Source organism: Amia ocellicauda, chromosome 13, assembly GCF_036373705.1.
Source record: "Amia ocellicauda isolate fAmiCal2 chromosome 13, fAmiCal2.hap1, whole genome shotgun sequence".
Classification (NCBI taxonomy): domain Eukaryota; kingdom Metazoa; phylum Chordata; class Actinopteri; order Amiiformes; family Amiidae; genus Amia; species Amia ocellicauda.
The window spans coordinates 33,610,030-33,754,208 of record NC_089862.1 but is presented as its reverse complement, the minus strand read 5'-3'; the positions used below and the strand labels follow the sequence as shown (position 1 = coordinate 33,754,208).

General features: G+C 43.8%; 3 protein-coding genes across 12 annotated transcripts; 2 read left to right on the top strand and 1 right to left on the bottom strand.

Annotated features, from left to right (window-relative positions):
- Positions 1-41,842: 41,842 nt before the first annotated feature.
- Positions 41,843-61,917, bottom strand: papss1 (3'-phosphoadenosine 5'-phosphosulfate synthase 1). Of its 3 annotated transcripts, none has more exons than XM_066720673.1 (12): positions 61,712-61,917; positions 58,207-58,321; positions 56,822-57,057; positions 56,184-56,322; positions 55,903-56,021; positions 55,581-55,694; positions 55,379-55,490; positions 53,310-53,515; positions 51,470-51,605; positions 50,729-50,997; positions 47,507-47,736; positions 41,843-43,299 (listed from the first exon to the last, which is right to left on the bottom strand). In XM_066720673.1, exons 1-12 carry the CDS (start codon positions 61,769-61,771, stop codon positions 43,161-43,163), a joined length of 1,875 nt encoding a protein of 624 aa, XP_066576770.1. In that variant the 5' UTR covers positions 61,772-61,917; the 3' UTR covers positions 41,843-43,160. The 3 variants fall into 3 exon arrangements, with proteins under 3 accessions (XP_066576770.1, XP_066576771.1, XP_066576768.1); XM_066720674.1 differs by having other exon boundaries at positions 61,787-61,915; XM_066720671.1 differs by lacking the exon at positions 61,712-61,917 and adding an exon at positions 58,567-58,641.
- A 4,268-nt stretch (positions 61,918-66,185) lies between these two features.
- LOC136766838 (phosphatidylcholine:ceramide cholinephosphotransferase 2) lies at positions 66,186-93,637 on the top strand. 7 transcript variants are annotated; one of them, XM_066720664.1, is made up of 6 exons: positions 66,186-66,315; positions 84,226-84,925; positions 86,325-86,442; positions 87,029-87,182; positions 87,727-87,893; positions 90,033-93,637. In XM_066720664.1, exons 2-6 carry the CDS (start codon positions 84,444-84,446, stop codon positions 90,216-90,218), a joined length of 1,107 nt encoding a protein of 368 aa, XP_066576761.1. In that variant the 5' UTR covers positions 66,186-66,315; positions 84,226-84,443; the 3' UTR covers positions 90,219-93,637. The 7 variants fall into 7 exon arrangements, with proteins under 7 accessions (XP_066576761.1, XP_066576765.1, XP_066576762.1 ...); XM_066720668.1 differs by having other exon boundaries at positions 66,239-66,319; XM_066720665.1 differs by having other exon boundaries at positions 66,310-66,430.
- Positions 93,638-94,866: 1,229 nt separating this feature from the next.
- tbck (TBC1 domain containing kinase) lies at positions 94,867-143,002 on the top strand. Of its 2 annotated transcripts, XR_010821781.1 has the most exons (27): positions 94,867-94,965; positions 95,774-95,995; positions 96,150-96,222; positions 97,299-97,413; positions 98,328-98,401; positions 100,249-100,390; positions 101,242-101,302; positions 101,961-102,022; positions 102,249-102,310; positions 102,594-102,742; positions 102,827-102,965; positions 103,235-103,334; positions 103,483-103,532; positions 103,753-103,882; positions 103,978-104,076; positions 104,305-104,367; positions 104,958-105,084; positions 106,474-106,524; positions 106,838-106,921; positions 107,915-108,000; positions 110,193-110,229; positions 113,532-113,693; positions 120,936-121,108; positions 132,144-132,319; positions 135,012-135,171; positions 136,041-136,126; positions 141,884-141,969. XR_010821781.1 is itself a non-coding variant. In XM_066720663.1 (26 exons), exons 1-26 carry the CDS (start codon positions 94,881-94,883, stop codon positions 141,992-141,994), a joined length of 2,793 nt encoding a protein of 930 aa, XP_066576760.1. In that variant the 5' UTR covers positions 94,867-94,880; the 3' UTR covers positions 141,995-143,002. The 2 variants fall into 2 exon arrangements, 1 of the variants encoding a protein (XP_066576760.1); XM_066720663.1 differs by lacking the exon at positions 136,041-136,126 and having other exon boundaries at positions 141,884-143,002.
- Positions 143,003-144,179: the final 1,177 nt, after the last annotated feature.

The following is a 144,179-nucleotide window of genomic DNA, read 5'->3' as shown; positions in this document are numbered from 1 at the left end:
GCCACCAAATCCATTGCACTGTGGTCCAGCACAGAAACACAGTACTGCAGATGATGTGGCTGTGAAATGGTGTCCAATTATGTACATCTTAATTGAATTTAGTTGCATGTACTCAGAACCTGCAAGTGCTAACTCATTGTTTTGTAAGCAACCATCAGAGCCACCCTCGTCATCTCCCACTTAGACAAAACAAGGGTCTCTGGTTTGCACACATACTGCTCTGGTTCCTTCCTTTAGCTGCACTAAAAGCAGATGCATGTTCCCATTATAACCTCGTGTTTACAACAGTTTCACAGCTGATACTTACTGTGCTGTTTTTCCTCAGACACCTTTATAGATCAGTCAAGGTTGTCCTGTAATTCTAAGTTTGTATCTGTATTTATTTTCCAATTAATAGTGCTGAGTTCAAATGATGGAAACCAAACCTCATATATGAGCTCATTCTGTGCTGTTTGTGTTCACATTGTATATGTGAGATGCGTTCGTTCCTCTTCTTGCTTGTGTTCCTTGTGTCGAACACAACAGCTGAACACACCAGATATGCAAGGCAGTGTATTTTGAGAAATGACCTACGGTAATCAAGGCCAATTAAAAGTGTTCCCATATTAATACTGAGGGTCTAATGCAAGTTGGTAACCACTCTTCCTGGTCAAATCAAACACTCTGCTCTTCTTGGTTAGTGGAACCATCAAAGAGTCAAAGACCTCATCCATAAATCAGATCTGAGGGACCTCATTTGCCACCCAAGTTCCATTTTCCGCCTCAATGCTCGAGTTCATGTTTGGGCAACCATCAAGTAACCAACCGTCATTACACCAGTGGTCCCTTGCTGGAGACTTTCAAGCCACAGCATGTTTACTGGAAAGCACAGAAGGAAGCAAATTAACTAAGGGTTCCTCAGGAAACGCAGCGATGTGAAGAAAAAGCACAGTCCAATGTTTTTTGGTGAAACACTTTATAGTTTTGGGTTTTTGGACAAAGAACTGTCTATGCTAAAAAATGATTATGAGGGGAGTATTGCTTTCATAAATTCACAGAAGATAAGAGGATGGTGCTTGTAAACAACTTCTAGTCATAGAGGTCCCCTACTTATTTCCCATTGCCTACAAGGCAACTTCTCTCACCCTCAGCCAACCCCACTGCGCTGCTACATCGAGATTTCTCAGACATAAGAGCGAGGGAATGTGGAAGGGATCACATTAGCAAGGCCACACTGGCTGCTCTGAGCCTCGTGCCAACATCCAAAACAGTATAAAACCATAAACGCATGGACCAGATTTTAGAATTAAGCCCAGCGATGGATGTTCTAAATATCGTTGCAACAAGACAGCGGTCGTAAATCCATCACCAGATCTAAAATCCATACGATGAAAAGTGCCGTTTAGACTCAGGGCAGGGTGGCGGTGGTCCACTCAATGAAGTTATGCATTTTATCCCTAGTTCTTGCTTCACTGGGTTTCCCGCGACTGGGAACTGAGTTAAGAAGTTGTGGTTTCTGGCTTTGAAATCTCCCCATGTTGCTATAATCCATTCTACCCCAGTGCCTTTTGCTTGTTATTAATGGATCATTCAGCTACCCTGAAGTCTCCCCCAGCAGTCTGACACATTCCCACTCCGCATCAATGGAGAATGTCAAACACAGATCTCCTGTTTTTTTCTTCTCTGGAGCCCACCATGGACAGCATAGGATTATAAATCTGAGGAGATCTAACAGAGGACAATAGCCAGGTTTTCTCAAAGGTTTTATAGCATCACTGGTAGACAACTTGTATGAGGAATGCTAATAGGGACATTTGTATTAAGCATTGCAAACTTCTTGACCCCATCAATTCTCTGAGGTTTCCGTCCAGTTGTTTCTTGGACTATAATGGTCCAAACACACACATACACCAAGAAGTGTATCATTATAGTCCACTCACTCCTGCATCGAAATCAACGCTAACACACCCCATTTTAACTTATGTCGCCTGGAGTATTTATCATTTCCTTGAAAGTTGATTCAATGTAAGAATTAAATAACTGAAAATACATTACTGATAAATAAGTCTTGTTTAATGAACAACATATTACATTGCTTCAACATTAGGGGGGTAATGCTTTCATGATACAGTTCTATATTAGACGCAGTTGTCGTTGTCGGCACTTGTTTTGCTTGGTGTCAAGTCCGTTTGCCATGGTGCGTGTGTCTCTGAACTTGATGTCATTCAGCTTCTGCCCAAGCACTGCTTCCCCTGTGTGCCCACAGTAACTTGGCAAAATTAGGAACAAAATACATGTAATTAAAAGCAGATATGGCCAGACTTTGTAACTATTCTTTGGATCTTTCCAGTTTCAGAGTGCCTCGACTGGATTTATGAGGTTTCAGACTGAAAACTATGTTCATCAGTCATCTGAATTCACACAGTAATTTCAAAAACAGCCCCTGCTCAATCCACTATATAAATCATCTGTTAGCAATTTCTAAAGGAAGGTGAAAGAAGTGTCTACTGAGGGTATTAGGCACGGAAGCGTAACACCTTTTTTTCATTCAAAATGTGAATTCTTAAGTCCTTTTAACTTCTGCCTGTCTCCACTGCGCGGGTAGAGAGCACACTGTACAGTAATTGAAGGGAACATGCATAATAGATGGAGCTTTGATCTGTAAATTCCTCCTTGGTTCAAACAATTGACATTCAAATATAGCTTACAGCTCTCTGTAGCATGAAACAATACAGAAATTCACTTTCCAACATAAATATCCAATTTCTCTTTCTTTGAAATGCTATATCAATATTTGCTTGGGGGAGGTGTTTAGAGGTTTGATATGAAAGAAAAAGATTGATAAGGTATGATAAATAGTGTCGCTGTTTAATAGGCAACCAGGCATACAGAAATGGGGATATGGTGAATGGACATGAGACACACAAAAACCCGCACCTCACCCAACACAGGATCACAATATTCTTAACCAGGAGTTCAATTGGAAAGTGCTACTCTGCTATGCACTCTTCTATTTGAGGGAACATAGTTCTTTACGTCTAAATCTTTACTCTGACATCCTGTGGTACTTCGCAACACAATGCCTCAGGATTAACTAAAATAAGGACACACAGACAACACAAGAGACACAACCAGGACCAGTGCAGGCTAGAGGAGTTGGTGGGGATTTTAAAATTTGATTCTTCCCTCAGTTGTGTTCTCTTTTACATCTTGCTTGTCTTTGCTGTCATGACAGTAGTTCATTGTCTCTGTATTCCCTCTGGTGTCTCCATGTGTCCCTCATTTGTCCTGTTCAGGATGTGGCTCCTCCTCACCAGGGTGAATGATGTGCCATACAGTGCCGGCTGTGCGAGAGAGACAGGAAGAGCATCCATTTCACTCAAACTCAACTCCATGACTGCCGTTGGCCAGAATGCTGCTGAATGTTGGCAACTGACCCTCGTTGATGCTCTAGCTTGAAACATGTTTTGCTCCTCATACCAGCTGGACGAGAAGAGGCTTTTCTGCAGACGCTGGGAGTTTCTCTCATCATAACCTCCGTGGAGTCGAAAACGGCAGAAACAGCTTGCTCCTAAAAACGTTGGCCAAGGTTCAGAATATTTCTTGGCTGGATTTGACGAGAATCAAGGAGAGCATGGGGTTCACGTGGCTTGCAAGACAACAGAGATACTGTAACATGAGCAATTACACGCATTGCTGGTGCGATCTGCAGTGTGTCTTCAGCCTAGAAATTGATATACCTTGATATGACTGTCAAAGCTGATCTTCTCACTGCACCGCTAATGAAGGAAACAAGGAACATCTTTCAAAGCAAAGACAACACAGTCGATGAGCCGTAGATCATAACAAGTACTTACTGAAACTGTCTTCACCAAGACTCGATGAACAGTCAAGATACATTTTGTGACGGGAAATTCAAATCCAGCTAATTCTTAAAGATGATTGAGCGCTTAACATATTTCATATGTTTTCAAAATAAACATTGAGCAATAAAAGTATGCAAACTGCTTAAGTCAAGGAATGCGCATGGGAATGATTAGAAAATGCAGATTAATTCAGCCATTTCAAACAAAGTATCCAGCTTAATTAATACTCACAGCAGTTCCCAGTTTCCTTGGATAATAGATATATGATGTTTTCTTAATTTTTTTTTTATTGAAAGCACTGGGATCGCCAATGGCACGATATCCTGTTTCAAATCAACGTATCAGGTGGTGTTTCAGGTTAGCGCCACATGTTGGAGGCTCACACTGCAACGTACTATAGACAGTATGATTTCTGAAGGGGCTGAGATATGGATCTGGGCACAACATTATATTTGGTAAGAGAATAATTTCATTTATGTGTTTATAGATGCAGGACATTGATAAATGTTATATCAACTATTTGAAAGGAATGTATAAGTAACCTGAATGACGTTTTACAAAATGATTTTGCAGAAGGAATAACATTTTCTAAAGAGTCTGGCCACACTGAGACATGTTAAACACATGTTAATCATCAAGCCGTTTCCTTCAAGCGTTGGTTAACAATTAAAAATGTCAGGGTTTGTAACTTCAATAACACTAAATCACTTTGTCGTAACATGCCTGGAAGTCCAGTGAGCAGGAATTCTGCACATCGGAGAACTCTTCTGCCGGGGCATCAGCTTTTGATCGTAAACTTAGTTTCCTGGGGTGGGGGGGGGACAATAAATGTGTGTGGAAACAGACTTCCCATCTGTAAGAAACCTGCGTAACAATGATTTCTTGGAAGGCGTATGTGTTGCTTAACACAGAGAGAGCTCTCCCTGCTTGGTGCATGTGAAATCTGTGGACTGCTGGTGTCCGTGCCCAGTTGTTGTCTGAGAATGAGGAAGACTTGAACACTATCTGGATAAAACAAAGGCAGAAGATTCATCTGACTGATGATGTAAGATTACTTCACCAGCTTTAAATCTCCTTAACAATACATCCAATGCCATATTGCGAAGGAACGGCACTTAAAACATCTGGGAGTCATGAAACTTGGTCTGACATGATGTCTCTGTGCAGCTTACTGTCAAATATGTATACATATACAGTACATGTGTAGGAGCAGTTTTTGCTTTCAGGATAAAATGTTTTGCTTCTTTTTCTGTATTTCTTTACATTATAAGAATTTGCTCTTTCTATGTGTCCAGTACCAACTGTCTTTACCCAAATGGTGAACATGTGAAATTCAGTAACTGATGGTCTATTAATCTTATTCTTATTCTTATTCTTATTCTTATTGATCATTGTAGGCTGATATTCCAGTTTGAAAGAGTACTGTTTCAATAGCCAAGTGTCAAAACCAGCTGATTTCCCCCCAAGGTCTGTAACGGACAATTTAAAGCAAACCACAGTTCCTACCATTGTGAAAGTGCCAACAGGAAATCGAAGGTTTCCACTGCGAGTAACGCATGCAGAATACAACAATCTCTGCGGAGATCAACCTCAACAGTGCCATGCCGTCATTCAACTGTTATTTATTTATTTGTTTGTTTGTTTTGCTTGTTTAAATTCAAAACAAGCACGTCCATATGTTGTAATGAAATGCTTCGGGGAATGCAGATTCGTGGAGCAGATTCATGCGTTCTTTATAGCGTTGCCATTTCTCAGCTCTGTTTACCATTGTGTTCAAAAGAGGGTTTTTGTTTTACAGATGCTTCGAGTCGGCCGCTGCACCACGGCGCCCTTTTAAGGAGCATCAAACAAAATGATCCAAATCCTTTTCATTTCCCTTTTGACTTTTGATCCTGAATTTTTTTTTCGGCTTGTTTATTTTATTTTTCGTGCCCTCAGTGATGCAAATTCAAATGACTTTTACTTATGTCTGATTATGTGTCCAGGGAGAGATCTCAGGTGGCTGAATTAGTCGTATCTTCAAGAGCAGAAAAACACTTTGAGTGAAATCTAATACACCCTAGAGAGTTAATTTTCATCAGAGACAACAAGTCAACGATTTGAAATGAGTAAAACATAATTGTATTTCTTTTCAAGTGAAGAACACATAAAAACACTGCAAAGAGAATGAATGCAGCAAGTAAGAAACACTGAGAACAGTACCAGCTGTATTTTAGTGTATTTACCAAACATGTTACATTATCTGAGCTAACTGTCCTAATGAGTTTATTGTCTAATCACTGTTACAACAATCTCTAGTACTTCAATTTAATTAACGTCGACTAGCAGACAAAAGAACGTGATTCTCACAAACTCTGGAGCACAATCGGCTGCTGTTAAACACAAGCTGAGGGTCCGGTCATGTCAATATAACCTGCCTTCGAAGGGCTGGATGTCTCTGTAAGACGAGATATGTCTGCTGTTCTGATCTGATCCAAAGATATGTGGCGCCAGAACAGCCATTCCCAAGTACAACAGTGGAGGAGCATTTAATTTAAAGCAGACCACAGTTATTAGTTATTAAATAACATAATAAGATCCCAATGGCAATTATAGCTTTGGATGACATCCCAAGAGGAACATATAACAGAGCAATGTTGTCTTCTTTGATAAAATGCCACTACAAAGCTTAATTACTGTCCCATTCATATATATGTATGTATATGTGTATATAAACATGTACTGTCTATCTATCTGTGTTGGAAATTACACTTTAATCCCATCCATTGTTGCGATCTGTGTCCACAATCTGCCTTGAATACACTTTAAACTGTAAATATGAAGTTATCTATATGGACTGAACTGAGAGAGGGTGACATTCAGCAATATTTCAGACCAGTTTGATTTTTAAGGTGTGGTGTTTTACCTTCTGCGCACATCTGGAGTACAAATATCTCGATAATAGAAGTGGATTTCAAAAACACGGACTATACTGTTATTTATTAGGCAAGTATTGACAGCTGACGGCACCATGTGGCCATAGAAATCAAACATCTCTTTCCTTCTCTTTATCATCAGCCAAACATATAGTCATTGGACTTAAAACGTATTTGTGGTTTACCAGGAGGATTATGGTAATCCGTGCAGGAGGCCTTGCCAGCAATGTAGCAGCACTGAGAGATAAAAGATCTGAGATTGTGATCAGCTGATGCGATAAACATGTTTGAGTGCTCAGCGAATACAGGACTGGATGTTGAAGGAGGGAGGGGGGAATGCAGGGAGCTTTGAGAACGGGTGAGAGCTGGGTTTGATTCCCACTCTGGTCTCTGGATGATTGGGCCATTTTATCATCATTACCAGCTCTGTTTGCTACAGCTCACAGTTTAACAAACATAATTACTACATAGATACTAACAGTAATGCCAAGGGAGAGGCCAGATACTACATGTCCTGTAGAGAAAGGTTCCCTCAGCTGATGTCAGATCATGGGGGAACAGTAAAAGGTCAAAAGGGCCTTAAAAGTGCTTTAGCTTTTTGGATGAACAATTAGTGTCCTCTAATTCCTCTTGATCTTTGATTTCCTGGACGTCAAGATGTGACCACCAAGAGGCAAACATCTGTCTCCACTCACTGTTTCATATCTACTGCAGGTGAATGTATTGACATAAAAGTTAACAATCTAATTAGAATTTGAAGCCCAACAACCAATTGGCATTCAGAGTGCATTATCGCCCTTTCAAAACAGCGTGGTCAGTTCATCGCTGCTCAAGTTTGGCCATCAGTGTCTTATTTATTTATTTATTTATTTATTTATTGGTAGACGCCCTTATCCAGGGTGCAAAAATACAGTTCAGGAATAACATTACAAATTCAGATTTACATAATACAAAGCAATTCAAAGCATAATACATTTTACAGATTCCAGTTTACACAAGTGAATACAATAAGTGAAGTCTTACATCCTGGATAATAAAAGCTATGTGGGGACAAGATGTTAGGTCAAGGGCTACGGGAAAGGGAGCAAGGGGAAATCAAAATAATACGAGTACAAGAAGCATGTTACAACATAAAGTGCTATCCTACAGGAAAGTAAAGGTCTAAATATAAACATCCTAGCATTTCGATTCCCTCTTTGATATGAAACAGTGACTGGTTAATTGATCTTTGAAACATTTCTCTCCAGCAAGTATATTTGAGGTTTTCATCTTATACATTAATAGAACATTGGTTACATTACAGTTGGACATGCTTGTATATCTGTTGAGTTGTATTTTTGCGAATATCATTTAAATAAATATATGTACACATACATATCTCAAAAGCAGGCATGCAGTCATGATATTAAGGAGGAATAAACTGCAGAATCATACTTTATTAGTTAGACCTCATCTGGAATACTGTGGACAGTTCTGGGCTCCACACTTCAAGAAAGATATCGCTGCTCTAGAGGCAGTTCAGAGGAGAGCAACCAGACTTATTCCAGGTCTGAAGGGAATGTCCTACTGAGAGACTGAGGACCTGAACCTTTTCACCCTGGAACAGAGGGGACTACGTGGGGACTTGATCCAAGTCTTCAAAATCATGAAAGGCATCGACCACATCAAACCAGAGGAGCTTTTCCAGATCAGCAGGGACACACGCACCCGGGGACACAAATGGAAATTGGGCTTCAAGGCATTCAATACAGAAAACAGGAGACACTTCTTCACACAGAGAGGCGTCACAATCTGAACAAACTCCCCAGCGATGTGGCTGAAGAGACAATTTAGGAACATTACAAACAGACTGGATAGGATCCTTGATCACTTAGATATTAATGGACACCAAACGAGCACGATGGGGCGAATGGGCTCCTCTCGATTGGACACTTTTTTATGTTCTTATGTTCTTTATCTGATAAAAAGCATAGCAATGTACAAGTCTTCTGAGTCTCCAGTGACGCTCTGCTGTTCTTTCCGGTGAAGCTCCGAGAAGCACAGAACATATATTTTGCACACATCTGGTCTGGCAGTTAATATTAATATAATCCACCCTAATCTGAACCATGTACACTCGGATTCCACAGAGTCTCTCTGCGAGCCACGGCGTCGGCGGACTCTCAGCCCGAGAGGAAGCAGTGCCCATCAGATAATTAGCCCGATCCCCTGGACGGCGAGGGGAGATGGATTAGCATGTCGCTGACGAGTCATGCCATGTGGAGGATGAAGGCCGGCCCGTCATTCCTGATGTGACTCATAGAGATAACAATGACCGCTCTTTAGCAAATGTCAGCCACATGAAAGGACGTTTACAGGAATCAAAGAACACAAGCCCTTCCCTGATCCCTCTCCCTTTATTTCACTGAACAGCCCAGGGCAGTCTGGGTACATCAAGGCAAAGAAAAAAGTACACAGGAGCTGCTTTATTATTATTATTATTATTATTATTATTATTATTATTATTATTATTATTATTATTATTATTATTATTATTATTGTTGTTGTGTTTTTTTTCTGCTCATTCAATTTTATTTAAAAATGTCTTTTGTATTTGATTACTCACACATTACATTCTCAATGATGCCAAACTGTCAAAGGAAAACTTGAATTCACACGCCTGCCTTCATATTCCAAGGAAGCTGTCCATTGTTAAGCGAAGTTGCACAATTGATCCCAGTATCTCAATCAACCACCTGAAACGTCAACTGTATCTCCATGGCTGGTGAGTTTGTCCCACATGTCCACACATCGTTGAATGAAGATGTGTCCCATCTGTTCGGTCCTAAATAAACCTATATTTCAAATTGGGGCCTCAAATATGTATTATATTGGTGAACTGGAAGTAGTGCTTTGGGTTGAGTTTGGGGATCTTGAGACCTTAATAATAATTAAAAAAACACCATCAGAGATCAGTTCCTTTGCCCTGTCTGTGTTTGGCACCCTGTGATTGTTCTCTACTCTGATCTCGTTGCAGGGCAATGAGATTCGATTTGTATCACAGGAACCTGGGCTGCATTCAGACAGGTTTACAATTAAAATCTGTTGACACTCATAATAGTTTTATTGGTTTGTTTTAAATACAATTTTAATGTGTTGTACCTTAAGCAACATTGCGCAGGTGCTTTGCTTCATGGTGAATTATGATCTCACGGCAGGCGAACCTTTCCTGTAAGTGGATAAAAAAATCAGTAAAGCGGTCATCCTACAAGCCTCTCACGTCATGGTGCACAGCTGGAGCTCATAACTCATTTACATGCCTAAGCTTTATGGTGCTTTCACCTGATATAGTCATCTCTAAATCCCTGGAGCTCATGGAATAGTACATATGTGTTGTCCCTCACTGTTGAGTGCTGGTGTTAATAATATGGGGATGGAATTTGTATTCACCAGATACACCAAGTGACTTTCATCTACCTAGTATTGTATCACTAGCCGGTACATGTTTTGGGGGAGCAAATTTCACTTCCTTATTTCCACATTAAAATCTTGACAGCAAGAGTCTCTTCCTGTACTGATGTGTTCATGTAAGAGGGAAAATGTAGTACTTGTGTGCGCTTCTTAAAAAGTTCAAAAGATCCGTGTTAAGCAAGAGATTGTCAAGTAATCTGTCACGCTATAATGTCATAGGACACTGCAGCACATGACATTTCTGCAAGTACGATTCCTTGCTGCTGTAGCAGTCGCTCACTCCAGACACCAGTTTGACTTGAAACAGTCATTGGTATGTCACATCCCATGATACATTTCTTTGTCACGACTCACAGCTTTCTTAATTTTAAAATAGGATTTGTTGGTTGCATTTTTATTTTGTTAGTTTCTGTGTTTCTAATGCTTAAGATTTAATCCGTTTGTGGTAAGATTACAGAGTTTTCTACATGACTGAAATTGTACGAAATACATTTATGAAAATAATTTTCCACCTTGAAGTTTTGCATTCTGTAAGTTGACCGCCGAACACTATAACGCCTCACATAACAGACGGCCGAATGGAGACATTGCGGTCTGACTCAAGATGGTTATTTATGGTCTGGTAAACCAGTGGCGTACTATAAAAACAATCTCATGGCAGATTGCGATTTTCCAGATATACAAGTGAATTGTTTTGGGTAAACCATGAATTGAGATATAATGATCTGTGGTATTTTAATGGCTCTGCTGTAAGGGAAGAAAACTAGAATGGGTGGGGGGGTTCATATAAGTTTACATCTTCTAAATGCTTGTGATACTGTCTATCTACCTACCTTCAATTTAACATTTGCCTCTTGCATGGCCTGTCATGTTCTGTAATCCCAGGTTGTGGAACTGAGGGCAAGAACTTGTTTATTACCACAAACAGAAACACAAATATGTATATGTATTTTAGCGGTACAGACTTTATATATTTTTAATACGGCATCATTTATGTATCTGCTTTAGTCGATTAGCTTTGGTGGTTGCAGAACAGGAGGGTGATTTCATCCAAGGGTAACCCCATCCAGGGAATCCCATCCGACCCCGAGGAGAACCCCACCCAGGGAACCCCACCCAATCCTGAGGGAAACCCCACCCGATCCTGAGTGGAACCCCATCTGACCCCGAGGGGAACCCCACCCAACCCCAAAGGGAACCCTACCCAGGGAACCCCACCCAACCCTGAGGGGAACCCCACCCGATCCCAAGTGGAATCCCACACGACCCTGAGGGGAACCCCACCCAGGTGTGATCACAGCTGCACATGGGTCATGGGCTCTGTGTTCACACTACGCAGTGACACCTCTTTTGTATAAAATGCAGTCAGATTGCTGAAGTCTAGTATAACTTACAATGTGAAATGGCATTGGAGGAAGGTGGAATTACTTTCTTCCTTGTTTCTACTGAAGCATGTTGAGAATTGCTAAACCCACGAGTTAAGCAACGATGGCTTTAAAAGCAGTGTCGTGGTTGTTATTATTACACCACACATATTCATGGCCTGAAAGTATCCCTGCCTTATAAACAGTACATCGCTAACTGGCCTCGCCTGCGATGTTTCAGAAAGGAAGCACATTCAAGAGAAAAACATGACTTCTCATTCGTAACAGATACTCAACAGCAGTGGACTAGTGTCAGGAAGGTAAAAAAGCAGGGGGTCTTTAAACAAAATCAGCTGCATGTCTCAGATAATAAGGCTTGAAATCTTTGCAGACAGAATGAAGGACATATATAAAATAAATGGTACCTTTGATACTGATTTTGATTTCCTTGTAGACCCAGAAGTCAGCGCTGAGAACATTTTTTCCATTCTGCGTCCCATGACTGCGTAGGGCCGGCATGTTCTCACACTGAAATCTTAATCGCTGCACCCTGCCTCAACTCACCTTGTGATGAGAGCGGGAAAGACACAATATAGATCATATCAACAGAGTTCATTTATCAATCAAATGAAAGATATATGCATTTCTCTCCCTCAGTATTCTTATCCAGCAATTTTTTTTTATGCCATCTGGGCCGACAGCCTTGTCTTGGATTCATAAGACAGGATTCATCTTTTCTGAAGAGAACGGTTAAGAGAGAGAGTATCCCACGGGCATCGTTACAAAGTCCATTCCTGGACTCCGTTCTGGAAAAGATATCAGGATAGGAGTAGGCAGAGCTGCGCAAGTATCTCGGCTTATTTCTTACTTTGTGCAGTAGATAACTGTCAGTTGGCTAGTCAATGGACATCTTGCAAACATTGGAAATACTGGCTCTGTACTTCAAACACGTTACCTGAAATGTGAACTGCTTCAACCTGTGTATGGAAGGTTGACTCCAAAGAGAGTGATGGTGTCTGAGCTAACAGATTTATCACCCTAATTGAATTGCTCACTGTTGATCAATTCAATGTGAGAGACTGGGGGGGTCTCTTTCTCTCACTCTACTGAGCTTCTACACAGCTGATAATGTCCTGAGAGCCCATAATAGTAAGCCTATAATACCGATAGGAAGTATCTCCAAAGTCAACTAGAAAAGGAACATCTCTTATCTTGTGCCCACCATCCATAGCGTCAGTGAGAGTAAAGCTCAGCACCACAGAACTAAAATTGATAGACGTAGATAGGTATGTCGCTCTTGATTTCTTTGATCACACTTAAAATCTGCAATTCTTTAAACTACTCTTTGTTCTTAGTGGAAACAGCACTGGTGACATCACTGCCGAGAACAGACTCAGATGCGATCAGTCATGTTCTGTCAAAGTCACTAAAATAACTGCAGCATAATGGGCCATTGTTCCTGCTCTTGTGAGGTAGAGATGACCAGAACTGATAAAGTGGAACGTCAAGTGAAGACACATGCAGTGGTGCGATCCAGCAGTGAGCTCCATCCGCGCTTTTATCGTCCGCCAAGTGAAGTGGTAGCACACTTTCTGAGAAATGAAAAACAAACTGCTAATATAGCCAAACCAAATATCGTGACAGTTTACAACTTTATTCTGCTGCTTTCCTTCTTGGCAAAAACAGACCCACATTAGTGTGGTGCTCAAGGTTTGATGTCCATAAATATCCAATGTTACTGACATATTTACCAATTATAAATGTACCATCAGTGCAAGCATCTTTAATATCATGATTGTAAACAGCAAATTCCACATAAAGTAGTAAAATAACTAGGGGGGAAATACCTGTGGCATCAGAAATATGTGAGTGCTCCTTGGCTACAGAGTACTTGATAATCCTCACAGCATGAAGGACGTTACCCAGACCGCAGATGTTTATCTGAATAAAACTACTGTCTCTCCCCACTATCAACACAGATAAATGTGCTTGTGTAACAAAATGCAAACAGGCATGATTCTTGCTTAGTTGTATTAACCTTTCACGAAGTCAATAGTGGTCTTCAGATCAACGATAAGTTGTGTATGCAACCCCGGTTATCTGAAAAAGTAAGCACTGCCCAAGGGGGAGGGGTTTCTGTGCACTTCCGTAGGAACCCGATTGAAATTGGGGTCAGGCCAGGCATACTCCTACCACTATCTGCCATGGGCTGCCGGGGCCCAGGGCGGCGAGCCTCGGGGGGCGCCTGCCTGCTGGTGAGACACTGGCAGAGATTGGCAGGTGGGCAGGGCTGTGGCCTGGGAGCCACGATTGGGGGGCTTCCCCAAAGACAAGCTGCCTGCACTGCTGGGCCTGGGGTGCAACGAGGTAAACCCGGGCCAGCTGCAGGGTCTGCTCTCTCTCTTGGAGGGTGCGTGAGAGCATCTCCTCCACAGAGGGGCCGAAGGTGAAGCCCGGCAAGATAGGGGCATCCATGAGGCGGGTCCTGTCCCCCTCAGGAAACTGTCATGCCTGGGACAGCCAGAGCTGGCAGCGCACCGCCACAAAGGCTGCCAGGGATTGCCCAGTCACCCTTGCCCCATGACGCATCACTGTCAACAGCTGGTTGGCCGCCGCCGCTATCTCCGAGATAGGGGGCGGGGTTGGTGATGCGCCATCATGCTCTGAGGGCTCTGCCAGCTGGGCCAAATACGGGGCCAGCAGACTCCCGGTGTTTCTGAGGTGAGCCCCTTGGGCTCCTGCCTCATACACCCTTCGGAGTAGCATCTCCGAGATGCGACACTGCCTGTTGGGGCAGGCCAGGTTGCGTGGCTCCACAGATAGTGGAGGTAGGGAGACAAGAACATAAGAACATAAGAAAGTGTCCAATTGAGAGGAGGCCATTCTCCCCATCGTGCTCGTTTGGTGTCCATTAATATCTAAGTGATCAAGGATCCTATCCAGTCTGTTTTTGAATGTTCCCAAATTGTCTCTTCAGCCACATCGCTGGGGAGTTTGTTCAGATTGTGACGCCTCTCTGTGTGAAGAAGTGTCTCCTGATTTCTGTCTTGAATGCCTTGAAGCCCAATTTCCATTTGTGTCCCCGGGTGTGTGCGTCCCTGCTGATCTGGAAAAGCTCCTCTGGTTTGATGTGGTCGATGCCTTTCATGATTTTGAAGACTTGGATCAAGTCCCCATGTAGTCTCCTCTGTTCCAGGGTGAAAAGGTTCAGGTCCTCAGTCTCTCAGTAGGACAATCCCTTCAGACCTGGAATAAGTCTGGTTGCTCTCCTCTGAACTGCCTCTAGAGCAGCGATATCTTTCTTGAAGTGTGGAGCCCAGAACTGTCCACAGTATCCAGATGAGCTCTAACTAGTGCATTGTACAGTCTGAACACCACTGCCCTTGTTCTCAATTCTACACTTTTGACAATATACCCTAACACTCTGTTTGCCTTTTTTATTGCTTCCCCACATTGTTTGGATGGAGAAAGTGAGGAGTCCACATAGACTCCTAGGTCTTTCTCATGCGTTACTTCATCTAGTTCTATTCCTCCCATAGTGTAATTATAGTGGACATTTTTGTTACCTGCATGTATTACCTTGCACTTGTCCACATTGAATTTCATCTGCCAGGTGTCGGCCTGAATATTATCGAAGACCCTTTGAATAACCTGTGCTGCCGAGATTGTATCTGCTGAGCCACCTATTTTAGTATCATCTGCACATTTTACATGTTTGCTAACTATCCCAGAGTCCAGATCATTAATATAGATTAGAAAAAGCCTAGGCCCTAATACTGATCCCTGTGGAACTCCACTAACAACCTCACTCCAGTTAGAAGCGACTCCTCTAATCAACACCCTCTGTTTCCTATACATCAACCAGTTCATAACCCATCTACTTACATTACCCTGAATGCCTACAGCTTCCAATTTGAGGATCAGTCTTTGGTGTGGAACCTTATCAAAAGCTTTCTGAAAATCTAAGTATATCATATCATATGCTTTCACATGATCTACAGTTGTAGTTGCATGTTCAAAAAACTCCAAAACATTAGTAAGACATGATCTGCCTCATCTAAACCCATGTTGACTATCTCCAAGAATATGGTTTTCATTAAGATGCTCCTCTATTTTCTGTCTAATCATTTTTTCCAGCATTTTACAGGTGATGCAGGCGAGTCTGATTGGTATGTAAATTCCTGGCTCAGTTTTGTCCTCTTTCTTGTGGATTGGTATGACATTTGCTGTCTTCCAGTCAGTTGGCACATCCCCTGTTCTAAGTGTCATTTGGAATAGTTTAGTTAGCGGCCTATAAATAATTTCCTTCATTTCTTTAAGTACTGTTGGAAATATACCGTCTGGCCCAGGTGATTTGTTTGTTTTTAATTCTGCGAGTCCCTTTAGTACCTCCTCCTCATTTATCCTGATCTCTCTTAGGGTTTGACTGGACTGATTGTCAACCTGTGGCATGTTATCTGTCTTTTCTTTTGTAAAAACCTCTGTGAAATACTCATTTAGAACATTTGCCACATCTTGTTCGTTTTCCAAGATACCTCAATTTTTGCCCTTTATCTGTTTCACCTCCTTCTTTATTGACCGCTTGCTGTTGTAATATTGAAAAAGCTCTTTGCATTAGTTTTAGCTCCAAGAGCTATGTTTCTTTCTATTTCCCTCTTTGCTTTCCTGATCCCTTTCTTAAGATCTCTTTGCAGTTCAACATATTCTTTGTATTTTTCATTTTTTTGCATACTCCTATTAAACCATTTTGGCCAATGTTTTTTGGTCCTCAATTTGCAAAGTTTTGGTACAAATTTCTCCTGAGCCTCAAGTAGTATATTCTAAAAATATACCCATCCATTTTCAACTGAATCTGTATCCAGTGTGCTCCAGTCTACCTCTTCTAAGTGCCGCCTCATACCTTCAATGTTTGCTTTTCTAAAGTTGTAGACCATTGTTTTAGACTTGGTCCTTGTTTTTTGAATGAATGCCTCAAAGCTAACCATATTGTGATCACCATATTTTGATCACAAGTGTGGCTATGGTGGAATTAACCAGGGGGGAAATTCACCAAGCCCGCTTCTGACACGCCCTGGGTTCTGGCATAAGCCTTCCCTCTCCTGGCTAGGGTGGGGGCTGTTGCCGGATGGTCCCAGGTGGCCCTCAGTTCCTCCAAGAGGTCAGGCAGCAGCGGGAGGCCCGTGTGGGCCGCTGCGAACCTGGGGCGTGGCGGGGCTGGATTAGAGGGCCAGGGGAGCTGGAGACATTCCACAGCCCTCTGAATCACCGCCCAGAACTCCCGGTCCTGTCCGCTGTTGCGCTGTTTGTGCCTGTGCTGCCTGTGCGGCCAGCAGAGCGCAGATTTGGTTCATGGTGTGGTGGGGACAACAACAAAGCAAGCAGTCAGAATATATAAGGCACTATAAAACACGCAACCAGATGCCTGGAGCATGGACAGAAGTTGGAGTCAAATTAGCTATCAATAATAACTGATGCAATACAAATAGAGACGCAGACATTAACGGTGGTGAACAACACAGCCATCAAGCCAACCAACTGAATAATAATTGTTAAATAACAATAAAGGGTCTTATGCACAGACGTGTGCAGGCGAAATGGCAAAAGGGACGAACCTGCACTGACGTCATGTCTTATAGAACAGGAAGTGGAAGGGACCTGTTCTGAGTGACGAGCGCAGGGGTCAATGGCAGCTGATAGAGTGACGTTTCGATCGGGTTCCTACAGCAGTGCGCAGACACCCCTCCCCCTTGGCCAGTGCTTCCAGTGTTACACAGTGTTATACAGCACCTTGTGTTTCTTAAGTCATTTCATAGTGTTTTCAACACAGTATTTACAAAAGGCAATCCAGGCAATTAAGATGCATGCAATCTAAGATCACCAATTCGACAATAATGTTCAGTGGAATACAGTTCAACAGGTGTTACAAATAGTTTTTTGGCAGTGAGGAACTGAAGCAGAAGACAGATGCATGATGCATGCTGATGCCCTTCTAAAACAAACATTGTAATATCGAAAGGAACAGAAAGAATCTTGTTGTATGTTTCAGCGTTTCGTTGTTTGTTTCTGTTACTCGAATGTTTGTCCAAAAAGTTTTCTGTGGAGCCCAAGGATGTTATAAATAACAAGTGATGTTTAAGGATGTTTTATTTCATGTCTGGAGAAGCTATGTCCAGGAGATAACCCAAGATTAAAGGACTGCTTTTAAGCAAATTAGCTTTCACCCTCCACTGCCAAGTAGAATATACAGTTTATCTGTAGTGGATTTGTTTCTCAATACTACTTCTGGTCTGGTCCGTGCCCAGACTCCTGGGCAACCTTTGTGCTTGTCTAGATTAATCTTCCCTTAATTGCACATCCAGAAACCACTCTTGTGCATCTCGAGCCTAAATGACCAGACATATCATTCCTCGCAGCTGTCAGATATATGTAAGGAATGCTGTTATGGTCAAAGGCATTACATCAGCAGAGGAACAGAAATGGTCAGTGGTCTGCAAAACCACCGAGGGCCCAGATCCTTGAGTAACGGCATTGCAGGGATCCGAGACACTGGAAAACACCAGGACTTGAAGGGAAGTGATTGCCATAGACATAACGAATCTTAGCTTGGGTGTGGAATAGAGAGGGGGCTGTAAAACCTGTGTCACAGTAGCACTTACGAGCTGGTAAAATGAAGACAAAATAACAATGCTAAATGCGGGACTAACTCATGGAATTATCATAGGGAGATTTTCAAACGAGAGGTATTAGCCTATTTCATATTCTGCAAAAACTATGCTTTGAAAGGTAACTTCTGTGTTTTGGTGGTTTTGACACTTAATAAACACAGCCTAAACGACTGTAAAATAGTGACACATACTTCCATGCACGTGATGCTGAAATATATTTATACCCCCGCAATCAGTGCTTTGGCTTAGATGGATTGAAGTGTACAGATCGTGATGGCCAACCAAGACCATTCAGTGTGCACTCCCTTAGTCACTTGGCAGTGGACTTGGGTGTGTGCTTTGGATCGCTACGATGCTGGAAAGTGCATTCGTAATCTTGAGCTTCTTGGCAGAGGGCGCCAGGTTAATCATCTGAAATATCGTGGTATAATTTTGAATCCATGTCCTCCAAAACAGACCCAAAGCAAAATGGATCAGGCGACATGCTTCACGATGGGTACGGCATTCTTCTCGACACTTTTTTTTTTTTGCCAAATATACTCTTGGTCTGCTTATCCCAGAAATTTCAAATTTTGTTTCCATTGACCACAAAACATGGTCCCAATCAACTAAGTGTAAATCAAATGTTCTCTGGCGCTTTCAGACCTTGTCTTCGTATGCCTGCGGACCAGCGGTGGAGCAGAAATAACGCCGAGATGATAAAGATTGTCCGCAAAAGTAATAAAAGTTTAAAAAAAGACGATATAAAAAAGGAACACATTTAATAATATAGTATTTTCGGCACCTTTTAATTTTCCGATCGTTCGTGCAGGGAGAGCCATGACTTGACTGACCGCATGCCGCTGATATGCATATATATATATATATATATATATATATAAATATATTACTAGATGTCAGCTAAAGGTGTTAATTGTTTTGGCATTGAAATGGAATTGTATGCAAAAGGATATTCATCTTGCAAACCCCAGCTGAAGGACAGAAAGGATCCATGGTGTGTTCGGGATATATTTATTTTATGTTAAGTAACAGACTGACTCCCTGGAGGATTTTAAATACCAAACATATTGTGCCATTGACTCCAAAAACCTCCCATGAAAGGCAAAGCGGGACCTTGTCTTTTATATGATTAATGCCTTGATATTTTTATTGGTTGGGGGGATGTGCGGGCTCCAGATGGCTCAAGGTGTTATGGTTGACCTGGTAAGTCGTCTGTTTGGTGCCTTTAAGAAAGAAACTTTGCAACACATAGAGAAGTAACTTATTCTGTTTCCAATTGAATGAGGGAAAGAGCCTTTATAACCATACAATTTGTACTTTCTTACCAAGATAACGAGAGTTTTATAATAAATTATATGAGGTTCAACTGTGTTGTTAAACTGTTAGACTGCAACTTTATTTTTAAAATCTGTTGATTTTCAATTAATCTAGGAACTCGAAAAGGTTTTTTTTTATCCACGACAACCATTCTTAAAATTCTCTCTCTCTCTATATATATATATATGTATTATTTTAAATGTGCTTTATTTGTTTGTTGTTGTTGTAGTGTGAACAGCTGAGATATTGATACATTTTAATGAGATTTCCTTTGATTTACACTACACTTTCAATGTGGGAAAAAAATGTGGGGTTAATAGACAATTCAATTAAAACATAAAACTTGAAAAGTGTTAATTAAATAAGTATTCACCCCCTTGGCTATGACACTCACACAATATGCACACAATAAGTTGAATGGAGTCTATCAATGACCCCTGCAATGACAACAGAAATGATGACTGCTCCCCTGGGCAGTTTCACTAGATTCAGGGTTTTCCTTAAAAACCTCCCTGTTCCCAGTTAACTAATGTATTGCTGATTAAGAAAAATATATGTTTGTACATGTCAAGTACCACATGAATCTAACACACATTTGCCTATGGTACACAGCTTACGTATAATTTGGAATCGGGTCAGGGGAGACAAAGGGAAGGGTAACAGGGCATGGGAGAAGCTTGGACGGCTCCTCCACACAGCTGTTCATGAGCTGTTTGAGCTTTTACTCAAAGAGAGACAGCCCTACCCGGGGGATCCTACACTTATCACTTCTAAACAGAACTGTCCATTTACATCAGACCGACATCCGCAGCCTCGTGTTTCCAGTTTCAGAGCTCCTGTTAGTGGTCAGGTCTGGCTCACTGATGGATGAAGGAGGCATTTTTTAGATGCCTTGAAGTTCTTCACACCTTACAATCACACAGCACATGCGCTCCTGTGGACAGAGTCACCTGTACGAGCAGAAGCTGAACACGGAGAGGACAGACTTAGACATCAAGTGCAATATCATGTGCCACCCGGGGTAAACTATTAATACCACACCAGTGTCACAGCTGCGTGCAGCCACACTAATATGTACAGCACCTATAGAAAGTCTACACCCCCTTCCAAAAATTCCACCTCTTGTTGCCTCTTGTAGTCTGGAATTAAAATGCATTAAAATTGTTTCGTTTTTTCTTTCTTAATTTATACATTATTCACCACATCTTCCAAGTGGAAAAAAAAATAGAAAGTTGAAGAAAATTAATGAAAAGTAAAAACTGAAATAACTTGGATGGATAAGTGTCAATCCCCCTTGTAATAGCAACCCTATATTAGCTCAGGTCTAAGCAATCGCCTTCTGAATCGCAAGCCACATTAAGTGATTTCAGGGTAAATTCAACTGTTCCTGTAGGTTTCCTCCTTTGCATTTCAAAACAAAGAAATGCAATCAAAATTTTGTGTCATGACTTGAAGATTGCTATCCATCAACACTGCCCTGTGAACTTGACAGAGCTTGAACCGATTTGTAAAGAAGAATTTTCAAATACTGCCAAATCTAGGTGTGGAAAGTTTCTCAACAGACTCAGAGCTGTTGAGTGTCAATGGTGCTTCCACTCAGGGGGTTGGAGACTTATCCCAGTATGAGATTTCAGTTTTGTAATTTGTAATATGTTCCCCATGTCACAGCTGGTGTCAGCAGTGGGTTTAATAACTTTCATGGTTGTGCAACAAATGGATAATTACTGATTATTTGCATTTATATCTTTAATGTCTATAACAATGTTCACAGGGCTCAAGGTCTTGGGCCAGTGATGGCTCTTCATCACAGTGGAATATGATGTGGAAAAAAATTGAAATGTGTCAAACACAACAAAATATGAAAAAAGTCCAAGGGAGTGTAGACTCTATAGGCACTATATTTCTTCATTAGCATTGAATGTGTTACACTTCACAGTGATTTTGCACTGAAATTAAGTCAATGGAATGCTTTAATGATTTACTGTATAGCACAAAGCACGCTCTGCTGTAAACACGTGTGCGTAATAAAATGAATAAATTACAATGTATGTGGCAACATCTGTGCTTGCTTTAGCGTTGTGAATCTGAATGACATTGACAGATCAATTGAACTCTGGTTTCTCCCAGATACAGGTGTCACTCACTACAGAAGCTTAATCTCAGCCAGTGTGGCACGACACGCGTTAAACCTTTTGCACCTTGAATTATACTACAGGTGCACACCCAGTTTTGTCACAGAAAGCACACGGAGAAATGGAGTCGGAGGTTGTCACGCTGGTTCAACAAATAGAAGCCACATGCAAACGGAGTGACTGCTGTCACTTGGAGAGAGTGTTCACCTCCACAGTGTGGGTATTTGTAGTAATTCAGACCACCTGGGACATTTTGTTCAAGGGAATCGAATTATCAGAAGCAGTTGCTGTTCAAATGGTTTGTTATATCATGTGCATTTGCTTCTTTAGTTCCTCATTGCAGATATCGTACTATGGGTGTGCTTCTCCTTGTTTCTTGCCATTCTAGGTCACTATTGCAGAATAGGGAGAGTTTCAACCTCAATTGGTGATGCTATAGAGCACACAAGGTTTGCAATTACTCAATCAAAATCAGTTACCACTCTTACATATGGAAAGGATTTTAGAGGTTTCTTTCATATTTCCCACTTCTCGAGCAAAAGGCGCAAAGTGCCATGAATGGGTCCAGGCAAACAGACAGCTTTCTAATCCTGGCATGCCCCTGAAATGCATGACACTAAACAGAGTAAAATACAACCAGGCCAGCAATAACCAGGGTCTATAATAAGCATTCGTACTCCAAGTGTATATATTGTACATGTTGTGGTTATAATGATGTGTCTATGTGGAGGGTAGGCAGGGTTCCTCACTTTAATTAGCTGATAGGCTGAAAAACTGTCTTGTTGGAACTGTCTCATTGGCCCATTTTTACCTCACAGGCTTTCAGCAAATCAGAGACTAGGAATAAACAGCTGCAGCCATATAAGGTTATGCTCAATGATTCCTGTCTTTTTCGATTGTTTCTTTGTTCAGTTTTGTTTTGGAGGAGGAAGGGGGTCAGTCGGGGGTTCCCCATGCAGCTGGTGAGCCTTTTGATTGACACTTACAAGACAAGGAACAATCGTCCCTTAACACCAAACAGGGTAGAATTTAACACGTTGGGGCATTTACATACCCCAACATATGTCAAAATAAATGGCAAGGACAGGTGCTTTGAAAAGTAAAAGGGCAATTTATATCCATACAGCTACGCCACACATCGTCAGCGCCCCCATTTCTGTGCGTCTACGCTCCTCTTTTGTCAGTTGGGGAGCACTGCTGCTCCATATTGCTCCCGATGCATGTAAGCACGCTGAACATGGTCATCTGGTAAAATTCAAAATAGGGCTGCGACGGGAGGTTACATCGCCACAGCTCTGGCACGGCTCTTCAAACCCCAAATAAATGTCAGATTTATTTATGCTTTGTGGTCTTAGACTGTCCTTTAGAATGAAGTTCAAACTATAAACTGTTGCTGAGCACTGGAGTGTAGCACATTCATTATGATGCGCTGGCTGGAGCAGAACTGGACCAGTCCTGACTGGGTATATATATATATATATATATATATATATATATGTATAATCAGACTCTATAGCGATCCACTACAGGACGAAATCCTACATACTGTACATATGGATTGTACATGTTTTGCAGTATGTTGGGGGCAACACGAGCATTGAGTTTTGTTTGTAATTTCATCTTGATAAACTGAGCAAAGTGTCTGTGGCAGTGGAGAATGAAATAGTGAAAACCGACGAGCAGTTCACCACAAGAATGTCTTCTTCAGAAAGAGATGTGGAACAAATGGTCCTTTTCTTTCTCTCTGTTTTTTGCATCTAATTGTGGATCAGAAAATGTCCTAGAAATCCTAAATTACTTTAACAAGCCGCCCCCGATCCCTGTGCATCTCGAGTGATGTATTCTATTTCTCTTCCTTTCTTGCACTTACAACAATAGCTAAGGATAAAAGTTCAAACATATCTGTCCAAACATTCACCGGGAAGTATGTTATATACTCTTTCGCTGTCACTTGGCAAACCTCTGCTGTTGCTGCAAACGAATTCCTGTGCACAGGTCCCAATCACACAATCTTTTGGGGGCTTTGAATGGCCTGTTAAACACACAAATTTGAAACCATATAACACTGAATGCAAAGACAAGCTATTCCCATAACAGCGCCATCTTGTTTGTTGTTTAACGTCTTATTACCTTGAGGTTAAATGTATCAACTTGTAGCATAACTATTAAGTGAAGTAGTGCTTTTGATCAGAGCACTTTAGGGACAGTTCACATTTTATTTTAACTGCCTATTTTGTAACATCTTTGGCTATAGAGACAGAAAGAAAGAAAGAAAAAGAAAGAAAGAAAGAAAGAAAGAAAGAAAGAAAGAAAGAAAGAAAGAAAGAAAAAGAAAGAAAGCACAGGTTTTGCATATTAATACTACATCAATGCAATCGAAATATGAAAGCCTCTTCATGGTATCTGTGCTTCCATGTTTCTTCAACGTCCCAAATGAATAAAACATTCTGCAAAGTGTTGTGTGACATTGCGAAAGCTCTCCATGTGATAGGAAAGGACTAAAGACATACATCCTTCACCAGACTGCTAACTTCCCCCTGATTCCTGGGGTCTGTTTCAGTGCCACATGTGCGCTAAAGCCCCCTCCGAGAGGCATCCATGTCTAGGCATGAGGTGGACCACAGGGAAAGGAAGAGGTTTCTTTCTCAAACAGAGGGAACCATCTGGAAAGCCAAGACAGAGATGCGCCGTCCTCTGGGTACAGGATTCACAGGCTCGTTCCCCCTCCCTGCCTCAGAGGTTTCTCTGCAACCACCTCGTTTTCACCATATGGATCCCAGCTGCCAAGAGACAGGGAAGCTCGGTCTATTATTGTGTGTGTGTGTGTGTGCACGTGCCTGCGTGTGTTTACGTGTGTGTCTGTGTGTGAAACAGGAGTTGCCACAGGTTTTTGTTGCACGAGAGAGTTCCACAATATTTTCTGATGCTCATTTTTCAGCATTAAACTAAAACATGATTTCCCTGGACCCGTGTGGAGTTGTCCACTGACCACTAGCACTAGTGGCATACCAATGCGAGATGAAGACAACATACACGGCTCCTCCAACAAGGCCTTTCTATACCGCTTGGAACTGGAAACCCTGACCAGAACCAGCTTTCTGCCTTAATATTGCAGTACATGATATGACAAAGCTGCAGGTGGTCTTTGTTCTCAGATTGATTTATATATATATAATAGGGTTATAATTAAGTGTTTTTCTTTGTTTGCATAGTTTTTGTTTTTTTGTTTTAATATTTATTCACTTTAATGTATTGCATAGTTTAATGTTATTTCACTAGTTGATCTCCCCTCCCCAGACTGCTCTAACTAGCAAACATTTTAATTGATTGTTAATTGGATAATTGGAAACAGCTTTTTGCATTGGTATAAAACTCCTGTTTGTGCTTGTTGCCTGTAGTGTTGTAGTGAATGAAGAAACTAAGACTAAGGAGATATTTTAATAGAAAACTAATATAGTTGGCTGGTGGTGTAATGGAGAAATTTGGTATTTTAAAGAAACATGCAAAAGAAAGCCTTTAGTTTAGAGTGTGCTAGTAATTTATTTAGCACTCTGCTGCACTCCACTTGTGTGTGACTGTGAGTAGAAGACTTGTTTAATTGTTGGGCTATTCTCTGTATTTTATTGATTGTAGCTATATAGCTACAATGTGATCATTGTTACTGGAAACATCTGCCTCTTTTAAATGTTTTATTTTAAACTTATTTTATACTTAAACATTACATTTCTGTGCCCACTTAACTGGTCCCAGGGAAGGTATTACAGAAGTGAATATAAGAGACCCTGACCCCTTAAGCAAATCAACAGGGTGGTGTAGTTTGACCCCTTGCCATGTTACCCTTATCAGACATGAACTAATATGTTCGTTAACATGAACAAACCAGTAACTAATGCATCAACAAGTCATGAAAAGTAATTCGGTAATGGTAACTAATTAATTAATGACTGCATGAATTCATGTATTATGTATATAAGTAAAATATACTGTTTTATATATTTACATGAATAAATACTGGCATTAATAATCATATGTATTGCATTTCCATTGTGTTTTTGTTGTTCCAATGTACATTTGTAATACATAAAACGTGATGTATAGCATAGCATATATATACATACACCATATAATAATAATAATACCCTAATTGATAGATTATTGAAGAAATTGCTAATTATTATTATTATTATTATTATTATTATTATTATTATTATTATTATTATTGTTCTATAGGTTTATGTAGCTTTCTATTTCCAGCAGAAAACAGCAGCAGCGCCTAAACCTTAGCCTGTTGACGTTTCTCTCGTGAGACAAGGTTGCGTTATTTATAGTAGTATAGTTCAATTTAAATATAAATTAAAATGTTTAAAGCACTGCCTAATAAGCATTTGCAAACCATTGTTTTGGAAGGGACAGTTCCCACTTTACCACAGGTACTCCAATATGTGTTCATCAAGACCCTAGTACTGTTAACTAATGCATACAGAGCACTAGTAATGCATTGGTAAGTCATGAACAGTTTCCACTACATCAGGCACTTCAAAAGGTTTAACTAATTCACTAATTAGCTTACGTAAGCCATGAATAATGCATAAATCATAAATGTAAGCACACCCCACACACACACACAGATGACCCGGATGGCCGTTCTCAGCCTGTTTTGCAGAGGAAGATCACGATTAAGTTAAGCAAGTGATTAAGTCAAACATCCATGAAAGCCCTGTCCATTCATCTCAACACTTACTACTGCTACTGAGTTGTGAGAGTATAATAATTGCTGTTAAATACTTGAGCTTTAATAAATTAATTTAATAGTCATTGCCCAACAAATGAATGATGATCTCATGAACCATGATGCACAAAGGTCCCAGAACACATCTAATAAACCATGTGCTGATGAATGAGTTAACATGAATAAGCACTGATCATGTTTAGTACAAATATCGTTTTTTGTCCTTTATGTTAACAAAGGTATTTAATGTTATTTTGTAAGATCGTTACTTTCATTGTGGACAATCTGGTGAGTAATTTGACAACTCTTAGGATTAACAAACATTTAAATATGTCTTCCTTGAAATTAGTAATGTTTATTCATGTTAACTAAGTCATTTGTTCACGTTAGTTACTACCTCCGAATATTCAGACCTAAAGAAACAAACCAATACGTGAATTCATGCATCATTAATTCATCAGTTACCATTACCAAATTACTTTTCATGACTTGTTGATGCATTAGTTACTGGTTTGTTCGTTAACTCAATCGGTTTTCAGATTCCAACCCTAAATCAGACCCCGTCCCACTGTCCACAACCACCACAGGAAGGGAATTATGGGGTAGGAGTGATCACCCCCTCCCCCATTGAGCTAATGTCTCCACAGGGCTCAAACTCTAAGAAAACAAAATCCACTGTTCAGTCAGCAGAGGCACCAGAGGACAAACAGGTGTGACTGAGGGCCACGGCACACACAGTGGAATAATGGTGTATAGATTTAAATCCAAAAAATTAAGGAGAAATTGAGGTTCTTCAAGAACAATCTGAGGTCTTTTTCAAGCGGTTCATAAAATAAAAACAATGCTCAGAACAATAGGGTGATAAAATATACTTTCCAGATGTTTCGTCCATTTTTTTTATATTACACAGACAATTGCGAGTTAAGATTTTAAAACAGAGGGTGTTCGTTCTAAACTGCATTGCCTTTCACCCAAAATATCTGCTAATGTTAATGAAAACCAAAAAATATTGATTTAAACATTTAACTGCAAAGTCTTGCAAAACAGCTCATTAAATCATGCAAAAGTCATGGCACTTATTCAGTACGTGTCACCTGACTCGTTTGCAGGCGTCAGGTTTTCCACTCTTAAAACACGCGTGATCCTTTTGTACATCTAGCCCTGAATGTCCATGAATATACTCGAATGTTGGGTGTTGAGAGAGATGTGTAACAATTAGAGGTCTGACAATCCAACACCTTTCGATGATTTATTTATAAAAACACACACCTGCCTTTGCCTTCCAAGTCATCGATTAGCTGCACTTCATCAAGGTAAGCCTGGACTATGTGTGTTTTTACATTTGTATGTATAAATTACCAAATTAAACGTGTCGGGACTGGAGTGCCAGTTCTTGGCAAGCAGACTGATGAATGTATTTAATGCGTGTTGGCGTGTAGAGTCAGCTCTTGAGGGTTTTGTAAAACAAAAACAGGTGTTTGAAAGGGAATGACCTATTCATTGCCCAGAATTCCTCCCTGCCTTGTATAGCGTTGTTTTCAGATCCTTGATTAACTTTTGCTTTCATCATTTCAGACTCAGAGTTCCAATAATTCCTTGTGAAAAGGCTAAAAGCTGTCTTCACAATGGCGTACCTTTTCAATGCAGTCTGAAGAACAAACACTGAGGCCACACAAGCAACTACTAAATAGAGAGAGAAAAATACTGACATATAGCCAGAATTATCTACTTTACTGTACAGTTGATTTGCTACAGCAGAGACATCTACCTGCCGATAGATTTTTCTTATGTCAACTTGATATATTCAGCACAAGTATGGCTGAAATGTATTACAAGACACCAAGATTGATTAAATAATTCAATCATCTTGCAGTGGAAATCCTGCAGTGGAAACAGACTTAATTCTCCAATGAATGACAGGTGTGTTGACATATAACCATTTTGTTAAACTACATTAATTCCTTAAAGTAAATAAGGTTGATCACACCAGTTGTTTACATTGTGTTGCACCCAGAAGACCATGAAAGCAGATGTGACAGGAAATTAACTGAAGGGACATTCTGGATGGGTACAAGACAACCTCACCATTATTAAATACCGTACATTACTATATACAGGTTTGGCATTAAGTACAGTTGGAGATGTCCAAACTTTCATGAAAAAACAAGCTGAATCGTGTTACAATTAGATCATTATTAACAAATGTGACCTGAAGGCTATCCAAAAATTAATACCAACATATGTTTCCAATTTAATCTTCATCAGTGAGGAAGAATAAAGTCCTGCTTTATGGAGAAGAGACTCTGTGACTGCAAGGAATATATACAGTTGTAGATTAAAGTATTCTTGCAGTTTGAAATTATATAATCAAAATATGATACATTGTATATTGAAAAATATTTATTTAGTGATTCATTGAGTTTCATAAATATGATTATATATCAATTCAGTTCCAGACATTTGTTTGCAAAGTCTTAACTGTTAATCAACTGCAATCCTCATAGTTTTCTCGGACATAATGGCATTGATAAATAAATCTACTTCAAACAGTATTTAGTCAACACAATGAATCACCAAATAGCATTGTTTCAAATGAAGGGTGTGGATATTTTTCCTCTACTGCTGTATTTATGGGGCAGATATAGTAAAGGTCTGGAGTGTTTTTATAACAACTGCACTTTGTAGTTCAGCATATTTTGACATGTTTTTCAGGTTTCGTTGTCAAAGTCTACAGTATTAGTAACAATAAGCGTTCTCTTGTTGGGCAGCATCGATTATACCCTACAACTGTGTGACTTATACAGATCTGAACTGGTTTTCTTTCATTTGAGTGTTTAGACTAATGACTTACAGGAAGAAACATGTTTCAGAAATGCTAATAGAAAGTAAGAAAGAAGGAAAAGTTGTTTTGGTAAGACAAAGGTAGCAGGTCCTTTGACTACGGGGCACCTGCTCTCAGGCTGTCTATTATGTAGTGCCTAAAGATGACTTAATTCTGTAATTTGTAGCTGCAGAGTTTACCTTTGAAGACAATGACAATAGCAGTACTTAGTGAGATTGTGCATCCTAGGATAGAGTGTAACAATCACCTACAGGCTTTGGATTATGCCCAACTCATCTGAGCTCTGCTCTTTTATTCTGAACAAAGATATTTCCAAGGGTTTGGTGTTTTTCTTTCACTTCCGTGTATCCCGGAGTACTGCATTTCCAGGGAATGGGAGTAACTAGATGCCTGGTTCTCACAAGGAACTGTTTGACGCGTATTGGGACTGACGTGCGATTCTTCGGATCTCTACGAAGCGGAGTCAAGCAGGGCCCTGATGGCTGTTCAGGCCTCACTCTCAAATCGACTATAAAATTATAACGTTCCCTACGAGGAAATTTATACTTTTCACGTGTTATTCACATCACTGACAAACAAAATCCCCCCAGGAAATATAAAGTTAATTAAATTGGTCCCAAGTTATTTATATAGAGTGTATTTATTTGAAGGGAGGGCTGTCTTTGAAGTAAGCAGCTGGTATGTTTCATAATTGTGGTGTATTGTTGTCTTCTTGCAATTGAGAAAGTTCAGTTTTCAATTAAAAATTACGTTGGGATATGGGGACTATTAAAAACATGCATGTTGTGTTTCCCAAATACTTCACACACATACTTCAACATAAAATGGAAACTTCCTAAATAAAAATTATAATAAGTGAGTGTGTTTCCGTTTCTATTCCTTTGAATACCATCACCATTTGTTCCATTATCTCAGTGCCATTTCTATTGTGTTTCAACATATCTGTTTGATGATGTGAGTGCCTTCACCCCGTTTTACCACACTATACCGTGCTTTCCCCTGGTGACACTGTACTGTGCTATACTGTACACTGTACTAAATAAACCAACACATGGTTTTCATTGCTCCCTCTCCTGTTGGGAATTGGAGACCTAAAGGTATGGAAAACATGCACAGGCAGCAGAAGAAAAAAGAAACACAAAGGTGAGGGCTCCCAGTTTTGAGACTTTGGAAAATGCATGGTATTTCCAAGACGATATCAACAGAGTAACTTCAAGGAGATGAAGCCCTACCTTTGGAACGCCTCCATGGATTGAGAGTGCAAAAGGATTTGTAAGAAATCTAACACCCCAATCCTGAGCAGGTAGCTTGCAACATCTGAATGGTTACCAGTCCTTTCCTTAGGGGAAATGCCTTTAATTTTAAGATTTACAACATAGTAGTCATGCAATAAATAATATTTGGAATATTTGGAAACCATGCATTGTAGTTCAGACTGAAAACTCTCGCCTCTTTGCTTTCTCTGTATCACAGCAGTAGAAAGATGTAAAGCACCAGAAATTTGTGCCAGGGGTCCTTATACAACCTGAGACACAGACCTCAGTGTCTGGAGCGAGGTGGAAACCACCAAAATCATGAAACAGACTTGGTGTTAATTAATCCGCTGCATCGATCGTGACATCAACAATGCCATGCTCAACTGAAGATCTCCCAACAGAGGACAAGTTGCATTTCAGTTTGCCATAAATCTTCCCAATAGGCTTAAGTTAATTACGAGTAATTAGACATGTTTATAACACACTGGGACAGCTGCAACATCCTCTTATAACATGCGGTATACTATCAAGGCTCATCAACAGAGCAGAAAATTTAATGTTATGGAAAGAGGGATTGTTTATAAGCTGGTGAAAGGGTACAGCTAATAAAGATGACATAGTGTGCTTCTCAGTTGTGGAGTAACAAGGATGGATTGATCAGACACTAGAGAGGAATACAGTGTCTGGTCCTAATTGATTCAGGTGCAATAGAGACTTCTAGGCTAGTGGCCGGCAAGGGGGCACAATGACTAGTGTGCAATATTGTGTTGGATGAAGTGGTTATTGAAAATGGATGGAGGGACTTGCAGGCTGTTGACTGTCCTGTGTCCCCCTCACAGATCACAGCAGAATAAATATTAACATTTTTTTTCACTCATATATATCAATCAATACGTACATATTTGAAGTTTTAGAAGAAAACGAAAATGTCTGCAGTTTATGTTTGGAGCAAATGACATCAGTATACTTAATTAATTTGGGTTTTCCTCATGTTAGACATACATTCAGTGCAAGAGGATTATGTGTACAACCAAACTGAATCTTACACCAAATATATCACATGTTGGTGCGGTTTCCAGCTATAAAAGTGTTAGAATGAGTAAACTTCAGTTAATGAAATTAATTAGGAGGTCATGCAAATATAATAAAACCTCTGCCGGAAATGATAATCTGAAATCCCGGAGCTGATGTGACGACATCGATGCTGAAGTCGTCCTGATTGCAACATTCAGGGTGATTACATATTTTCATATATTGTGCAAAATGTATCTGTTTTGACATCTGTGGTTTGCTTCCATGTCTGTGGAAATGCTTTGCCGAAGAGGTCTGAAGTCTTGGCTGAATCCTTTTGAAGGCATAAATGCTTACATGCTTACATGACACATAAAGCATGACTTCATCCCGGGCTTTGATCTCACTTTCGGTTGCATGTCTGTTTTTCTTTTTGTTCTATTCGTTAATAAAAGCATAACTGATGACTGCCATATTCTCATTTTTGTTATCACTACTTACAATATATCGCTTTTTTAAGATTTTGGTTTCCGCAGATACGACAAACCTCAAAATTCGCCATTTTAACACAGATGGCTGACACTACTAGTGCTTCTAAGACTTGTCACACCAGTTTGTAACTTCAGTACACAATGGCAGGTCAGTGAGCATTGCATCTAACATTGTTTTTGTACAATTGGTACACTGTGCACTCCGGCTGCTTGGAGGAAAGGATTGAAAATGTCAAAAACCAGGCATTAACCGGGCACAAGGATAGGCGTTTTCCGTGAACATTTTTGATTTTGCAATAGCCAATTCTGGACGATCAAAGAGTGTGGTACAAATCCCTCTCTGATGTTACGCAGATCGCAACTCCGATGATGCACCACTTTCTGACGCGCTGCCAGCCACATGATTCACAAAGCCCGTGTTGAGGGAAGCAGGCGGTTGTTTAGCTGTTGTCCCTCGCCCATCTGCGCAGCATCACTTTCACTGGTGAGCAGAAACCTCCATCGGGGGGGAACCCGCAGAAACAGAATGAGCAGTTTTCCCATCGTTACAAGGAGCAGGAGAGCCCCAAGGAAGAGGCGCTTTGTCAGCAACTCCTTGAGAATGAGTTAGAGGAAGGGCAGGGGATTGAAGGCTCACAAACTGATTCCTCTGGAGGCTGTGGATCCGGGGGCAGCTTCAGGAGAACAGGGGTGGGGAAAGGGTTAACATGCTCACATTGCCATGGTAAGGTGATACCTGTATCTAGAGCTGTAACCAGGAGCCAGTGAACTCAGGTTTGCATTTAAATTCTGATTCCCCCCCCATTATCTAAATCCATAAATGAACAATCCCTTCTATTCACCTCTCAGGTTTTGTTTTGTGTTGTCTTTAAGATGACAGGATAAATGGGCAAAAGCAATATTGGGTTTCATCCATTACATCTGTACACCTGAACGCATTAGTAACTCAATTCACACGGAGAGCAACGTTGCAAAACACGGTGTTCAACATATTTATACATATGCACATATGTGTGAGTGTGTGTGTGTGTGTGTGTGAAGGGAAAATTAGATTCAGCTGTTGATTCAGTTTTGTCTTTGCATTCACTTTTCATGTCAGATTTGTGTTATTTATAGGTTCATATTATTATATACATTTTCATTGGAATTTACTAGAATACCATTTCCAGAGATTAAAGAGGCCGTCATACTTAATGCAGTATGTAATACAGTGGTGGTGATACCAGTTTAAATATAGTGAAGCAGAGAGCACAATTGAAGGGTACACTAGCACAATCTGAACAGCTGGGTTTTCAAGAGAAGCCACTCCTCATGTTTATAGGTAGAAGTTTTTCAGTGGAAAACATTCACAAAGTATGAAAATATTTAAATTCTACCAAAAGTCAAAGCTAAATCATTGTATTATATTACAGGGCCAAAACATTTGAAGATCAGACAGTACACAAGCTAAGTCACAACCATGGGAATTGACAAATGTAATATTAAACTGAATTCTATTTGTTTTTATAACAGTCATGTTATAAAGGATCAGTATGACCTTAAAAACTCACTGCTTTTAGTATGAAGGTCTGTGCTTCATATCAGACATGATAACGTCTTCAGGCACTGCGACACAGAATCCCAACATGAAGTAAAGAGAAAAACATGGAAGAAAACAAACGATAAATCTGGCAACATAAACATAACTTAAATTTTGCTCAGGCTGATACTAATAGCAATGGAGCAAAGGGAGCCCACAATAAGCAGAGACAGCTCTGTATTAGTGCTACAAAATAGATTTATGATCCAACCATTGGAAAAATAAATCTAGGCCTGGATCAAATAAAAACTTCAGCCCATCCACAAATCACAAATTTGTCCACTATTTAATACTGGCTTGTTGTTTGCCAGAGACTTCTATTGTTCCCTCGGTGGAATTGCACCATCCAGCAGGGGGCTGATCGCTTGCACTTGGCAGGCTGGTGAAATGTTCAGTGCCATCGGTGCCGTAATGTCATCTGGGAGTGCTTCTGATTGTAGGTGTGTTTCCCCAGTTTCCCTCTGTGGTCCTGGATCAATCACAGTGATATTGAAAACTACACATAAGCCCTGCTTATGTTTATGTACTGCGCTTGCTAAAATATTAAAAACTATTGGTGCCTGGTGGTCATGTGATGGTACCTTGACCCAGGGAGAAACTAACACCTCGTATGTAACCAGTGCATTTGTTTGTTACAACATGGATTCAACACATACACTTTACCTTCTTCAAAAAATTAACTTTTCAAGAGATTTGTAAGGTGATTCCAGTCATGTAAATGTGTTAAGTGCAATTAATTTACCATCTTCACCTATATACTGTGTAACATACTGTAAAATTGTAAATGCTCCTACATTTCCCTGAGATGGTATCCCACTGCTGACACCAGTGTGGGGTTCTGGCCCCCATATAGGCTGATGGTGATGATATATATATATACAGACGGGTGACAAATTAAAGGAAAATATAAAGGAATTAAAGGAAAAACATGAATAAATGAGTGGAGGAACATAACGAATGCAGACGCCTCCAAACAGGTGTACTGCATGATACAATTAAGATCCTATCATGCTCTGTGGCATGTATACAAATGCTGAGCAGCCCAGTTGACCTCGATTTTGGATCAAGATGGCGAGAGGAAAGGATCTAAGTGACTGTGAAAGAGGGTCATTATTGGGGCACGAATGGCAGGAGCTTCAGTCACACAGACGCTCAACTGGCTCGTGTTCTGGACAAGTGGGCGAGTGCATGTGTGGGACACCAAGAGAACAGGACAGGCCTGACTGCTGGACCCCTACAGTGAGGGGGTCCGGAGGCTCTGTTATGCTGTGGGGGGCATTTTCCTGGCATGGTTTGGGTCCACTTGTCCCCTTAGAGGGAAGGTCACTGCAAATCATGACAAAGTTATTCTGAGTGATCACCTTTATCCTATGGTGACACATTTCTATCCTGATGGGAGTGGTCTCTTCCAGGATGACAATGCCCCATCCACAGGGCATGAGGGTCACTGAATGGTGTGATGAGTATGATAATGATGTGACTCATATGCTATGGCCTTCGCAGTCACCAGATCTCAACCCAATTGAACACCTATGGGAGATTGTGGACCGACGTGTTAGACAGCGCTGTCCACCACCATCATCAAAACCCCAAATGAGGGAATATCTTTTGGAAGAATGGTGTCCATCCCTCCAGTAGAGTCCAGAGACTCGTACAATCTGTGCCAAGAGCATTGAAGCTGTTCTGGGGCTCGTGGTGCCAACACCTCACTGAGATGCTTTATGTTGGGTTTTCCTCATCTGTATATATAGATACATACATACAAACATATATATTCTACCAGACTGTGTATTGCTGTTTTTTATATATATTCCTCTGCCAGTATGCTTCTCTCCTCCCCTGATTCCCACCGGTCAACTCCCATTTCATTCTAGGTCTGAAACTCAACATTTTGATTGTGTTTCTCCTTCAAAGGATTACAGGTAATTTACTGTTAAACTACACAAGGTGAAGGCCTGGGAACCCAACGTAAGTTTCAAATCTGGCTGTGGTCATATATTTGTCTTATAGATGAATCAGACATTCATTGTGGTTTTGAAAGGACATTATGGATATCAGGGAAAACGTCAGTCACTGCAAAATGTAATGGGTTGATTTCTAAATGTTTCAAAATAGAGTATTTCGTGTTGAAACTGGATTAATGTGTAGTACAAACAATGCAGTGGTTTTATCACTTTCACTTTACCTATCATGTGCGTTATATATCGTATGCGTGTTTTGTACAGATTTGTGCAGCTCCTACCTCCAGCATGACCCTTAGGGATGATATACCACTGAGCTGAGGTTGAATACATCCACAACAGCTGGCTTTATTTGCCACTGAACGAGGGGATCTGGGGGTTTTTCATCGCAGTGAGAACCTGAGTGGGAATTAATGGTAACAGGCTAATTACATTGAACAATATATCTTTTTATTTAACTGTCTGGGAAATTTCCAAGGACATTTAAGAAACACTTTTTTGCCTCTCTCTCTCTCTCTCTCTCTCTCTCTCTCTCTCTCTCTCTCTCTCTCTCCTTTCAACTTACGAAATGACAGTCAGAAGAAGGAAGGGGCAACACTATCTCAAACTTGCCCTGCAGACACATCCTAGCTGAACGATGCTTGATTGACTTTGGAAAGACATTAAACCCAGCGGAGCTACTTTATTGTTTACCCTACAACTCGGCTGCCTGTTTCCAGCCCAGCCGCGGCAGCTGCGAGGAGCGCGTTGGCAGGACTCGGATATGTTGTGTAATCACACTCGTCTCCATTCACAGGATGTGACACAGATGCACAAAACAACTCGATTTCATTCAGAGGGAAGGGGGCACTAATCCAATTCCCATCGAACACATATAATAAACCTCTCACCGATGCTCTCTTTGAAGTCTCTGGCGCACAGAACGCGTCCTTGTTTTGAATGCGATGTCGGTCGTTAATTAAGGCACAGAAAGCCCCTGGAAGTCCACATTCCTGAATGGGAGAGAGGACCTGCCTCTACACACGGGCCGTGGCTGCTTTTTGGTTTCCTGGGGGGATTTCTCTGAGGGTGGTCTGTTTGTTGGTGATAATCAAATAAATTATCAGATTTTTTCATTTCTTTCATTCTTGTCAGATAACAGATTCTGGATAAGCCAGGTTTCCGTTCACAAAACACAAAATAGAAAACACACACACAGGGTAAAATAATATTGGCCATCTACAACAATCACATGCTTTGACAGGAGGATTTGTCAGGACTACATTACTCTGTTACAGCAACTCTTGGATTTGAGACACTACAGAATTAGACTCCAGGTCTCACTGGTCTTCAGCCAGGACTGGTTTCAAACTTAATACTGCCCCATCTACTCTAATACGACCCCAGTGGCTCAGCACTCAACGCACAAGCACTGCGCACAAACACACTAAGCACACTGCAGTATTCTCCTTGGCCGTAGTGCCTCATCTCGGCGGCAACAGGATGACTTGGGATCAAGGCAGCACAGTCTGTGGGGAAGTTCTCTCCATTTTCGGGTGGGTTTGGTAGAAGCAACAGACACGTTGTAAACAAACACGCACACACATGCACACACGCTCACACGCACACACACTCACACGCACACACACTCTAGCAGACTGTCCTTAGTGTCTACAGTGATTTACAAAGAAGGCACATTTTCAGCAAGAACCAGAATGTGCAGACTCAATGGGTATTTAAAAGAGGAAAATAAAGAAACCAAGAGCCAAGAACCAAGACCGAGGGAATCCACAGCTGGACTCTGTTTGGAAGTCTGAGTCTGTTGTAGCAAATTAATTCATTCGGGTCTTAGTGACTTGCTGCCAGTTCCCACAGGTTGCACCTCCTTGTACAAAGATATGGTCACAGCCATGAGATCCCTTCAGTCCCAGTTTCTCGCAGGCTTTAGAAATTCTTTCGAACCCCATACAGCTACATAAGCCTGCTTAGCGTTCCTTCCATTTAAAGAAACATAACAACAACAACGTTAAAAGGGTCGACTATTGTCAGGCAGCGTCACGGTAAATGCAAAAACCTTTTATCAGGACAGAAAGAAGATTGCTGGCTATTACAAATGGCAAAGCATTTTCAAAAAGTTTGCAAATTAGGTTGTTAATAATAATAATAATCATTACGTTTAGTCATTTATATTTTGTCAAAAGACACAAGAAACACTGAGGTCTTTTGTTGTTGGTATTAACAGAGCTCAGTGTTTTGTGTGTCAGATGGAGTAATTTCTTTCAACAAAGTGAGGACCTACTGTACCTCAATTTCCTCTGTAGCTGATATATATATATACTGTATATATTTTAAAAAGTAGTGGGTACTCCTTACAGTAACACAACCAGCTCTATTTTCAGAATCCCATCAGAAACACAATCCGGTAGTTAGTTCACCGAGAGATGAAAGGAGTAGCTCGGCATTTAACACAAAAGCTTTAGGATAATTAACAGAGTCGAGGAAGGCGCTGGAAAGTTGCCCACCTCTGCAGTGTTTAAGAGATGTGGTCCCATATCCACCCCAACCACAGGCACACAAACCTACCCCCGCCGTGCCCTGCCACCCCTCCATGGAGTTTCTGGAACAGGAGTCTTCCACTTGTGTTCAAAGAGGAGATTGTTAATTTTACCACCTGCGCTCTCGCTCTCCGAAAGTCTCATCTTCCCAGGGCAAAGCGTTTACTGAAATAAAATAGCAGTTTGTGTATCGGGAAGGGAGATACCTTACTTGCCAGGAGGTGATGATTCAAAAGAAAGTCCGCATTAAAAAAAAAAAACTCCTAATAATCGTGTAATTAAATCCAGTATGAAAGCCACACTTCGGGTTGGCCGGAACATCAGAGAGAGGATAATCGAGGGTGGCACATCTGAGATAGACATTCCGTTTGGTCTTTGATTGAAATTTGGCATAAATGTATTTCTTCTGTTCCTTTATTCTCTGCTTTCGCAGACAAGTAAAAGAACAGCGTAAGTCACTGGGATCACATGACGAAACAAATCCCCCTTCCTTAAAGCTCAATAAGCCATCTTCAAAGATCTGGAAATTGGGTATCTGCTTTTTAGTCAAAGTCGGGTCAGGCCAGCACCAATTACGATGACATATATCATCCTTTTTTCACCACAACGAGAATGCACAGGTTGCTGACAAAAGTCCCTGCCAAGGCGAAGCTGTAAACTGTAGTGCCGTGCCTACCCAACTGCCCCAGGATGCTTTGCAACCAAATGCCAATGAGAAAACTACAAACAATCAATTTTATTTAGGGCTAGGGTTCCCAAACAAGATTCAGATTAATTGAACTATTAATTGCCCTGATCATAGCTTATTAATCATTGAAAGACATTGGAGATGACAAGTTAAATATTAAAGTATGTAAGGCACCTGTATTCTCCAACCTTTTATAAGTTAAAGCATTTTAAAATTTGAATGAAGCAAATATAATCAATAAAGGTTTCAATTCATTAATTGAGAGTGCAGTTGGATCAAAAACCAGCAGGATAGTGGGTTCCCAGGACCAGGATTGAGAACCTCTGATTTAAGGCAACCACATTAAACAGTCAATTATATATATAGTTGTTTTCACCCGAGGACGTAGGAAGCAGTTTTCAAAATCTGTATCTGATAATCTTTATGGAACCCTTACCGATGGCTGGATGAGGTGGGATATGGAAGGAGACTTTCTTCCAGAACAACGCCCCACCACCCCATAAACACAGGAACGCCAAGTGTCTGTCGTCTCCGTCTCTGCAGTGCCTTGGGATACGCACCTGACTCGCCAGGAAGAACGAGCCCCTTGTTTTGCCATCAAGGTAGGTGGCAGGAGAGAACAATGCACAGTAGGTGGGATACTCAGGCTTGGGAAACAGAAAGCATATCTGGGGGCTTATAAGACACCATCCCTTTTGTCTCCCTCTCTCTGCCCCTTTCTGTCCCGTTTGGCTCCTCAGCTTACAAAACAGTGCAGCTGGCTTTGATGTGAGCGAGTGCCATCCGATTATTTAACACCGCTACATCCCCCCATATGTATATATGTGTGTATGTATGTGTAGAGAGAGACAGATACTGCAGCACTGTTTCACATGTCACATGTTACCTAAACCTGACCTTTAAAATGTTCCCCCAGCACCCTGGAGCCATGCTGCAAAATCAGGTCACATACCACTTGAGTAGCTCTTGGTCCTACTACATGCTTACTATTCAAGCGTTCTGTATTATCATCGTCCTGCACCGAGGTCCGATCAGCTTTTTGACTTGAACCTATTGTCCAGACAGCCCACACTTGAGGCAAGTCAACAGATTGGTGATGAGTCGTCTTCTATTCATCCTATTAAAGCTAATCTTATTGTTTTTCTTTGATTCTTTTATTTGTCTTCCCCCTTCTGTATCCAGACATCCTGGTCTGTACGATTGTATTGGATTTTGCTTCAGAAGTCTTTTTTTATCATCAAGGGGTATGTACATAAATTGCTTTGAGTTGAATTCAAGCCAGATGGCGGGCAATTGGAGATAAATGCAGCTGGGGTCCGTGTAAGCACCGAACCTACGAGTTGGGGAGTGATGTCATAACATGTGGGGCATGTGCAGCACGCCGCCGCTGTGTGTGTGTGGGGGGGTCCTTCCCTTTAGTAAACATCACAGCCAGAGTGAAGGTGTCAGGACCAGTTTAGTGGTCAATATCAATTAGCCGGGGTCAAGTAAAACATCTCCATCACTGCTACTGACCGACCGCTTTATTGATCCCCTTCTGTTGCATCTCGGGGAAATGCGTGACGATCCCCAAAATGCTTGAATTTGGTCTCCGTTAAGGCGGCAAATCCCAAGGGGGTCAGAATATTTTCACAATTGGACAAAATGCAAATAAAGTGCAGCCCAGAGCGCAAATCCCCCCGACAGCGCACTCGGACTGAATCAATGATAGTGACTACAGCCAGTCTGTGGAGACTGCTTTGCTCTATAACCTATACAATAGTGTGTTTATAAAGCACATATGAAAGATACAAACAATTTAAAAATAGCTGGCCTTACTCGATTGTAATCCAGTAACCTGTGCACCCATCAACGTGGGCCAACGCACTTGGGAACAGTCAGAATAGTTGGATATGGAGACAACTTCTTAGCCAGTAGATGATATATAAAAAGTAATGGAAGTCCCCATTCATTAAATTGCCATTACGTTTGCAATGATTCAAAGTTAATGGCCACCCATTCCTTTTGATTTGTATTCCTCCAGGATGTTCAACCTTTGAAATGCAAGTATTACAGTAAAGCTTCAGCCCAAGATGCTCTTGAAGGAGCCGCTACTCCGTCCGTCTGGGATGAACCCTCACTGTGCCGCCTCTCGTTCAGGACAGTTCGCTCATCTGGGGAACAGCTGTCATTCCTGAGGAAAACCCCAGCTTAACATGAACTACAGACCTGATGTGAACATCACGCTCAGAGCTGGACACTCTCACTGTAGCGTCTCAGAGTGTTGTTTTGTTACGCCTACAACACGACGCTTAGATTTTTTTAATGTAGAATTCTTGCGTTCCCTCTCTTCCGGTCAAAATAAGGACACGAGAAAGCCAACGCAGAGAGGAGCCGGACCAGAAGAGTTTAAGATGGACGGTCACTACATTTCCATTGCTTGAGTGTCCAAAAAATATAGCTTGGGGTGGTATGGTAACAAAACTTAAAGACTGGAATTATATTTCAGGGTGGTTTGCAAAAGTGAGGCAGGTCTCAGGCACAAGGAAACAATTTGACCAAAAACAGTAGGTGTCAATAACATTTAATCGTTGTATTCATTCTAAAAATAAGGGTTATTCAATACTTCAGACTTGAGAAATGTCTAATATGGCTTCAGGGCCCTCCATTTGTTTCCTCTCCTCTATAAAGGGACTGCTGTCTCCCCGAAGCAAAAAATGCAACCGAAGAATTATGTAAACTGTATGTAGTTCTTGTAAAAAAAAAAAAATTGTCTCAACATACGACCACGTACCACAAGAGTTTTAATAACAGATGTCGGCCAGATTCCCCTTTTACAACCCAACATCTTTAATCTTAGGGATTAGGCAAGAAAGTTTGTATTTTTTTTTTTTTTTTTTTTTTTTAAAGGAAGTGTTTGCTAGGAATGGTTTAATAGGAATTAACAAATACTTGAAGGACCACCAAAGGCAGAAGACATTATCATCACATTCAACAGAAACCAATCCAGCAGTAAACAGCACAGAGAATAAACAAAGAATAAAAAGAATATACCAAATTGAAAATAAAAAATGAAACCAAACATAATGAAAAGCATTTTAATAAGCAGAAGCGAGAAGTGTAACAGATCTAGTGACTCACATTGAACATGCTGGTGCCGATGGATACAGTAAAAAAGTTGATCTGAAGACGAAAATGAAAAACAAATCTTATGAAAAAGTGACAATTAACCGCCAGACTCTATTACAATCATATACATTATTGCTGCGGACATCTGTTCTGTAAACCAAATGGACAACATCAGAAGTGAGCGGAACCGTAAGGAAAGGCCGAAACATACATGTGATTGCCAACACACGCCCTGCAAGATTGGTCTCTTCTCAGACACCTGGCTAGAGATTCATCTGTAGCAAATACGGATTTAAAAGAACGCTACAGTGCAGTGCATTATGGGAAAGAGGTCACGGGCAATGGCGGCAGCTACAGCTCGGCCACAGGAAGGAGACACGGCCAGGGTGTCTCGTTCGTTTTGCGCCTGATCTGAACTCTGCCCTCCAGCCCAGGGACCCCTCTCACAACCATGGAAGGGTAACTAAAAACCTAAGAGCAGAAAAGATTATAGTTTATGATACCAATTTATAGAATCTAAACTAAACTTTCAATCGAAGTGTCTTTTCTATAAAACTGACAGACACTTCACCCTCGAGCTTAGAGCTACAACCAGAAAAGGAGAAAAAAGAATATATGGCTATTCCAAGCTTTTAAAGACCATAGAAGAGCAGATCGGTGTGAGCAATTACAGTTAGAAGTTGGGGAAAGTCATCTATAGAAAATCTCTCTCACGCTCTCTCATCCTACCAGTTGAAAAATCCTAATACTCGGCTAGATCTCTATACAGAAATGTGCTTTTGTGCACCAGTCGAAACCAGATTTCAGATTTGGGTGGTGGGAGGGGATACAAATAAAAACTTTAAAAGCTGTAAAATAAATTTGCTATCCAATTTCATGATTTCATTAGTGAGTAGTCAGGAAGTGCTTCTACCACCAAACCCCACTCCTCCTCTGGGGAGAGACGCCGAGTTTTAAACTAACCTCGCCTTCGGAAAAAGGTTACAAGTTAATCATTAGCTTTTTTTTTTTTTTTTCCCTCTTCTAAAGAAAGCAGGTTAGGGTGAATTAAACTAAATCCATTAGAAAAAGACAGCACTTTGCGAGATGCCAGCATATAATCGAACCCATAAGACTAAAAAAAAAAAAGTGATAGTAGCTTTACGAGTGCGAGTCTACATCAGGGGGAGATGACTTCCTGACACAAGCCACAACAAAGCAGTGGAAACAGTAATTGTGTGGTCCCCATTTTAATTCATTAACTGTTAAAGGACTGCTCTGCACTTAATAAAACTTAAGCTTTCTCCAGAGTCTTGTAGTACTCCTTCAGCACCGCCCAAGCCTTGGCCGCCATGAAGCCCTCAGGGGGGTCCTGTTCCTCGCGCGCCATCTTTCGCATCCGGGTCCCCGAGATGAAGTCAAAGTCTTCGTGGCTGCAAGGAAAAAAGAACAGAGGCGGGCGGGCCGAGCGTCAGGAATGGGACATGGGGTTCAGATGCCCGCTCCCTGCAGTGAAAGTACACCCCCACCCTTTAAAGACAATATGGGAGGAATAGAACTAGATGAAGTAACGCATGAGAAAGACCTAGAAGTCTACATGGACTCCTCACTTTCTCCACCCAAACAATGTGGAGAAGCAATAAAAAAAAAAAAGTAAAACAGAATATTAGGGTATATTGTCAAAAGTGTAGAATAGAGAACAAGGGCAGTGATGTTCAGACTGTACAATGCACTAGTTAGAGCTCATCTGGATACTGTGGACAGTTCTGGGCTCCACACTTCAAGAAAGATATCGCTGCTCTAGAGGCAGTTCAGAGGAGAGCAACCAGACTTATTCCAGGTCTGAAGGGAACGTCCTACTGAGAGACTGAGGACCTGAACCTTCTCACCCTGGAACAGAGGAGACTACGTGGGGACTTGATCCAAGTCTTCAAAATCATGAAGGGCATCGACCACATCAAACCAGAGGAGCTTTTCCAGATCAGCAGGGACACACGCACCCGGGGACACAAATGGAAATTGGGCTTCAAGGCATTCAAGACAGAAAACAGGAGACACTTCTTCACACAGAGAGGCGTCACAATCTGAACAAACTCCCCAGCGATGTGGTTGAAGAGACAATTTGGGAACATTCAAAAACAGACTGGATAGGATCCTTGGATCACTATTAATGGACACCAAACGAGCACGATTTGGACACTTATGTTCTTATGGTCTAATAGTTTCAATGCACTTTAAAGCTGTAAATAATTAAAGCCAAACCAAAAGCTAATATTAGCCATGGACTTCAGGTTAAAAGATTTACAGATGTTCAGTTTGGCATTCATTAACCTCATCACACCAAAGACAAAGCCTCCCGTCCCAGACAGATTTAGCGTTGGTAGTGAAGAGAAGTCATGGACATAAAGGACGTTGTCCAACAGCACATGGTTGGATAAACCCCACAAGGCCCGGCTCTGTATCTCGGTCCCCGTTTCCTCCCTCCGAGTGCATATTTCATTAGCCATCACTAATGAGTGTTAATATGTTTAACTTGGTGTAAACAGGCCTCTGCAAACCCCAAACCTGCGATCCAGATTTGGCGGACAGATGGCAAATTACTTCAGCTGCGCGCATTGTGTCGATCTTCCGAGCCCCCCAGGCTGAGAGGGGTGATGCAGGAGTCGCAGCTGAGAGGGGAAAATGAACAGGACCGATTTCCTGCAAATTGCCAATTCAGCAGAGCGTGCTGCACCAGCAAGTGTGTTTATGTTTGTGCTGGGATTCATTAAGCCACAATAAATCCAAAAGACCGTTAATGGAAAAATTAATATTGAATCCTCAAAGACTCCCGAGTAGCAGCCTGAACAGAACCACACTGTGCCATAGCAGGCAGCGGACCAGGGGGGACAGAACCAGGCCTGGCAAAGCTGGCTACTGCGTTATATGGGGGGGGAAACAATTGCAGAAACCATATTCCTGAGAGAAAACTTAATATGTGGTCAAATTAGAAACAGCTTGCATTAATTTGAGCCATTACACATTAACAGAGTCTTTTAGGGGGATTGCTGGCGATTAGTCTTCGCATACACATTCGTTTTAAACTTGGCGCAGCGCTTGCTCTCTGCTCAAGCACGGCCGAGAGCAGACGGGCTGCCACGCATTGTGCAAGGCGCCAACTGGGCTCTTTGAAATACAAAATTGCGCATTAGCCTCTGCTCTCACCAGCCCAAGCACCGGCGCTGGAGAAACACTCAGGAATGAGTTCATAGATTGTTACAGATCCGCGGTTCTCTGTCGAAGGTGCTGGTTGATACAGAGAAGAGATGCTTCTGTATGGAGTAACCATGTTAAAAGTACCTTATTTTACTGTACTGTATCAACCTTCATAAACCATGCAGGCTGTAGCCACCAAGCAGGGGGATGGTCAGATCACACACCATACAGGACACAAATGGAGGTTTTCATGGGAGGATTTTGTTGGATGAAAGATGTGGGATTTGCAGAAAACTCAAATCTTTTTAAATCACAAAAAGTCAACTTATTCTGAGCATGAAGATATGAAAGTCTTATTACTTTGTACATTTGTTTTTAGTTTCCCCCCCCCCCCCCCCCCAAACCTGGTTTAAAGTCCGAGTGGGATGCAGGTTGCTTTATAGGATTTCATTCCATATTTTTCCCAACTGCCCTCCTATGTTGTACTAATTTAGAATCTAAATCAAGTCATTTTAGCACCAAAATGCTTTTCTAGTGGCTTATAATGTTGCAGAGCAGCCCATTTCCCAGAACATGTCGGTTGCTGCACAGACACACAAACCATGCGCCACCTGTGTGCTCTGTGCCGCGTTACATTCGTCAGCATAAATTTAAACTTAAGCACTTTCAGTTGGCATTAATTAACAATATATGCTAATTCACATTTCAGAAAACCTTACACCACAGAACGGCTGACTAACATACACCGGAAATAAACATTTAAGAGAATTGCAAGTGAAATGTTAAGAAATGTAGAGTCTTAAATTGGTGCGGAAGCTATTTAACACCAGCCGATGGGGCGACGAAGTTCACGCTAGTCATCACTAAAGTCCTTCTACTGCCAAGATACGAGATGCATAAAAAAGTTACAGGGTGGTCCTGTAGTCCGCCCCCCTCCTAGACTCCCACGTGTCACCATCGTCCCGGCCAACTCTGGAAATTGAACATTTCAGCTCTATAGCAGAGGCATTATTAATTACTCAAGAATTGTTGAATCTCATACATTAGCCAGAAAGTCTACAAACATCCTTACGAGTGCTTAATTAATAACAGTTTCATAGGATTTCTGAGAACATCAAAGCTCCCCGCTGGCCACAAGACTTTACAAAATGTATAAATGCAAATAAACGAGTAAATACTCTAAATTGAAGAGTTCCTGTTTATCTTGGGATGCAGTTACACGTCGATAAGTATGAAAGTGGAAAACAAAAGCAGAACTGGGATCTGTACTTTGTGAACGGGGGGAAAAATAGATAAAAATTTGAGGCGGACTGAGGAAACCGCACAGACGTTCATAGTTTTCATGGGCGGAATAAACCTCCCCCTCATGGTATCTGTGGTTTAATTTACCCTCCTCTGCTTTATAACACTATTCCCCTCATCCATTAGTCAGTTGGGGCGCAGAAACACACCGTCGCTTACTGACACCAGAGAATAAACTGGAATAAATCTGTTCAGGGCTTTCATGTGTTATTGGAAGCGAATACCGCGAACCAACTGTTACCATCACTGCCGAGATTAATTGAAACGGGTTCCTTTCACACAGCGCAGGCGCGAGTGCCCACAGCTTTGGCCTTCTAATCTATTTATCTCAACTAAACACATTAGTGGCACCCGATTCTCGATCCACAAGTCTGGCCCCAATATCCCGAAGAGTCTCTCCCTATGGGGAGGCACGGTGTTAAATAATTCCAGGAAGAACCGAGTGGAAATAAAATTAGACTAACTGTGAAAAGGAGACCTTCACGTGGCTTCAGACGGAGCCCTTTGGTAAGGCACACCGTGAGCCGATTGTGCCAGCGCTTTCAAGTTTAAATTTCACAGAACTCCGCAGGACTAGAAAGAATTGCCGAGTCTTGAAACAATTGGTCTTCGGATGGAGAGAGAGAGATTCAAACGACTGATCTTAGGCACTTTGCAGAGCCGGTATCGGGTGTCCAGAGAGGATGCCGTTGGCCGTTCCCACCATCGCTGCCGCCAATTTATTAAATTTTGGATTTTGTAAACATCCAGACAGCCTGTAATGAGCGTCCACCGCAAAGATCATTCCAAGATGGCAGTTTAACGAGTGCAGATCATGGGTTGATGCCCCAAGGCCTGTCCTCGATCTAAAGAAGTGGTTTTCTCGGTCGCCTGGCAGGAAATTGGTGGTCGTCACTGCAACGATCGTGTAACAAGACCTAGACCAAGACGTTTGTCTTTTCCAGAGCCGCAGTAGGCTGTTAGAAGTCATCTGGATGTGAACAATGAAGTCACAATCTTCACATGCTATTTAAACAAGCTGCTGAACCACAGGAGGTAAACCCGTATTTTTAGGAAATTCGATACTTACACTTTAAGGTGAGGGTTCATTCACCGAACGGCACAATAAAATAAATATATATAAAGCGATTTAAAAGCGCTTACTTCTTCGGCTCGTAGAAGTCCATGCTCTTCTTGGCCTTGTTGTAGGCGGCAACCTTGAAAGGCACAATCTCCAGGGTGATGAGGCCAGGGGCCATGGTGAGCACCTTGGCGCCGTGCGTCGGCTCGTACAGGTCCTTGCCCGTCTCGGGGTGGGGCATCCCCGCGGGGTCGCGCCCAACGATGTAGAAGTTGGCTCCGGCCACCATGCGGGCTCGGCAGTGCCACTGAACCTGCGAAACACAAATTGGACAAACTCATCACGGGAGCACAGAGGACCGTGGGTATGCGAGTGGGTTTCTGTGGAGATTTTCGATTATACACATCCTTAATCTGCCGGGACTCACGGACCCAGGGACACAAATGGAAATTGGGCTTCAAGGCATTCAAGACAGAAAACAGGAGACACTTCTTCACACAGAGAGGCGTCACAATCTGAACAAACTCCCCAGCGATGTGGCTGAAGAGACAATTTGGGAACATTCAAAAACACTGGATAGGATCCTTGATCACTTAGTTATTAATGGACACCAAACGAGCAGGATGGGGTGAATGGGCTCCTCTCGATTGGACACTTTGTTCTTATAGTTATTAAAGTAGTACACGTTCAATAAATAGGTTTTTCTGCTCCACTGGCTTTTGGAACAGAAGACCACAGACCACTTCAAAGGTAGCAGATGGGTGCTTTACTGTAAAACTACACAATCCCCTCCAAGAAACTGGTGTTGGTGTAATTGGATGATTAACAGACCGTCTCGGTGGAACAATGAGAAGCGTCAGAAACAAAAGCCTGACTTTTACGATATGCAATCTTTTTTTTTTTTTTTTTTTTTTTGCGTTTAACTGAAATGTTTAACAATATAAAATTTAAGTGGATTGGAACATCCTCAAAACTTCTAAGTAGTAATTGGACAACTTTGCCACCACACTCAAACCCTACTGCCCAGGCAGACCCCCGCCTCCAACAAAACAAGAGGTTTTATTTATTAGTCTGCCTGGAAAGTTGGTTGCGATTTTACAGCCGGAAGAACACAAGGATTGTATGCCGTCTGGCTCCACACTCACTTTAAATAGGACGCCCATCTTGTTTTTCTTTTCTTAAAGAGACATGATGCCATGAATTTCGGTGCCCAAAACAAAACCAATATCGGAGAAACGACATCTTAATACAACATTTGCTACAACTTTTACTCTGCCAGGAAAAAAACCACAACAAAAGCACGATTGCAAAATAACACATCCCTTATTGAAGCAACATTACTCTCATGAGTACAGATTTAAATATCGGACGATGCCAACGGCTCGGCCTGGAAACCTTTCTTGCCACAGGTTTGTGTCAATACACATTCATTTTAATATCACTTCAGAGTCATTACACTAATTGCAGATGAGCAATACCCCCAAAAAAAAAAACCAATCTTGTTTATGGAAAAGAACTTGACTACAAATCCAAACCACTGGGGGTGAGGAACAAACATTTCTCATTACCATTACTTGACATGTACCAATAAGGAACGCCAACAAAAAAATTCAACTCAAACTCGCAAAACAAAGCAGTGGGCACGTTCTCTCAGCTCAGTCGAGTCTGTGCGGTCCGAAGACGTTATGCATTGTACGATTAGTTAGCTAAAGGATCTGTGCACAGAAAAGCAAGTCACGTTTCAAATTAGGCAAAAGCTTGGACAGCTTTCTCCCAGCACACAAAACACGATCAGTCAGTGTAGAAAGACAACAGCCCGTTTGCCTTTACTTTAGTGTCAATTAATGCCACGCACAACTAGCAATTCAGTATTATACACTGCGCTCCACACAATTTCTGCATATTCACGGTTTTATTTTTCTATCAAGTGCAGTGTACGCACGTTCGTCTGACAAAGTGTGCGTCTGCGTGCTCCGCTTGTGTGAATATCACAGCCGAGTCTCTGGCTTCAGAAAACGGGCAGTACGAAACCGCTAAAGAAATGGGAGCGCTCTGGCATCAGGTCCAACTCAGGAATGCAATTTTGCTTCTCCCTATGAGACATCAATCACAAGCCATGAGAAGGAAATAATAAAAGGTGCACACAAGAGCAGTGGGTCTACAAATCACTGTGCCGTTTTATTTTAATCAAAGCACTGTGCTCGGCCGCGGGGGGCCCACAGTTAGTTCGGTTCCTAAACTGAAGCGAATCCTCGGCATTAGACGTCAATCAGGAGAGAAGGTAACACTTTCTGATGTCGGGCTTCAAAGATATCCAGCGAAGAGGCTCGCGTGTGGGGGTGCACTGCGACACCATGCCCACTAATACGCTTTAAACCTCCCGATGCACAGACTGTCCCAATCAGACCAGAAGAGCTTGTTTTTCTGTGCAGCGTTTATCCAACAGCAACAAATCTGGTCCCAATGATTTCCAAATGACCCCTTGTTAATGATTAAAGGACAACTGCTTTTCTACTTCAAACTGGCTGCAATGCGCTGTTGGCAGCCCTGTTGGCTGGTGTCACTGGAAACGTTGGGGCACAGGAATCAAAGACAACATTTCTGTTGTTTGCTTATGCTTCGTTTCTTTTTATTAGGGTGGGGAGGGAGGGGGACATTTTATCTGCATCCAGCGGGGATCTGCTGCATGTGGTGCTTTTGTTTAAGAAGAAACAGAAGAGAGAAAAGACTAAAACTAGCAAATTAATGTATATATGCACTTGCCCAGTGAAGTGGCTGCCAGGGAGTGCAGGGAGGTAAAGCTAAGCCAAGGTTAAAAAGGTGCTTTTAAATTAATGTCTACTGTAAACAAATTAACGTAGGGGGTCACTGATTGTGTGCACCTGTAGTTAATCTGTACACAACTATTTATCTCCAGATGAAAATCAGTGACTCCTCAATGTCATTCTCCGCAGGCATAGTGTCAAAAGTGTAGAAATGAGAACAAGTGCAGTAATGTTCAGACTGTACAATGCGCTAGTTAGAGCTCATCTGGATACTGTGGACAGTTCTGGGCTCCATTCGAGACAGAAAACAGGAGACACTTCTTCACACAGAGAGAATCTGAACAAACTCCCCAGCAATGTGGCTGAAGAGACAATTTGGGAACATTCAAAAACACACTGGATAGGATCCTTGGATCACTTAGTTATTAATGGACACCAAATGAGCACGATGGGGCGAATAGCCTCCTCGATTGTACACTTTATTTCCATGTTCTAATATTCAAACTCGAACGTTAAGAGCATCGGGGCAGCGGGCGTTACCTCGGTGGGGCCGGCATACATCATCGGCGAGGGGAAGATGGCCACGATGGTGGAGTCGGGGTTGAGCACGCCCTCTTCCAGCACAGCGGCGTGCTGCTTCATCCTCCAGGACAGCGGCACGTCGTCATCCTTGGTCCAGCCGCCCAGCGGGTGCAGCAGCAGCACGGGCCGCCGGTAGCCGCGCTCCACCAGGCGCTTGTGCGTGTCTTGCATCAGGAGGGCGTGGCCATTGTGCACAGGGTTGCGCAGCTGGAACGCAAACACAGCGTCTGGGGGTGGGGGGGTGAAGAGAGAGAGAGAGAGAGAGAGAGGTTGTTTGGGGATTCAAACTGGGTGTTGAGTGAGCGAACAAGTAGCATTTCTGGTAGTTGTTTGAAGGCCACAGAGGTCCAATGCAGGTGTGTGGGGTTACGGGCCGTCTTGGACAACAGAACCAGGCACGTTTCCTTCAGATTGCCCATCAATTGGACTGACAGCCCATATACATCTCAATCGGACCTGCTGTCAGCAGCTAAGTATGATCAAAACCTTACAACAACTGAGACAAGTTCAATAGAGAACAACTGCTTAACCTGGAAGCAATTTTCTTTCACGTCTTTATTTTCAAACTGGTAATTCCTTTGTTCAGATCATTTGCGTCTTTCTTCTGCTCCTGACAGTAGGACAGTTCTGTCTTTTTTTCCCCCCTACATTTTGACATGCTTTGTTCAGAGTTAAGGGATAAAGGCAGAGGGGCTTCACCAGCGTTCATCTCCTTGAACTTCTGCTTCAGCTCGGCCGGGGTGAGGCGGTACTGGTCCAGCCCGTCGTTCCAGTAGATGCGATCGAGAACCTGCAGGTCCCCCCCGACCAGCCAGTCCCCGCTCTCCATCACCATCTGATGAACACGAGGACAACGTGAGAAAGGGCACAGGGTACCGGACAACATCTCCAAACCGCACAGGAAATACAGATTCAAAACTTGAACAATTCTCACAGCAGAGGCAATTAAGATTTGGCCAAAGCTCGTTTTGACTTGGTAAAAGGTTCATAAAGGCACCTTACTCAATCAATTAATAAACCAACAATGCGTCCCAGTTATGTGGTATGAATTTAAATTTTCCGCTTCAGAAACCCCATCCTACACGACAATGGCAGCCCATCACACACGGCGCCGATTAACAGACGCATGGGCTGAGGTACGAAGACAAAGTGTGTGTAGATTTGGAAAGGATTAAAAAGAAAAACGATCATCTCTGAATCACCCAAAGAAACGTCTCAGAGAAAAACACATGTAGAAGATTTAAATCCCCCCACCACCACCACCCTTTACAATCTCACATGGCACAGTTATTAAGTGTGTACGGTTCTTTTTTAACCCAATTCTTGCCACGCAGGGAGTTGTTCTAGATGATCTGCTCACTGAATCAAAACAAACCTCCCTCCAGCAGGAGCACCTTAATTGCATCAAGCTGTACGTCAACCTCAGAGTAGCAGAACAAAGATACACATCAAGAAAAGAAAGAATATATACATTACAAAAAAACGCCTGATATGCCACGTACGAAAGAATACTGAACAAAAATATAAACGCAACACGTAACGTGTTGGTCCCAACTTTCAGGAGCTGTAATGAAAGACCCTGGATATTTCCCCGTGTTATTTCTCTCATTTTGTGCGCACATTGGTTTACGTCCCTGTAATCCGTCTACCTGACAGGTGAGGCTCATCAAGAAGGGGATTAAAACAACACAATCATTACAGAGGTGCCCCTTGTGTTGGGGACAACGAGTGGCTGCTCTGAAACGTGGAGTCTATCACTCTCTCCATAACATCTATCAGATCCTCCCTTTCTTCTCAACCTACTTCACACACCTCCTGCTCCCGGCTCAGCCAAACTCCCTCCAGACTGGACCTCTGCTACTCTCTCCTCACAGGCCGATGCAAAGCCCTGCTGCTCATCGATGCAACTCTTAATTGGTCAAATAGCTCTATATACCTCGTCAATTTCCTTTCCACCCTCACACTAACTCCTCTGTCCTGAATCCATTGTCCCTGTAGTAGTAACAACAATAAAGCAATCAAAATGTAATACTTGTTATGTTAGAACCAATGTTGCAACCCTCAATTAATTTGTTTATAAAGACTTTCAAATCAAAATGCTTTTGTGTGTGAACATAGCATCTCAAATCCCAGCTCTGAGGCAGTGCCAGTTAATCGGACTACAATCACACCTAACCGATGGTCACTGAACAATATCAATACCGCATGTGTCTCCAGCTCTGAGAGGATTGTTATCTGGAGGGGGTTGTCTGGCAAAGAAACCTGGTGGAATATTAAGATCTCAGCCAGAAAGGTAATGCACTGGACGCTGCGTAAATAAGATCCAGTTTGGGAAGAGAAAAAAAAAAACACGCTAATAAAACACATCTGTAAAATAAAGAAAAGGCCAAAAGATAAAGAGATTACAATTTCTTTGTGCAGATAAATAATACGGTCTCGAACCAGCTGGTGCCCATAAGCAGATCTATCCCCCCATTCCCACCAACAATGGCGGCTAGAAAGTCATTTATCAGGCGGCTGTAAGCGTCTCGGCTGTCACCTTGATGTAGGGGTGCTCCTGGCAGGTTGTCCCCCACTGCCGGGCGCAGCGCTCCTCCTTGCGGTGCTCGTAGAATTCGGGGTTGCGGAGGATGGCCACCCGGCGGCCCCCGTAGACCAGCGCAAAGGCCGTGCAGCCGTCCAGGCGGTCCTTGTCCTCGCCGGTCACAGGCAGCACCACGGGCACCGACAGATTGATCACTCCCCCTGCAGCGCCACACACAGACACACACACACGAGCCAGTCAACCTCAGGGCTCGCTCCTAGAGTTCAATCATTAATTGGGAGCATAAAACTCCTCGTTCAACACGATGGCTTCTGCCGCTTCACAATCTTCTTTCTCCCCTTCTGTCTTTTTTTATGAAGGATGAGTTTAAAATGCCAGGCCAACTGCCAGATTTCCAGGCCTGGAGATAAGAGTGCTGACAATTTAAAGCGATCACCCACAGTCTTGTGTTATGAAGAACGGGGGGAGAAAGGACATGAAACCTCTCGGTCATCATTACCAATTCTTACGGCTGCTACTATAATATTTCCATTAAATGTCAGATTGATTAACAATCAAATCAGGACAACATCGGCAGGATATTGTAGTTCCAAATGCAGAACAATCTGAAACCTTTGTGTAACATTGTATAAAACGTATCGCTTCACTTCAATCCCTCGTGATTTGCTCACACACTCAACCTTATTGATCAGCTCCTGGCCTTCAAACCCGCACAGCCCTTCACAATCAGAGGGATGTAAAGCATCGCAGATCAGTTTATTCTAGACTGAAACACATTCTTTTAAGATTTCAGCGCTGACATGATTTTGGCGTTTTCATTCAGCCTTACACCTAGATTAAAACAAGATGGCCACGCACTTTAGATCCAATTTAAATGTCATGCTGCTGATGGGATTTTGATCTCCTGTAACAAAGTAGTGCGGACAGCTGGTTTTCATAAGAAGCAAACCTTTGTACGTTCCCGGTCGCCTGCCAAACCCCAATGAGAGAAGAGTATTTTACAAGCAACAGTATTTGATTCGAACACCACCGCTTTGTCAGATTCGGAGAAAGCAAATGATACTACTTGTGTCTTTAAAGGACAACAATAGCCAGGGAATGTCAGATCAGCATTGATTAGTATATAACAGCAAGGAGAAACATCTCAAACTAATTTCTTTTATCTAAAGACTAAGGGCAAGTGCAGAACAGATCAAATTTGATTGTGTTTTTTCAACCTTGTCAGCCTTAATTTATATTCATATTCATCACAAGAAATACATCTATTAGACGTTTATCAAACTTTAGTAAAATCAGAATCCTGTCCTGGTTAATCTGCCGAATTGGGTCCTCAAACGATCACAGGTCGGGGTGGCTGTGTAGTAGTTCTGCCTTTTTTCTACATGTGCATCGTCATACATGTTATTGTGTCGGCACACAAACATTGGAGTTATCGATTCGATCTTATAAGCTTGTTTGGAATTGAAGTTTTGTTGCCAGAATGTTCTTAATTTGTATTTCACACGGATGCCAGTCACAACAAAACAAATGCAACGAGTATAATGCAGAGGGTTTACGAGAAGAAAAACAATCGTGAGAACTTCCTGATCTTGGAAGGATCTGAAACTGACGAGGGAGACCACAACTGCTAGAACAGTCTGATGCTTTTATTTTCTAAAGTTGCCTGTAGCACAGTTCTCTTTTCTACATTTCCTCATCACTTAAAATGCTGCATTTTACTCTTCAGATTAGGTGGTTAGGGGGCATCACATTCCAGGCGCCTCGGCCTCTGTTGCAGTCCTGTATTTAGTACACGTTTTTATACGAGTCTCTGGCCCCACCTAGTGTCTCTGGCCAGAAGCACAATCCACAGGACAGTGGAGTTCAAGCAGAGGATCAGATGCCAGCACTTTTTCCTTACACGTGCAAAAGACCCTTTGCTAATAATCAGTGTTGCACACTGTGTGGGACATCTGGGTATTAATCTTGGCTTAGAGGGGTCTTATCCCTCTGTGTCAATCTTAGACACATCACCGACAGCTCCTCTGGAATCACCTGAGCGGTAAAAACCCGAAAATGCTCACCGTCCAGCAGGCAGTCGAAATGGAGGCACTGCAGATACTCCCGCTCCCTCATGAACCCATTCAGAGGCGTCGCCCAGCCCTCGGCCAGCACCTGCACCCACTGCATGTCCACCTGTCACACACAGGAGTCAGAGGACAGGATTAGCCACACTGGGGGACACGAGTCCACAAGAGGGGGGACATGGCTCAGAGGTTCCCTCACCTTTGTAATCTCCACTGCAGGCAACGTCTCCGCGTCGGCCTTGGCCAGATCCAGACGGTTCTCCGGGACATAGAGCTCCTTCACCTCGTAGGAGGCGTCAACGGGCACGATGTCCTGTGGAGCAGCACGGGGACAGACACCAGCCAGACACAGGGTTAGTGTCATCCATCGTGAGAACCCCCTCTAGTGGGCAAGGGGATGCCTTCACAGTTTCCCTCCGCTTCTCACACCAAGCGCTCCTTCTCACCTCTATAGCGCAGACAGCTCAGTGTGGGACCACGTTTCCCAGATCACTCAGCTGATCAAAGTAAGATCTGCTCACCCGTTCCTGCAGCAGGTCGATCACTTGCTGGATGCACTCATTCACGCTGCAGGAGTCAGTCTTCAGTACCAGCTCCGGGGCTTCGGGCTTCTCGTACTCCGAGTCGATGCCAGTGAACCCTGAGAGGAGAGGGTGAGGGGGTTAGGAGGCAAAAAGGCCACGTCCTCTGGGTTTACGTGAGTCAGTCACCAGTGTGGGGTTTTGACACTCATGTAAACCCATTGGACGTGTAGGACATAAACCCTGCGTAAATCACTTAGGACACCGATAGCAACAGGCACCTCTGATTTCTCCAGCCCTGGCTCTCTTATAGAGCCCTTTGACATCCCGCTGTTCGCACACGTCCAGAGGAGCGTCCACAAAAACCTCGAAGAAGGGCAGACCGGCAGCCTCGTGGATCTTCCTGGCGTGGAGGCGGTCCTGGGGAGGGAAGGCGGGAATGAGGATCGGCCAAAGAAAACCGGGAAGGAAGGGTGCGGTTGTGTCCTTTACAAGACAGCAATTACAAACCAGCATTAACAGAGGAGACTACGTGGGGACTTGATTCAAGTCTTTAAAGTCATGAAAGGCACCGACCACATCAAACCAGAGGAGCTTTTCCAGATCAGCAGGGACACACGCACCCGGGACACAAATGGAAATTGGGCTTCAAGGCATTCAAGACAGAAAACAGGAGACACTTCTTCACACAGAGAGGCGTCACAATCTGAACAAACTCCCCAGCGATGTGGCTGAAGAGACAATTTGGGAACATTCACAAATAGACTGGATAGGATCCTTGGATCACTTAGTTATTAATGGACACCAAACGAGCACGATGGGGCGAATGGCCTCCTCTCGATTGGACACTATGTTCTTTAATAAATAACCACGAGGCAAACAGCCGGGACTGTAAGTGATCCATCCCACACGAGCTCACCCTGCCATATGGCGAGATGAAGCTGGCGATGCAGACCAGGCCGGCGTCAGCGAACAGACGGGCCACCTCGGCGATGCGCCGGATGTTCTCCTCACGGTCCTCGGGGCTGAAGCCCAGGTTCTTGTTCAGGCCCTGGCGGATGTTGTCCCCATCCAGCGTGTAACAGGGGATGCCGTGGCACACCAGGTACTCCTCAATGGCCATGCTCACCGTGGTCTTGCCCGCCCCAGACAGACCTGTGGAGGGAGAGGAAGAGGAACAGAGAGGAGCCGGTCATCTCTGATCCACCTCCAGAGCTCAAAACCGTGCGAGTCGTCAAGCTTAATCGTTCAGTGTAGGTTAGGAGAGTATAGACCATGTGTGGCTAACCCTGGTCCTGGAGAGCCACAGGGTCTACAGGCTTTTGTTCTATCCAGATCGTTAACTGCTTAATTGAACCAATTGAGGCTTAATTAGGCAAAATGTCCCTGTGTTCAAGGTATCCAATGATTGGCAATTGAGAGAAACCTGGAAATCCTGCAGGATTGCGGCTCTCCAGGACCAGGGTTAGCCACCCCTGGTATAGACTATAATGTATACATGTGCAGCACCTTGCTTAAAACAGCGAGATGCCTATAGGGTAGCAAGTCTGCGATGCTGTGCTACGTTACAATGCATCTATGAAGTGCCTGCGTGTCAGATACCCGAGGCGACCAGCTGCTGGAGTCAGTTTGAACAAAACAAAATACTTTCGGAACTGGAATTTCTGCCCAAAATGGAACAAGCCTAAAGGCAATTAATTATGATAATTATCATCTTAATTGTTGTAAAATCTGAATGCAGTTCCCCGACGCACAACTTTGACGTTTGGCACCACTTCCTATGCAGACAGAAGCCAATATTGTTTAGTAGCTTAACTGGGATCTTTTAAAGCACAGCTGTACAGCTACATAGTCCTAGTCGAGGCCTAACGTGGAGTAGCAGATGATTTCAAAGCAGAAACAACACTTAAGCAAAACCAACACATCTGCTACAATAGATAAATCACCTCAATCTAAGCACACAAAAAGCACAGCATCTTGTTAATTGTGTAGCTCTACAAGATGGAATATGAATGAGTGAATTTCCAATGTGGAAACAGCAACTTGATCGGCAGCGATACTATACTGCCAGTTATAGACAACTGTTACACTGAATGGAAACCCCTCTCGCACTTTGTTCACAAATAAAATAAAGTTTGGTTTATGCAACTTCCCCTTTGTTCCACAATTCTGCGAATCTCACTTTCTTTATAGAGACAAGTGACAAAAGGCAAAGGTCTAACTGTGCATTTGGCAGGCGGGTTGATTTGGTCCGAGCCCGGCTCTGCGAATGACGCGACGCTGGGGTCAATAACGGCGACATACCGGTCAGCCACACCGTGCATCCGCGGAAGCCTCCTCTCGTTCCCACCACCTGACCCCTCTTGTTTCTGCTCACATGGTGGGCCTGGTAGGTCACGTTGGTCGCTCTCTGCATCCCCTGGAGGAATAAAAAACAGACACACATCTCACAAAACATCACAGAATATCAGCGAGGCAGGAAGTTTTCATGTAACCAAACTTCATACATAGTGGGAAAAATGGGCTGAAGAAGCATTCTCCTAAACAACAAACCTTCCTTTTTCTGTATAAATAAATGTTAGTTGTCCAAACAAATTCCATACACAGAGACTAACTTTGATGCATCAAAAAACTACTTATTTCAGCTAATCTTAAAGAACATACACTCCAAAAACGAAAATCCATTTTATAAGCGAAGTACAGCTGATAAGGGCCTCCGTACAGCAGTAATACAGCTTCATACAATGAGTTTCCCATGTGTCGTTTATCTTCAGAAGGCATCAAGTCCAGCCCACACACAGTCACACATCAAGTCAGACGACTGACGAGTCAATGATCGCCACGTTCCTCTAAACCTGAAGTACTTGCGTGTTCCTCTGCATTACCTTAGAGCCATGTGAAACATGCTGCCACTGTGGGTATCAGATCTGTATTAAAGGTGTATGGCGGCATCAGCAATACAGGTTTCATTCACTGTAATAAACAAGATGCTGTCGTACAGTTTTATTCATCTTAAAAGGAAATTTAAAACCAGCATCTGTTTTAGAGTGCATTGACTCACTTAAAAAACTATTTTATTTACCCTCCCTGACCCATGATCAATACATAGATAGGGCCTATATAATCTTTCTTTCCCTCTTCATATTCTTAATGTAGGCTGACCTAATTTCAAACAATGTAAGTTCAAGAAAACAAACCCAGGTTTATAGCCGATTTACCATTTGATAACCGTAAAGGTTCCTGGCTTTGCTCTAGATAAGGGTTTTCAGAGCCGGAAAGTATTGCCAACTCTGAACCGCGCTGTACCGCTGCTCATTGTCTCAGTGCATATTCAGTGAGATTGTATCTTTGCTCACTGTTGCTCAAACTGCAGCAGCAAAGCTTACAGAGAGTCACAGTCAACTAAACTAGATGTTAAGTAAGGGGGAAGAAAAAAAGAAGTCTTTAACAGAAATGGGTTCAGGCACTTGCACTACTAGAGCAAAGTTTGTCTTTTGTGACACATGATACACAAATAATAACCGCTCTGTTCTCTTTGGTCCCAGCTACAATATTTCTGAAGTCATGAAGGGTAAACGTAAGAGTAAAGCCCCTGCTCTCTACTGCAGTAGGGAAGTGTGGTAGAATTGCTGGGTCTTTTAAGTTTCACATTCTTCTCATTCTCCCGCCCGGGATGTTTTTGTCAACGCCAGCACTCAGCTGGTTTGCAATAATAGTCAGTCACTGAAGAGCTCCACATACAAGTCATACATGAACAGATTATACTGCAAACATATAGGATGTGCCCATGATTCACGGCTCTGCTGCACCTGGTGGAAGTCAGAACTGCAATCTGCTGCTTTCTTGATTCATTTTGTAAATTCTACATGCACATCAGTCTTAAATGTTCAGTGTATAAAAAATGTTAGTCAGATTGACTAGTTTAATCTATATCTATAAAGGTTTCCAGATGTTCAGACCATAAACATGCAAGAGATTTTATTTGTCAGCTGGGAAAATTTCAAAACCTTTAGCTATTGTTACATGCAGGTAACAGAAATGTCCACGATAATTTCATCTAGTTCTATTGCTCCCATAGTGTAGCAACGCATGAGAAAGTGAGGATAGACTCCTAGGTCTTTCTCCATCCAAACAGTGTGGGGAAGCAATAAAAAAAGGCAAACACAATGCTCGGGTATATTGTCAAAAGTGTAGAATTGAGAACAAGGGCAGTGATGTTCAGACTGTACAATGCACTAGTTAGAGCTCATCTGGATACTGTGGACAGTTCTGGGCTCCACACTTCAAGAAAGATATCGCTGCTCTAGAGGCAGTTCAGAGGAGAGCAACCAGACTTATTCCAGGTCTGAAGGGAATGTCCTACTGAGAGACTGAGGACCTGAACCTTTTCACCCTGGAACAGAGGAGACTACGTGGGGACTTGATCCAAGTCTTCAAAATCATGAAAGGCATCGACCACATCAAACCAGAGGAGCTTTTCCAGATCAGCAGGGACACACGCACCCGGGACACAAATGGAAATTGGGCTTCAAGGCATTCAAGACAGAAAACAGGAGACACTTCTTCACACAGAGAGGCGTCAATCTGAACAAACTCCCCAGCGATGTGGCTGAAGAGACAATTTGGGAACATTCAAAAACAGACTGGATAGGATCCTTGATCACTTAGTTAGTAATGGACACCAAACGAGCACGATGGGGTGAATGGGCTCCTCTCGATTGGTCACTGTGTTCTTATGTTCCGTTTTTACTCTTAGTCAATCTACTAAACTAATCTACTTTATCCATGAGAACATAACATACTTTAGCCTTCTAATAACTCAAACAATGAAGATTAAAAGTGGACTTCCCCCCCCCCCCCCACCCCACCCCACCCCACCCACTTCTAGCAGGACATTAAAAGGTGCCGTGTTTATCTTTCCACTCTCTCCAACTGCAAATATCATGCCAAGGTCTACACATTCTGCACACCCCATCCCCATTTCCTCCTGTGCCTTTTAATTCACTTTCGAATCTGAACAAACACTTTAAAAATTGTGCCATAAGCATTTCACTCATCCAGCCAAACAGGACTGTCTGCACTTGAAAACATAAAAGAAACCATGAATGGAATTTAAGTCTCAATCCCTTTTAGAAACTGGAGTTAACTACTGTATCCACACCCTTCATTTGATGCTAATTATAATCAGTGATTAAAATAGTATTCCAGTGGATTCAGGCAGGGGTACATCGGAGTGGCAGCCCCGGCCAGTGTTCACTAACCACTCGGGCATGAATAACGCGGCTGAGAAATCAAAGCGACTCTAATGAACTGCAGCCTCACAGAGGATCTCTCTCCCCGGTTCACTGTGGACATGAAATCTGCAGGCGAATAACGAAGCTGGATTAGCCAGTCAACGTGTCCCCTTTTATCCAAAGAAGTTATACATTAGATCGCAGTGTTCACCGCCTGTTACGCATGCATGCATTTATGCATTTAGGTCTAAATTGCACTTTATACGAATCAAGGTATGCAATGCATCTTTTTTTTTTTATTTTTTTTTAGGTGGATTTACAAAAAAAGTCGGTTTGCAACGGATGGATGGATGGATGGATGCCAGGTTTAATGGACTCCAGTGCTCGCCGCTACTTTGTCTATGTTTTTTTACACCGATAATAACGCATTTGTAACTCAGTCCACTTCGGATGTCACAGGTGGCTGTCAATCATCTCCCCTCCGAGTGCAGAGATCAATCGGACCGCGCCGCCGGGAGCTACAGAGTATCCATCCCGCCGCGCCGCGCCTGCGCCGTGCCGCCGCCGCCACTCACCCAGCTCTGCGCGGCGTTGCTGAGCTTGGCTTTCTTGTGCGAGCCCCCGGGGGTGTCCATGTCGCTGCCGCTCACCGGGCCCGACGCGCCGACTCCGAGCTGATGAAGGCGGTGTACGTGCAGGCTCGACCGCCGGGGCTTTCGCCACAACCCGGTACCGACGCGGAGCGAGAGGCTGGAGCGGAAGCGCAGGCGCAGCGCTGCCGGAAGTGACGTCTGCGGCCTTGGAATTGGCGGTCGCCTTGACAACCGGCATGCGCAAGATGCCGTAAATCGCGTCGCGCTGCAGCAGAGCGGGCCGCCCGCGGGACAGGCCGGGCGCTGGTACGGGCCGGGTGGGGACCCGTCTCGGCCAGGGCCCCTACGAGTGCGCCTTCATACTAACCACAGAGACAGCGGCCCCTGATTCACTGCGCGGTTCATCCCCAGCCGCGCTGATTCCGCCGTAACGGACGATGCAGAGCATCCCAGTAAGACAGCTGGGTGCAGCGCGTCGGCCCAGTCAGGCAATGGGACCAAGTGTACATACCATTGTGTTTCGACCAGTGCTTTACCAAACGGTCCTAGTGACCCCCTGCCCTGTTGGGTTTTGTTCCACCTGAGCTCTTAATTACATAATTGAGCCTTGTCTTGTATTGTGAGTTCAATTAAGGACTCAATTAAGTAATTAAGAGTTCAGTTGCAACAAAAACCTGCAGGGCAGGTGCTGGTCACCTGGACTGGTGTGGGAACCACAGGTTTAGATGGTACGTTTAGGTGAAGTAATTGTATTAAGGTTTTATTGGTGAAATGTTACTTCTGATCATGCACATATTATTATTATTATTATTTTGAAGTTTCTGCATTTTTTGTGCGTTTAGTGACCAGGTTTCTGAGCTCTACTGGGCTCTAGTACTACAGTAGTAGTTTGCATTAGTCGACCACTTTTTCTGCAGTCTAACTGGCAGATGTGCAGTCAGATGAACTTTGTACTCTGTGGCGACCTGTCAGTGTCCAGAGCTGCATTTGAAATGAAGATGTTGTCGGCGCTAAACCAGGTCAACTACAATAAGTAACTCCAAACGCTTTTTTGCACACTGGGTTTGTCGCCCTTCTGACGCCAGGTGGCGCTGTTCCACACAAGGGATCAATTGAGACGAGAACCTGGCGTTTAATTCTGGAATGAATGGAGGATAAATTGTGCAACAATTTAAAAACAAATGAATACAATGAAAAATATACAAATGTTTGTTAATGTATTCATATTTAATTAATGTATTATGTTCCATTGAAGTCTTAATCTCTGCAGTGATTCACTAATATATGGGAACGAATGTATTTCAACAGCTTCTTTTTCCCGATTGTTCAGAATTCTGATCCTTAATACCATTAACACAATACAAATTCCACACTTCCTTCATTAGGATTAATAATTGCCATCTCCTGTAGTATCCCATCTTTACTGCAAGCCTAACCTATACTATAAAGCCATTACATAAATGAGAGAAAATGCATTTAATCGTTTGCAGACAGCTGTAATCTCACGGATCCTGCCGGGGCTGCTCGTGGTGTGGTGTGGTGGGATGCCTGACATCAATCGGTTTTCCAGGAGCGTCCTCTCTTGATGTGGTCCTGGTAATTTTCCGGATTGAAAAAGACAAACATATTTTTCCACTTATTTATATTTGGACATCACGGCCCATCCCAAAGTATATGGATTAAACACTAACGTTTCTAAATCCAGCCCTGTGTGGATTCATTTACATCAGGTAATATTTACTTTAATTGCTAGGCAATACCAGACTACTCCTACTACAGAGACACGCCTAGGCTTTTAATCAGAGAATGCCTAAAAAAGTCATAGTAAAAGGGTTACCCAAGATATGCGAATGCCATTTAACATAAAGTGGTTGAAGATACATTGCCCCTCTGTGTATCAAAGAGATACAGACTGATTAGAAACTTATTTTAGGATGGAAATTTGTCTCACTATCATCTACCTTTCTACACTGGCTGCTTCTTGCAGCACTGATGAAACATCAGGGTAACATATTACAAAGCAAAGTATTTTATGCATACAATAAAATATATCACTTACAATTACATCTGTGAACTAGTATTAGTAGAGCAGATTAGTGTGTCGTTTCATCTGTTCAAGTAAAAAAAGGCAAACACAATGCTCGGGTATATTGTCAAAAGTGTAGATTTGAGAACAAGGGCAGTGATGTTCAGACTGTACAATGCACTAGTTAGAGCTCATCTGGATACTGTGGACAGTTCTGGGCTCCACACTTCAAGAAAGATATCGCTGCTCTAGAGGCAGTTCAGAGGAGAGCAACCAGACTTATTCCAGGTCTGAAGGGAACGTCCTACTGAGAGACTGAGGACCTGAACCTTTTCACCCTGGAACAGAGGAGACTACATGGGGACTTGATCCAAGTATTCAAAATCATGAAGGCAAAACACCCAAGATCAAGCAGGAACTAAAGACACTGCAGTGCAGGCCTGGCAGAGCATCACCAGGGAAGAAATCCAGCATCTGCTGATGTCTATGGGTTCCAGACTTCAGGCAGTCATTGACTGCAAAGGATTTGCAACCAAGTATTGAAACTCACAATTTAATTCATGTTTGTTAGTTTGTCCAAATACTTTTGAGCCCCTAAAATTGGGGGGACCACATATAAAAATGGGTGTAATTCCTACACCGTCCACCCAATTTGGATGTAACTACCCTCATATTAAAGATGAAAGTCTACACTTAAAGAACACTTAAAGGATTGTTTCCTTTCACATCCACTGTGGTGGCGTACAGAGCCAAAATGATGACAATTGTGTCACTGTCCAAATATTTATCGACCTAACTGTATGATCATGACTTTGTTATTAAACCGTAAAACTGACCCATCCTAAGTGTACTTGAAAGAGTAGTAATGCTGTTACATGAAATGGCAACATTATAATTTTTATTTAGTAATATCTCATTGTGTGTGTCTTGTTTAAAGTATTATTACAATAGCAATACTGATGTAATTTGAACTAAAGTCACAAGCTGCACCACTCCCCACATGACTCAGTGTAGCCACAAATGTTGTTCTTTTAATTTATAAAGATACACACTAACTGGAAACATTATGTAACTGATCGGAAGATACTTTTTTAACTTGGAGTGGTAAAGTAATGAAATGTACTCGATAAACAAATGTATTTGCTTCACTGGACACACTGGCGTACCTTTCAAAATATAAATGTATGCACTTATTAGACTTGAAATAATTTTTTCCTTCTGAGGTCATGCACAGACAGAGAGAGAGAGAAAGAGAGAGATTCAGTTTGGTTTGATCTTTTATAATTAATGGAATTTTAAAACTAATTAAAACTAGTTATGGTCATTAGGGAGATGTGGATTCTGTACCTCCCTTGCTTGCTTTACTGCTCTCAGACAGAAAACCTGGACGAGTTTGAGTCTGTTTTTCTTGTCTAGGACAGAGCGATAGACAAATTGTGCAAAAATAAGAGATGCCTAATTTCAAAATCTAATGATGCAGACACTCATGAGATGTTGAGGACATGTCTCTAATTTATTAAGCAACCCTTTACGCAAAGCAACTCATATTAAAACAGTCGTTTTTTTAACTGTGTAGGGAACTGAGCTAACTACAGTATAAAGATCTAGAGATCAACTGAGCTTAGAAAGACAGATGCCCTGAGCACCACAAGTATTTCACCTTTCCCTCTGGTCAAACTGGACTAGACAGCAAAACGCAAAGACACACAACAGCCCACACAACCTGTGCAGAGACGACACTGTGACTTGACATTTAAAGATCACATTTTTATTTCACTGACCAACAGTTGCCCACACACACACAGACAGACACAGACACACACACACACACACACAGATACACACACAGACAGACACAGACACACACACACACACACAGATACACACACACAGATACACACACAGACAGACACAGACACACACACACACACACACACACACACACACAGATACACACACAGACAGACACACACACACAGATACACACACAGACAGACACAGACACACACACACACACACACACACACACACACACACACACACAGACAGACACACACACACACACACACACACACACAGACAGACACAGACACACACACACACACACAGATACACACACAGACAGACACAGACACACACACACACAGATACACACACAGACAGACACAGACACACACACACACACACACACACACAGATACACACACAGACAGACACAGACACACACACACACACACACACGCCCACGGAAGGTGAGACAGGGACCTGAGACAGGACTTCCCCATCGCATCTGATTTGCATGTCCAGTCTATGTGCCGGCGGACCGGGGGGATTGCAAACCCGCACCGGCGCTCCGGCCGGGCAGAGTGAGTCATGCGGCGGCCCGGGTGGGTGTGTGCGGAGCGGCGTGATGTCAGGGTGGGCTGGGAGGCAGAGGCGGGAGGCGGGGAGGAGGAGACGGGACAGGCCGGGGCTGCGTTTATCATTCCCACACAGTGTCAACACAGGGACACGCAGGGAGACACGCAGCCGGAGACGCGGCGCGGCGCAGGGAGGGAAGGCAGGTACCGGGGCACCTTCACAGATGCGCAACACGCCGCCGGGAGCCTGGCCGTGTCGGGATATTCTAGCTACTTCTTCGGGGAGGATGGGCGACTGGTCGTCTGGGAATCAACGTAGGCACCCGAAACGCAGCGGTCGCGTACCTTGTAGCGCAGATGCCGGCAGGTCTGCGCAGATGTGCAGTGTCCAGCGATCCCATTGGCTGAGCCCTGCAGAGCTGCGGACATCTGCGCCACAGGCAGGCCACCGTGTGTATAAGTTTGGCTCTGATGCGCACCTGGCCGTGTCGGTTTGTGGGTATTGTGTTATGGGTGTTTGACTGTTGTTTTAATCTGCTATCCCGGGCAACTACAGCCAATTCTGTGTCCTGCGTCTGAAATCACAGAGGTCAGGCGCCTGTGATTGAACATGCTTGGGCAGTAATAGGATGTAGTTTAAAGCGCTGGTAATGAGTCCAGAGACTGTGTTGCGCATTGATGCAGCTGCTGCGTGTGAGTGTCAGCAGCTGTACGGATGTAGCTGTTGTTGGCTCTTTTTGATGTGCACAGGTGGGGTTTGAAGTTTGTTCCCGCATTTGTGCAGTTGTTTTCTGATTTGTGTTGGTGTATTTAATCCCAGATGAGTCCTCATTGACGGAGCTGTGTCTTCTGTTTGAGATGATGCGTTTCTAACCGGCGGCCGCACATTAGCTGCCCAGGCACCTTGCATAACAGTGTATTGAACCCTTATATTGTATTGATTGACACATGTAATATTTAACTGTGAAATCTCCCAACTTTCAGTGCATTTCAGGGAGTAATTGTTCCCGTCGCATCGGGTCTGTTTGTTTTACTCGTGTGGTAAGTTAATATTTGCTAATCATTGTAGATAAGACCAGGGACCAATATTTGCGCAATTACCAAATCTCCAGTCAGATTCAATACCCATGATTGTGATCTCCATCCTGCACTTGATTGGCAGCTGGGTCAAGGGTTAGTGTGATCCTGGTTCCTTTATCTCGTATCACATCTGTGTGTTTTGCAGTTTGTTTGATGTGTCTATTGGTCTCTGAGGTTATTTCTGTCTGTCATTCGGTGAAAAGCAAAACCCAGGAAGCGGAGCTCAGATGCTTCAATGCGCATTCAACTCCGAAATCCACAATATAAAGGATGCTTTACAAGGAAACGCTTTTATTGTATTTCTATTAATCATTGACTAACTGTTTTAAAGCGAAGTTTTAGGTAGCACCCATCTGCAAGTTGTAATGAGTGTGTGTCACGATTCCTGTTAAAGGGAATATTGCAGATCAGTTTGCATCTCTCCTTTATTTTGCAGGAAAAAAGCTACTTTTTATGTAGATTGTCTCAATCTTCCTTTAAGAACACTTATTATTAATATTGAATATAATGCTCTGTGCTGCTTCAAATCAAGTCCACAATCATATGAATTATATCTATTATAATCTATTAATATACAATTTGAATGGTCTGTTTGAGGGCGGAAGAGCTGTAGTCAATCGGTGGCCGGTATTGCTGTTCTCTCATTTAATGACAGGTAAATAATGTTGTCTGATGGTATGTTTGGCCTTGTTCTGTATGACTGACAGTGTTTATTTTCACCTATCAATTGTCTATTTTTAGGCATGCCATTGAAAGGCACTATCTAAAGCTGAGAAGTGCACATCATGAGTTACGAGATCAAGTATTGGCTTGAGACGGGGCATGTATTATTCATCTAGTTCCATTGGGGTTTCATGGAAAGCACTGAAGGTCTATGGAGTCTATTTACGAGAGAAGGATTACTTTGTCACTGTTTTATGAAAGTTCAATAACCTTCACGACCCTTTCTCGTGTCATCAATAGACCCCTGTGAGCCTTTGTGTGCATGTTTTTATTGACAACAGAAACAGTGATGAAGGGACCTCCTTTCTAACGCTGGTTCTGTAGCTACAGCGAAAAAAATAATGATTCCTCATGGAAAACAAGGATGATAGTGATGAACGTAATGTTTTTCTCTTGAGTGATCAGGAGTATTATATTCCTGTGGGCTGACCAGTCTTGTCTGTTGGACGAGGAATGCAAGGGTTAATGCAAACTGAAACTTCTTGCATTCAAAACTGTGAGAAATGCATTGATCATTTATAAATAATAATTCTCTCGTCTCTTGTCTGGATTTGGGATCCCCATCCATGCCCTTTTCTTGTGCCAACTTTGAGCTTCGGCTTTCTGTAAAAATAATTCCGTACTCGGGAACGCTCTGTACTGTTTGAAAAAGTGAAGGGGGTACAAGTTGTGAGCTGGGAAAATTACCCAGCAATGTGTGTAGCTCCAGCTGGATTGAACCAGTGGATGCAGTTTTGTGGATTCATGCTTTGGGTCTCATAGTTTTTCTGTAGACTATGCAGGATGGGGGTTAATTCCAGTTTTTCCATTCCAATTCTGTTTATAATTGAAAATGGAATTACAATTATTATTTTCATTTATTAGCAGACACCCTTATCTAGAGTGATTTACAATTAAATTCCAGTTCCAGTAGAGACATGTTATGTCCCTGGCAAAAAAGATCTGGAATTGGAATTTGGTGTGGCTCTGAAAAAGTGGGAATTAGGATTAACAAGACATCCCTGTTTCTAGTCAGTTCAATTATTTTAAATTTTCACATCGCTTAGTGCCCTTTGCAATAAGGTGCCACAGTGCTGCACACCTTGAGAAGAAACAAAATCAAACAACGTGGATCTGATCTGCTAGTTTAATACCCCCCCCAAAAAAAACAAAAAACAAAAAAAAACATACAGCCTGCGTCTGTAATATGTTGCGTCTGTTTCTCACATGAAGGGATGATGTATCGCTGGTTATAAAGCCCTGCAAGACAGGAGAACAGGTCTGTGTATGGGGAAGGAAGTGAACTGTAACCGCACACTTAGACAGTATCATCCATTTCCATACAATGCTTGATTTAATTTGCGATAATGTATTCCACCCAAATCAAGCAGAACACAAACTCCTAATAGAAAATAAAAGTATGATTGTTTTAAATGTGTTTATGGAATCTTGACTGTACAGATCTGTAGTCAGAATGAAAGAGAAAATAGTTTCTATTTCTGTAGAAGTTAGTGATTCGTGTATTACTGGAGCTGTGATGCATCATAGTTCAGAACGTGTGGAATGCAGAAAGAAAAAGGGAAAGATCTGATTATTGTCTACGTGGGTTGTTACCTCATATTTTCATACATGGTTTTTAAACGTGGAACTTCCTCAGATCTCTACTGAAAGCTTCTTGAATATATCCTAGTCATATTTGTGATGTATTTATTTGAAATTATGCAAAATATAGGAAAAACATGCGGTAAACCTTGAAGTCTTAATTTCTCTTCCCAGCGTTGTCCTCTGATCCCTTTGGTTGGAATATTTTTTCAAGATCGTATTCCACAAATCTATATGCAGTGAAATGTAGTGCATGCAAGCAGTCGTGCCGTCGTGTTGAGCAACTGGTGTAATTCCTGTGCTTTTATTCTCCTCTTGTTCCGAGGATGTTTTTGAGCACATAGCAGCTTATAAATGTTATATGTATCCCAAGAGAAACTGCAGCTCTGAAGACCAATCCCAAGACATTCACAGAGCATTTTTGTAAAGTACTTGAGAAGTTTGTTGGCCATTAAGGAATGAGGCACTGTATTAAACTTACTTCACAGTTGATACTTTAGCAAACAAGCTCCTCACAACACTTCAGTACTGAGCAGTTTGCACATTTACGACAGATGAAGACATGTGGACATGAAATATGGTCGCAATATGCTGCCCTTCAGTGTGTGGTCCGTGCCCTGTGTATGTGAATCATATTCAGTTGATCTCTAACAGGATTTGGGAAACTCAACACCATGCTGCATTAACATTATTTTAACATTATGTTATTTTATCCTTCCTGGTGGTAGAATGACTGTGGCTGTCAATGCGTTATAAATACGTCCCAAGTCGGTCTCTGGCTGCAGTGCTTGTCCTTTTACAGATTGAGAGAATTATTGAGAGTTCCTGAAGGCTTTCTCTATATGCTTACTTACTTACTTTCCATCTCTGTCCTTTTGATTCCAAATCCTTAAATTGGTGGCTTCACAAAGGGCGGAGAACGATGCCAGTCTCCCGACCAAGAGACCAAAATAGCCGGCAACCGAGAGGATGCCTGTGTACATCGAGTAGCTATACTGTTCTTCTCCAAGCCACGATTCAGTTCATTACGTAAGGAAACCCCAGATTAGGCTCCCAATGTTATTACAGAGCTCCCTACAGGGAGTTTACAGGTATTAATAACTTTGGAAACTTCCAGCAATTAAGATGAATTTTCCAAGAATGGCTGCTACAGTTCTGGGAAGAATGGCTGCTGTTTGTGTTGTGAGGTGTGGGGTGGCAGGAGGTTAGTATGTTGAGCAGGAGCTGGTGGCTTCTTCTGATTCAGAAAACCACACAATCACAATAACACGCACTGCTTCATCCGGAGAGAAATCCAGACCAGTCAAGTATTTATCTGTTGTATTTGTCCCTATGTGATGATTGGCTAGTGAGAAGCTGGAACGGTTCTTTAGATTTGGTAACACAATTGACTAGGTGGGAATTTATATATTAATTTCAAAGGATTACTATTTAAAAAATTGTTTATCCTTTGCTGAGCTCCAACTCTTGGTGAAGCCCATTCTTTCACATATTCTCCGCTGATTTATCTGTACACAATCCTAACACAGTCTTAAGTGTTCATAACTTCAGCCAGTGACTGTTTCTCTTCATCGGCTTGTATAAAGTTTCTTTAAAAGGCCTGCCCCAGGCAGGGATTTGTAAATCCCAGCCAGATTTGAAATAGGCTTTATATAACCTAGACACAGAGCAGATCAGCAGTAAAGCTGTAAACTGTTTCAGAACCAATAGTTTTAGAGTAATAAATACATAATCATTAATGCGATCTTCATATTACTGCAATGTCTAAATCCTAAAATAACTCGGAACACCTGTCCCCAGTTTTAGTAGATGTGACATTCAAACAGTAAGACTCAATTCAATGAATTAAACATCACTGTGTGTCGAACGCAGGCTGGTTCAGACCAAAAAGGCAGAGATGGTTTGCTTGTGGGTCGCTGATTAAAGCTCTGGGCTGTTTTTAGATGTCTGCGATGCATTGCAGGATTCACTCCCCTTCCTGAGAGCAGAGCGGGAGCTCCTGAACGTCCCACCCCACCCTTTCCTGGCCTGTAATCGTACCCACACGAGCTTCTCCACGGGTAAAAATAAGTGTTGCTGCGGTCGGGCTGCCAGGGTGGAGTGGAGTGGTTTGACCATGTGACACGCCTCAGATCTTCAGAGGGGAAAATTATACAGCGCCTTGTGCAACCGGAAACTCCCCGTCCTCGGCCAGCATGAAGTGAAACTTGGAACAAACACTCCCTTGTCCTGCATTGAAATGATATTGGAGCCCTTTGACCGAGAGGGACACACACACACACAGGACAGATCCAAGCAGGGAGGGGTGCCTGGCATGTTTGCAGATGGAAAGGTAGTACGGGAGGAGCTGTACGTTTGATGTTAATTCCCACATACATCCAAACGTACATCTGTGCCAGTAATGTAAATCACAGCGCTGGGGCTGACCGTCCACGCTGGCATGTGTTTGTCCTCCTCTGTAATTATAAGGAGGCTAGGATTAAGCAACTGTCCCGCCCCAGGGCAGAGGACATCGTTTGCGTTTTGGTATGATGGTCTTCACGTTACTTTAATTCCCGTTCCGAGTGTGTGGGATCTGTGGTGGAAAGAGCCCGCCCCTAAACCATAACCGCACTCTTTAATCTGTTAACAGTGTTGTACTTCTACGGAATCGTATTTCATAAGGTCGAAAGTTGTCCTTCTCTGGTGAGATCGTTGTGTAGAGTTTGCAACCCCCCCACAACTCCTCACCACACAGCTCCACCCAGAACAGGATAAAACCGCTATTCCAAAAGCGACGCAGGGGGTTTAGACACTCGACTGATTTCACAGAGGGGTTGCATCACCGTAACGAGCTCATCTACACAAAACGCCCCTTTTCAGATGCACACTTTATTTATTTATCCCCCTGGGTAAGTATGCAATTGCATCAGCATGGATACCAATTTTTAACTGTGCTATAATCCCAGATGGAACCCAAAACTGTATTTTAGTCTGTATTTTAAAGTAGATATAAGCTACACACTCCAGGCATTGAGAAGAGATAACGGTACTAGAACTTATAAGGACAGACACGGTGAAAACAAAGAATCCTATCAGTGGGAAGCTATTTTTGGTGTGACAAATGTGGTTGTCGTTTTCCTTGGAGTCAAACCAAGCCTTCGTGTGTTGCTTTCAAAGGATTGTTGAGCTTTATTTTGTTGGTCGTAGTGGAACATGAGAAAATGATGGAGAGATTGGGAGCTCCAGTTAAGAAGTGCTGTAGAATCTTTTTGATGAAGGTTAAGTCCATCCTCTACAAACTGTCTTTGTGTTGGGCTCATGTCTTATTTTTGTTCTCTGTCATGAGTTTTTTTTTCTATTACAATCTGAAGCAGTTCTTGTTAATTTGTGTAGTCCAGGAATTTAAACCAGTTGCTCTTTTACTTGAGAATGACTTGATACTGTAAAGTAAATATTGTCCACACACATTGTGATCAAATGACTTGACTGTTTGAGTTTCAATTTTCTGTTTTCGTTGCAAGGATTCTGAGAGCAAACGAAACCACTCTCCCCTGCTCCTTCCTGTGAGTCACGCTCCGTTTCTGTGACTCTCTGCTGCCTGTGCTTCACAGGGACCTCTAAGTAAAAGCTGAGTATTTCTCTGCCAGGGGTGAAGGCAAACGTGGCCAACATTAGATCATATTTTCAATGAGGAATAATGAATGAATTGTCTGACACTACTGCTACCCTCCTTAGATAAATAACTGTGGATGGACACAATCCTGGTGGTCAGGAGTTAGTTTGTGGTTATCTGCTGCTCACAGTGTGAAGACTTCATTAAGGCAATCACCTTTTCTGCATAAACTACATAACTTTTAACATTATAAATATGAGATTAAACCATTCATTACAGCCAGTATTCATGTACAGAAGCCCCCGTGTTTTTCCACATGGTGTGACTTTGCTGGGAACTTGCTTTCTGAGCTGCTCCAAGTCAAACACCTTGACGGTGAGTGATGGCTCAGTGCTCTGAAGACCGAAGTGCTGGATTGGGCGGTGAGGTGTTCACCGAGGCCTGCCAAAAGCAGACAAGCCCACGTTTAAGCATATGGATTGCGAATCCAATTTTCACTCTTTTCTTGGAAAAGGTTGCTCCGTTTCTATCAGGAAGTCTCTTGTTTCTTAGTGTTACTACTTCAGCCGTTAGCCGTGACGGAAAATCACCCGTTTCAAATACGCCAATGAGAAAAAGCTAAATTGTTTTACTGGAGGAACAGGGAAGGAGCAATTGTGGCTTTCCCTGAAAGTTTAATTTTGTATTATATTGTATTTAACTTTCAAATTTGAAGCAAATAGCAGGAGACATTAAGTATAACTTCCCCCCTCCATGTTTTTCTAAATTATTCAAAAATAAATTCTATAAATAGGACCAGTATGTTTTCGCAAGTATAATTACCTTGTTTAAAATATACCCTGGCCCTGAGAGTGAGACGAGTGGCTTTTTAAACAACACGTCTCTGAAAATGACGCACGCACTGCAGGCACGCCATTAAACACGGAGTTTGCTCTTCTGTGGCCTAATGTTTCAGGCTCGCATTTTCCACCACTAATCATCACTGGAGAAAACGGGGGGCCGGGAGGAGTGGAAAAGCACCGGCTCTTCGCGACGCCGGGAGGAGAGGGAAATGCAATTGAACCCGGATGAAACTGAATTGATCTGGACTGTGTAATTGAGAGGCTAACCCTGTGACCACAGATCCGAAGCTGGTCAAAAGCTCTCTGTTCCTGGTTTTATTAGATAATCGGAGAAGAAATGCTTTCAATGTGACCGATTGGCAGACTTTTACTGCCACTGGAAACTACAAAAACTGCCATTCTTCATAGACCCAGAGGAAAATCTACAAACGAGCCTTGAAGATGCCATCTGTAGCTCAGAATAGATGATTTTAGTGTTGGGAATGTGTTCATTGTGTTTCGGCTGCAGAACCTGAGCAAAGGTCATTTATTTAACTGTGATATTATGTGTTTAAATTGATGTCTGTCCTGTCTCTGCAAATGCCAGCCCCCCCAGGAGCACACGCTCATAAAAGCATTGCTCAGAATTGCTTTTTTTAGTTGACCAATTAATGAGTGTATGCTTACACAACCCAGAAGGCCAAATTAAGCTCTTTCGCTTGCAGGTAATCTCTGGGCATTCCTGTCATTTACAGTTAACCTTCACACACGTTGCAGGGCCAGAGAAAATGATCCATTTCCACGCGGATGCATGTTTTCCCATCCTGTGCATTTATTTGATGGTTATTACCTCTGTGCATAATGGGCTGTTAGTGTGTAAATGTTACAGAAGAGGGGTAAGTGGACTGTGCCTGCTTTTGGTTACATTTGCCTTTATTACGATGCCATGGAGCGATTTTTAGGAACTGAAAAGGTTAAATGTTATGTAATATGTTCCCTGGGAAGTATTTGATCCTGTGCTTTCTTGTGTAACGTATCGTCTTTGTTGAGTTCAATTTATGTAGAATTGGGAGGTGTGTGCATAAATATTGACATAAGGACTGTCATTTTCTTTGATATCGGTTGCTTTGTCAGCAGCACACAGATCTTAAGTGTTCTGTATCGTTCTGAGCGACCTCAGACCTTAGTCTCTTGTGCTGTTCAGGCTGTTCTGACTTGGAGAGGTTAATTGACACAATCCGGTAATTAATATGAATTGTCTTTATTCAAGCATTGAGTCGTTGCACATGAAATGTCTTGGTCAGGGAGTGGAGAGGCGCAGCTGAAGTGAAGCAGGAAGTGACAGGCCCGTGTGTGTAAAGGCTTGATGTCCTCGAGGGATTGAGTTCTGACAAAGCGTTCATCCAGCTCAACAGGTTTGCCTGTTTCTTGAAAGGATGTGAGGGTTTCTTAATCGGCAGGAACTTGTCAGTCAGGGTCACGTGGTCAGATTGTAGTGCTGGTGATCGGAGGTGCAGATTGATAATGGTGAGGTGAGTAAGTGATTTATTCCCATTCATGCTGTGGAAGAGTGGGACAAGCCTGATGAGAAGAAGGTAAAGTAACTGCTTTCTGCCATGGCATTAATTCAAACATGCATGTGTTTATATTCAATAAGAGAGCTCCAATTTCAGACTTGTGTCCTGCATTTTAATCCCAGCAAGGTTCTTTGTAAAACAAACTAATCGATCAATTGATCAATCAGTTGACATTTTCTTTAATACTGTGCATTTCCCAAAGTGCTTCACAGTAGAAAATAAAAACCTGTGATGCCTGTATACAAAATAACTGTAATAAGTCTAATGCCAATATAACAGCGTGCAGCGATTGTAGTATAGAACACCCATCTCAGGATTCTCTTATTAGAAGTTATTATAATTATTTAATTAGTTTAAGGGATGAAATGACTTTGCCGTTGGAGAATGAGTCATGCACTTTCATACTGCACTCTCTGTACTTTGTATACAGTTTATTTATTCATCTGCACTTAGGCCTTTCCTTCACCTGACACCTCCCTGTGCACGGACTATTGTTCTGCCTCTTTGGCCATCAGCCTTAAAGGTGTGAAGATCGTGGTGCTGCTGGAGAGCGTGCCTGAGGTCTGGAGGAGTGAGCTGTGAACGCAGGGTTAATTCAGCATCATGCACTCCTTTTTCATGTGGATAATATTAAAAATAATCTAGAAGCAGTGGTTCAGGGTTTAAATGCTCTAATCTGAACACTGCAGTTACATGAATACCATATTTTTTAATAAGATAACATCATGTATTATTAATTGTGCAGAACTCTACGTGTTATATTTGTAGATCACTTCAGAAAAACATGGCTCCTGTGATTCCATGTGGGTTTAATCACTTTTTAAGTTACCTTTGTTCGTGATGGCATACAATTTAAAACCATATCACCTACATGTAAATCGCAACATAATCGATGTGCACATTAAGTGCCATCTGTGTCTCTCACTCTCGCTCTCTAAATCTCTTCCATTTTGGAAAGTTCTGCAGATTCAGTTGGAGCTGTTCTGACTCGGGTCGTTAATGTTCCTCTCCGATGTGATAACGATGCCATTAAGTCCACCGATGCTCTTTGGGCGTCAGGGAGAGAGAGTGTCCTTTCAATGCTTTCATGTCATTGCAGTCAGATATTTTATTGATCTCGAGGCAGTCAAACTTAGTTTGGGGTTTGTGTTCCTCTGTGAATCATTTCTGATTTTCAAAACTATTGATCTGGATAACTATAGTGTGGATTTAGATTCGCATATTTACTAATCAGTTTTACTGTGAACTGGAGTATTATTTTCAAAAAGTACTGCTGCTAAATGTGAAGCAGAAAGGGATGTTGGAAAAACAAACCGAAATGATACAGATTACATTATCAGAGAATGCAGAATTTGACATCCAGATCACTGTCGACCACATAAAACATTTTGAGAAACTGTCCCCGGGTGGAGAGGTGTTTGAGTGAATGATTGGGGAATCGTGAGGAATAAATGCTTCTCTCCCCCAGAAGCATCCTGGAGAAATCTCTAATTCTGTTTACCTTTTGTGAAGGGGGATTGTGATGTACTTACAGAACACCGGACAATTCAACTGCCATCTTCTGTCTGCATCCTTAATGGCTTTGGAGTCTTATTAAGGAATCGCGTTTTTATCAGTTACACAATTTAAAGAGTCAAATGTAAGCAAATTACTTCAATTAAGGGTTCAATTAAGTTATTGAGAGCTCAATTGGAACAAAAAACAGCAGGGTAGAACCGCAGTTCCAGCTGAACTATAATCTGTTCTGAAAGATCTTGAACGGTGCCTGAATGTGTAATCAAGTCTTTATGCTGCAAAGCTTAAAGACTCGTGTGCTGCTTTTGCACCATTCAGTCTTCAGTCTTAAGGTTTCTAGTTAAGTTTAGATCTAGTGTAGTTTATTTATTGGCGATTGTAGACCAAGAATATCCCGTGGCCTCTGACTGCACTGATCTGTTTAAAGGGTCTTGTGTTTAGTGGGAAATACAGGTTGTGCTCTTTTTTTTGGAAAAAGAGGATATTAGAGTTTGTTGTGCACTTTAACAAGCCTTTAGTAAAACTACATGCCGGGGAGCTCCTGTGCGCAGGTAATTAACCACCTGGGGAAAAGTAGGTTGTCTTCACCTTAACCGACACCACACTGCTCATGTTCAGCTGTTCCTGAGAGTGGAGCCGTTCTTGGTGAAATAAAGGCGAGTGTTTTAGTTTTATGGACTCGGCGAGAGAACCTCGGTCACAGTGAAGTAGTTCCGCTTTCCCCAGTCTGTGCAATAAAACTCCTTGGTCTGGACAGCAGCACTCGAGCAGAGGATGAAGTGGTTAAAGATTAATCGCACACACCTCCAGTAAGCACTATAAACTGTTACGCATCCAAAACATGGTACTAGGTTCTCAGGTTAACACCTCAATTGAAAAGCCATTGTTACTTGTAAACAGACCTTGTGCTCGCACTGTAAGGGTGTGTATTATTAAGTGCAAAGACCTTTATGATGCAGATCCTTTGTGTTTAGGTTAGTCACCAGAAACAATGTGTTCGGATAAATCGCTTGTAAAGACAAAAATACTTCACCTTTACAGAGTCATTGGATTGACTGAGCACTTTGAAAACAGTTGGGCGTTTCTTCTGGGCGTTGAAGAAGTTCTCTAATGCCGTGCATTTAATTCACATTTTATCTGGCTTGTCTGTAGCCCAGTTCTGCACAGACATCGGGTTTTAATTACTGGCACAGCTTCCAAGATTCACACTCGCAGAATTCACTGGAAAACGATCATCGGTAACAACTTAATCAGGAACACATGCAGGCAAAGCTGAATAAACTAGTTGCTAAATATTTTGAATTGTGACGGATAAGAGTTGTTAGACGCTATTTTTTGCAATTCCTTATGTGTGTAGCTGTCAAAACTGTCCTTTTTGTTATTCAGGTTCATATTGCCGCTTGTATGCTGTGATTTAATTGTACAGCAGTTTGTGTTGGAAGGCAGGCGTCTACGCTCTTTGTTGGGGTCTGATCGTTGCGCACACAGGGCCAGGCCTTGTTGCGAGTGTAGTGTGTGGTTGAGGGTTAACCTCACATTTTTCTTCTGGGTGTGTTCGTGGGACGCACATGGCCGAGGTGAGGGACTCGGCCACTCCGAAGAAAGATTGCAAAGCAGGTTAACCTGCGCTGAGTCTGTCATGAAACAATATGACCGAGCCCCCCATTGTCCTTTGGCTTTAGGTTTTGCATTGCCTTAAAGATGCATGTACACAAGGTATTTGCATAACAATAATTAGTAAATGCATTATGAATGTTTACAGTTGCCAGGGGGTATGTTGTTCGGCATAATAACTGGCGTTTTTATTATTTTACCAGGTGTTTTAATGCGTTTGCACTGTGTGAGGGATTGGAATTGCCAAGCAAAATGAATCGTACAAGTGATAGAAAACGAGGCTCGTCAGCAACCCCCACGCCAAGAGAAATGACAACTAAACAATCACACGAAAGGAAAACCCAGGTGTATTGTAATATTCCTGGCTCGTACTACATTCCCCAGAGGATCGTCACAGAAGCCCTTCTCCTTGGGAGCGGGGGTGTGTGTGTGTGTGTGTGTGTTATGGTTGCTCACACAGAAGAAGGCGTGGTGCCAGTAACCATAGCTCCCTCTGGGTTCGTGCACTTTCACTCGTCACGGGAGACGCCCCCGGGAATCTTGAGGGAGGGGCAGCTCAGGTCCTGCCCTTTGCTTTGTGGGATGGGGATTTGTTTTTGGCAGGTGGGCTGAATGGAAAAGATTCCAGGTGAGACTAAATGCTCACCCTGGCCTCCCATCACATTGAGACATTTATTGCCTACCTGTGGTTGTGGTTCATCTCAGCCTTGCATTGTGTAACAGGAAAAAGTGGTGGAGCACGACTTGTTCGGTGTGTGTGTAGTGTCGGCCGACCAGGCTTCGTGGTTTAGTTTTTAGTTTTACTTTTCCCCGTCCTGCTGTAGCCTCACCTGCCAGCTTTGCAAGATGGCTTCAGGCCAAGGAACGATGTGACACACAATTACACAAGGCTAACCTGCTGCCCGGCTCTTCAGTGTGTAAGGACGGCTGCCTGTGGCCGTAATGCGATGACTGGATGGCATTAGGAGAGGTGGGTGTGAAGGGACAGAAGGGAGATTCGCTCCTTAGGTTTGGTATATTTTGTTTTTGTGTTTAAATTTAGTTGCTTTTAATATTTTTTTGGTATTTTATTTTAATTTAGGGTACTTGCTGTTTGTGCTCGATCCTGCATTGTGTTACTGAAACATCAGCAAAGCTCTGAACTGCATTTGTTTTGTAAGAATTGATTGACAAAGGAGTCAATATTTAGCTTGTCTATCTTCTATAAGTTTTTAAAAGTGAAACTGACTGATAAACACTGAGCATTGCTCACTGGTCGCTGTCTGAGTCATCCATTCAGGAAACCCTGCTGCACAGGAATAAGTCATCAGTATTACATTCATTTGTAAATAGACGGCACCGTTTTATTTGTATTGGTTTTGTGTGATTGTTTTTCATGCATGTTCCATGTTCTCTTCTGTGGGATTCATTTTAAAAACTACAGTGTATTTTAAATGCCATTTTAACACCAAATAATTGATGCTGGGGACTTAATTTAAATATTGTCAGCCAAAGAGATGGAGCAAGAAACCCTAGAGGGAATTATTTTATACCCTGCAAGTGTTGAGTATTAAAATATGATGATTAGTCTGCAATTTGATGACTTGCTAATTAGTCAAGATTATTGTGATCTTGAGCCATTGGTTGCAGATGCCGGTAACGTCCGATGGCTCTCTGGGGAGGGGCTGGAGGCCAGTGGGCTAAAGGATGGACTTCAAACACCGCAAGTGCCATTATTGATTAGACTTTAAATAGAACAGTGCTGGTGTGGAATAAAGTAAAAATAGTCACCCCAGGTCTGATTGTTAATGTTGGGCGGCCCAGAGACGGGAGGAATGGCTTCTTGTTTGGAAGTTGAGGTGCTGCTGAAAATCATCCATTCCTGGTTGAGATCAGTGGTTTTGTAGATTAAACAAAAGACTTAGAAAGGATTCTTCTCTGGGGTGTTGTTTCATGGGTGCTGTGCCAGTCTGGATTGATTGGGGGACAATTAATCACAGATATCTTGAAGGCCCCCCCAAAACACACAAGCCGTTAGATTTCAGGTTGGTGGTCACCACTTGCTTGCATTACTACAATACAGCGCTCAGAGAGATTGTAATTCGGCTGCTGGTTACTTTAAAAGTAGGAAAACAAGGAGGCAGAATTCGACGGCATGACCTACTGTTTCTTAGAGACCAAGGGAACACTCCTCCCAGGCTTCCCTCCCATCGGATTTGCATCCCAAGATGAACCACGCTCAAGATAAACAATTCCTCATGAGACCGATCGATGACAGAAGGGACAGATCCATCGTGTCTGAAAGTGAGTCACATTCACGGTCATGCACCAGGCATTTAACACCGACGCAAGGCACTCAAATTCAACGTTTTTATTTGATCCCAGTTACTGTAGATGCTCTGGCTGGTCTGCAGAATTCCGGGTGAATGCATATTGCTGTCTGATCGCTGCAAAAGGCTCCGAGTCTCGGCTTCTACTGTGTCAAACAGTTGCCAGGCATCTTGGCGCTTGATCTTTTATAACTCGGTTTATATTGGATCTGTGTTTATTTTTTCAATCCTTATTTTATTACCCATACATTGTATTACCAAGGGATTCTGTGTCCGGTGCAGCAGCAGTGACACATTACTTTGAGACCACGGCCTCGTTTCTCTTGCTTGCCCGACTCTTACAGCCACGAGGAAGAGTTTAGTTCCGTTTCTGCCTCTGATGAACGGTGAGACTTCAGTGGTTTGCAGTAGACATCTAGAGTTTTGTCTCATTTGTTTTTGTTGTGTTGCTTTGTTTTTTTTATGAGGCGGTTGTCAAGTCGATGTGAAGTGTGACACGGAAGACACGGAAGCATGACGTGCACACACACACACAGACGCGCCTGAATTCACTGGAAACAGTAAATGTTTAATTGCACGCAGTTTATGCAATCCACGGGATGCTTTATAACCTTCGCTGTACTTTGAACGTGTCACTACAGGTGTGCGTTAAGATCTGTGATAAATATTGTATGAATATGGCCTGTCGTGTCTACAACATATTTCTTGTGCAGTGACTTTCTGCATAGTTTCCATAGGGAGAAAAAAAACAGCCTTTTCTTTCAGTTGTTCTCTTTTCTTTTAACTGGAGAAAAAAAAAAGAAACCACACACAAACAAACACAAACCGTGGCGAGGAAGTTGCTGTGGCTACACTTGCCCGAGCTCGACTTCGGCGAGAGGACGGGGGTTTATTCATCCGTGTGCTCAATCACATTCGAGTTCCAGGGGAGCACGGCTGCCTGAGACACGGGAGGCACACGTGTGTCGAGAGATGATTTGTTGTCTTTCAGCTGAACAGTCCTGGGCACGCAGACTTTTAATCTTTTCTTTATCTTCATTATATTGTTAATGGTTTCATGTTTTGTGTATAAAGCAATCGCTCGTTTGTATTTACTCCCTTCTGGGGGATACTTTGATTAGTTTCTTGGAGTTATAATCAGCTACTGTCTTTAGGCTGGAACAGTATACAGGTTATGTGTTTGGGGCTCAGGTATTTGGTTGAGGATTTGATCCACATCTGCTGCCTGAAGAACGCTGACCAACAACAGTAACAAACTCGGGCACGTGTTAATTATTATGCATGTTGTAAATCTATTTGTTTTAACGAGATGTGATCACTTCCGATAGATAAGACTGCAACCTTTTGAAGATCTAAAAAGGCGTCTCCAAATCGCATCCTCAGTTCTTTTATAAATACATTTGTTACTTCTTCACTGGTGCGTCCTGGGAATTTCTGGAAACCTCTGCATCCCCAGGACTGCAGCCCTGTCTTACTTTCCAGATATTGCCTTCTGTCTCAACACAATAGCTGACTGTGCAGTTTTTCTCCAGTGTCTTCAGCAAGTGTTGTTTTGTGTTCTCCCAGCTTTTTTATTATTGTGATATTTCCAATCACTTTTTGTTCAAGTGTGAAAGTGTTACTCTAGTTTGCCACTGAGGAATTTCAGGAGAAGTTTTATTTAGGTTTTTTCCCCAACACGTTATTTGCCCTCGGAAAACCCCCCTGTGAAAGCTGATTTGATTCGTCCGTATGGTTTTTAGTTCACATTTTCCTAAGACAAGACATTTCGTTGTTTATTTTCCTGACGTCAGCCAGAATTATCTGATGTCTAAAATACAAATCGCAACAATCTATATACAACAGTGTCTTTTCAGGGCTGACAAATGTGATGTAAATAAGTTCTGTCTGTAGAGAGAATCTTTTGTTTGGCTTACAGCTTTTGCATTGTTTTTTAAGTCTACACAATACGCCCTGAAGAACCTCCACGTCTGGGATTTGTCACGGCTCTCAAAACAAGGAATAGTTCCCACCCCCTTAAACCAGTCTAGCCCTATGTTTTTGCAATTTAAGGAATAAGAGGGACAATAACGGGGCAATAAATGGATGTGGGGAGTGGTTTTCATTGGTAATGGGCCAGATGGCTTCGTCTTGTTGACATTTCCCTCGTTCTTTCTGAAGCAGAGGGACGCCTGCTGTAGCTTACTGTTTTCGGATACCAGACTTGGTCAAGGCCGGCTTGTCAGGAGGCGACTATTTTCATACATATTGGACTCTCCTGGTTCTTTTCAATAATGGATCCATATCTCAGACACGAATAGCACAGCCTTGGTGATACTATTTTAGCCACAGAGAAGGCGAACGAAAGTGGCCTGTGCTCTGCGTTGTGCTCTGCCAATATTTGCGCTATTGTGGCTTTTGTCAATTTATTTCTCTTCCCCCTACGATAAACAGGCATATAAGGGTCAAGGTCAAGTTCTACGGGATCAGACTTTAGGTTTTTATACATTTGGACCAGATGTTTTTGAGACCGAGAGAGAGATGCACCTCCCCGGCTTCTTTCAAAAACAGTTTAAACTAAACAAAAATGTATACGTGGGTAATTTTCCTCAAAGTATTTAATCGAACACCGCCCCGGTCTACTGTCCTCCCAGACGCCTCTGCTGGGAGCTGTGACGTGTTTTGTAACCTGCAGAAATGGCTGTGAGGTAGAGCTTACATTAAAATAACCGCAGAGGAAGGTTATGAAAGGGTACCGACTCAATTAGACCTTGCTGCCAGGAGCGGCCGTGGGTTTCTAATTGAGTTTGTGTTAACATGTATTGGGATAGCAGGGGTGAGCAGGAGATAGTTTTTCATCTTTCTTGTTTGAACTTCTTTAGATTCATGACGTTTTCGATTCACAGCACTTTGAATTGCTTGTGTGTCTGTATCTTCTTTAAAGCAAGCTGATCTATTTGCTCTTCCTGGAATGAGGGTGAAGTCCACTCCATACATTATATATTTCTCTCGGGTACTGCAATAACTTTATTCGTGGTGCATCTGTGGGTTTTCTAGCCATTATCAACATTGCAAAGAAACTGCTTTGAGCTTTAGTGCTATACAGGGTCCTAGTCATGGGCTTTATTGATGCTGAAAAGTCTTTAAACTGCAGTCAATATCAATGAAACTAAGTGAGCACTACACCTTTTCGTTTTTTTTTCGGACTAAAACTGATCTTAAAGTTCAGTCACAAGATTATAACTTATTAAAATGTTTATTTATTAATTGTTCTTAAAACCTGTTGTTAATGATGATGACTTTTGCTTACTTTCAGGAATTCCCTTGATTTGTTTCGGTTTCTGTGGAACATGCCTTTGTTTTTAGTTTTTCCTGTGGAAAATTGGACTGTATAACCGAACCATCGTCTCGCCAGAGGAAAATCATTTGCTCTTGAGAGGAAAGCGATTCCGTATCCATCAGACATCTTCCAGGCCGGAGTCCAGATCTGGACGTGTTGCTGCTGCCCTGGCGCCGGGAACGTGTCGAGCCCTCATGGCGTCTCCGCAGCTCCTCCGGGAACGGGACTCTGTGGACACGCAGCTGGATGTGCACATGGCCGAGGAGTGCGGAGAGCTGGCCAATGGCTTTGTGCGGGCCAGCCTTGAGCCGGCTGGGGACGGGGGCGCCGCGGACCCCCAGGAGAAGCAGGGCGCCCTGGCCGGCAGCCTGCGGAAGGGCCTCCGGAAGCACCGCGACTACATCAAGATCACCGTGCACGACCCCAAGACCCGCCTGCCCCTCGAGTGGTGGAAGACCGGCATCGCCTTCGTCTATGCCTTCTTCAACCTGGTCATGACCACCGTGATCATCACCGTGGTGCACGAGAGGGTCCCGGCCAAGGAGAGCAGCCCACCGCTGCCCGACAAGTTCTTCGACTACGTGGACCGAGTCCAGTGGGCCTTCTCAGTCACGGAGATCAACGGCATGGTGCTGGTGGGGCTCTGGTTCGTCCAGTGGCTCTTCCTGCGATACAAGTGAGTGCGGCTCGGCTTCGTGTGGAGAACTTGGCCCGGTCTGTTCACTGGGAAGGTTGCTGCTGCGTTTGTTTTACCGAGTGTCCGACCCATAGTCTCTCAACCCTCGTCTTAATCTTTCGTAAAGAGTGGTGGAAGGAAGCTTTTGGGTTTTGGGGATTTTAAATGCTTTGATTTAATCCATAAGAAGTGTGTGATGTGGATTCCTTAAGGGATCCATATCACACAGCGACGAATTCAAGAAGTAAAACCTTTCCAACGAACCGTGGTGCATCATAAACTAAATGCTGATATGATCTCTATGGCACAAGCTGTAATTGGGGTAATATGTGTATAAATGGGAGTCATAATGGATTATCACCAGTTTTATTACTTAATTCCCATTTATGTGCCATTTGTGATTGTGAGGATTAATCCTCCTTAGTCTTTAACACTCAACCGATTGCAGATCACAGATAACAGCTTCTTTTATATACGTTAGTTGCAAGTGATTATAAAATAGGTTATCAGTTTCCATCACAAATGGATAATAATAAAAAAACGAATAAATGTTTCTTCACCCCAACAGTAATGTAATTAACTTATTTTGCAGAATAGTCATGACTGACTAAAGCGTCTAACATTTTAGATTTTGACTTAGTTTTATTTTAATAGATGCCAATCTGCCAACGTCGGTATTGGGCACAGAGACGCAACAGAATAACACTGTCACCTCGGAGAGAAACCCTGGAAACACGTTCCGCTCTGTGACCGCCGGACGAGCCGAGTCAAACGAATTGACGCCTATTTTTACTAGCCAGCCTGCATCCCGCCCGGCCCCATTAGCGAGGCGAGCGCCGGGCCGTTACATTATGCAGGGAGAATGTGAAAATAATATCTGAATATTATCAGAGCGTGCATCATCACGAGAGACCATGCACATGCTTCTGTCTCCTGTGAAGGGTGTTATTCCCCCCTCTCTTTCCCTTTTATTTTGACTGACCACATCCTTTAGTTTGGGATTTTCCTTCAGTCAAACAATGATTTTATAAAGCTGCAGTGACTGAAAAATTACTAATGGTATTAATATAAGAAGAACTAGGTGAACCATTATGTTGCCATTATATTTCAAATTGTCATTGTAGGATTTTGAAGAAACTAGCGAGAGCAAGCAAACCAATTACTTTCATGTTACAAGCGTTTAACAAAAACACGCGCACACACACACACACACACACACACACACACACACACACACACACACACACACACTTCGTGCTTGTGTATTTTCATATAAATAGCTGTATTTGATCTGAACACATGAACGTTTTTGTAAGGGGTCACAGCTGGTGAGTGAGGATAGGTAGCGCAGCTGTATGGTGTTTGGCAACCTTCCTAATTCCCCGTGTCCATTTTCCAGAGCCATCGCTGGGAGGAGGTACTTCTTTCTGATGGGAACGCTGTATCTCTACCGGTGCATCACTATGTACATCACTACACTACCGGTACCAGGCATGCACATGAACTGTGCCCCAAAGGTGAGTGACCTGTGAGGGTGGGGGATGTGGTATCTGAAGCAATAAGGTGTTTTTGGACCCGATCCTTCATATTTTTGTGACGGATCACACATGCGTCGGAGGCTTTGAAGCACCATTATGAACATCATCTTGGCCTTTGAAAAATTCAAGAGATTGAACAGACTTGAGATCTCTGATGGAAACGTGTATTTATGGTACAAACTGGGCCTGTTTCCAACATGGCTTTACATGCCTGTAGATAAGAGCAGCTTGGGTTGTTCTTTGGAAACTAAACTAAAGTCTTCGCTTATCTGCTTGATTAACACAAGTTACTATAATGCATCTATATTTAAACAAAATGTAAACATTCTCGATCTACAGGTTACTTTGATCTGCAAGGAAAATGGCAGAATTGTTACATTACAACTTGATGTTGTTCTCGGCATGCGTGTCAGTTTTATCTGTATCTCCAAAAACGGCGCAGTTACCCATGCTGACCGTTACATTTTCATGTCCACCTACATGAGTTTCCCAGCTGATGTCCTCATGCTTTTGTGATGACTCAATCGTCCATATTTACCGATTTGACTCCATTTCCCTCTACCAGCTGCACGGTAACTCGCAGGCCAAGATTCAGCGGATCCTGCGGCTCATATCCGGCGGCGGCTTGTCGATTACCGGCTCTCACATGATGTGTGGCGACTTCCTGTACAGCGGCCACACCGTCATGCTCACGCTGACCTACCTGTTCATCAAGGAATGTGAGTCGACCCCCGGGAACGATTACAGTTTTTATTGGCCGTTGCTCACAGATTGAATCTGGTAACTTCTTTTGAGGGGGATTGAGTGAGCAGATTTTTGTAAAAGGTTTGGCAATGATGGAACGGCAGCATTAAAAACTGAAACGGACACAACTGCTGATGGCTTCTAGTCCTTCAACCCCCCCCAACCCTTACAGCCAACCAATCAATCAACCAATGAGAGAATTAATCGGTCAGTCCTTATTTTAATATCGCGACTTGCATGGTTTTGCATCCTGAAAAAGGAGAATGTAAGAGAAAGGCAACTGTAGAAATATAAAAACCAATAAGGTTTCCATTATGAAGCTACAGACTTTGTGCCAAACCACATCCGTCTACTAATTGTGTGTAATTGCCTCCGTTATTACAGCAGGAGGCTGATGTCTTCCGGAGCGCTGCTGTGTGATTTAAAGCTTTGCAATATCCCAGTGGCTGCTTGTCTCCGCTGGTTTGGCTCATCTCTCTCTCTCTCTCTCTCTCTCTCTCTCGCTTTCACTCTCCGCAGATTCCCCTCGCCGGTTCTGGTGGTACCACCTGGTCTGCTGGCTGCTGAGCGCGGTAGGGGTGGTGTGTATCCTGATTGCCCACGAGCACTACAGCGTGGACGTGGTGGTGGCCTATTTCATCACTTCGCGGCTCTTCTGGTGGTACCACACCATGGCCAACATGCAGGTGAGCCCACGGGATGCTCAGAGCAGGACTTCCCAGCCCTGGTCTTGCAGGACTAGCCTGCGTCAGCCGGTTTTCAGTCCGGCACTGTTGTCAGCCACTTCACAAAACTCTTCTGAAAACGACTGACAAGGTTGCAAGAAGATGATCATTAGTTCAATTAAGGATTCGGTTAAGGCACAAAACCAGCAGACGCAGAACCAGGACTGGGAACCACTGACCTCAGTTGGATCGTAGCTGTTTTAGCCTCGTTCCCAGGTCCTTCTCTCGGTCCCGGTTTTCGTCATTAGATCCCCAGCCGGATAGCGAGGGATGGATTGCGCTCTGTGTGATAAATGGAGAAAAGCTTTCTGAAACCCCCAGTGAATGCATCTGTGGCAGGGTAATGTTACGGCCATCGAACTGAACACTTTCCCGTATTTTAGTATGTATTTAATGGGCCATTTCTGTGATGGAGATATTTACAGCTGAATATTTGTGCGAGTGTGAGAGCATTAATAATAGCACAGCGAACAACCTGCTCTCGTAGACTAATGGCAAATGGGTTCATTCTGGCACTAGCGGATTCAAAACTTAAACTTGTTTCTACAAAGTCCTAATGTAAGCATAGATAAGAGACGTTCTTTGCATAGAATTTGAATAGGAGCAAATGCACAAAAGAGGTTTCCGTAGAATACAATCCACACACGTGACAAAATGTTAGGATATCGGAGTAAACTGACACATCTGAAATGTCTTTTTTACAGTAAATGTAGTAATGTTGTGGTGAGGGTAACCGATAAGAGATTACAATAACTACAAACTGGTTGGGAATTACAAAACGACAATCAGACCTTTTCCACTGAGTGGGAATACGACCTCACTAATGGAGTCAAGTATGAGCCGTACATCTCGGTGTTTATATTGTGGGTTCTGCCTTTCGAGACCGTGGTGGGTTTTTTAGCTGACGTTTTGCAGAAACCTCATTTGTAAACATTCTCCAGCAGACAGATCCATTACGGGGAAAAAAATGGGGCATTTATAATTTACTTAATTGTGTAGATATATTATATAATTGGGGCTTGTAAGATGGGGTTTAGGAAATAGTGAGGCAGGGGTTTGGTGTAAAGATGTGGATTTTATTGTGTAATAAAATGTATTTATTTTTACCAAAAATTAACTCTATTTGTGTTGGCACAGGTCCCCAATTACACACTTAACTAATCCAAATAACAAATGGTGAACAAGCCAATCTGTGATGTGAAACCGTAGTAAAAGTCCATAAACGGTTACCTTAGTCTATTCTTCCCTCTCTCTCTCTCTCTCTCTCCCTCCCCTCCCCCCTAACTCCTCACTGGTTCTTCTCAAGCCGGTAGCAGGTCTCTGACAGTTTTATTGTGAAGAGGGTCCAGTCATCACAGTTCAGCGCAGTTCATCTGTTCCCCCAGCACAAAATGGATACTTTTTGGGGAAGATATGTAATAACTTCACCCCAGCAAAACAGTCCACACACTTTTAGATGGTCCTGACAGATACTCTGTTGATCGGAATGAAATTGTCTACGCTGACGTGTTGGTAAAAACACGAAGGGAATTTGTGGGACATTGGGCTGAATCTCGTGCACGTTTAAAAGCCTGAGAACCCAGCTTTAATGCGATGAGATCACGATCCTTTTATTTTGTAAGAGGTAATTGTGTTTTAAAAGCCTTTTATGCAGTTTTCTGTCAGGCAAGGAATCCACAACCCCTCTGTCCAAAAACATCAGGGACTTTTATAGTGTGAATTTAATTGATAACTGACTGAGTTTACATATGATAAACTAAGTTACGCCAAGACAAACCCACTACGTCAAAAGACCGCTCCCTGGATGTGGGAAATTTAAGTACTCTACTGAATTCAGAGAGATTGTATCACTGTACTGAGCTCATGTACAAAATGAACTAGGTAAACTACTCAAAACCATCTCCGATCTGAGGGATTTTGATGTCTTTCAAAAAGACATTTCTCTCCTTATTTAGTACCAGTGGTTCCAGTCTCCACACGCCCTTCCCTTGTTGAGAAGCAGGCATTTGTCAACACGTTTCCATGCTGGCTAGCTCTCCTCAGCCTTTAGTTTAGTTTCCCTCATTTTAATCTCAAAATTCTTTGTCCGTGTGTCGACAGGCGCTGAAGACGTCGCCGAACAACTACCTCACACACACCTGGTGGAATCCAGTCTTCAAGTTCCTGGAGAAGAACGTCCAGACCCAGGTCCCCTGCACCTTCTCCTGGCCCATCTCCTGGCCGCCCAGCTGTTTCAAGAACTCTTGCAAGAACTACTCGATGGTACAGAGCACCCGGGGGGAATGAGCGGCCGAGGCCGGACCCCCGCCGAGGCATTCACCCGCAGTGTCACGTCAGACATGGTTCTTTTGCGACTGACGACTCGAGGACCGTCGACCAAAAACGCTTGCATGTCACGCCAAAGATTATGCAAAGAAGCGCTTCTCCGATGAGTGCGGACGCAACGTGACACGGTTTGGAATGTCTGACGTCTGTTCGTTGTCATTTATTATTCATGTCGTCGTTATTATTTTCATGCATTTTGCATTTTTTTTTTTTTTTTTTTTTCAAGGGAAACAAAAGGCTGAAACTGAAAGAACCAGATGTCCAAAAGCAAGAGTGAGATTGTGAGAGCATGTGCGGTGTCGTGGATCTGTATTTATTTTACAGGGGGGGGGAAGAAGGGAAGGGAAAGGGAGAAGGGAAAGTCAGCTTGTTTAAGACGGTTCTTGGACACCTTTTGCAGCAGCATTGGGTTGTTTACAGCTGGGAAGACCTTGAAGCAGAGACCAGCGTTGGGTCATGTGTCCATTCTCGGTCGTCCTCTGCTTTGGGGTTGTCTGACCCGTGACTTCTAAAAGCCCTCCTCCTGTCTGTGGGGATCGGAGCCGGAGCCGTAGCCAGGCTTTCTGATCAGTGCTTGCATACGGCGGAGGAATCCAGTGGGATGTGTCTCTACGACACCGGCACATGGCAGCGGTACAAACCTGCGACGATCGAGGGGAAGCACATCGGACCCGGGTCTGCATTGCTGTTCCTGCCAATGCTCCGTGTTGTACGATAAAGGCATTATTAAGTAGTGGCCTTTTACACGGCAAATATAATCGCTCTCACTCAAAATAACAAATGCGAATCTGCACATTCGCTGTTACCCATGATGCACTAGAGCAGAAAGACTGTCCTCCATCATCCAATCCAAGTGCAGGAACTTAGTTGTAGTTTCTGTGTTCTGTCCGATGAACGTGTGACGTGTGCGTGTGCGTGTGTGTGATGTTACAGACCAAACACAATCAAAATACATATGTCTTTAACACAAACGGGAAATGTAGATGTCTGGGTTATTTGGGTTCATTTTTTAATATATTCCTCAATTCTGTTGCATCAAAGTATCCCTTAGATCTTATTTTTGCTTTTTGTCTCCAAAGATGTAAAGTATTATTTTTTTTAATATGTTCAGGTAAATCAGTCAAGCAGTTGATTTGTATGCGAGTGTTTGCGGTTAATCTAAATGACAACCGTGATGGACGCAGTGGGTCACATAATTGCTCCTCTGCTTTGATGTGTATAATTTTAATTAAAATTCTGCAGTAAGCCTGGCCAGAAAGGGAATGTTAGGTTTTGGTTATTCTTGATGGATAGGTTTTCAGAGGCGTTTCGCCAGGATTAAGAGCTGGGTTGCATTCATATGTGGGGTGGACGGACTGGTTTGGACATCGGATGACAGTTCAGGCAAGTTGGGGGAATTGTGCGTCTGATGTATACCATGTATACATGTGTGCTATACCATCACATGTGTGGTTAATCTTGTTCATTAGCCTTAAGCTTGCTCTCAATTTATTACGTGTCACGGTTCAAATTAAACCGACAATAAACCCCAACAGCAGCGTTCTAGACTTTCTGACATCGTTCTCCACATTCCACAGTGTCTGTTGTTGTTATCCCAGCCGTTCAAAATCATTTTAACATTTTCTAATGTGCGATCTGACCAGATGTTCTGCACCTCTGGACGCAATTGTTTCCTTCAAGTTTGAAAGCGGTGTTAATTGCCTTAATTAAATGTGTTATGAGAAGGGGGGGAGGAGATTGCGTTCAGTCCTGAGTGTGTACTCGGCAGGCTCTCGTTGGACGGTACGGACCACAAGATCCGACGGGACCTCCAGAGCCACACGTATGGCCTTGGACTCAACTGAACTGTGGCCTTCAGCCTGTTGAGGGATTGTTTTTGTGATTTACAGCTTCCCCAACTGCACTCTCTTGTATGTGAAATGTTTTCCAACACCTTGATCTGAAGTCACCCTCTCCTGCAAAAGAAACCGCTTTAACTGTTGTTTGGCCCTGTTCTACATTTATATCTGTTCATGGTTAATTCTTGTTTTATGTATGCACGGCCCATCGTTAAATTCTTATAAAGCGAACACCTATTGAAATCACCTCTGCTGCGATTAAGATGTAAATGGCTGATCTGTGTGGTTGTGTACAGGAAGGGGGGGATTGAAGCAGGAAACTGCAAAGTACAATCAGTGAATACAGCAAGAACGAATCTCAGTATGGTGCAACTCAGTCTGGATGCCTTCAGACCTTTTATAACCAGTCAATCTCCGGTATCTCTGCTCCAGACAGTTTATCTGTAAATAAATCGCCAAAAGATTTCGCCTTCATGAGTATGGGAAGAAAAGCACAATAAAATGAAACAATCGCCACTTCCTGTTCCTCTCAATGACACGGTTGAGTCATAAAAAGTGGAGAACCAATTGTGATGTAATTATCAATACACGAGCAGCATATACAAACCATTATGATGTGGATTGTGTTCTGTATGAACCTCCTCTCTGAATCACTGAAGTATTATACTAAACATCTCTCCAGAGGTGACTTGGTGAGCCATGCTTTCTTTTGCCTTATTCACTACCTCTTAAGGAACTAAGTCTAAGAACCAGATAGTCATTTTAGTTGTAAACCTCTCTACAACAATAAGACGTGCAGAATAGTTGAGGCCCACAGATGTAGATGCTAGTGCTACTGTTAATATAGTATACTTTTAGGAAGGAGGAAAACAACTTGACAATACATATTTTTTTAAGCTTTGGGGGAGGGTTGTCTGCCATCGACTATTGGAGTTGAAATTCCCCAATCGGAAATGAAAGCTGCTGTTTACAGTGTGATGTAGCACGACGTCTTTTCTCCCACCTGCTGTCGGCTTGGAGTGGATGAATTCATAAAATTGTATGTGTTGTTCATTGTGAGGAGCCTGACCTTTGAGTGGGTCCGAGGAGCACTTGGCCGTGGCTGGGATACAGATCAGGGTTCGGCACCTCCAGCTTTATAGCATCTCCATTAGCTTTATGTCAATGAACAGAAACTTGACTCCACACAATCCTGTGCACAAATACACCCCTGTTTAGCATCAAATAACATACCAGTGTATTTGATTTTTCTGTATGTATCCATCACATGTATGTTCCTTGTGTTTCCCATTTGCTATTAAGCCTTTTAAAACAAACTTTGTGTATGTCAAAGTGTACTTGTACCACGTGAGCATCACTTATGTGCCTTAAGAGTTTAATATCTCCATCCTGCTAGTGAAGCGACTCCAGTCTTTGTGTGACTTTTTTTCTTTATCACTGTATATTTCATGTATGTCAGTATCCGTGTCAGTTATAATTTCTTTGATATAATGCTGTAAAAGGTATAAGACTGTTACAAAATAAAATACACGTTTAAAGCAATGATATTCTTTATTCTGTTATCTGTATATAAACTATCGGACCATAGCATTATCTAGTGTTGTCTAGGGGCATGTGCTGAACTCTTGATTCAGGTAAGAACAAATGCATAAAGAAAAAATCTTATTCGACACTAAAAATAGAGTGGCCCCGCAACCAATCACCCACCTGCTCTATTGCTGCCATTGGTTCCAACACACTTTGATGAAATACTAAAATGAGTTATTTAATGTCTAATTGGTTACTTTTACCCATTTTTAGTTAATAGTTTTCGTTTTTCACAAAGTCACTGCTGCCAAACCCAGGGCCCCTATCCAACCGGTTTTATAAGTAACCTTTAATGATCAATTTCTTAACACCTGCAACCATTTCAATGTCATCAATTAAGCAGGTGATTTGTGAAACTAAGTTATGTAGAGATTTGGGATAAAGAAAATGAACTACGATTTTCATCCCACAATGACCAGAATTCCCTTAATTGATCAAGGGAATTGCTTAATTGATCAATAACTTCCACTTGTTCCCAGTCTGTCGAATTTGGCGATTCAGGGTGACTGACAATTTACAGGGCCACGTTTGGGCAGCACTACTGCTCTAACTCATGACAAAGTGACTTGAGGGCAAATACGGGATAGCTTTCCTGAACATAATTAAATTCAAAGTTTAAATTAAAAATAAAACCGAATAAAAGCCTATAAATAACAAATAAAACCTTTTTTTCTTAATGGGAATTGATCAGGCATTACCTCGTCTGCGCACAGTCCTTCTCCTGGTCACAAGGGTCCCTCTAGTGGACCACAGTGGTACTGCAGGGTCGTACAAACCACAGAACCAAAACTACATTATTCTTATTTGTTATTAAGAATTATTAATTATTATAATTATTATGCTCTACAGTCGTGCAATGATCACAAGAAGGAGACCATAGCATTAGAATGTATCCCTCTGTCCCTCTATTTCCTTTTATAACTATATAGCTCATTTATTCATTCATTCATTAATTGAGTGTTCATTATTTTGTGGAACCGGGAAGCCCCTTAAAATGACCCGCACGGTACTTCCGCCCCGCAAGGGCCGGTAACGAGGAGGGCGCAGATTCCCGCAAGCCTGCGCAGATCTGCAGAATCCCACCGATCCCATTGGTGGAGCCGCGCAGACCTGCGGACATCTGCGCCCCACGAACGCGACCTTTATCGTGCTACTGCAGGAGTCGCAGAAAGATGACGCGGACGCTGTTCTCTGACGTATGTGCACTGCTGTGGCTATTCTTCCTGGGGAGGGAAAACAGCTGCGGGTCCAGCACAGTGAGCAGCGCCGGGGTGCCGATGCAGGTAAGGAAATAACACAAGCGTGTGTCTTAAACCGTGTACCCTGTCTGATTGAACCCGGGGCTGAGTAACTCCAGTAGACATTCTCCATTATCATCCATCCGAGATCCTTCAAAACACGAGAAAGAGCCACGCCGAGCTGTGGAAACAGGGCTGTCAGACTCGGGTTGTTGTGCCACCAGGAGCTCCCAATTAATTAATTAATCAATGTCATTATTTACTCAGGCAAGCTGATCTGAAACTGTAATATTGTGTTTGTATAGCCGGCAATGTGATGATTATTCAAAGCATCGAACCCACAGGACATTCCAGAGTCTGTTGAGAGAAGAGTTCGATTCATCCAGTTAATTGATTAATTAGACCAATGAGCCAAGAGCCGGGCTGGAACGAAACCCCCAGGACTGGAGTCTGTCACCCCTGCTCTAATATATCTTGAAATGATTTAATGAAAATGTCTCTGGATTAGGGACTACGTCTGAGTTTCTTTTGCAGGTGCTGGAAAGTGTTCAGCTAATTGTGCATAACTTTCACATGAGGGGTGGGGTGGGAATGATGAGTCTTCTTAATTGAAAATAAAGGAAATTGCAATGTGTCTTCAGGAACAGACGTATCTAAATCCAACGAATCATGAAGTAGAAATAGTCTCCATAACCAAGAAGGAAGAGACGGACAGCTGTGTTTTTGTTTTTAATATTTTCATTCTAATAAGATCATGGGTCTGCTTTTGCTTTGGTATATCGGTCTTGTAAACCCGGTATATGCGTCGGCCACATTGATGATGATGATGATGATGCTGATGATGTTGCTCTAGTGTCCGTCCCGCTGAGCAGAGCCGGCGCCATGTTCCCCCTGAGAGACGCTCAGCTGGGGGCCTTCACCTTCTTCGCCTCGGCCCTGCCCCACGACGTCTGCGGCAGCAACGGGCTGCCCCTCACCCCCAACTCCATCAAGATCCTGGGCCGCTTCCAGATCCTCAAGACCATCACGCACCCCCGGCTCTGCCAGTACGTGGACATCTCCCGGGGGAAGCACGGTGCGTGTCCGACGTTGAACGTCTGCGCTCTGCCGTGCTGTTGTGCACTGGAACCCGTGTGCGTGTGCGTGTGGCGATCCCCTCACTGAGCCGTGCGCCTCCGAGATGTCTTTTTGTGGAGGGTGATGACCCGGTTTGTTGCGTCTCTTCCCAGAGAGGCTGGTGGTCGTGGCCGAGCACTATGAGAGCAGCCTGAAGGATCTGCAGAGAGCAGGGAAGCCGCTCAGGTAAGATCCGCTGCTTCTGTGATTCCCAGATGCCACGTTGTCATTAAAACTGTGAAGAGACTCTAAACCAGCGGTTCTCAAACCCCTCCTGGAGTACCGCCTGCCCGGCTGGTTTTTGTTCCAACCGACCTCTCAATTAGTTAATTGAACCCATAGTTAATTGAATTAATCTGATTACAGTTGACTCTTTAAATTGTGTAACTGATAAAAAAGTTGGTTGCTTAATATTTTCCTTATACAATTGAATACTTAAGTTAAACCCCCTACTGTTAAAAATAATGAAAAGCCTCTGATTTAGGAGATTATTAGTTCAATTAAGGGTTCAGAGCGTAAAACCAGCAGGACAGGGGCTCCTCCAGGACCCCTGCTTTAAAGGGTCAAAGCTGTTGGGCAGCCGAGGTATAAACTGTCTGTAAATAGTCACTGCTGCAGATGTAAACACCAGTGTGTGCAGTCTGCGTGTTATTAGTGTGTTTACTTTGATTTGTTTTAATTAGGAGTATTTATTCAGGAGTGCATATAAAGGACTGCCTTCATCTCAGGTTCTACAGCTGTGTAGATCTTTAAAATGTATTTAAACATGAAAAGACAATGGGACACTTTCCTTTCAGCTCCTCCTGTGTTAGTAAACAGTGCTATTGTTGGGCCAGTGCTTGCTTTTTATATACAGATGTTGGGTTTAACATTGGTCTGCTTAAAACTGCTACATTTGTCAGAACTATTAACTAAACCATCATGTTTACTATTTATAATCACAGATAATAATGAATTATGACTTCATACCCTTAGTGTCTGAAAGGGAAACACTGATCTTGTATCGCCACCTGCTGGTACCAGTCTAGTAATGACAATGTGGTCCGGTGCTGAAAAGGGGAACCGAACGGCTGCCAGACTGTGGTTTAATGCTCTGTGTGTTGCTGTCGGCTGCAGATAATACTGACGTCTGTAACTGGACAGGTTGGAAGTCAATTAACTCCAAACCTCTCACACGCACAGTAGATGCAATGGTTGCTCAGTTTATTGCGTGTTTTTTTTTTTTTGTGGTGAGTATTTGTCTCGTCTGTGTTGTGTTGCAGCCCTGTGAAGGTCCTGCAGATCGCCTACGAGGTGCTGGAGGGCCTGGAGTTCATGAACAGACACAGGATGGTGCACCGCGCTCTCGCCCCTCAGAACATCCTCCTGGACCGCAAGGTACGTATCAGACACTTATCAGAACATGAGAGAGTGTCCAGTCGAGAGGAGGCCATTCGCCCCATCGTGCTCGTTTGGTGTCCATTAATAACTAAGTGATCAAGGATCCTATCCAGTCTGTTTTTGAAAGTTCCCAAATTGTCTCTTCAGCCACATCGCTGGGGAGTTTGTTCAGATTGTGACGCCTCTCTGTGTGAAGAAGTGTCTCCTGTTTTCTGTCTTGAATGCCTTGAAGCCCAATTTCCATTTGTGTCCCCGGGTGCGTGTGTCCCTGCTGATCTGGAAAAGCTCCTCTGGTTTGATGCGGTCGATGCCTTTCGTGATTTTGCAGACTTGGATCAAGTCCCCACGTAGTCTCCTCTGTTCCAGGGTGAAAAGGTTCAGGTCCTCAGTCTCTCAGTAGGACATTCCCTTCAGACCTGGAATAAGTTTCATGGTTTTACCCCAGACTCTCCTGTCTGATTCAGGGAATACAGTGTGTCTTGGTTTCAGCTGAGGAGCATGCGTCATTCTTTGTCATAATGTGGCAATTGTCTTGTTAAATGGACCACAACGTACTGTCATTTGTAAACAGAGTATAGAGGCAACAAAAATACAATAATCGAGCTCTTTGACATCTCCTTTAGTTGATCCCAGATCTGTGAACTAATTGTTAACTGAGCCTTTAACTTTTTGTTGATTATTGAAATGTTTCACTGTAATTTCTTCAGTTTCTAATCCTGCTGGTAAATTAAAATACGAGGAACGGTCCCACACACATTTAAATAGTACGCGTTCACAAGTAATGCTTTGTCCTGTTTTTATCACTCAGCAAACAAACGTAAGTGGGTTTGTGATTTTTTTAAATTTTGTTTTGCCCCTTTTCTTGCAACAATCAAAGCCAGGAGTTAATTGAGGCTCATGTTTCCATTCAGGGGAACATTAAGCTGTCGAAGTTTGGATTTTACCACATGACCGATCACGGGAGGGATGTGGACTTCCCCATAGGGTAAGACTTTCTATTTAGTTTTTAAGATTCCACATATATCTACAGCTTAGCAAGGCATCACCTTCGATTAGAAATGAAGCCCGTCCCGTTTCTCGGATGTCTTTGGTTGTCGCGTTGATTTCGGCACTCGTTCAGTTGAAAGTTTGAATGCAGGGTGGCACGAGATTTTCACAATAAATATTTTATTTTCTGCCTCTGGGGAAATGTTTCAGGTCTGTGTGGCTGGTGCAGTTCATCTGCCGTCATGCTTTACTTTGTGCTCGAGGTTTTGCGACGCGTAACGAGTCTAGGCCTGGTTGGGGAGATGTGTCAGGTTGGGCATCGTGTCAGAGTCAGTTTGAAAGTAAGAATATAATGCAAATGAGTAAAAGTGGTTGGAGAGGGGGAAAAGTCTGTTTTAAACACTGCAGGAGGGACGATGTTTCGATACATTTTCGCTGCACTTCATCTGCAGCTGTTTCACATTGTCATCGATCTGTTTGAGTATTTTAGAGGCCGTGTTTTATGGTGTTTATCTTAAAAGTGCTCTTTAGAGTGGCTGATTGAACAAGATAAAGCTCATTGCGTAATCATATTCGATTTTACAGATTTGCTCCTTAAGTGTGTTCTGTGAATCCTGGTCCAATGAAATTATTTCTAAAGCAATAATTTGTTTTATGTATTTAGTACATAAATTCTAGTCTTACTACACAACAATCAAACTGCTCAAATCAGAATGAAATGATTCTGGATTGCAGAAGACAGTGTTTGTGAGATATATACAGACGGGTGACAAATTAAAGGAAAAACCTGAATAAATGAGTGCAGGAACATAACGAATGTAGATGCCTCCAAACAGGTTCACTGCATGATACAATTAAGCAATTATCATCCTATGAGCATATGAGCAGCCCAGCTGACCTCGATTTTGGATCAAGATGGCGAGAGGAAAGGATCTAGTGACTGTGAAAGAGGGTCATTATTGGGGCACGAATGGCAGGAGCTTCAGTCACACAGACGCTCAACTGGCTCGTGTTCTGGACAAGTGGGCGAGTGCATGTGTGGGACACCAAGAGAACGGGACAGGCCTGACTGCTGGACCCCTACAGTGAGGGGGTCTGGAGACTGTTATGCTGTGGGGAGCAATTTCATGGCATGGTTTGGGTTCACTTGTCCCCTTAAAGGGAAGGGTCACTGCAAATCATGACAAAGTTATTCTGAGTGATCACCTTTATCCTATGGTGACACATTTCTGTCTTGATGGGAGTGGTCTCTTCCAGGATGACAATGCCCCATCCACAGGGCACGAGGGTCACTGAATGGTCTGATGAGTATGAAAATGATCATATGCACCACATCTCAACCCAGTTGAACACCTATGGGAGATTGTGGACCGACGTGTTAGACAGCGCTGTCCACCACCATCATCAAAACCCCAAATGAGGGAATATCTTTTGGAAGAATGGTGTCCATCCCTCTAGTAGAGTCCAGAGACTCGTACAATCTGTGCCAAGAGCATTGAAACTGTTCTGGGGCTCGTGGTGCCCAACACCTCACTGAGACACTGCATGTTGGTTTTTCTTTCATTTGTCACCCGTCTGTATAAAATATAAGACTGAAGACTAATATTTTTAGTCAACATTTCCTTGTTTCAGTTTAATGTCCAAAAAAACCCAGATGCATCCGTGCACACATTTTAAATCGCTGTACTGCAGAAAACTAGATTTCACACCCAAAAGAGCATTTTGTCTGGGAGTTACAGGTGTGCGTCTCATTTCCTGTGATGATATTTGTTTGCTCCCTGAAAGCTAACGGTCTGATTTAGTGCAGGTTGGCTGTCCAGGTGACCAAGACTGATCTCTCCCCAGGTACCCCTCGTACCTGGCCCCCGAGGTCATCGCCCAGGGCTCCTGCCACCCCAGCGACCCGTCCCGCGCCGAGGCCCCACTCTCCTCGGGGCCCAAGACGGACGTGTGGTCCCTGGGGGTCCTTCTCTTCGAGCTGTGTGTGGTACGTCCTGAGAAACGTGTGACTTCACATCCACCTCCTTAAATACGCTCAGCTCAGCGCTTACCATGAGAGGATTACTTGCGGGAACAAAAACTTTTAAAGAAGGGAGGATTCTCTAAATAAAGGAAACGAAAAGCAAGTCTTGGAATGAGGCTTTTTTCCTTATCGGACAGCGCAGATGTCCGCATTCATCCGTGTGGGTCGGAGATAAAAACTGTGATAGTGTGAGAGATAATGCCGAGACCCTGCTCTCTCTCGCTGACTCGGAGTGAATTCCCGCAACTTCCTCCACTCTCTCGGGCGTGCCGTCTCCCTCAGAGTTCAATGTTAAACGCTCAACCTTATGTTGTGCTTAACCGATGTTATCGTCCTCTGGGATCCGCATCCGTCTTGTTTATCACCCCCTTGTGTGTCTGTTTTTAATTCCCCTTCCCTCTAGTTAATTTTCTTCGTTAATCATTTGCCAGTAAACGGCGACCAGGCGATGCTGAGCGAGAGGACGAGGGGAGGGAGAGCCATAAAACACGCGTCTCCTCCCGACACGTGTTTAATATCCCTCTGTTGATTAGACTCCTGTGTGCTGTATCTGCTCTATAAACAGACCTTCAAAGTATTTCGGCAGCATTAAGTCTTAAATTTCTATTTATGATTTTATATGTTGGGTGAAAACGCAGATGCGAGATTTATGATGCTGAATAGGGTCGTTAGGAATATTTGTGTGTGTAGGAATGGCTCGCTTAAGCAGTTTTGTTTTCTTTATCAGTTTTCTAATTTAATTTAATGTTTCCATGAAAACCTTCTCCTGGTTCGTGTGCTGGTTCTGACGTTTGATCTTCTGCTTTATTTGAAAGGGGAGGAGACTGTTGCAGAATATTGACATCAGCGAGAGATTAAAATTCATCCTGACTTTGGGTATGTTTCCACATTCCAGTTTAAAATGAATGAGTTATTGTTGTGAGTGATTTGTGTGGACTGCCTCCTTCCTTGTCTTGTGGACGGTTTGTAATTTTAGCTGTTCAGAGAAGCCAGCCTCATTCATTTATGGTTGATCTAAAAAAACACACAGACTTGGACATCCTTTGGGAACTTAAACGATCATTGAACTCACAGGACCGCTGCCTTGTGAGAGTTTGTACTACATGAAGCAGAGTCTTCCCTCATGGCTCCCCAGTGAGTTGTACCTCAGCCATGTTCCCACCGGGTCCTGAAGGTCTTCTGGCCTCTATTCCACCTTAACCTCTACTTTGGGAACTCAAGTTCAGATTCGATTTTTCTGTATTTCTTTTTCTTTTTCTTTCTTTCTTTCTTTCTTTCTTTCTTTCTTTCTTTCTTTCTTTCTTTTTCTTTCTTAATCACCCCTCCAGCATTCAAACAAGGAGCCATTCAGTAGTCCATGTCCAGGAATGTTCTCCCCTCCACATTAAATCCTTGTGTGTTCTAGAATGCACCATGTCCTTGTGGGTTCTAGAATGTACAATGGAATTTTGTGTTCTAGAATGTAATCTCCCCCTTGCATGTCCCTCCCTGCGTAGCTGTGTGGGTTAGTAAGATGCACACTGCTGTGTTCCAGGTTGCATGGATGACATTGTGACCGTTATGGCCGAAGAACACGGATGTTTAGAAATCATTAAGGTTGGATCACTTTAAATTCTTTCATTGTCTGTCTTGTGTCCTCGGTCTTCTCTGTCACTGGCTCTAGCTGTCTATTCGGGGGGAAAGTTGTAATTGTAATTGTAAATCAATGATGCATGAGTTTTTCTGTCCCATCTGTAAGAAGTATATTTTCTTCAGTGTTTAAAAAACAGAATATCTGATTAAATGTGTGTGTAAATAATGCAGTTGTTGGAATGTCTTACAGGAGCTGCCAGAAAATGCTTTAGCTTTATTGAGGAAATGCCTGACATTTCTTCCATCTAAAAGGTAACTACGGGCTATCTGAGATCTGTCAACACAGGCAACAGGAAAATAACTATAAATGAATGATTTAAAACCCTTGTATCTTGAAATATGATGTTCATGTTCTCAGCTAAACATTAAATATATGTAATACAAGCAAAACTAATTAAACTAGTAGTTGACAATTTATATTATAATTATTAATTGTAGATGCAGGATATTCTTTTTCTAAAACATCGATTTGAGATTGGAACTGGGGAGCAGAAAAGCCTCAGTGTCGGATGTTGCCCTCTCTGTGTTCCTGCAGACCCACGCCGGCGCAGCTGTTGAGGGACGTTGTGTTCGAGGGCATATCCTCCCGCTATGAGCCCTTCCAGACTCCCGTCTCGCTCTTCTCCTCCTCCCTGCGCTGCGCCCGCCTGGCTCTGCCCGAGGACATCGGCGATCTGTGCAGAGGTGCCTCTTCACTTTTAGACCCCTGAAATGCAGTGTTAGTAGAGCAGCTTTTAAGTCAAATAAATTCATGTCTTTCCCTGCCAGGTGAGGAGGAGGAGTATCTGTCTGAGCGCCCCATCGACGAGGTGTATTACCTGTGGTGCCTGGCGGGGGGGGACCTGGAGAAGGAGCTCACCAATAAGGAGATCATCCAGTCCAAGCCGCCCGTCTGCACTTTGCCCAAGTAAGCTGGAGACTCGACCGCTAAACTACACCAGTGCGATGTGACCTGAGAGGGTACAGTGACCGTGAGATAATGGAGAAGGTCCAAACCTGCCCTGAAGACCTGTGTGACCGATCTATCCACTTGTGCGTGGCCCTCTCAGCGATGGGTGCCAATGTCTCCGTGTCCGAATGTCATTTTTATGAGTCCCGGTGACTGCGTCGTCCATCAAATTCCAGGAACGTTGCTGGTCGTGAGAAGGTCTTAATTCGGGGATTTGTTTTCTGCAGTTTTCTCTTGGAAGACGGGGAGTCGTTCGGCCAAGGAAGGGACCGGAGCTTTCTGCTGGATGACACGACGGTGACTCTGTCCCTGTGCCAGCTGAAGACTGTGAGAATGAGCTCAGTTTTGTTTGTCTGTTGTTTCTTTATGGTAAAATGAGTCAGACTTTACATCGTAACAGGAATTAAAACAGTAACAGTATGAATAGTCAGAGGAGACGCACGCACTCACACAAACTCTTCCCTTTGTGTTTCAGAGGCTGAAGGATGTGACGGGGGAGGCGTACTATCCTTTACTGGAGGACGAGTACGTGAGCTGTCTTTTGCGGTCTTTTTACTTGGACGCGGTTGTGTTTCTGCCACCGTGGTCCTCCAGTACCTCACAAGCCCCCTTCAGCATGAGGTGTTGGTGTTTCTAACCGAAGCAGCTTGTGATCTGCTGAGAGGACGCGTATGGCAGGTTCTCCAGACCTCGGCGTCTCCTCACTAAGGTGTGTTTTTTCATACCCCCCGCTCTCGTTTGGCAGGCAGTCCAGTCTACCGCATTCCAACAGCAGCCAGGAGCTGTCCACGTCCGCCACCCTGCCCCTGATCATCCGCGAGCGCGACACCGAGTACCAGCTGCACCGCATCGTCCTCTTCGACCGACTGCTCAAGGTGAGGGGCTCGGGGACGGGTGTGGCGAGGGCCCCGGCGTGGCTCGTCCCGGTGACCCGCTAATGATGCCCGCTCTGTCCCGTTCCTCACGGCAGGCCTACCCGTACAAGAAGAACCAGGTGTGGAAGGAGGCCAGGGTGGACGTGCCGCCGCTGCTCAGGGGCCTGGCGTGGGCGGCCCTGCTGGGAGTCGAGGTGAGGGTTTGGTCTCGGGTGAAGGGCAGCTGTAGGACTTTTTCTGGGCGAGTAGGTGATCAGGTGAAGGACAGAAGGAAAAAGGCAGGATAGGAAGAAAGAATGAACTAACCTAAAAAATTTAAAAAGCTTTTTTCTGAGGTTTCCATTCGAGTTGAGGTCCGCAGACCATATCAGTGAAAGGCTGTTGGATTTAAGTGTCTACTTTGTCAAACCTTGTCATCTCAGGGGGACATTCAAGCCAAGTACGATGGCATCGACAAGGACACGCCCATCCCCACCGACCGACAGGTACCGCCCACTGATTCATTGCTCTTTACTCGTACACGGTCGTCCTTGTGATGTCATCATAACAATTCTGTTATAGTGGACATGACATGTTTGAACTTTTTTCTAGTGTATTACATCACTGGCTTCTGATTGGTGATTAGTAGACTCTGAAAGACTCAGAAGTCAGTCTTGCTTTACATGTCTTGTTGACATTTGAACAAGTAACACAACATTGAGCATCAACACGAAAGTGCCGTGCCTCAGGAACGTTTATAACAGTTTTATATTATGTCTAGACATTTATATCCTAATTTGGTTGTTTTAACATGATTTTTAAACATGATATTTGTTAGTTTGTTGGAGTTTTGCAAGCACTTTGTTAGAAGACACCTGTACGTTTGTTACAGGACCTCAGATAAACACACACTCTGTACCCTTTACTCCTCAGGAAATCCATTACTTTGCAGAAACATGGTCCTCATTAAAAAAAAAAAGAGCCACTTAAAATGTGCTCCGTACTCAAGGGTTTTCTTGCTGCTGTCACTGGTGTATCTCAGCACTTTGCTAGAAGACAGTGGGCCCTGACCTGCTCATCTGTCCTGTCTCCGCAGATCGAGGTGGACATCCCCAGGTGCCACCAGTACGACGAGCTGCTGTCGTCCCCGCAGGGCCACGTGAAGTTCCGACGGGTCCTGAAGGCGTGGGTGGTCTCTCACCCGGACCTGGTGTACTGGCAAGGTGCGCCCGCCCCCCGCGCCCTGTCCCCGTCCCCCGCTCAGACATCCCTGTGCAATGAGGAACCAGTCCTCTGCTTTTAAAATCTGCTTAGCATGGCTGTGAGATTTCTGCTCGTCAATGGAAACATGCGACTCTGCTGATTTTACAAGACAACGACGCCTCTGATACTTGGCGGAGGCCCGTTAATGAGAGCAGTTCGGCTGTGGAAGCGTTTCTAACTCGGTAATTGATCGACAGGAATGGCCTTAACGAGTATCAGCTGAATTCCTACGGTGGAGTATTTGAAGAGATTAAGAGAGAATGCCAGAGAGCAGAGCACCCTAATTATACTGAAGCCCAGCCACACAAAACTGAGTACAAGTATAGTCTGGCATGAATATCAGCCCTCGGCCTGCATTGGGCCCTGCATGTTGCACAAGACCATCATAGATTTAGATTGGTTGGGGTTGGCTCCATTACATGCTTGGAATTTTATAACTGCCGTCTCCTGTTTTTATGAGATGGAATAAAAATGAAAGGTTTTGCAAGTGTCTCCTTGCTCTATTTTCTGTACTATAGTGAGCTTGCTTAATTGTATTCCTCCTTTTCTGCATAAATATATATATATATATATTATTGTTTTTCATCTCTCCTCTCTTGTTCTTCAGAAATAATCCTGCTAATTGCGTGTGGATTTGCCGTTTGATTATAATTACTTTTTATTTCTGGATTTGCCTGCGAGCGAGTGGGACAGACGTGCCGTAACCTCGCTCTTGTAGAGAAACGCAGTAATTAAGACGCCAAAGGAGCCCCAGCCAAGCTTTTGATTCTAGTAAAATGAAAAGTATTGCTCTCACTTTTTAGTTTTTTGTACTTTTATGTTGTATTTTAATATGTGTTAGGCTTTACCAAAACCCGATTTACTGACAGACTGCTTCAGATACAAGAATATCTTCACACAAACTCAGGAATGTGTATATAAATAATGAATATACAATATTTCCATGTTTTTTTTTTCTCTGCCACTAGAGGGGGACGATGCCATTCAATTCACGGAGTGAAAGAAGCTACTGTTACAATCAGAGCAGCTTGTTAGATTGTTACATTACTTATTGTTTGTTATTGCTACTTCACAGAATATGAAACTATATTTTTGAGCAAGATTATTCTGTTGCCACTTTTTATTCTATTCAGCTCAATGCCGGTCAATTCCTCTGTTTGTTTCCCGATAATAACACAAACATCTTGCACTTATTGTCGTAAATATTCAAATATTGCATTTCCTTCTGCTGTGCTGACCTATTTATTTGTCCCGTTTGTCTCCATTACCCTTCACACACTCACCATTTCACGACGGAGCGTGTGCAATAATGCATCTGTGTGTGTTTGCTTTTTAATTTCATGCCTCAGGTCTGGATTCGCTGTGCGCGCCGTTCCTCTATCTGAACTTTAACAACGAAGGTAATGATCTTCGAATCTGAATTTCTGCACATCTACACAGTTCAGACACGTTTATTTTCATATCGATCTGTTTCTACTGAGTATATCCAGGCAGTCACACTTCTGTACACAAATTCGATGACTTTAGGGTTATAAACAGGCCGTGTCAACTTATAGAGAGCATTATTCTGCAGGTTTGTGGGTGTTTGTCGTTCTCTGTGGGTCCTAACAATGTGACACGTAGGGGCATTAACGGCTTCTATTTCTTCAGGACAGTGCAGTTCATTAGTTATAACCCCTCTTGTTGTTTTTCCGTCTGGTCCTTCTCCCCCAGCTCTGGCCTACGCCTGTATGTCAGCGTTCATTCCCAAATATCTGTACAACTTCTTCCTCAAGGACAACTCTCACGTCATCCAAGGTGAGAGCCCCGATCGTCTCCCTCAGAGGGTCAGAAAGTTAAACGCAGAGACAGTGGAGGGTTTTCTGTGTGTGTTCGCTTCTTCCTCTCCCCCCAAACCCCATATCCCGCATCTGTGCCCCGCCACTCTCTCGCTTCCTGAGTCGAGGTGTCCGTCGCCTCGGATGAGCGCTCAGACTCGACGCGGGGCCGGTGAGAGAGAATCGAAAGCCCGGCCCGCAATCCCATCACTTACGCTAATTACGCTTGTAATTGGACCGCTTTTGAAGCATTGTTATCCCTCCTTTTTTGCCAATTAACTTGAGAGGTACTATAAAGGCGTAATTGTGTACAATTTGAAGACTTCCCTTCTGATCTGAGCACAGTAAAGGGAATGTGAAAGAATGTATTCGTGATTAAACAATTAAAGTCTGTTTTTTTCCTAATTAGCACCAAGCGAGACGTTTTTTTCCTGTTGTTTCTGAAGTCGGTGTAATTGCTGTTCCCAGTACGCCGCTCCGTCTCTGCCTGGGAGATGCGGAGTGAGTCAGTGGGTTTTTTCTGAAGGTGGTTTCACGTAGTTCGTTTTTTAGTCTCGTTATGTATTATATCAGCAGTCTGTCAGCTCTCGGCCTTTATTCATGCCATCCAGTCGCGTAACCAGAACATCTCTGCATCATTTGAGGAAACCTGCTTGTCTTTATTATTATGATTTCATGCAGATTTGAGAAGGCAGTAAATAATTCACATACAAAAAGCCAATGCATACACAATTTCGGCAGCGAGAGATTTAACGGTGGCGCAGTACATGGTGGGAAGAATTTTGAGTCTCCCCAACCCGCTGACAGACTATCCATCGCTGCATCACTGAGGAACAATGTCTAGCTTGTCTTGAACATGATTTGGGGGTCTGGGGGGTCCAGGCAGGGAGGTCTTGGAGATTTCACAGCGGGTCCGGGTTCTCGACGGCTCTCCCCCGGCCTCCCGCTGCACTGCCCTGTGTTCTCGTTGCAGAGTACCTGACCGTGTTTTCCCAGATGATCGCCTTTCACGACCCCGAGCTCAGCAACCACCTGAACGAGATCGGATTCATCCCAGACGTAAGTGTGTGCAGGGGGGGCTTTGTTTTGATTTTCTGTCTGCGCTGGTCGATTTTTCGTTGATGACAGCCGAGGGGACGGATCTGCAGTGAAGCCCCCCTTCCGACACTTCCTCATCGTTCAGCCCCCCGAGCTCCAAACTCCCACCCGACTCGGCCCGGTGGCGGTGTGTTTAGCGTCGATTGTTTTGGTCGTGTGTCTGTTAAACGATCGGACTGAAGACACAAGTCACGCCAGAAGAAACGGCACAGGGCCAAAATCCACCCGGTTTTAGACTTGTTGGTTGAACCCTCAATTAAGGCGAAGGCTATGTTGCACATCTCACGAAGCCTCGAACAAACCCCCTTTAAAAGCACATGCCGTCGTTTGGGGGTTAAAGCCATTCTTGCAGAGCGGGTGTTGAGTGAATCTGGAGTGAAAGAACATGGAAATGCCTTTAAGAAACGAGAAAAAAACATCCATTCAGCGATTATCCGAGCCTCTGTTCTCATGAAAGCTGAGCGATTACTTTAATCAAAGGGAAAAACTCCATTTATTTAGTGATGTGGTTGAAGGGGGCAATTTTACAAGAATGATGTTGTCTGGTTATTGACTTTGCTTTCATCGTGACTGTAGTGAAATCCTGTTCACCAGTCTGGCGAGGGAACGTTTTGTAGCAAGTCTTGATCCAGGTTTTGCGGCTGTCATCTCTGAACTAAATCCAGAAGCATGGAGTTATTTCTAACCCCCCCCCCCCACCCCCAAAAGAAAGAGAAGAATCTACTCTCTAATATGCTTATCTCTTTGGGCAGGATTAGTATTTAATTGTAATATGAAGGCTTATAAACTTTTCTCCCCCACCCCCCCAATTAAAACTTTGGAGTATAGCAGTTGGCTGTAGTCTGGGAGGAAAACATTTAAATGTGCGCGTGTGTCTCTGCGCGTGTGTCTGTGTGTGTGTGTGTGTGTGTGTGTGTGTGTGTGTGAGTGTCTGTGTCTGCGTGTGTGAGTGTCTGCATGTGTGTCTGCGTGTGTGCGTGAGTGTCTGCGTGCGTGAGTGTCTGCATGTGTGAGTGTCTGCGTGCGTGTGTGTGTGTGAGTGTCTGTGTGCATGTCTGCGTGTGTGTGTGCATGAGTGTGTGCATGAGTGTCTGCGTGCGTGCGTGTGTGTGTGAGTGTCTGTGTGTGTGTGTGTGAGTGTCTGTGTGTGAGTCTGCGTGTCTGTGTTCATCATAACTTAACCTGACATTCATGCTTCAAGTAATCCAATCAGGTTAAATCCCGATTAGTCCCTCACCGTTAAAATTGAAACTTCTTCTATTGAAACGCCTGGCACTTCTCCACTCGCCGGAGGTGAAGGGGTCGTCTGAGTCTCCCCCGCAGAAGCCAGGCGTGCTCAGCTCTCAATTTGCAGCAGAAATAAATTCTTTTGAAAATTAAAATCCTCTGCCCCCGGGCGAGAGTAATGCTAGATTAGGTGTTAACGGAAGACTTTACTCTTTATCTTTTAGTTTCTCCTCTCAGACTCTCCCCGTCTCTGAGCTTTAGGTACCATCTCGTCGTGCGTTTGTCGTCCTCGGTTCTCTCCTGCACCGTCGTCATTTTCAGACGTTTCGGTCCCACGGTTTCCCTTGACCTTGTGTGCCGAACACCCTGATAACAAACGAGCCTCGCAGACAAAGGGCTAAACTGTACAAATTACTCGCAAAGGACACTCGGAGGGCGTGCAAATAACGCTGATTATGAAACCATTTTTCCTTCACTATCTCTTTCTCTCTCTCTCTCTCTCGTTTTATATTATGCTGTTTGCCCAGTGTTGATAATACAAGATCTGTGTTCATTGTTTTGTTTTGTCACTTGGCAAGAGCCCAAATAAAAAGCCTCAGTGACTCATTCTGTTTATTTTTTAAGAGGGAAAACATATTTTTCTTGTTTTTGTTGTTATTGGTTTTAACCAAAAGAATATACTGCTATTTCCCTATTAGTTTCTTGGGATTTTGTATTGATTCACTCAATGGTTTTTGTTAAGTTTATTGATTCCTTTAGGTAAAAAAGAAATATCAGTATGTATTTACAAAGTATTCAGAGGTTGTTTGCTACTGCCTTTATTTGTGTCCGTGTGGTATGTGGCACTGTTTACAAAACATGTTTTTGGGTAAACGTTTTCAATCCAATAATGTGTGTTTTGTGTGTTTGTTTTTCTCTTTGTTCAGCTCTACGCCATCCCCTGGTTCCTGACCATGTTCACACGTGAGTTCACTTTGTGTTTACCAGCCTGCTCTTCCCTGCCACGTGCAGTTGTGTTGTGCAGCGTTGTGCGAGTGTCTATTCCCCCTGTTTGAGATGCCTGGCGTGAATTCAGGCGACCGATCCGTCAGTCAGATGGACGTGTGGCTTCCGTGCAAATTAGCGTCTCCTGCGTCAAAGTGCGGCCTTTCCTCACCTGAGGTTTCACTCGGACTGAACACACGCAGATGATCTTGAAATGTGAAATGTGGCGTCTCCTTCCTTTCACCCGTGGGAGACTGAAGGGTAAAAGTGGGACGTTGCAGCAATCCTATTGTTGGCCTCTTGTATTAATTTCTCGGGATCAACCACCTATTCTAAGGTGTTGCCAATAGATGTGTTTGACATGAGAGTTTTTCAGGGAGAGGAAATAACTTTATACAGCAGCGTTTGGTAAATATCATGCCTTTTAAAGTAGACTGATAAAATAATGAAAAATAGACTAGACCGACCCAAGATATGGGTTTGTTTTTCTGTATAATTGGTTATACAGTTTTATTTGATTTTTCGTTCCTCTCATCTTTATTATCAGAGACCGTATTATTGTTATGAGACACGACTCACGGTGGGTTTAGAGCAGCCGTAACCGTTTCTGTCAACAACCATCGTCTTGACTCGGAAAATAGAAGAAAAGTCAATTTATATTCATATGTCTCTGCACAGGGAAGGGTTTTCTTTAAAGCATTGACTCTAAATGTGTACACTTGTCGATTTTGACTTTCAGATCAGATTATAGTGTGCAAGTACATGTGTGCGTATATATTAATATGTATGTGTTTATATACATATATAAGCATATACATATACACATATAATACATACACACACAATACACACAAACATATATAATACACACACACACACACACACATATATAATACATTTAAAAGCAAGCCAAGTGATTATACTCTGTCTGTCCCTAATGAAACACAATGACAAACGAGTGTTGTGCATTGTGTGTGTTTTGTGTGTTCACTCCTGTGCCGGCGCCCTTGTCAGCTGTGAGAAATGACAGTCATGCCGCTGTAAACGGAGGTCTGTAATACACACGAGTGCAGAGTTTCTGGGTAATTAAAGTGCGTTTGGTCGGCTGTTGAGGAAGCGGAGCCTGTCAGGAGAGCTGCGGCCCATTTTTCTGGGGGTCGTGACCTCTGAAATGAAGACAAGCATGTCTGGTCTGGTGGGAGATACAGAGCAGACCCTGCAGGATGTCGTTTCACAGCACAAACCGACCTACCCGAGGGCTTCGTTCACACAGATCCACCAACACGGCTGTGAAGGATTCTTAGTCTTCAAGAAGATTAAAGAATATCCCGACATGATGTCTCTGCCGTTTTAAACATCTTTACACCTTGGGTTGGTTTGCATAGTCCTGCGTGTGAGAAATGGGGCGGATCAGAGACAATTTCACTCTCTGTGTCGGTTTAAATTAATCTGTGTTCTGGATTGCTGCTGAATCGCAAGCAAATAAATAGCATATGCTTGATGCGTTAAGTCGTTAAAGCAAATCCAGGAACAAGATACGTTTAGCAAAGATGACTAACAAGTGGCAGGGTTGTTGCTTTTAACTCTCCAGTTATAAAGCTTTTTAATTAACTATCACATGAAGGTTAGCGATGCATTGCAATACTGCAGAGCAACAACCTCGGCTTGGCATTTCCTGTTGTTTTGAAAATGTCTGGACTTTCATTCCCTGACCTCAAGCTCTCACTGAGACGCTGTAGAAACCCTGACAGCACATTTGGACCCCTGCTTTATTTCAGTTTGGGGCAATTGAGGCCTAAATATTGTCTCTGGGGGAACTTGGATGGCTTGGTGTTGGTAGAGCTTGCAGGCGGCCCACCGGTCCCCCTCCGTCCGATGTTTGCCGAGCCGGTGATGCTGAGGAGAAACCCCAGCTGGCCACTGACAGGGGCTCCCTCTCTCCTTGGGACCGAAGAGCCACGCAGTCGCACGTTCCCCCTACATGTGTGCGCCAGGGACCTGACCCTCCTCAGCCCCCAGAGCCTTCTGGGAATAATTAGGCAAAGATTCTCGCCTGACAGCTAGTGATAAATAATTGTAAGCTGGCTTGTGTGGTTTTTAAAAACAGCCACAGTTGAATCTCCACGTAGCTGGTGTTTACGGTGCTCGGCTTTCATAAATATCCCATGCCCGTCAAGAAACTTTATGAAGGAATTACCTGTGGGTTGTGTAGGTGGGTTTGTGTTCTAATAACTGACACGCATGCTTAAATTACCGAGCGGACTTGGCGTAATAAGTTAGTAACGTAAAAACATCAGCAGAAGTCGCAGGAGGCCTCCTGGCCCGTCTCTTATGTGGTAAACGGTAGCTTATGCATCAATTTGAGTTTTTTTTTTTAAATTTATAGTTTACTCAGTTATTTTTTACTGCTTTCCTAATCTTTACTGTCCGTGTACTTTGTCACTTTAATTAAACTTGCAGGAACATTCAATGCCAGTTTTGTACAAAGTTGTACTTTGTGAAACGTCGGTCTCCTGCATGTAGCGCAGAAGTCAAGGGTTTTTGTTTTCTTGATGGGACAAGAAGCAAATTCTTCTGCTTGTGATTGTGTTACTTCCCCTTAAATCTTCTAACCTCGTGCCAAAACGTGGCTTTTAAAAGCCTTGATTTCCATTTGTGCAGAAAACTAAAGACGCAGGTTTACTTCCCGCAGTATGCCTTTTTGTTTGTAATTGTAATTGCCCAACTCGTATACTGTTAATAATAACGAATCCACAGCACAAGGACGCTCATACGAGCCGAGGGTGCGATTAAAGAAACAGAACGCCACAGGAGAGCGATTTAAATCTCGTCAGGCCTCGGACCCGGGAGATGAATAGTTCCCCCGGGCAGTTTTGTGTTTCTCTCCTCGGCGGCCGATGGTTGTGTTGATGTTCGTCGTCTTGTAATTGTCCTTGTTTGTCTGAAATCTGTAATCAAAACGCTTCGTGACAATCTGTGGTGAAGGGCGCTGTACCCGATAAGATTTGATCGATTGAGCGCTGTATTATTTTCTGGCAGAGGACACAGCCTGTAAAGTGACACAAAAGAGTGCGTCTTAAATGATCGGTCTGTTGTATTTGTCCTTGTTTAAATTAAAATCTCGCACCACTGAACTGTACACTGAACACCACTGTATGTCACACCAATTGTTTCTGTGGAGGCCAGGTTGACTTTCTGAACCTTCAAAAATCTTCTATCCAAGCCTTCCCTGGACCGTCTTCCACCTCCCAACTCCTCAACTGTCCCTCTGTGTCCCGCAGATGTCTTCCCCCTGCACAAGATCTTCCACCTGTGGGACACGCTGCTCCTGGGGAACTCCTCCTTCCCCTTCTGCATCGGGGTGGCCATCCTGCAGCAACTCCGGGACCGCCTGCTGGCCAACGGCTTCAATGAGTGCATTCTGCTCTTCTCCGACCTACCAGGTAGGCGTACAGATGAGTTCGTTGACCTGCAGTAGCCTCCGCAGCCCGGAGTATGAACCAGATCAGCCCTGCCAGTGTGGCGATGCTGTACTGTCGTGTAGTGATGGACTATAGACTCGCTTACTTCATAGCACAGTCCAGTTTCATCCGGTTCATTTTCTTGCCACCAGTGCGGTGAATTGTAAAGATATGGATGCAGGCCGTTTGAAATACTGTGTCGTCGCAGGATGTAGGAGAAAGAAAGCCACCTCCGATGCAGTCACACATCCTGTCTGGATAATGAGGCTGCAAAGTACAATCGATCCCCAGACTAATTAACTCTTGCTCGTTAGCCGCAGTTATATTAATGAGTTGACTTGTGATGCCGGGGAACCAGCGGGGATGTTATGAGGATTTTAACGACGATGCTGTTCGATGTAGATTTGATTTTCTGTATCCGATGTGTGCCGAAGATAAAGCATACATAGGGACGATATGAAAGCCACTGAGCTGTAGCGTGTGTGTCCAGAACCAGCGCACATCCATGAATAAAACCTTTTTCTTATTCCTTCCGGGTCGCCAGGCTTCTCCTTTAGAGTCCAGTCACGTGTTTGTTTGTTGTTGTTGGTTTGAATAGTGAAAGGAAATCTTTGCCCACTATCAGACAATCGCATTGATTTGCCAATTAAAAAATATGAATGTGATGTGTATCTGTCCACAGTTTGTGGTGTAATTAACGGGCCCTGACAGGAACCTGTTTAATTAGTGGGAGATAAGTGTCCCAGGGTTTCGTGGATCTGAGATCCCACAGGCCTTGTCCAGATCTGACATTCAAATTCTCTGTGAGATGATTAGGTCAAAATGTAATGTATTGATTCAATTTATAGTTAAGGTTTACAACATGGAGATGGAAGATTTATTTGTGGGCAAGTTATACAATCTGATGCCAAACATCGCCTTTGAATACATAAGAACATCATAGAGTGTCCAATCGAGAGGAGCCCATTCGCCCCATGGTGCTCGTTTGGTGTCCATTAATAACTAAGTGATCAAGGATCCTATCCAGTGTTTTTGAATGTTCCCAAATTGTCTCTTCAGCCACATCGCTGGGGAGTTTGTTCAGATTGTGACGCCTCTCTGTGTGAAGAAGTGTCTCCTGTTTTCTGTCTTGGATGCCTTGAAGCCCAATTTCCATTTGTGTCCCGGGTGCGTGTGTCCCTGCTGATCTGGAAAAGCTCCTCTGGTTTGATGTGGTCGATGCCTTTCAGGATTGTGAAGACTTGGATCAAGTCCCCATGTAGTCTCCTCTGTTCCAGGGTGAAAAGGTTCAGGTCCTCAGTCTCTCAGTAGGACTTTCCCTTCAGACCTGGAATAAGTCTGGTTGCTCTCCTCTGAACTGCCTCTAGAGCAGCGATATCTTTCTTGAAGGTTGGAGCCCAGAACTGTCTACAGTATCCAGATGAGCTCTAACTAGTACATTGTACAGTCTTAATATGACATGCACGTTATGATATGTGAGATAAATTTGGTGAACACAATCCTAGATAACACTGTTACTTTGTAGCATATTGAAATTGTGTTAACATCAATAAACAAACACACACCTTTGCCGAGTGAAGGAACTAGGAGACGGTGAGATTTTGAAGCTGTTTGGGGCCATAATTTGCAAAATATTATTGTGTTGTGTGTGATCGGAGTGTGAGGCTGCCGATAAAAGCTCCCAGGTGAGGCAACAGCCCGAAAGGTACGATCTCGCCCGGCGTCCCCGTGTCGTCCCGTGATTCCCCCGAGTCCTGTCGACGCGAGTTCTCTTGCATGTCGTGCCAAAGCTGGTGCAAGCGCCGACGGTGACGGAGATGAATGCCGAGGTATTAGTTACCGCGTTTAAAAGGGTACGTGTCTCCTAATTCTGTGTCAACAGTGGCACAAAAGCAGGATTACTTCTGCAAAACAATGGAAAAGAAAAGTGCGGTTACCATGGCACCAGCGGGGGAGAGCGCGCCGGGAGCGTTGAGCCGTGGCACTCAGACAGACAGCGGTGTTTAGGACGAGCCAGTCAAGGTGCTGCTTTTATTTAGGTATGCGGTGGTTTAAAAAAATACACACGAGCAAGAAACGGCTCACAGCTTTGAACGGTTTCGTTTTTATTTACAGTGCCTCTGTTTTCAGGCGCTGAGACTCGTTTTCCAGGGGTTTGTCATATGGATTAATGGTTATTTTGTGTTGTGTTGAGATGTGTTTTAATGCGTCCGAGGCAGTTTTCGCACCTTCAGCTACAGAGGGTGAAGTGCAGAAATGGTGTTTTCATCTGCAGGCAGTTTCTGAAGCAGTTTCCGGAGAGCTAAACCCAGTATAATCAGTGCAACAACGAAACAAACGCACAAGAAAACCCTGACGACAAGAAGAAACATTAGAGACTTGCTCTCCATCTGCACTTGACTGTAATCTCGCAGAACATCTGTGCCAATATCATTAACTGCCTGTAGTGATGTATTTGCGTATATACCCGATTAATTCCTACAACGAGTCCCGTCGGTCGTCCACTATTCCCCCGTTCGACAGCCGCACAACGGGTCTCCCGGCTGTGTCTGGTGACCGGCTGTGCGTCTGTGGTTTCAACACTTTCTGCGGCGTGTCCCTCTGTGCTCCATATATAGAGCTATGGAGAGAGAGCTGTCACGCCACATTTAAAACGATTATTTGGTTAATTATTGTTATCCTCATTATCATTTAAGTTAAGAGATGCTACATGTTGTGAGCCGTCCAAGACTGCTTAAGCAAAATACAGTGCATAAAAACAACACTGAAAACTGCAGCCAGAGACCCCCGCTGAATATTTATAGTGTTTGACAGAATACGTTCCTTTCTGACTAAAGGAATTCGATCTGCACATTGCGTTGGTCTGTTCCTGTGCAGAGCTGTCGTGTCGTTGAAAATTACGCATGGACCATAGCCGAAACGGATCTCCACCGCGGTTAAACGATCACCGATTCTCTGGAGTCTGAAGTCTGGAGGCCAAAGTCCGCACTGTATGCCGGCAGCGCTGATTGGGTTTGAAGAACTCCTGATTCCTGTCCGGTCTGACATCCTGATTGACAGGCTATAGGATTGCCTTGCTACCAGACTTGTTTAAAGATGCCTGGCCTGTATATCTGACAGACACCGAGAGCAGAGGCTGAATAAAACAACACTTTGGACTCGAAGTAGTGCAGTGAATCCACGACTCTGGGTTTGTCTTTGGTGAGAGTGGTCACGCCAAGATTGCGTGTTGGGGTTGAGTCCGACAGTTCCTCTGAGGGAATGTGGGTAATTATAGATGCTTTTTAGTGATATAAAAGCGGTGTAAGCCCGGTAGACTGTTATTTTGCCTGATTGAGGGAACTGTGTTGACACCTGTGATCTCCGGGTAATTCACACACAGGTTATTATTACCGTTATTATTAGTAGCAGACGTTTTACATCTGTCTTGTGTGGGTTTTATCGCCGAACGCGGTCGTGTCAGCAGAATCGGTCGCCTGCGGGAGCTGGAGATGTCATCGGGCCGGAGCTTCAGAGCAAACCGTGAGTTTGCATATTTATAAATCATGAATAGAGAGAGCTGAGGAATGTTTAAAACGAGTTGGAATGTGAAATCTTCCGAACCAGCCAACGCGCTCGGTCCTGATTGAAGTTTAACTGTCTATGCGATTGAGCACGTGTACCGGAACCGCCAGAGATCTATCACCCGGGCTGATGAGACGCGTGTCCGTGTCACTGCATACGGAAATGCACCGGAAACTGCGCCGCATCGAATCGTTAGCGGCGCTCGTGCTTTTTCCCCGTGACTCTAAATCAAATCGGCTCCTTGATAACGCGCCTGTTCGGAGACTTTCTCTGGCATTTTCCGTGTCATTAGTTTCACATCTCATGCAAAATAAATCAAAACTACAGTGGCGCCGTGTTTATTTATTTCGGCTGCAACACACCAGCCCATTAGTGTACATTTCCCTCGTCGCTCGTGTGATGCGGAGAATAAAGAGCACAGCAATACTGGAGAAGCGCCGGCCGGGCCCTCACTGGAAAGCTTTCCCTGACATCCTAATCCGTACATTAACGGTTAAACCCAGTCCCATTCGCAGGGCTGATCTCAGAGCAGGTGTCAGCCTCCCACGGCAGGGTGGATTAGGTTGCGTTTTCGTGCGGCCCAACCGCGGAGAGTGGCACCTTTTAATTGGGCCGCTGGCTGGCTGCCAGGCCCAGGAGAGGGCGGAGTTTAGGCTCTCCGGTGATTTGTTGCGCACACCTGCTTTTCCTGGGCGATGGAAGCGGGGCTGTCAGGAGGGAGATTGATGTCCTCAGACCTGGAGCGGAGATTCCTTTGTTTAATTGCTCGTGTTCGCCCACTTGTAGCTACATGACTTTCCGGTGTCTGCCTGGAAAGATACACAAAATAGTTGAAGCTCTGCAATGGGGAATCCGACTGAATCATAGACAGTCCACCCCCATCACAAACACACACGCGCGCACACACACACAGACTGACACTGACACACATGCGCACACACACATGCACACACAGACTGACAGTGACGCACACAGACACACATACACACACACGCACACAGATTGACACACATGCACACATGCGCACACACACATGCACACACAGACTGACAGTGACGCACACAGACACATACACACACACACACACAGATTGACACACATGCACACATACACACACAGACGCACACACCAGCCCTCACACCAGTTTGCTCAGATTTGCCAACACCTGGCCGGGTTGCAACCTTTCACAGACACAGATAAACTCAAATAATAATAATAATAATAATAAATGTTTAAGAACGCGTGCCCCGGCAAGTCTTTTGTAATGATTACAATTACCAGCCTGGCTTTCCAGAGGCAGTGGCTGGTAATTGGTATTTACGGCCCGTTACACTGTACATTTAATTCGTAATTGACTATAATCGCGCTGCCTTTGTTCTGATCGCAAAGTGAATTAGTTTCTTCCCATTTTTAGTGGAAGTGATTGTATCCTGTCCTGTCACAGAGAATGGTAATCCCCCCCCCCATTCATCCCAAAACGAATGTCCATTTTCTGTGGTTTCTATGGAGGATTTCTCCATCTGTGAGGCGGCTATCCCTGGCGCTCTCTGACCAGTCTGACGTCCTCGGGGGGGCTGTCTGGTTTTATACCTCACGTGTAAAACAAATCACCGAAATAAAAACGGCCGAGGGCAGCTGGATCACGAGCTTCGATCCCGGCAGGTTTCTATTCTAGTCCCGAAGCACCAGGGAAGTTAATGGTTTAGATAAAGTTACAAGCCAGTGGATCTTAAATGTTCCCGGCACTCTCGAATCTGCAGACACTAGATAGCTCCCCGGACATTAACTATCATTGACAAGGCTGCTGCTGTAAACCCGGGGAGATGCGCGTTAATCGAGGAGCTCAGAGAGGGACGGCCCACCGATCACCGTCCCTCCGGCTCCGGACGGACACTAGTTCGCAGAGGGGTGCGTTTCCCAGTGCGGTATGGGCATCTGCCACTTTTTATTTTCTCTCGTAATATCTGAGCTGTCAGGGCATCCATTCCCGTCTAACCCAGTGTCGCCTCAGTGCGCCGCTCATTAGGAGCTAAAAGCCGAGGTGATAAAGCAGGCTATTGAGCTCTTCTAAACCTCATCCGTGTCCAACTCAAGTTTAGATGATTTTATCGCTTCCGTATTGGTCATTTTCTCTCATGCATATTCTTTATGAGGCACTTCCTCGTATGGCCTCGATGTTATGGTGGTTAACTGCGCAGACTGAAATGGCGGGCGCTGATATTAGGTGATTGCATTTGGTTCTGGTGCAATTTCAAATGCAGGGGGCAGGGAAGGAGGTCCTCACACACAACACCCTCACATGCTCTGAATTCATGGAAACGCAGGAACAGAAGTGTGCAGGAACTTGTGACACTGTAACACTGTAATGATTGAATAAATATCACGTTGTTTATATCAGGACATCATTGCTGTGCCTTTTACCCAAATTAACACATTTACTCAGGCTGCATCACGTCTATGTGTACTTGTTGTTCACTCTCAACAATCCCCAGACTGGTAGTAGATCACAGAAAACCCCTGGAGGTTTCTGAATCAAATCGCAATGTGTATGAAGTATCGCTTTATAAAGAGGCGAGCCGCGTGGAATTCCCATTTGATCGCGTGGCCCGTGGTAATCGGTCTTATCAGTTGGTACTGTACATGAAAAAAGACCGGCTGACCTGCGAGGAATGTTCTCAGGAGTCGAAACTCCTCTTTTAGCTTCATAGCATGGCCGTGGTTTCTGTGGAATGCACTGTTAATTAGAACCGCTCTGTCCTGCTGTAAAATCCGATCTTTTATTTAATTTGAGCCCGAGCCGGATTCTCACGCAGTCTCATTAGTAATAACCATTAACGCTGGTTAGAGTGGAGCAGAGCTCTTTTCCCAAAATTCATAAAAACCCCCCGGGAATGCTCCCCTAATCCCGTACGTTCAGAGCCTCGTCCGAGAGGATGGCGTGACATCGAGGGGAAATAACATTCGGGAATCCGTTTTTTGTGTTGGACCATGTTTAATTTCGTGTCAGGGACTTAACAGGCAGGCTGATGGAGTCGACCCCTGGCAGTAATCCTGGGGTTTGGAGAATTATTTAAAAAATGATCGCTTTCCCGTTTTGAAGGTCAGACGAGTACAACTGTGGCTTAAAACATGTCCGGTATTTTAAAACACAGAGAATTTGAGTTCTCCTTCATTTTAAACTGGATGTTTGTATTTTGTAGGCCAGCAACCAGTAGAAGTTGGACTTACATGAGGTGTTTTTTTAAACGTAATGATTTAGTTGGTACATAGATGATATAAATTGGGTTTCTACCCCAGTTAAATATATTCTACACACTATTTGAGTTGACTTCATCTTATTTCTGTGTGCTTTACCTCTGATGTAAACAGCAGATCTGTGGGTTCACACATAATAACTCTCTCTGGTGCTACAGCTGGTTTGAGAAAAACGCCGGCTGCTGCAAGTGGGAGCAGACAGTCCGTGCAGAAACGTCCACGAGGAAACAGGCTGTGGTTTTGTGACGTGTGATTACTGTCACCCACGTAATGCACCGATCGTTGGAACGCCCCCTCATGCTAAATTGATTGATTTATTTATGGTCTTTTTTTTATAGTAAAAACACTGCTCTCAGTCCTGGCACTCATCCCAGCATCTCCTTCCTGTGTTTTCTCCCCGTAAAGAGATCGACATCGAGCGCTGCGTGCGGGAGTCCATCAACCTCTTCTGCTGGACCCCCAAGAGCGCCACGTTCCGGCAGCACGCCCAGCCACCCAGGACCGTGGGGGAGGGCAACGGCTTCAACAAGCCCTCCTACTACTCCTCTGACTACCAGGACCTGCCCAAGACGGACTTGGTAGGTTCTCAGAAACGGAGAGGCTCGGCCGGTTTAGGTTTCTGTGGCGTGTGAATGTCACGTGTTTTGCTCAGCCCGCCGTTTCAATGTCTTCGTCCGATTATGCCTCAAAGATGGCACCGGATCTGGTGTTGAGCTGCGATATGACCGAGAGTAACGCCAGACCTGTCTGCTCCACAGGTTTAACTTGGGGGTTAATTTACTGTAGGAATACTTGACTTGGGAGGGGGCCCTTGTAATTGGTGTATGTGATGACATCCATTAAGTTGAGAAGCTATATGAAGAAGAAATACAGAAATAAATAAGAATCTAACTATTAAAGCTTTATTGCTTGAAATATAATCAGATTTCTATGTACATGAGTTAATTGGTTAATTGGCTTGAAGGTGCATCCGGGCTCAGCACTGTTCTGTTAGAGTCCAGTGTCCTGTGAACGGGCCAAAGTGGGATGATGTCAAAACCTGTTTCGTTGTTGGCAAAGACCTCAACTGGCTGAACGACACCGAGAGAAACGCATCAGTTTGTAAACTGTACTACACCTCGATGAGAGTTTTACATCAGTGTGATTCTACCTGGTTTTGCATTTCAAGTGAAATCTAATGTAAATGCTGTGGTTTTGACAGTAGGCCTGTATTCTTCTCGAATCCCATAATTTGCTCACTGTAACCCTCCTCAGATCTGGCCCATTGTGTAAACTGTCAGCGACGCGTTTTGGGGAAGAGGAGCCCACGTCGCAGACACTATTTATGGAGCTGTGTCTCCCAGACGAGAGAGGAACTCGTATGCATATTCATCCGCGCTGAAACCTTATATTAAACCTCGACAGATCACCACTGATGTGTCCCCTGAAGTCCACATCAATTAAACCACAATCTGCACACAAAAGCTCTGTTCTAATTTGGCAACAGAAAGGGGTGCATTTCCACTAAGTACTGAAAGAAAAAAAGAAAAGAAAAATCAACGAGGATCCATTTCTCTCCGTCGTATCCCGGCTTCAGAGCAGCCAAGAGCCAGAGAGAGTTCAGTTTCAGGACCCAGACGAGTCCAGATTCACACGCGTTTTAATTTATTATTCTGCTTAAATGTAAATCCTCGTGCTTGTAATCTGAGCCCGGTGGACTGTTAACCCCAGCGTGGGTCCATTGGAGCCGTCGTCAACACGCAGAGCTTCCTGGCGCCCAATGCCTCTTCAGAAAGCCGAGCTGGAGATGGTGGTCTTGACTGGACAACCCCCCCAGGTTGTGTTGTGTTGTGTTTAAATCTGGAGTAGTTTCATTTTCTCTCCCTTCTCATGAAAGGCGCTGTCACCGCGTCTTATGAGACTCAATTCAGGTGTCTAAAGTTACACACATGCACACGCACTGTAGCACCCAGGCGGACTTCACAGTTCTGTGTTAGTCCGATCTTCACATCTTTGTCTTTTTGGCGGATGTTTCACTTGTCCGTTTGTGAAGGTGCCACACTCACCCCAAGTAGGAGTGTAGATCACAGGATTATCTTTTAATAACCTCTAATTTCACTCCCTCATTCCTCTCCTTTTTTTTCCTTCCTTTTATCGGGGTGATAGATGGTCTACTTGTTTGCTTTAGAGAAGGGTGTATAGTGTGGGAGGAGCCCTGAGGAGGAACAGGACTGAGGAACCGTTCACAAATCTTGTTTAATAAAAATTCTGCTTTGCTGTCCACCCTTTATTGAGCCTGGACAGGGTGTGAAGGGTGTCTTTGAAATCCTTCCCATCCTAGTTGTGCCCTTGCTTACGCAACTCGGCCTAATCCAGGTGATTTGTCTGCATTTTTAAATCGATAGTTTTAGAATGAAAACAAACACTGGTGTATATTTAGCTTTCGACTCCGTTGGCTGCCTATTATGCTCTGTTAAGCCTGACAATTTCAGGGTTAAAGGTCTTGCTTCTTTTTTTGTCCCCCTGTTTGACTTTGGTAGTCGACATCAGGGAGTTTATGCCTTCGCAAACACGCCTGTCAATCCATCACTGTTTGCTAAATTAGTTATAATAAGCCTTCCAGAGCCACTTGTCCTGTTTGCTTTGCTTGCACAGAGCCGGGTCCAGAGTAGATTAGCAAACGGGAATGTCTCGGGCCGTTTGGATGTCGTTTGGATCAATAATGCTCCCTGGTACGCAGGCTGATCTGAGTTGTGGGGAAACACGTTATCCAGGGAAATCTCAGAAGTGGATATTGTGTGCTTCTTAATAATGACAATCTAAGGTTTTGCGGCATGCGTATATTTTGAGTTCCCTGCAGAGAAACACAACATTTAACTCGTGATGCAAATTACTGTAGTATAATATAAACTCGATCCAAGTTTCTCGCTAATGTCCTTTGGGACGACATATTGGCATAAATCAGTGTCGTACAGCAGTTACTTTAGGATTTACACGGTTCATTTTCCCTGTAGGTTAGACAATCAAATCTGTGAAACTACTGTACACAACTCTCCTGGTATATGATTTTCAAATGCTGACTTTCTCCCTCGCTTCCCTTTATCACCACCAGAGTAAGAAGTAGAGCTTTAAATTAGGCTTTTTCAAGCTCGTTTTGAGAAAAAAAATCTCACACTTGTTTTTTTGATAGTCATAAACAGTCTCCAAGCCTCTTTGAGAATGAAGAAATGGTGAACAGGCGAGGGTCCCACAAACTGACCCCTGAGGAACACCGCTTGAAAGATATTGCTGCTCTTATTCCAGGTCTGAAGGGAATGTCCTACTGAGAGACTGAGGAAACAGGAGACACTTCTTCACACAGAGAGGCATCACAATCTGAACAAACTCCCTAGCGATGTGGCTGAAGAGACAATTTGGGAACATTCAAAAACAGACTGGATAGGATCCTTGTTCACTAAGTTATTAATGGACACCAAACGAGCACGATGGGGTGAATGGCCTCCTCTCGATTGGACACTGTCTTATGTTCTTATGAATGTGGAACACTCTACAAATACACTGAAGACATGCATCCAGTACCCTTTATAATTTAACAAGACCCTATAAGGTTTCAGTTCTGGATTGCACTATTCTGGATTGCTTTCTTCCGTGTCTTATTCCGCTTCTGAACCCTTTTTATTCCGGCTTCGCAGATAGACATGGATGAACGCTGAAATAAACGCAGGCTTTCATCCTGAGAGCATAAATTGCCTTTGGTTCTCTGTGCTCCAGTGTCAAGCGTGTGATGACAGCATGATGTTAGATTTGTTTATTTCAGAAGCGATCGCTGTCTTCCGGGGGCGAAATGCAAAAGAAGCAACAAAAATAAGGGATGTATTATATTGAGTGTGCCATTTGTGTGTACTTGATGTAGCCGGAGCGATAAGTCGCTGGAAACGGCCTCAGTCTCCGGTGTTACTATGTCTGTGATGCTCAGAACTTTTCCCATCTCCCTTGTATCAGAATATTTGTTAGGTCTTCATTAAATTAACATACTTTTATAACCTCTGGTGTCCTGAACGGTAAATCTCTGCTGCCAACGCCATCTGGTTGTGCTTAGTATAAATAGAAAGGCATTTTCGAGTCCAGATGATAACTCACAAACCTGGCCAAAAACGAGGTGCTTAAAACACGACGGCTGCAGCCTCATAAATAGAGCACAGGAAACGATTTAGGATCCAGAGAGGGAGCGGGGATCACAGTCCCTTTGTTCATAAGCCAAGTGTGTGTGTGTGCACGTGTGTGTGTGTGCGCATGTGTGTGATAGAACTCTCACACACGCACACACAATCACTTGTTCTCATAATGATGAATTGACTTGAGCATTGTAAGACTGAACCGATTCGGTACCGGTTTGGTTTTACCAGATGCCACCTGACATCAAGACACTAGCCTTCCACTTCCTTCTCTCTCTTATTGTGACCGTGCTGTCCTTGTGTGACTGAAGTGCAGTGTGTGTCAGATTGGGGGTCGGACTCGGGGCTGGACCCAGTCCGACTCTTGGGAACCGGTTCTGCTCTGAAACAGTGGCTGCCGCTGTTCGCTGCATTCAATTATAGAAACACTTCAGTTGCGATCGCAAGGTAAATATCAGACTGCAGTGCAAAGCTAGCGGATCATATTCTCGTATGGGATTTCACATCCTGGATAGATAACATTTTGCTTTAAAGCTTTGCTGCCACATCTGCACAGCTAGTCGAGCTGAATTAAGTTGTGCGCAGACCCAGACATCAATAGACGTGGAAAACAACCACTTAGAGTGAAACACAGAGCTGCACAGGAGAACCACTGCATCAATCTTCAATTCTAACTGCGCACGACCACGATGAGAGACGCAGGTTTAGGTGCAGCCTTTCTGTGCCTCTCAGTAGAAAAACTTCATGTAGGTTATTTGCACATTGCCTTTCCTGCTGTTTAGTGGGGAACGCCAACGCCTGCCTGTCAATTCTGTGTGAAAAAAAGGATTACAGTGACAGAGATCTGTAAATAAAAATTACAGCAAGTATTAAATGCGGCACCGTGTGAATAATTGTTCCCGGCGCTGCGGTGTAATTATTCACCAGTGGAAAGAGTCGCTCAGGATTGTTCCGGTAGAGTCTTTTTAATGTTGGTACCCTGTTTCCACAATGGTGTGTGTTGATTTCACTACCTGGAGAAAGAGACCAGGGCAGAGAGACACACGCGCACACACACACGCACACACTATTAAGTTTTAGCAAAACTATTTGAGCTGCTGAGACACTGAGGTGCAGCTCCTTTGAACTGAATTCTCCCATTTCCAGTGTCGGACCATGTGAGGGGGCGTTTGCCATTAGTTGAGATTGTTCACTTTGATCATTTACTTGCAGTTGAATCTGTTTTCTGTCCGTCCTCGACATGTTTCGCATACCAGCTGTGAACATGATCCTTCTGCCTACGGATACTGCAGTAGAGGTGCCTGTGAATTCCCCCGGCCCTACTCTGAATGCATTCCCCGGATTTACTTGTTTTTATGACCATTTCTGTGCGTTTGGCTTCACTCGTGTGAACAGGTTTACATCAGACAAGTGTCCAATGTCCACAATGCGTCTCATTTCACCTGATTTCGGGGGATGGGGGTCTCGCCCATCCTGTCTATTTCAGTTGGCTAGCATTCGCCTCCTAGCTGCTCAGGTAAGTATTTAATATGTGTATCTGCTAAATAGCTGGCCAGTCAGAGGCCTCAGATGTCCCCGAGATGGACACAGATGAGGAGGGGCTCATAAACGTACCTTAAACATATCCAAGCCACTGAGGGGAGAAGTCATTATCAAACCCTTTCTACAGCTGGTTCTTGGGCCGGTGACTGGACCTTACTTCCCCCCAGAACCGGAGCTGAAGATGGGATGGTGTTTATCAGAGTGAAAACGGGGAGAAACAAAACCAAGGCATTTAGTCTGTGAAGGAGATATCGCCCTGCTTTTGATTTGGTGCAGAAATATTCCAGCAGGGATCTCGAGAGAGAGGGAAATATTTAACCAATTCAATCCCACAGTTGGGTTAATCACTCCAGAGTTCATAGAGAAGTGATTGGAGGTGAACAGTTACGGACGGAAGAACATATTCAACGCCCTGGTGGTTGTTGTTCTCTGATACTAAACATTTTACTTCAGAATCATCGGGAACTGTGGTAACTGTGGCGTTTGCGCAGTAATTTTCAAACTCGCGGTTTCTATGAATGGTTTTTCATACACTTGATGAGTTTGGAGACATCAGTGCGAGAGAGAGAAGCTCCTCTCTGCCGCATCGCCTTCGAAGCGGCACTGACTTCCCCCCCCGTCGGAGTGGATTTTATTTCCCCGTGTTTATTTTGACGAGAGTCACGGCAATTGAAATGCGAATCGAAAGATGTAAGAAACCGTTCCGGCCTATTTGTAAAGTCATGCATTTTCATTTGTCTGGCTCCCGCCTCTCGGTGGCACATGCTGTTAAAACTGTCTTCCGAGGAAGAAGTGTGACTCTTCCTTGCGGCCCCCACGTCTGATAAATCAGTGCTTCATGCGTGATGACTGATCACGGCATCCGCTTGGTATAATTTGTAGAAAATCAACCCTGCTTTCAGTTTTCTTGTCGTCTTCTGTATTTGGTCGCTGGCCTGACTTATTCACCCCTCATATCATCTTATACGAGCTTAAGTGAAGTAATTGGCCTTCAGTGGCTCAGCTATAAACTGTCATCACCAGCACAACACTGTGTCACACGGCCCACAGAAACAGGACCCAGTCAGTGGGAACAGCAAATTAATTCTCATCCTGAGCTCTGACCCCCCGGGGGAGGAAAACAAGGACAGGTCTGTGTGGCCGCTGTTTTAAAAACAGACTCTCCTGACGACACACGATCACTGCTCCGGCCCACATCGCCGTCCCAGTCCCCGGTCGCTCCCTTCTCTCGGGTCGGGCTTATTAGGCAGAAGACGCAGGTGCCCCCCCGCCCCCCTTCCTTTGTTAACTTTAGACACTTAACCCCCCGACCCGCGCTGACTGTGCGATTACACGGCTAATTCTCCCAGCGCTTCACCGCTGCCCCTGAAATGTGAGATGGTGTCTTGGAGATTTCGCTGCGGTGATTCATCTCTTGTGCCTCCCGGAAGCTGATGGATGGGCCGCGGTTCGCTCCATTACGGGGGGAGCGGCGACTCGGGAGAAACCCAGTCATGCAGATGGAATCCATGCTGCTCGATCGTCCCGAGAACAAGGGGGGGATGGATAGGTTTCTATGTAGTTCACGTACACAATCGAATACCTTTTAAAGAGCTGTGAACACCAGGGGTTGTGTACGTGTTCATTTACATTGCTTTTGGTTTGTTTTGTTCATATTAAATTATAAGACCTAGCACTACTGTGTCTTAACAGCGGTGCAGATGTAGTGATCCAAGGATCCTATCCAGTCTGTTTTTGAATGTTCCCAAATTGTCTCTTCAGCCACATCGCTGGGGAGTTTGTTCAGATTGTGACGCCTCTCTGTGTGAAGAAGTGTCTCCTGTTTTCTGTCTTGAATGCCTTGAAGCCCAATTTCCATTTGTGTCCCCGGGTGCGTGTGTCCCTGCTGATCTGGAAAAGCTCCTCTGGACTCCTCTGGACACAATGCCTGGAATTGATGATTCTATTAAAATGCCTTGTCTGTTATCAAAGCTAAAATGATATTATAATGTCCTGACTACCAGGGTCTGACTAAATGAATGTGTATGTATAAGCTATATGTAACTATTTTTGACAGATGTGTTTTTGATGCAGACAATTCTGATAGTCATTGAGTTTTTTATTTGTATCCAAAGCTACAGAGGACACACCTGCCTTTTCTTGCTAAATCAACTTTCAGTTGCACTTCATCAGTTCATCAGTAATCTAAATACTTTGTTCTCGTTGTTGCGTTCAGTGCCTCGGCCACACACAGTCTGCACTGCACAGTGTTTATCTGTTCGCCAAATACATAGTTACCTGTTTGACACAGAGACGTGTCAGGGCAGGTCCTCTCTTGCTCCAGATCTGCAGATTTTGAAGACCCAGTGTGCTATGAATCTATATCAATTTTCTCTGTGTTCATATTCCTCTTTACTTCTAATTAAAACCTGCTGTGAAGTGTGTGTGTTGTGGGCAGCTGGCTGCTCCATCTCAGAGAAGAAGACGCGTCCATTTGTATTGCGTCGGTTTCTTTTTATGGCGTTTCTCGAGTGGAAACTGCAACCAGAAGCAGCAGGAATGAGATCCTTCTGTTATGCACAGAAGCGGATCGGGAAGAGACGATCTCTCTGTGGCAGAGGGGACAACTTTTCATTGTGCTTAGGTGTTTGAGTCGCATCCAGAGCTGCTAGGATATAATCCTGAGTTTGTGTCTGCCCCAATCATGAAGGAAGGTTGTGTTTCGGTTCTTTGGATCGAGACAGAGATGTGTAAAGCATCGTCTGGTGAAAAGGAAGAGTCGGTGAAAACGAGACACCCCTGCAGAATCGAAGATAGACTTGACACGGCTTCATATCCACACATGAAGGGATTGGCACTTGTGTACCTGCTGCCGGCCCCATCACATGCTCGGGCTGCGATCGCCAGTGAAGCGTCGCGGGCTGCACCGGTCCAATCTGTCACGGCCCATTGCTCCCTGTGATGTATTTACCAATATCGGTGCCCCAGACGGGAAGGCTTTTCTGTCGGCGCTGCAGGTTACGTGCTGTGCGAGGGATGTGCACTCGATCTGTGTAGGTCCCGGGGGGAAGCTTTTTGAATTGTTATTGTATTTATTTTATTGCCTTCAAATGTAAAGGCAGAAGTCAGTGGCTTCCTGTTTGGTGTACAGTGTGCAGAGTCTGGTCAAATTAAACATAATTTATAGCGCATCATAATCACCTTAATCAAAATACCGCTGGGGTCATCAGTGTGGACTCTCTCTCCCCTCTCTCTATCTCTCTCTCTTCCCCACTTGTCCTCTCTCTTTCTCTCCACCCCTTCCTCTATCTCTCTCCCTCTCACACTGTCCCCCCTTTCTCTCTCTCTCTCCCTTTCTCTTCCCCCTTTCTCTTTCTCTCTCTCTCTCCCTTTCTCTTCCCCCTTTCTCTTTTCCCCCTCTCCCTTTCTCTTCCCCTTTCCATTTCCCCCCCTTTTCTCTCCCTCTCCCTCCCCTTCTCTCTCTCCATGCCTTCCTCTATCTCTTTCCCCCTCACACTCTGTCCCCCCTCTCTATTTCTCTTGCTCTCTGTTCCCCCTTTCTCTATCTTCCTCTCCTCTCTCCCCCCCTTTCATTCTCCTTCTGTCTCCCTCTCTACCCTCTCTTTGCCCCTTTCTCTTCCCCCCTCTCTCTCTCTCTGCCTTTCTTTTCTCGCCTTCTCTTTTCCCCCCTTTCTCTCCCTCCCCCTCACTCTCCCCCTCTCTCTTAGCTTGTTGAGGTGAAGTGTGTTCTCTGCCTTAAGTGGTAACTGTGAGTCTATTAGCACATGACTCGCTGCTAATTGGATAACTCTGATTTAAAAGTTTCTAATCCCCAGGTTCCTGGGTTCCAAGCCCATCCATTTATTTAATTTGATCGATCCGCCTCCCATTAACGCAGTGCTGTCCTACCCTGAATAAGGATCTCCGAGTCAGTGAAGCCTGTTTATTATACGTGTGTAATATCTGAGGTTCAATAAAAAACAGGACATATAACTGAGAACCCTGTCAATTGACCAACATGCGTGTAGAAGGCAAGATTGTACTGTGTGGTTTTTATTGTACTTTTATTTTTAGAAATCCCTTCCCAGAGCACGAACAGAAGGGCTAAGGTTGTGTTTTCGATGTTGCATAGCGGCAGCCGGGGAACGATCTAACTTTTCAGGAATTCCTCCCAAAAAAGGCATGATTCCCGCTGCGGTCCTGGACCTGCGGCTCGACTGTTGGCGAAGTGGTTTCGTACGGGGAGGAGCCTCCTTCACAATAATAATAACAGTACTACTGATGATGATGATGATAAAAAAGATTTACTCTGTGGAAAGGCAGCGTTAAACCAGCTTCCCCCGCACAATGGACAGCCAGCGGGCCTTGGAACGCCTCATTGCGGTTTAATGAGGATATCATTCTGTGAGGGGAGCATAAAATGTCAGCGCTGATTAAAAATTTAAAGGAACGCAGATGGTGGCTCTGACCATGCGTCGGCTGTGCTGGGGCTTTGATCCAGATCCCCCCCCCCTCCCGCTCTCTCTCTCTCCTCTCTCCTGATCGCTACCTGCCTTAATGTTTGATGAAAGCAATTACCCTCCACCTGCCGCGAGCGCTGGGACAAAGGGCGCAGGCAGCCGCGGAGAGCCGTCCTGGGGAAGTGGGGGGCCTGGCGGAGCGTGTCCACAGCCCCTCGCAGGGCATTAAGCTCACGACGCAATCGTCCAGCGCTCTCTCCATCGGCAGGGCCCAGGCAGCTGGTGGGACTGGAGGGACCCCAAGATCTGCTTTTGTCTTTGTCAGATAATAAAGCGCCGGGGAAAGTGTTTTTGTAATTTTAATTTAAATTCGATATTGATTCTTTTAAGGAGACGTTTAGATGTGTCCCCAGAGATAAGATGGATTTTAATCTGCCCACTATGGTGACATACTGGGGGGTTCTCGGTTTGGTGCTTGGTGTTGTGTTTCCTCTGTTTGTCTTGGCATTGTGCCGAATTAAATGGCCCACGTATGTGAGTGCAATACAAGATGAGATCCCTGTGTGCTGGTCAAGCATGAGTACAACTGACAACAAACAGGCGAGGAGAGTATTAGCCATCTCACAACATCTCGCATGTTTCAGAATGAAATTGGTTCACGATCAAAACATCAAAAATAAATCCGATGCCACAAAGTCCCACCACAGCCTTACAGGATGTTGTAGCCAATCAGAGGGGACGGTAGCCTTTCTGGTTCATTCAACCCATAGGCTCCTCAGCAATCATCAGACACACCATACTGAAGTGTAGAAAGGTAGCAGCCGAGTCTGTGGCACCCTGTTTGTAATGCTTTAAAGGGTTTCTTGTGTAAAGTGTCAGTTGCGCAGGATAAGGGTTATCTGCTAAGAAATTAACCATAATAATAATAATAATAATAATAATATCGAGGGCGTTCCAGAGTATCGTCCCATTCCGCCACTTCTGTCGTTCTTGCCTGTGAAGTGTATCAAAGCCTGATTGTGTCTCTGCCTCTCAGAGCAGTGGTGGGAGAGAGGAAAGTGGACTGGGATGGGATTGTACTGGGAGTGGTGTTGGTGGCCTGAGTTGTGTTCTGCGGGAGGTCCTGAACACTTGGGATGTGAACCCAGAGCAACTTCTGAAAGAATTGACACATCTGAACACATCCACCTTGTTTCTTTCAACCTGGTTTTGAATAATGGACACATCTGTCTCAGGGGACTACAGGTCCTCCGCTGCAGTCAGACACGCGGTGACACTACGTAGCATTGTATACATGTGTGTGTATCTCCCTGAGTAGCGTTCCGCTGCAGTGAGTGAATGACCGATCAACAGAACAGCCTTGGGTATCATGATTGGTTCGTTCAGTGCCTTTAATGTGCTCGTCAGGCGGCTGGTCCCACGGGGGTCCGCAGAGCTCGGCGGTTCTGACCCGGCACGTCTCCTTCCTCCCTTTCCAGTCGCGGGAGCCGATCAAGCTGAGCGAACTGAAGGCCGAGGTGTCTCCGCGCATCTCCGCCGAGGATCTGATCGACCTGTGTGAGCTGACGGGGCCCGGCCTCTTCAAGACGCCCGCCAAGAGGAACAGGTTCAGCAAACCCAAAATCCTGGCCGTGGATATCCGCAGCAGCGAGGAGTATCCTTTAACAGAACGTGTGTGTGTGTGTGTGTGTGTGTTATTCCTGTTTTATTTGGCTGAGGCTTTTATACAAAGCTGTTAAACGGTTACACAAGGAAAACCCTGGTTAAAAATATATTCTTCTGTGTGGAATCTGTGTCCATGCTGCAGTCACTGAACTTTCCATTGAACTCTTGAGGGCTTTGTTTGCAGATACATCTTTCAGAACCAGGAGACTTGATTACAGACCTGCGTTTTTTCACAGACCGATGTGGACTTGTGCTCAGACATGATTTGTGACTTTAGTTTGATCAGCGCTGTGAACAGGAGTCCCCCACGTCCCCCCACCGTGTCCAATCATCCGTCCCTCGCTCAGCACGTCACGGTTCAGAATTGCACGTTGTTCAAAAGCTCTTCTGCCGAGCAGCCATCTTTATTTTCTCCCTCCGATGTTTGATTCATGCGCCCCTCTGAACCCAGCTAATTCAGGTTCGAGTGCCGGAGTCTTACATCGCATTTAATGCGACGCATCAGCGCCTGCAGACCGTGCAGCGTGATCAAAGCTAAGGTGGACATCCGTAATGTTTTCTGATTTACAATTGTCACGGGCGGCTAGATGTTCACAATATTCTCAATGGCTCAGATATCTAGAGCTGTCTGAGTGCTCTCTTTCTCTCTTTCTGTCTGTCTCTCTGTCTGTGTCTCCCCCCCTCTCTCTCGCTCTCTCTGTCTCCCTGTTTCTCCCTCCCCCTCTCTCTCTCTGTGATACTGTCTGAGCTCTCTCTGTCTCTCCCTCGCTCTCTCACTGTCTCCCTCCACCTCTCTCTCTCGCTTGCTCTCTCATTCTCTCTCTCCCTCCCCTTCTCTTGCTCTCTGTCTCTCTCTCTCTCTCTCCCACCACCCCCTCTGATACAGTTTCTTTTTTTCTGTGTACAATTTCCTTCTGCATTTATTATTGCTAAGCCAGTGCTGTCTTAGGGTGGAGTGGAGTATTTTGGCAAACTTACATCTGAGTTTTCCTCTAAAATATTTGAAACCATTGTAATCTGTTCCCTGTTAGGTGTAAGAGCTTTTCACCGAAAGTAAATCATAGACAATTCTGTGTTTGCTGATTATTTTGTAAAGTTAAAGTTAAAAAGTTACAGGATATTGGTTATCTATAGTAGATGTATATAATGTAAAAAAAACAACCTTAGTCTGACTCCAGGAGTGGAGTGGAGTAGAGTGATCCTCAGCAGTGTTTAAAAATGTGTTTTTCTTACAGACTTTCTGTATTGTTGAGCTTAAGATGGTAAAAATGTTCACCTCATAGAATGTCAAGTGAGGTGAGGTGCATGCTGGGAACATTATGAACAGTGTAGGATGGCTCACTCTTCCTGGCTGTGTTGTTCGGATGCACACGGATACAAGTTCCTTTGCAGAAATTGATGCTAGTTTCAATAGCCTTATATCCGCCTCTAAGCCTGCTTGGCTTGCGATAACAAGGTCTGGTTTAATAACCGCCATATAAAGCGTCTGTTGTGCAAAGTGGGTCTAAGTTCCCAAATCCCCAAAGAGTTAATATTTCTTTAATTAAACGGTTCTTTAAAGTTTGGAAACAAAACATTCTTCAAGGTCAGTGCGATGTTAGCGCTAATTGTTTTAAAGAGATTTATAGATCTGTTAATCACAGTGGATTAGCGGTGGGGCCTTGTGGAGGCAAACCCCTTAGAGTAAATCCTTCACATTTAACGGCTTCCTGTTTGGAGCCTCTTACGAAGCGAGCGACTCGGGGAATGAAGTAGATTTAAGCGCTCAGTACTGGCACTGCTTCCTGGCATCGTAATCAATGGCTAATCCACTGTTGAAACGTTTTGAAATTATGTAATTATGTGTGAATATGCCAACACTTTACTTGTGTCCAGATCTTTGCAACTTGAGAATATTGGCTCTGTGTGGCAGTCGAGGACACAGGAGGGAGTCGGGGCAGATAGATAAATAAAGGGATCTCCGTTTGCCCCCTGAAACCATCGTGTGAGGAAACAGACTGCTCCTTAAGAAGAGATGTACATTTATATACATCTGAGTATGTAAAAGGCATTGTATGGGGGTCTTTGTTCACAGAGGAGGTTAGATAATGTGCCACGGAAGACCTCCCGTGTTGGCCGTGTACTATTGGGGGTCCGAAAGTGCTTGTTTTTGTATGGCACTGCAACTGCAAACGCATTACGTCGGACCCAAGAGGTCTGTATCACACTGTGGTGAAGCACCACCGTACGAGTAAACCCATGATTTAAAGCACTCTTCTCAGCCATTAATGGTAACACCCTGAGATGTAAATGTGAATAATGATATATTTTTTTCTAGCCATCGACAACCCAGTGTGAAAGTGTTTTATAGACCCGGGGGGGGGGGGGGGGTGCTGGAAGGATTAATTTACTGCAAGCTGCTAACCCAGCCTGACGAGAAAAATAAATAAATTGTGCTTTAAGCATCTGTGACGGTAAATATGAGTTTGCGAGGTTTGCGTTTAGGGGATGTTGCCTAGAAACCTTTCTTTTTTCCAGTCTTTGCACTACGGGTGATAATTATGTATAAAAAAAGAATGACTCTCAAACACGTCCCCTGGGAGCCTCAATACAGTTGAGAGTCTGAAATGAGAGCGATTGTTCTGGAGGTTGTTGTCGATGCCCTCCCAGTCCTTGCTTTTGCCTTTGACCCTGATGACCAGTTTTAACCGGGGCCACGTGTCCGGCAGCATCAACATCCCGTACAGCACGGCGTTCGGGCCCGACGGGGAGCTGGCCCAGTGCCCCGCCACCACCACGCTGCAGAGCTTCAGAGGGAGGGTCATCGTGGTCATCAGCCACGCCTTGAAGAGCGCCGCCATCGTAAGTCCGCCTCTGCGCCTCACAGACGGGTCGTTTTGGCGGCCATCTTTGATCTCAGTCCCATGTGGTTCTTTCGGGCAAATCAGACCACAATTATATGGCCAACATTTTGGAATAAAATACATAAAATTATAAATAAAGTTCCTAAGAACTTTTAAGAACTAAGAACTTGTTAAGCATCGTCAGTCCTGATCAGTCATGCAAGGTCAATTGGAGACCCTTCATAGTTAAAAACAAACGCAGAGAAGGAGCCCCAGGTCACAATTTTCCGCCTTTTGTAACATTAGTGAAATATATCGGTATTGATGCTGGATTTAAAATTATGAAATTGCAATTCATGAAGCGTGTGCAGACCTGTTACTTGCGTATTACGGTATCTATTGAAGGAAGGATCATTGATTTGACCTTTAATACGGTGAAGTTTTAATGTCAAATGAAATGCTCGCGTAGCTTCCAATTTTCGGCAGTTTTGAGTAAAATTAGTTTTTATTTAATTTTTTTAAACAGACCAACATTTTCAATCTTTCACTGGAAGACTGAAAAATTGACAACTAGGTCGGTTCATGACAAAGTGAGACTTGCAGTGTGTTGCAGGAGCGTCGCGATTGTGAAACGGATACTAATGGCCTCCTGTCCACCGTTCATGTCAGGAGTGCGCATATTTAACACGTTCAAATCTTTGTCAGATTGAGGTTCCAAAACCCAGCAACAACACAGCAGTCATGGATTCCTATTTAAACACAAATGTCTTGTTTGCATCACTGGGCTAAATGAATTACCCGGTCGCTAGTCAGACAGGGACCCCTGTTGTTTTTCCTCTGTTTTGTGTAAAGGCCTCTTGTGACACAGGTTTATTTGTGCATTTACAGCGATGCTGTGGCCTTTAAATCGGGTTCAGCCACCAGGAGCTGTGCATTAGCGAGGGAAGGTGTCATGACCTGGCGCTGCTGATCTGGTAACCAGCTGCAGATTTTTAGATTGATGGAGCTTTATATGAATGACTTCATTTCCACTAAAACACCTCGGCTTAACTGTGTACTTCCTAAAGCTATCTGTAAATGTATTTAAATGTGTGTTGGTATGTATGTAAACTTCCAGGTACTTAATTTAGGCAGGTAGAATAAAACTCACCAACAGGTATGTTGTTGTACAGTACAGCATTAGCCAGCAAATTGACATGAGAGATACACAACCTAAAAGAACATGAAAATCAACTAGGCTAGTTAAGTACTAGTTGTCACTGTGCGTGTGTGGAATCAGGTTCCTGGAGTATACACAAAGTTTGTGTGTTATTTAGTTTTATTCAGCTGCTTGTCGTGTCATTTTTGTGGTCAGTTCGTGGGAAAAGTTGGTCCAGAATATAATCCACTTACACAGTCACACTTGATCATTCAGCTCGTGCTCGGCAACGCAGGTGGTAACATCCCTGTCGCTCACCCATCATAAATTAATATCTTCTTGTGTGGCGGCCACTGCTGCGGGGCAAAAATAATTACAATTAAGCGCAGCGGAGTGGAGGGCACTGCGGGGCCCTGACCCATCCCGGCACTGTTCTCCCAGGAATATGAAGGTTAAGCACCTTCCCTTTAAAGTCTCACCCTAATGTGTCGCCTCTGCTGATCTCTTGAACCCCAGGAAGTGATCAGTGAGATTTAAGGGGAAGAAACGCTGGAGAAACTCAGTGCCTCTGGGACCAGCAGACAGACCAGCCGAAGGAGGGTACTGATTCAGAACGCACGGGAGAAAAATGCTGGGTGGTTGAACTGAGATCATACACAGGGCTTGTGCGTAAACCTTTATTTCCACTCCGTTTGCATGTCACGAATTAAATCCAAGTTAGAAGTTAGAGACTTTTTTTCCAGGGAATCTTTTAGTTTAAAAAGTATCTGCCGATAGTTTGTTTACACAGTTTCCTTTATTTGATCTTACAGTTGTCTTGGAAAACACCCCCCGTACAATAGGGATGACATTGAATCTGGTGTTATCTTTTTTAAATCCTTTTTTCTTTTTCTTCACCTGGAGATCTGTTTTCAGTGTGTTTAGTGCTGTGTGAATGTTTTTGTGATTTGCCCGTAGATAGTGCGGAGGAATGCCGAGCCCCAGGTATCTGAATCAGAGTCACTGGCGTAGTTTTGATATTATCTCTCGGTGTCATCCCCAGGCTAAGATTAAGGCCTTACCCGTGTGACTCATTCATGCAAAGCTGCTCTTCAACACACCCCTCCCAAGAACAGCCAGCTGCTCGACAGTCAATAAGCACTGGGCGGGGAGAGTCATGCCTCGAGAGCACCGCGTACTAACCACTGGAAAATACCCACAATGCATTTTGCCTCCTGCCTGACGCTGAGGGGTCATATCCCAGCATGCCCGGCTATCCCATGTGTTTTTGTTTTTGTTTTATAACTGCAGGCTGACCAGATAGCTGGCTGTCACATTCCCAATGAGTTACTGTGTCACGTGATTGCTGGTGAGGTGAGGGGTCATCTAAGGCCAACAGTACGTGAGGTAGTTGGGGGAAAAATTGTAAGGAAAGACTAAGCCCAGACCAAGGCTCCCAATTTTTCACGGCCTTGTGTGGAGCCCATGGTTCTGCCCACGGTGAGCAGGTGGAGATGGGAGTGTGAATGTGATTTTTCTTCCTGCATAGGACTGCTGACTGGCAGTGCTGTGTTTCTGTGGGAAATGAAATGTGGGCAGAGAAATGTATGAAGAAGGCCTTTGCTCGGAGTCCATGTTCTGTACGAAAACATCGTGACAAAACATGGTGCTTCAAAATGTGTCCATCAGTTCAGCTGTGGGCTTTATCGAACTCTCCTCCTTGTACATCAGTTGGTTACTGATGAAATACTGTGATGAAAAGGGTTCTTCCTCTTTGTGTTTACAATGTTTATAGCAATAACAACAATAACAACCGGCCAGTAATCGTGTGCCGTTTATTTGTGGGCCTTAATGATGGTGAATTTGTTGGCAGAATCAGTGCTATCGCTGGATAATCTGTGTTTGGTCATTAGTTGGTCAAGGAAATACGCTTCTGGCTTTTGCATGATTAAATATGATGGAGAACAGTGTAGTAGATCTGAGGGTTTGAGATGAGATTCCTGGGTTTCATGGAAAACAAGGAGTAAACAGGACGTAGGAAAACATGAGATTGTTATCAGGCTGAAAAGACAGTCCGTAACTTTCCAGAACGTATCTTGTGTGTGTTTGTAAAACGTCATAGAGATTTTTCATTTAAGGATAGGAAATTGTTAGCAGATAGGATTGTTTTTTCATTTAAATTTTAGATTTTGTTTTTAAATTTGTAAAAGTTTGTTGATTTAAGTACATAAATAAATAGTCTGACATAATTTTGTTGCTACAATGTTCATGTCGAATGTCCCATATCTGAATAGAACCATATTTTTTAATTACTGTAAATGGTAAACTGCTCACTACTATTAAAGATTTATTGGAAATGTTTATTTTTTAATGTTTGCTAAGTGTTTATAGTCGATTTTATTAATCTGATATTGACACTATATAATATCCACTGCATGAAGTATACAGTACCAATTGTGTCAAAACACAGATCGCCTTTCTGTAGGTTGAGCTTGTTTGCCTGCCTCATGTGTTTAATTGTTAAAAGAAAATCATCATTTATATCCCAGTAATCACGTGTGTCTGTAAAGTGCTATGAAATGGTCCAAAGGCATATCTTATGTCTCCGTGAATCAGAGCGATCCGAGTCCCGCACCCACATACAGCAGGAAGTCTGTGAGGATAGTTGAAACCGCCAATTAAACCGATGTTTTGGAGAACCATTCCCTGCCAGTCCATTTCCTTCATCATTATCAGCACTTCAGCAGGCCCTGTCTTTCTGGCTTCGCCTCATCACGTAACCCTTCACTCGTTTGTTGATGGCAGGAAAAATAAATCAGAACGGCGCTGTCACCTGTGTGGAGCGAGGAACCGTGACATTCGCCCCCTCTGAACGGAGGTCTCTGCTCTGTGCTGTGAGCCCAGGAGGGAGGGCTCCCGCTACAGCAAGACCACGGTGGAGCAGGAATTAATGCAGATTGCCGGCTTCTGTGGGGATGAGCAACACTGAGGGTTATGCTAATGATGCCCAATGTGGAGCGAGTGATAGCAGCCAGCTGGCCAATTTGCTCAGGTTTTGCATAGTAGATTGCCGAGCGTATCTTAAACACCCGCCTGGTACCAATAAACTCAATGCCGCACATTAGGCCGAGCCTGGAGAATGCAGTGTGACTCCAGTACCGCTGATGGGTTGCATATTCAGTTGGTATTAATTGAACGATTTGAGTGGCAAAGACTGACTGTGTAATTTGTTCTCCATTAACTGAATACTGGAGTGCATCCCTGTCCAACTGAAAAAGTTCCCAGAGCTTGTTAATCAAGTGTATAAAAATGAAAACCTACTTTTTATTAATACATTTCTCAACAGACAAGCTTATGCAATTGTTACAGTAAACCACATTATTTTTACATACATTATTTCTACCTACACACTTTTATCAGTCATGCAAAATCTTTCAAATAAACAGCGCATCGCTTCACCGATTCACATTTGCATACCGGCTCTCCGCACTCTGACAATTCCTCAACAAAGATTTATGGGCTTTATGGCAAATCGGAAAACATACACGGCGTGAGATTAAAACGCTTAATTGTGTGGCGGCGGCGCAGGCGTGGGAGAGCGGGCGCCGTTTGATTCGTAGAAGAAAATAATTAAGTCTCGCATCAAGTTCTGAACTCCCGGCGTAGTTACTGTGTGTCCCAAGTCGGTGGAAGTGCATATATATTCTGTGCATAGCTACAATTAATAAAGTTAAAAAGTCCAGCAGAAGCAATCAAGAGTACAAAATGTACTTGCAGGCGTAGAGCATTGGCTTGGAAATAGTTCTTGCCTTGTACGCGTTCAGGGGTCTGGCGTAGCGATGATGGGGGTCAGCTGCATCTCGACAGCTTCGCAGCATGTTCCAGTCTGTGCCTGAAGCCGCGGATCTCAGACACAGACACATAGGGGGGTCTTAAAGGGGACGTCCATATCGTGTGCTTTTAATCTAGTTTCTTCCTTCCTTGTTTCACTTTGCTGCCGCACTGTTTCTTAGGGGCTCGGCTGCATTGCATTGTGTGACTTACGTGTGTGGGGCTTTTAAAGACGTGTCTTGTGAATTATCAATACTGAGAAATGGGCCCAGCTATCTGTCCTGCAAGAAATAGTCAAGAGTGACACAGAAATCACACCCTTGAAGGCTCAACACGACCCCCTACTTTCTGAGAACACAATGTATGAGGATCTAGTTTTTTTTTTGCATGGTACTCGGCTCTGACAGCGGTTCCGTCAGATCAGTCCTCAGTCCTCTCTGCCTCTCGGTCCCTCTGCGGTTTCGTCCCTTGGAACTGAAATCTGTGGCGCAAAACCTCTTCAGCTCGAAGGCAGTAGCCTTTTCTCTCTGCGGTGTGAAATCTCGCACAGCCGCGACACAACGTACAAACCTCGTTCTGCCAGTTGAAGTGGGGGTTTAATCTTTGACCACCGATCAAGACCCCAGCAGCTTGACAGAAGTAGTACATCTTTTTTCTTTTATTTTCTTTTCTTTTCTTTTATTTGAGCCAAGAAGTAGTCAATTTAAAAAAACAATGATCAGGAATGCGAATATGAAGTGTTTTCCCAACATTTATATGTCCAGCAGTTACTGAACAGTTTTTAAAGTGCAGCTCAAGGTTTATTAAATAATTTAATAAAGAAATAGGACTTGCTATATACCAGGTTTAATGAAATTCGTCGGAGTAATCTTACACGCTTCAGTTTTATTGATTCACCTGCGCGTGCTTTATATTCCCTCAGTTTCTGTAATTTCACGAATACAATCAATATGCTGCGCTCTTTACAAGCTGCTAGAATAATTCATGTTTTATGGCTTGTTGGGCAGCGCAGTCCAGATAGGGAGTTAAAGTGTGAGAGAAATCCAAACCAGAATTAAACATGAGAAAAATGTTTTTTTTTTCTTCCTGAAAATCATGTGCCGAGAAATAACATGCACGACTCAATTGACCCAATTCAACCTGCCCTTCCCTGTTTTATTGGTGTTTTCACCTCCTGACTTTTGGACACTTTTATTTGAAGATGTGAAGGTTTTTATTTGTTTATTTCCGTCCAGTGGGTCTCAGTTTTTACTGGAGGGTGTCATCCGATGCTGTTTCATGCCTTTCTTAACGGGAGACGGATACCCTCACTCCTGGCAGGAAGGCACAACTCCTACGAAATTTGAGCTGGGTCTCAGGCCTATAAAAGATACTTTCTCAAAATCCTGCTCCTGTACCTTTCGCTTTTCCCTCTGGTTACCGATGTGACGTTGTCTTAAAATATCTCCAGGTCTGTTGAACGGCTGCCCGGACTCGAACGACGGGCTGCCACAGATTCTCCATGTTGAATGAAATTATTATTTATGGTTTTGAAGCAAGTAACGTGTTTTACAGTGTAATCCATAGTGCGTCTCTCAATTAATCATTCACACACACACACACACACACACAGTTTGTGTTGTTGGAAGCTCTGCGGTGAGATCTGTGTGGGAGTCGGCACATTGACTGTGATCTCATTGTAGGGTTGTGTTCAGAGGGAAAGTCAGCGATCACAGAGAGTCGCACGTGCTCGTTTTTGTCGTCCCATTCCTTCGCTCTTGCAACAACCTGTTTTCTCTTGCAGTTCGCCGGCCACCTGGTCAAGGTGTGCTACCCCCGGGTGTGCATCCTGGACGGCGGCATCAACAAGATGAAGCCCACCGGCCTGCTCACCGTGCCGTCCCCCCAGATCTGAGCCCCTGCCGGGGACGCGGACATGGACGAGGAGCGATCGCCAGTCTTTTTATTATAATGAATATTATGATTGTTGGTATTATTGTTATCATGCAAGAGACTATTAAGCGCTCCAGGATTTTTTAATGATCTTTTATCATCGTTATCAAGCTGATCCCATGATGTGGCATTATTTTTGTATTTCTATTTCATTTTTTTTTTTTGCACAAAGGGACGTTTCTCGAGAGGCTTCGTCCTGTTCCCCGAGGGTCTCCGGGCTGGGGGTCTATTGCTCGTTTGACGAAGGCCGACCTGGTAGTGAGACATTTCTGTGTCTCGGCTCTCTGCACTGAAAACAGTTCAGTTTTTATTTCCTTTTAAAGAATCTTAATCCTCCTTCCTTGACTTGATCCACTCACGAGCAGCACTGAACAGAGACGAGTGTTAGACAGGATTCTCTTTTTAATAACTCGTTGTTTTTTAATTACAGTGGAATAATTTATGATCAGGTGTTTGCTTTCTCGGTGGCAACTGCTTTCTAATCTCTCCGCAGCTCAATCTGACGCTCTGCGGTGAATTTGAATGATCATGAAATGTACTAATTCTCCGGGGTGTGGGTTCGGGTCGCTCTGTAGACTGGGGTGAAAGCTTCCCAGTGACGCGTGGAAATGGGGTACAATCTGCCGTCGTTCAAACTCAATGAACGGTCGGAGGGGTGAGATGATTGACACCTGAACAAACGCACGTTTTCCAAAAGACATTGAGTGGAGGCTGTTTTGTTGTGGTCACGTGGATTACGATCACATCCCAGAGAGATGGGAACCGAGGGACTGGGCATGCTAGGAATGAACTAACGAACAAACACACAATAACTGATGAAAAAGTGATGTGTACTGCTAAAATGTGTAATTGTTATCCAAAGAGACGCCTGCCCGGTGAAGATACAACAGCCGTGTTTTGTGTTGGTTTGTCTCGTTAGAGGAAGTCAACGGTATGTCTGGTTTCCTGACAATAAAGGACAGTTGAACAATTCAGTTTCTGCCTCACGTTTGTTTACTGGAATGTCTTCTCTTTTTTTTCTTCTTCTGATCCCTGTCGGCTCATTCCTGAGGTCTTTTAAAAGGCCATTGTTGGAACATGTTTGCAGCTGAGGTTAGAGGTCACCCGGTACCAGCCTTCAGTCGGATAGAGGTGTTTAATGTCGGTGCCCGTGCTTCACGTCGGCATAGGAGCCCACAGGCTGAGCGACGCGTTTGACACACCCCTGCGTTCCTCACGAGGGCCGAAGGAGGTGGATTCCTCTCCATGTGTAAATAAATGGCCCCCCCATCCCCGATCCCGAGGCAGTGTGCTTACATATAAGTCTGTGTATAAATAAAACCTCTGCCTGGCGAGTCTACTATCATGAAAGGGGGCTCTGACACTTTTATTAAGCGCTTTAATTCGCAGCCGTTGCTGCCGGGACTTCACTGGCTTTGTGGGCGGCCGGAGATGCGCCTCATAATTAGAAAGCAGCTGCTCGGTCATTAAGACAAAAGGAGAGAGAGAGAGAGAGCGCCTGTGCTTGGCTCAGGTGCTGGTCCAGTTTTATTATTTTATCTTCCGCACGTTGTGTAGCTGGGAAAGAATGCCGATCCATAGCCCGTTTTATCGATGCCTTAGTGAATCATGCCTCTCTCGATACAGACGCCTCTCCATTTAGCTTCACGGTCAACCGCAGCTTTCCTGTGTATTTATAGTGCGACCGGCTTGGCGGGGGGATCCGAGGGGAAAACGGCACTGGTTGCGAGGCGAAGGGCCGGGGCTGCAGGGGATGGTATTGTGGGACTTTATTAACTATTCAGTTTCGTTGGACACTTCCCTGCGGCTGTGATCCCATCTCCAAGGACAGCCCCAGGTAGAAGCTGAGGCCGGCACTTGAAGATGCGCTCTGCCATGACGGAGTGTGGTCATAGCTCAGCTGCTCCTCAATTGCGGCAGGTCAGGGTTGGGATAGATCAAAACAGGAGACACTTCTTCACACAGAGAGGCGTCACAATCTGAACAAACTCCCCAGCGATGTGGCTGAAGAGACAATTTGGGAACATTCAAAAACAGACTGGATAGGATCCTTGATCACTTAGTTATTAATGGACACCAAACGAGCACCATGGGGCGAATGGCCTCCTCTCGACTGGACACTTTCTGATGTTCTTCTGTTCTTACTC

What these genes read in the sequence shown, in the direction of transcription:
- papss1 (XM_066720673.1), bottom strand. Translation starts at nt 61,771, where the DNA reads ATGGACACCCCCGGGGGCTCGCACAAGAAAGCCAAGCTCAGCAACGCC. An exon ending in AGGAGCACCCCTACATCAAG is followed by an intron (nt 51,606 to 53,309) that starts GTGACAGCCGAG and finishes CGTGTTCATCAG; the next exon opens with ATGGTGATGGAGAGCGGGGA. An exon ending in GACTTCTACGAGCCGAAGAA is followed by an intron (nt 43,300 to 47,506) that starts GTAAGCGCTTTT and finishes TTTTCCTTGCAG; the next exon opens with CCACGAAGACTTTGACTTCA.
- LOC136766838 (XM_066720664.1), top strand. Translation starts at nt 84,444, where the DNA reads ATGGCGTCTCCGCAGCTCCTCCGGGAACGGGACTCTGTGGACACGCAG. An exon ending in TGGCTCTTCCTGCGATACAA is followed by an intron (nt 84,926 to 86,324) that starts GTGAGTGCGGCT and finishes TCCATTTTCCAG; the next exon opens with AGCCATCGCTGGGAGGAGGT. An exon ending in CTACCTGTTCATCAAGGAAT is followed by an intron (nt 87,183 to 87,726) that starts GTGAGTCGACCC and finishes CACTCTCCGCAG; the next exon opens with ATTCCCCTCGCCGGTTCTGG.
- tbck (XM_066720663.1), top strand. Translation starts at nt 94,881, where the DNA reads ATGTGCACTGCTGTGGCTATTCTTCCTGGGGAGGGAAAACAGCTGCGG. An exon ending in GCGCCGGGGTGCCGATGCAG is followed by an intron (nt 94,966 to 95,773) that starts GTAAGGAAATAA and finishes ATGTTGCTCTAG; the next exon opens with TGTCCGTCCCGCTGAGCAGA. An exon ending in CATCGGCGATCTGTGCAGAG is followed by an intron (nt 102,743 to 102,826) that starts GTGCCTCTTCAC and finishes TTTCCCTGCCAG; the next exon opens with GTGAGGAGGAGGAGTATCTG.